This window comes from Phycodurus eques, chromosome 3 (assembly GCF_024500275.1).
Source record: "Phycodurus eques isolate BA_2022a chromosome 3, UOR_Pequ_1.1, whole genome shotgun sequence".
Classification (NCBI taxonomy): domain Eukaryota; kingdom Metazoa; phylum Chordata; class Actinopteri; order Syngnathiformes; family Syngnathidae; genus Phycodurus; species Phycodurus eques.
The window spans coordinates 27,399,704-27,543,882 of NC_084527.1; the positions used below are offsets into that span (position 1 = coordinate 27,399,704).

The 144,179-nt window shown below is 41.2% G+C and overlaps 3 protein-coding genes across 4 annotated transcripts in view; 1 reads left to right on the top strand and 2 right to left on the bottom strand.

Moving 5' to 3' along the window:
• The first annotated feature begins 54,207 nt into the window (after positions 1-54,207).
• Positions 54,208-62,945, top strand: tbx1 (T-box transcription factor 1). 2 transcript variants are annotated; one of them, XM_061672966.1, is made up of 8 exons: positions 54,208-54,764; positions 56,014-56,398; positions 57,881-57,982; positions 58,176-58,347; positions 58,975-59,130; positions 60,260-60,327; positions 60,866-60,966; positions 61,906-62,945. In XM_061672966.1, exons 1-8 carry the CDS (start codon positions 54,581-54,583, stop codon positions 62,286-62,288), a joined length of 1,551 nt encoding a protein of 516 aa, XP_061528950.1. In that variant the 5' UTR covers positions 54,208-54,580; the 3' UTR covers positions 62,289-62,945. The 2 variants fall into 2 exon arrangements, with proteins under 2 accessions (XP_061528950.1, XP_061528951.1); XM_061672967.1 differs by having other exon boundaries at positions 56,065-56,398.
• Positions 62,946-67,913: 4,968 nt separating this feature from the next.
• On the bottom strand, positions 67,914-114,108 carry gnb1l (guanine nucleotide binding protein (G protein), beta polypeptide 1-like). The gene is made up of 7 exons (XM_061672969.1): positions 114,016-114,108; positions 100,910-101,064; positions 96,041-96,166; positions 95,786-95,948; positions 90,311-90,403; positions 77,806-78,021; positions 67,914-70,829 (listed from the first exon to the last, which is right to left on the bottom strand). The coding sequence occupies exons 2-7, from the start codon at positions 101,017-101,019 to the stop codon at positions 70,548-70,550; spliced, it is 990 nt and encodes a 329-aa protein (XP_061528953.1). The 5' UTR covers positions 101,020-101,064; positions 114,016-114,108; the 3' UTR covers positions 67,914-70,547.
• A 17,496-nt stretch (positions 114,109-131,604) lies between these two features.
• The window catches only part of txnrd2.2 (thioredoxin reductase 2, tandem duplicate 2), a 28,567-nt gene continuing 15,992 nt past the window's right edge, over positions 131,605-144,179 (bottom strand). The window contains exons 10-17 of the mRNA XM_061672970.1: positions 144,178-144,179; positions 143,923-144,097; positions 139,486-139,622; positions 137,425-137,520; positions 136,959-137,051; positions 133,356-133,427; positions 133,101-133,198; positions 131,605-133,020 (exon numbers count right to left, since the gene is read on the bottom strand). The exon at positions 144,178-144,179 is cut by the window's right edge and continues 90 nt beyond it. Of these exons, the coding sequence (XP_061528954.1) occupies positions 132,897-133,020; positions 133,101-133,198; positions 133,356-133,427; positions 136,959-137,051; positions 137,425-137,520; positions 139,486-139,622; positions 143,923-144,097; positions 144,178-144,179 (797 nt within the window). The 3' untranslated portion in view covers positions 131,605-132,896. The remainder of the gene's footprint in view (positions 133,021-133,100; positions 133,199-133,355; positions 133,428-136,958; positions 137,052-137,424; positions 137,521-139,485; positions 139,623-143,922; positions 144,098-144,177) is intronic.

Genomic DNA, 144,179 nt, shown 5'->3' on the forward strand with positions numbered 1-144,179 from the left:
TTTCATTGTAGTTTTTAAATGTATGGAGGGTTTCTTCCCTAGCTCTGTATTGTCAAAACATCGTGACATTTTGAGTGACGATGTCACTACGGATGCATGGCGGCATATTGTTAGGACAGATAAAGGAGTGAGATAAAAATCTTTTGCACGGGAAAAAAAAAACTGAATTCATCTCATCGCAGGAAAGCTTGTCGCTCTTCACATGACAGATTCTAACCTGAACCTTTTCTTGAGAGTCATATCTAGCCAAATCTTCTTTCCTAATGTTGTCGCTTGAAAGTCCAATGACACCACAGCCACTGGCTCCACATTTACATTTGTTTTTCAAGAAAAGACATTGTGCTTGCAAAACACTAAACATGTACTGTACATTAACACACAAGAGTAAGATCCAGGACAGAGATATCTATATTTTATTCATATTTGTGCCATAGTTTAATGAGTTTGTCCTAATGAAAACTAGTGAATAATAATCACCTAAATAAATAAAACAGCAAAGCCTGTTTTTCAAAGAGAAAAGCTCTTTATCGTGCTAAATTAGAATCACTTTGAAATGTATTTATCAAGGTCAACTGTGCTTTGCCAACCATGCTATCAAGACACGTCCCTTGCAGTTTCATTTGCCGAATCAAGCAATTTGAATTCCAATAAAGGATTTGATGGAGGTCAACTAGTGAGCAGAGCAATATGAGCCACATGTGCCTTGCCGCAGTTACAAACCACATGAAACAAAGGAAAATGAGGGTGGGAGAGGGAGCAGGTCACCAATTCAATCCAGATATGTCCACATTTAAACGATCAGCAGAAGTTGGCCTGAGCTCAAATGCCAGGCAACCACCCAAAAAGCACCTTGTGGTCTCACTAAAGATAAATGGGCTGCTGAGGCTTGATGCAACACAAGGATAGATCTAGTTTCGTTGTTACACTGAAGCGTAATCTCTACTCTGGGTGGCGTTTCAGCCACTGAACAACAATGAATAATCACAAGAATGCAAACAAAGCTGATTGATATCAGGAAAAATAAATGACTTAAAATAAAATGAATAGTTATGTTTGGTTTTCTGTAAGGCAAGGCAGGGAAGCAGGGCGCGAAACCGAACCGACTGGCACCAGGCCTATACCGACAACTACCTAATGCCGCAACAGGGGACAAATGCTACAAACAGCATTTGGTCGCTTTCCAAGTTAAAAACAAAAATCACAGACGAGGGGTTTGCCTGTAGTGGATTGGGAATGAATGTAAAAGTTTTTCAACTGAAGTTTACTAATTCCATTCCCTTGATCCATAACGTCACCTCTTCCCCCACACACAGACACAGTCTTATCCTAGCAGGAAAATCCCTCTGTGGCCAGGCATTCCTTTTTAACATGATATGCTTGTGAATCACCCCCAGAGCTGCGTTGCTGCTCCACTAATGAACACAGAGCCCACAGACAGAACTGTCCATAGCCCGCTATGCACCCTGGTCGCATCAGAAAACAGGATCCAGCTGCCCAGTACGCTGTCATTACAGGAGAAAAAAAAAAAGTCTCCCTGAACACCCTCTGTTTTCCCCTCGACCCGTCTCATCCCCTGACCACATCTCATGCTCACCCATTACGCCTACTGCATGCATCCCTTGGCCTGGACACCTTGGTAACATGCCTTCAGCTCCAGCTCTGCAACCCTAGTAGAGACCCCCCACAATATCACATCTGAAGTTACAGGAATTATAGTTTATTTCCTTCTTGATGGATGAGCTGTTGTACTAAATACGTTTATAGTACAGTGGACCACCGCATATTCACAGATTTTTTTTTTAAACGTATCGTCCATTATTCGCAGAAAGAAAGATTTTCTGTAATGTAGCGGGAAAAAAAAGCCAATTTTTTTTAAATGGCAAAACTGTCTACATTATGTATGACATTTATTGTATTGTCTTGTCTATATATATATATATATATATATATAATATACATATATATATATATATATATATATATATATATATATATATATAATATACATATATATATATATATATATATATATATATATATATATAATATACATATATATATATATATATGTATATTCGTGATTGACGGTGCTCGGCGATAAATTGTGAAGCACGATTCGATTGATATTAGTGATGGGCACGGCAGTTCTTTTGAGTGTACTGAATCATCGAATCACTTCTTTTAAAACATTCCTTCATCGAATTGTTCAGTTCTTTATCACAAAATCATTAAAGTGCTTCCTCATTCAGTTAATGATCCATCCCTGAGGTTCACGTTCACTCAACACGTTCACCAAAGGACTATGCGTTGTGGTTGTCAAGTATTGTAAACTAGGAAAGGCGGGGAGATTTAAAAAAAAAAACAAAAAAAAAACCTTAAGCTAAATTATCACCTACCTATCTCTCTCTCAGCAAGCTCTCAAACAAGCGGCTTCGGTTGCGACTTGTGAACATGCTTGCAGCGATCTCAGCTACCGAACATCCTTCCGCGTCTCCTTATGACCAGCTAGGCTCTCGCCGGCCGGCGTGACCTTTCTGCATTCCACGGCGGTGGAGAGCGTCACTGACATCAGCACCCACCACCTGGGCTTCCTGCTCAATCAACTTACTGTTATTGTCATCTGATTAGTGAAAAGTGTCTGAGTGTCTTGAGAAGCGCCATATTAGTTTAATGTGTTATTATTATTATTATTATGAAATACAAAGCTTCAATAATCACATTAGATACACAGAGGGAATTATATGTATGTGTACATATATAGATTTATTATTAATTTAAATTTTTTGAAATAAGTGTGCTTTATTTCATGTGCTTGCTTGACTCAACATTAGCCGTTAGCTTGAAGAAACGGCTGCTAGTGAAAGCCATCTCCGCGAGAACGTAAGGACTTGCGGTTAAAATCACTCATGAGTACGTTCACTCCGTAGTACGTTGTTCCTTGCACAAACGAATCACTCATTGTACCAGTACATCGCTCCTTAGCGGATCACAAACGACGGAGTTCAGCGAACGAATCACTCATGTCTAATGGATCGCCAGCGATAAGTTCACCGAGCTAATCACTCTTCAGTTCTTCAGTTCTTCAGTTCCTCAGTGCACCAGTTCACTGAACGAATCACTCTTCAGTTCTTCAGTTCTCCAGTACATTCAGTTCACTTAAGTCCCTCCCGCGCCTGCACGGCGCTCCCTGACACTGGCTACTCATTGGTCATTCGCCGAAGATTCAGAAGTGAGTGACAGAATGCTTCAGCAGTTCCGATTCCGCTCCCAGCCGACTTGCTTGCCTCGCAGTGGCGGGTGGTGGCCAAACTAAAAGAACGAATCATTTCATAAACTGATTCAGTTCAGTTCGTTCACTAAAAAGATTCCTTCTTCTGAAACACTTGCGAACGAAACAACACTAATTGATATTTCATTAATGCTTGACATCGAAAGGGGATCACCAATTTTAGTTTCTATACTTTTCGCTATTTTGCAAGATTATGACTTTTGCTCTTTGCGCGGCGACAACATGGAGGAAGCGATGTTAGTGAGTCAGTTATAGTTCCATAAAGAGAGCATGTAATTATCATTTGGAAATTATTCAGTTACAAGCAAAATCATATGGAACCAACAACAGTAGTCTGCCAAAAATATTTGGAAGATGTTGCGATGAAGACAGGCAACACTACAAATCTTTTCAGTCACCTGGAGATGAAGTACCTTGTCGAGTACGATGCATGTATTGCGCTAAAAACAACCATGGTTTCCTGTGCCGCTCCGGTAGCCTCAACAAAACAAACTTCACTGACAGGCTCCATGAGGCTCACCGGTAGCAAAAGTCCGGTGAGCACAATGACTCTTAAGGCTATTTATTTCCCTCTTCCTCTCTTCCCTCCTTTTCTTATTGTGGTCGCAGTCCAACTCCACACCGACCGATTGGCACTTGTGACCCGCCATCAGAAGACGCTGGTGTTCGGCCAATCGATTCCTCTGGCCTGCGAGTTTTCCAAATGTTCATTGTTTTACACCACATTACACCTCTGTTTACTGTATTGTATTTTTAAGTGTACATCAATATTTGAAGATGATTATAAGGATCTGAAATGCTATTAAAGTATTAAGCAGAGCCATGCTAGTTGCAAGCACAGAAATGAGGATGAAGAATCGGGACTCAAGAATAGCATGATATAGTATGACATGGGAACCAGCCCAGATAGGCACCACTGAAATTTGCAGAGGCAGACAAAACATATCACACACGTACACCCACGTGCAAGTACACATGCCCACCTGATACCAGCATCAGGGTAGAGTGAGTATCTCAGGCGCTGAGTGAAAAGTAAACAGCACTCTGCCATCAGGGTTTCCCACTCACTGACTGTGTGTGTGTGTGTGTGTGCGTGTGCGTGTGCGTGTGTGTGTGCATGTGCGTGTGTGTGTGTGTGCACATGCTTGCTTGTGTATGTCCAATATCTGTTTGCAGGGGCGTCGACCGTGGGGGAAAAAGGGGACAACTGCCTCAAGGCCTTGAGCAGGTTGGGGGCTCCTGGCTGCAGTTATATTTGGGATGTGATGGAAACTTCCTTCAGCACCATGTTGGGATGGGAACCTTTGTGGAAAATTCGGTGACAGATATCTTTGTCTTTGCAAATGAACCCATGATTCTGGACCAAAACAAGCTTCTCTTCGATGATGCGCCATCTGCCTGTGCAGCGGCTGCTTCCTTCGAGGACAACAACATACTGTACTCGTCCCAAGTCTAGCATTCACTACTCTTTCCCATCCCTTTATTGTATCCCTCATCAGTTGTATTCCGTTCCCACAACTTTACACATTTCCCTTGTTCTTAAAAATGGGCACCAGCATATTTATCCTCCATTCCTAAGGCATCTTCTTACCCTCCTGAATTCTTTTGAACAACCTGGTGAACAACTCCAGAGTCACCTCTTCCAGATGCAGCCATACCTCCACAGGTACTGTATGTCATCAGGACCAACTGCTTTTCCATTTTTCCATCTTCACCAATGAATTTCTAACTTCCCCCTTACTTCTATAATCATTGCTACTTACTTTTCCAAAACATTTGACTCTTCTACTCTTCTTCTACTACTCTACTCTCACGAAAGTTACACGAGTCTGCACTCGTGTAACTTTCAGATGCAATAATAAATATTCTTACTTAATATCTCTTTAAAATTGTCAAAACTTATTCTGTATTTATTTTTGTGTGCGGAAGCTCTTTTAGTGACTGAGTAGATTCCACAGGTATACCTACTGTAATATAATAACTTGTTCCAGTATCTATACAACCATTTCAAAAACATCTTCCTGATCAATTAAATCTGATTATTCAATAGACCCACCCACTGTGTTTGGGTGCAGATACTGTATGTTTCCCCACTTTCCTGTGTGTGCGCGTGTGCGTGTGTGTGTGTGTGTGTGTGTGTGTGCGTGCATGGCCATGCGCATGCGTTTGGCTGATTTAGCTTTAAATGGGCTTCACATCTGTCATGCTGGCAGTCTTGTAGACACAACACAAAACATCAAACATTGCATAGAAAATGCTAACCTATCTCCACCCACACAATAAGAACTATGTAGCAGTCAGTCTTTTTTTGTGGTCATAAATGTTTTACCAATAATGGTAACAAATACCTCCGTTGGAGTATCCTGTGGTTTGGCAGTCCCAAGTACAAGGACTTGTGAGCTTTTGTTGTGGCCAAGGATATTCAAGATGCTTTTTGAGGAGGCCGGGGGCATGCGAAAAATATTTGTAGCCATAAAGAAAGGCCAATTGGTATTAAGTGTGTGTGTGTGTGTGTGTGTGTGTAAGTGTGTGTGTGTGTGTGCAAGTGCGAGTGCTTATGTGTGTGTGTGCGTGCATGTATTTGATTGACTGTGTTTGGTTTAAGTCAGTCAGACACACTTGTTTCCCAGAAGGATGGATCTGATGGGGGCCACAGGGCAGGCAGCAGACAGATTCATCTGAGTCGTCAGCTCAGGGTGTCCAGTATCCCAGAGTGTAGTGCAGCTGCCAGGCCTGCAGTGGCGGCCGTGATAGGCTCCAGGTGGACTGGACAGAACCTTCAGTTTGTGACCCACTTTGAAAGTTTTATCATATTAGTCCACTATCCTCTCTATGGCATCACCAGAAGTGCATACAATTAAGTGACTCCCTTCATACATTCAAAGATGCTGCAAATACCATTGATTGTAATGATCAATTCTTTCTTAGTGTGCAAGGAAGAGGAAAGGTAAAGAATAATACAGATATCCATGTACCAAATTTATTATGATGTACTTTCATAGTATCAGAAATTACTGCACAAAGAATACATAAATAATAAGTAAATAAAAATGAGTTTTTCAAGTGGACACTTGATCTGTGCAGTTGTAAACTATATTTATGCACCAAATTATGCCATTACACTTTTTCAACTGTGTTTTTCCCATGCTTTGAACCCTTAAAATTCTCTTTTTGAAGCATGGATATTTGTTGCATATAGTTGTTAAAATACCGTAATTACATTCAGAGTAAATGTCTTTTAATTTTATTTCAGATGAATTGTTCAAAGCTATACTGGGCAGTAAATGGATGTGTATTGGTTGAGGTATTAAACCTGTAAAGTCCTGCATTTTCTTAATCATAAATTCTACTGTAGTGCAAATAAAGACAGTCTGACGTCTTGAGTAGAGCCACAATCCCCGCATGGATTATAAATCCACTGGAGGAGCTCTGACTTGACCCCTGTGAACCTGTGACCAAAAACACATTGATCATTTTTCAGCAGTCATGTCCGCTCGACGCCTTGCTTCTTCTAGGGAAGAATCAACTGCATAGCAGAAATATTTCTGGTTTGGGCAACAGTAATCCACAGAAAATCACAAAGGATCACTGAATTAATTTGTCTGAACCTTATGTCAAATTCAATAATCATTTGAAGGCTTTCGTATCTCATATTTTCTCTTCATAGTTCTCATGATTACACCAGCCATGTTTTAGTTATTTGCACTGCTAAAACTGTTCTCTAATCCTAATCATATGTTTGACAAATGCCTTTAAGGAGAACCAGGTCATAATGGATTTTTGTCTGTCTTTTCTCAGACTTCAGGACACTTGTTAAATTCTGCAATTTGACTTGTTTGGACTGAAACAGAACAATCTCCTCTTAGCAATGCGTCAAATCATCCTGAAGCCTGTTATTTCTATTCTCAGCTGACATGCATTGTAGAGGTATAACGTGAAACTTATAAATAAACATACTTTACCTTGAGACAACTTACACTTACAGTGCAAGGTACTAACATGAAAGTTTCTCTTGTTGTGTTCTCAGTGGTTATGTGGATACAGAACAGTCAGTCAGACAGACGACCAACAGGTTTCTGTCAAGGTAATTCACTAATAAATTTTGTGATTTATGTCAGTGATTTTTTTTTTCTCTCTCTCTCAGACATTGCTCAGTCAAACCACAAATATGTGACAGTGAGTTAGTGACAATTCTGGAAAAATGTCTCTGTGCATGTAATACCAGTATAAGTCTTTCAATAAGTGAATCCCATTTCTAGTATTGTGCTGAGAATGTCCGTAGTGATGATTGCGAAGGAATCTATAGGGGTGTGACATTTTGCTGTCATTTTTTTATGTGGGACATGCACTCACTAGGCAAAGTGCAAGACCATGTACAGGATACCCAACTTCCTGCACCTCCCTACGTAGGTGCTGAGTGATGTCTTGTAGGTGAAGTTTGTGCTAATGACAGGTTTTGTACACACAGAAGTAGGACAAATAAGGCAACAAACAGAAGGTAATAATCTTTATGAGAATCATAGTGATACAAACATTTTCCATTTTTGTTATATCATGCCACACCTGACTAAGTACAGTACAGTCATTGTGGTCCAATGACGACAGTGGAAGCAAGTAAATCAAATATTGAGGTATCCTTGTGTAACATACTGAAGACCACAGCTGCTTCTCATGCGATACAAAAAAAGCACTGACTACACTTGGACCCTTAATCATAGTCTTTTTTACGCTAGTTTAATGATAAAGCCACCCATCAACCACAATAAAACAGAATGGAGCTTTTCATATACAGGAGTGCCTTGAGATAAAAGTGACCCGACTTACACGTTTGTCGATATACGAGCCATCGTTTTATACACTTTACAATAAGCAGCGGTTTCCCAAATAGGCTTCAAGCTATTTATTGCCACGCCAAGTTGAAATTTACTGTTAAACTACCGTTATTTCTCGTGTATAATACGCACCCATGTATAATACGCACCCCCAAAGTTGACCTCACATTTCTGGAAAACCGTTCTACCTATGTATAATGCATTTTTTTCAATGCATGATTTTGCTTCTACCCATATGATCAAAACATGACGCATTATCTGCATTTTGTTCGTTTTTTTCAAATAATTATTCTGAAGTTAAGCACTTTATTTGAACACGGAATCCTTTTTATTATTATTTACTTGCTCTTATTTTGAAATTCACAGCCGTGGCACAATAGTTGCTAGATCATGGCTGCCAGGAAATTATTCTGGGACCTAATTGGTTCGAAATGTATTGTTTAAAATCCTTGTGTCTTGCCTCAATTACTAAGAGTATATTTGCTTTGAGTTCAGGCCCAGATTTCATACCGAGTAAGTACATCTGAGGATGGTGCGGACCTCAGGTGACATGACATTTATAATCTCTCTAATAGACACCCAGTTATCATTTTCTTTTGTCATCAACACACAAGTGGAAACGTTTTGAAAAAGTGTCGTTTTCCTTCAAACCTCCTCACCGATCTCGTTTTTAATGCATCAAATGGAGGGAAATGGCAGCGTGGGTTATGCGGATTGCAAATTGCGGGCAAAAGCCCATCAGTTTGAGTGATTTCTGATTCATGAACATACAAAGTAGCCGGTGCTCACGTGTCATAATTTGGCTGGTGATTTTTCACCTTCACTGAACATGCAGAGTAACAACTTTTCTACGCATTACCGAATTGGTGAATGAGTTTAATTGATTTCAAATATGGGTCAGTTAAAAAGAAGATATTATTGACCTTTAAGTGGAGACTAAATCATTTGACACATAGGAGACACAAAAATGTATTTTCTGAATATACTGAGGGTGACTCTCCCAATATTATATTTTTTAATTTGATTGAATTCTTTATTTCGAACATGTGAGAAAGTGACATAGAAAAACAGCAAAACATAAGATTTAAAGAGAAAAAGAGAAAATAAAAATAAAGTTAAATTAAAGATATTAGAAAAGGAGTAGCAGGAAGTAAGTTATTTACTCCTACCGCTATCTCGACTTCCTTTAAATCTTGTATAACTTAAGAACATCAATATGGTATTACAGTAATGTCAAATTAGCAATATGAACAATGATGTACATCCTGCATGCCGGAAGAAGCTATAAGCAAGACTACTAAACTTGTTTCTAATGAACTTAAATTCTTTAAGAGGATCAAACATTCAGCTTTCATTATGATGGCCTAATTTCTCATCTATTAGACTGTAATTCTGTACAGACATAATTGAATTCAATTGTTAAGGCAACTGTGAAGAATAATAGCAAACTACAGCATGACTGTGACAGTATGACAGTACTAACTAGAACCAAAGTGTGTGCAGTTGCTCCTTAGCATCAGGATTACACTGTCGGTAAATCGAGAGCAGGTTTTATCGGGTGGACTGTTGAACCTGACTAGACATGTTTAACAAGAGTTAAGGCTTATTCATGCTTGTATTTATTACGTCGGTGCAATTCTCTGTGTTATTGTTGGACGGACAAAATATTAAAAAAAGAAATCCGAGAAAGTATTCAATTCCTTATTGACGTAAGCAGATCACCTGCAAAAATAAAACCATTCCCTGTGAAGTGTTCCAACCACTGCAATCCCCTCGGCGCCAACGGACGGCAGGATGATGCAATGTCCTTTGTTCTGTTGAAGGAAGTAGCTCAATTACAGTAAATAGCACTTTTTATACCGGAATAGTATATAATATAAATAGAATAGTCACATTCCATCTTCTGAAGACAATTGCACACAATTCCTTCTTGAATTTCCCCTAAAGGGATCAATAAAGGATTTTCTTATAACAATTATGTAACTTTGGACTTTCAAAACATACAGTATATCTGTCCATGCATCCATTTTCTGTACCACATAGCTTCACAAGGGGAGCTAGAGCCTATTCCAGAAGACCTTTGGGCTAGAAGCGGGGTACATTCTAAACTGTTTGCCAACCAATCGCAGGGCACATATCGACAAACGTTGGGAAGCAGTAAAAAACAGCAACTTCTGAAGAGCAAACTCAATTTCTGTGTATATCTGTATTAAAATGATGATAGAAGATTTACAGTAAGCCACAATGGAACAATTCCCCTGCCCCAGAATGCAAATGGTTGAGTTCCATCCATCTCATTCATAAAGTAACCTGCAGTGCTAACATAGAAGAAAGGATGGTCCCCCCCCAAAAATAATTTAATAATATGAATTTATTTTCTCTTTTTGCTTCTGAATCGCAGCAGTGTTTCACATTTGTTGGGTTTGTATGCCCTTTCAAAAATGCGCCAATAATGTTCCGTCAAACAGGAAAATAGTAAAGATGACAACAGAATCTGAAATAGGAATTTCGTTGCGAGGCAAAAAAAAATCATAATCTTGACATGTACAGTATTTAAAAGGTTTCATTATGTCAAACGTTACGACTCATGTTTTAGTGATTTAACATTGAACGGAAACCTATTCAAAATCTAAATAGTCTTTCAAGTTCTGAGGGTCCACAATCAAATCTATCAGGAAAATCACACAAGATCAGTTAATCAGTCATTTTAAATGTTGGCTGTGGTGTACTCACTTTCTTGTTGAGTTCAGAAAGTTCTTAAGTTATTCATCTTGGTCTCACTTTACACACAAGCCTGACATTTCGTCGGGGGTGTTTGTTCTTTTCTTCGCTCGCTGTAAATCCACCAGCATATTTGCATGCAGTCATCCGAAGCAGCTGAGCAAACAAATATCCTTAGTAAATATGATTTCTGATTAAACATTATATGCAAACACTGTGAGGAGAAATGAACAACATCGCTCTCTTTGCAAGCAACCTGTTGCACAGCCCTTGTACCCATAATACTGCTGCCTTTGCTCATACAATGTGCATATCTTATGTGTCTCTTTAAATATATTTCCTAAGGTGTTGAGAAGGAATTAAACAGGCACACCAGCCAGCAGGTTAGCTCCTGGCAGCCATCCAACAGTCATGAGTCACATCTCACCGACAGCAGATGGTGCGATAACTCAGCTCCTTGTTAACTTTGGCAAGGAGCAGAGTCTCTTGCTGCAACCCATCCCACCATGTTCCTCCTACCATGCACCCCATATCACCAGAGGACAGTCATAAATTTCAGGAATAAAGTTTACTCGCACGGGCAATAGTGTGAACGGAGGTTTATTTTCAGACTGAGTCCCAAAAGGAGATGGGACTTATCTTCTTCGGAGGTACATGTAGCTAGAGTGGCGCTATCCTGCTTGACAAAGACATCACAAAGATCACTTTTGCTTGCATAACTGCCATTTCGGAAATGGATGATATCAAAAACTTTCTGACCACTTGCACAATGTGGAGGGATTAAAAAATATTACATGTAGCTCTCATTATGTTTCAGTACAATTCTACAACATGGCAAACTATAACAATAATAAGTAAGTCAAAATATAGCTTTTTTTTTTGTATAGTATTTGATACAGCTCTTGTATTGCATATGTGAAAGTGCTCTTCATGTTGTGGCTGGTCAGCTGCAGCATAATGGAGAAGAAAAGGGAAGGAAGAAAAAAAAAAAAAATTACGTACGAACTCCTCTTCAGACGAGACAACTTCGTAGGTGTGAATAACCATTGTGCTGCAGGCCGACACATTCCAGAAAAGACGACAAATAGCCATTACCACCTGTGTTATCAATCACGCGTACAGTGCACTGCCACCGGCTCGTTTCATACATTCCAAATGACAGTCATGACTTCGTCTTGAGCAACTTCCTCAATCTATCAATGCTGTCAGAAGAATAGCATGGCTTTGTTCAGATTAATTACACTCTTGCTGGTAGGAGCTGTCATTCATCTGGTCAGGTGAGGTCCACACAATTGCTATCATTTTTTGAATGGGCATGAATGAGACTAATGTCATGAGTCAACTACCAAATCTTCCGATAAATATTAAGACGAAGAAATGGGAAGGAAAATAGAAAATCATTTTTGCTGCTCTCAAGTGAAGCTTCATCACTGTTCAGAAGAAATGAACAGTTTCTTTGCATTAGTGTATTACAATAAATGAATGCATCTCCTCAGAGACTAAACTAAGCTATGACACTGTTGTTCTGTGCAGAATTTCAGTAAACCTGGAGGAGATCTCAGGGAACGTGTGCTTGCAGCAAAGTTACAGTAATGTGTTTAAACTGGCATAATACACATTTGACCAAGAGATTCCTGGAGGTGCATTTCAAAACTCATAAACTAAATATTCCCTCTTTTCTTCCTTCTGCCTATTGGCTTGGTCCAAAATGAACACATTACTACAATAAACATCCATCGTGTGTGTGCATGTGTGTGTGTGTGTGTGTGTGTGTGTGTGTGTTGGCTTTTGTAAGTGCATAAGCCAGTGCTTGTGACCGTGCCCGTACAGCAACACTTGGCTGTGCACCAATGTAAGTGTATGTAAGAGTATGCAGTGAAGGAATCCAACTTCTGTTTTTTGGCGCTCCCCATTTTTACATTTATATATTTTGCTTAGCCTTCACATGCCTGCCTAAACAAAAAAATACAGCTTCAAGATCCGTTGAATGGTGCTTTTGGTTGTGATAAGTAGAATGGTTTTCCTGAGTTCCAGATGTTCTTCTGCCGAGAGGCCTGAAATCAGATCATTTGAATTTCCCGAGGTTATCTGTCACTAGCGAAGATCTTCGCCCAGAAGTCTCTTTTACCATACATAGTACATAGTACATGTAGCATCAATTGTAACTGAATCCAACCTTAAAGTGCTATATGATGTCTCACCTTCCAGGTGCTTGGTTTAATACAGGAGGGGTGTCCAAACTATTTTCTCTGAGGGCCATATGTAGTCAAATCGAAGGATGCAAGGGCCACTCTGAAATCCTTCAACATCAAATTATTAAACATGCTCAAACCACACTTTTTCACCTTACCACTATACATCACTACTGATGATGTAGAACATGTGTCCCAGTTTTAATCAGAGCTTCGAAATTTCTCTACAGTGCAAGTTCACGCGTTATAATTCTCGGAAAACATTTTCCAAATTTAAATTTAACAAACACCCCTCACAAACGTCCACATTAGTATGATCATCTTTAAAATCCATTCGATAATCTGTATTATGTATTCTTCTATGCTTCTAGCAATTGTGTCGTGGACGGCGATGCCGTAAAAGCAGATCCCAAAAATAGATTCTAGAGGTCCAAAAACAATTTTAATTCAACAAAATTTGAATTTGTGTTATGGCGAGACGTACTAAGCCTAAGGGACTCACAACCAGAGAGAATAAAAAAATGGATGACGCACAGGGGGACACAACAAAAGGTCCGTGTGGTAAACGATATACTCGTAGAGTAACGAAGTTGAGACAGAGGACCAACGTCGCCGGCGACCACGGGGCAAAAACGGGTGAATATTCCGACACCCGCACACTGTCACGGTGGCCCCTAAAAAGGCTGATGATTACAATTCATGACAGGTGCGTCACCGATGTCAACGCCCACCATCGCTTGCCCAGACACTGCAACACAAACAAAAACAATTGGAAAAACAGGGCCATGACAAAATGTGATGCAAATTGGTCAATTCACACAGACATTTTATGGACCCTCTGCTGTCCAGGTCCCTTGTGCTATTGTTCTGACCCGCCATGATGGCTCATATTAACGTTAATGTTAATTTTGTGAATTTTATGAATTTCAATTAGCTCTAAACTGTGGTATATTTATTCCTTCCTTTATATTTTAACAATTTATCGAGTGCTTCTTCATTCTCAACTCTTAATTTTTTTTATGCATGTTTGAGTGCCAAATTAAACCACATATCACCTGACTGCCATGTGTTTTTATGATCTCTAATCACTATATTACATATTGTACAATACAATGTAATTGAATGATAATAATGTCCTCATGTATGAATGCGTTTGGAAGGCCATCAATAAGAATGCGAGTGCGCCAGCTGTTGATCAGCGTTGCCCAGCAACCATAATTGTGCCACACACAAGTGCGCGTCACTAAAATGACAATGACATAGATCAAATATAAACAGAATTATTCCATATCTAACACACCATCATGCCATCAAGATGACTGCAGTTGTTGTAAGCTGCGCTTTCAGACAAACTTCCATCCCGCCATGCAGCATTTTTGAAACAAAAATGTGACACGAATGAAAATTAAGAAATTAAATATAGCATAGCATATAGCATGATATGTTGACATTCTGCCGTCGATCAGCGTAATACGGTCAGGACACATGACGGCCGTTATGCAGTCAGCAATGGGCTGGGTGTCCATCAGCGTGCCGAGTCAGCCGCCGGACCGCCAGCAAGCAGCCATCGAAGTCCATGTGAGCGAATCAAAACGTGAAATATGATGTTTCAACTTCCCCGGGACGCAAGACTTACTGCAGCCTCTTCAGAACGCAAGAGGAAACCCGTTTTAGGATAAACCACACACAGGCGAGGTCGGATTTGACCCTGGGTCCTCAGAACTGTGAGGCAAACACACTAACCAGTCATCCACCATGCCACCACTATACATACAGTTATATACAGTATATACATATATATATATATATATATATATATATATATATATATATATATATATATATATATATATATATATATATATATATATAAAGAGATAGATAGATTGTTTATTCATATCTAGACTTACACATGCAGCAGTATTTTATACAGTCAAGCGATACTGGAAACATACTGCTACTTTACTGTATTCAAATCCTTAGTAATCCTGAAAAAACAGATTCTCTATATATATTTCAAGACTTACAAACCTATTCAGGGGTTTTAGTGTGGCAGCTGCTCAGAGAATGAGATGCAACCAACAAATGCATCTCCGTTGGCCATCGCACATGAACCTTTGGAGGCTAAATGTAGACCACCACGACGTGCAGTGATAAACATGTCTGGGAGCAAACCAAGACATGCCTGTCCTTCGTCCACATGTTAATGGTACAAAACTCCAAGTACAATCATACCTTCTGATCCTTATCCTTTCCTTATCGGAGCAACACGGATGTAGGACTGTTCATCAAGGCTTTCCAACACTCTGCTCCACAGGCAAACGCCTTTGAGAGTTCCTTGTGGATCACCACAGGCGGGTGTTTTGTTACAATAGTCTTCTTGACTGGCCTAGCACTCGAAAACAACTTTCCAGCTGAGCAATTCTCACATTAACATGTCATTCAGCTTTGATGAGATCCATATGCAAAAATACAATCAAGTGAAAGGGGAAAAAAAGAACCTCTGATCAGAGAAATAAAATCATATGAATGTCATGCCTCACTTAGTGTGGTGGGGTACAATATGGTGGTCTGCTTGAAGGAAAACAAATAATGTCTGAACACACCGTGTTTGTGGCTGCTCCTTTAATGGGAATCGCATGAGCAAAAGTGAGCATTGAAGCAGCTAAAAATCCAAGCTTGTGTTCAATAGGCTATTTATTTCTTGATAGATTGCTGGAAGCCCTCTAGCCTGCTACCGGGACATGTCAGAAGCCAGGATCTCTCCTGATCGCAGGTTATGTCGTTCCCATACTGAGTGGTCACGATTTGCAACATTCTATTTCACTGGCCATGATCACGGTCAATATGGTCGTTTTTTTACAAGTTGGGCAATGTCTGTAATATCACTCCTTCTGTCTCTCCCTATTGAAACGCATTCATGTCATACTGCATCTGCAAGACGGAAACCAAGCCCCACCCACATTTTCACAGTTGACTGTCAAGTTCTGGGTCACTCAAGCTGCAGGGGGGACATCCATCTTGCTTTTTGACACGCATCACAGATGAAAAATGAGACAAGCGAGATTTCCACACAAAGAGGTACGCAGGCGACTTGCAGCTCTGCAAGCTGAGAAGCATGCATGCATACTTTTCACTCACACAATAAAAAGCCTTTTTAATGATTTCATTGGCAGTATTTTCCGTGGTGTGCGTGACCTGGTTACACAGACCAGCCCAGGTCATGACAGTTCTGCTACTTAGCTCAGTAATAACTGAAGATCGACAGCACAAGTTTAGATGTTTGAGAAAAATAGTACGCCAGTGAAAGGGGAACCTGGAATAGAGTCATCAGGATTTTGTGATGACTCTGGTTTCATGTCTTCCCCCCCCTGCTGCTCGACCCTTTCATCAAGTATCCCAGTTGTTGGTTTAACTCAGACCCCTCACAGCAAGCCTTGGCACAGGGGAAGAACTTGGGGCCAAGCAGAATTTGGCCAGAGAATGAGGAAAATCTTTTCATCAAGCACCGCCTACATCCAGTCATGCATTCCCCCCAAATCTTCACTGTCTGCAAAACCTGTATGGCCAGACTCAGAAAAGAGTCTGGTCTAAATATATCCTGTGTCAATATGGAGAACCAAAAAAAAACCAAAAAAAAAACAAAAAAAGCTTACATATTTTGCTTATATATACACCAATGTTAGAAATACCATACCATGCATACTGACTTACAGACATATAAGAGGTTATTACAACATTGGTCTTTAAGGGTTGCAATTGCACATAACACACGGGGAGGTAATGACACGCTTTATTAAAATGTACACTTACTTTACTATGGGTGGTCTGTTTGGACTATTGTATAGGGAAGAGGCAATTACCATGCAGGTCAGACTTGCACATCTCTGGTTTATACATTTGACAGAGCCGCACTCAGCACTCAGATGCAAAGTAGCACAGAGGGGATGTATTTTTTTTGTGTTCACTTGGGCTGCATTTGCAACTGTGTGTGTGTGTGTGTGTGTGTGTGTGTGTGTGTGCGTGCGTGCGTGTCTGTGTGTGTAACTGTGAATGAGGGAGTTGAAAGCACACACATTGTGCTGTACTCACTCTAAACACCACGTTTGTGTCTGCGGCCCATGGTATTGTCTGCCATGGATGGTATTACCAACTTTCAGGCTTATTTGGAGTTCATCTGCTAATTTCTATTGAGCAAAGTATTGGTTATCACTATAGGGCCATAAGGAGGACAAAAGTTACGATGATTCTAAGGACCCATGATTGACATTGAGCCTAGAAAATAATACTTTCTATGTTACATTGTAGTTCTGAGCCCAAAATGATATTTCTTTACCGGGGCCCACAATCCCTGGCAGAACCAGGAGATCCCATTATTTCTCTGACACATCTTTGCTGTCTTTGCTAGTGCACGAGCTCTCGTGTAGGCTTTGACCTTGTGGATTATTTTGAGTTTTTATTGTTATTTTTATTATGCAAGGTGGCAGTTTCACTCATGATTGATGGGAGGAACATTGCATATAATGTACATGTACATATGTGACAGGCCCAGGCCAATATCTTCCAACTATGCTATGCTTGTGGACCTGCTGTCTGTTGATTGGTCAACAGAGAATTGTCTTCTGTGTTACATTGGAAGTAATTAAATGTAAAGATAAACAAAAAACACACAATTTAAAAAATGATGGAGACTACAACAGAAAGTGGAGTCAAAGCAAAGTTTACTGTTCTGTCAGAAAACTACCTTCTACCGTGTCTCGTTTTTCTTTCCTGTCCAATTAAACTCTCATTGTTATGGTTTGATGATTTGAGTTTATTTGCTGATAGCACAAAAAAAAAGAACGCATTAGCACTTCCCGACATACAGTCAAGCATTATTAACCGAGGATAAAAACACAATAAAGCCAGAGGCCTATGTAGCTGATGCAGCTAACGCCATCCCGCCAGCAGTCCATGTTGTAGAAATGCATGGCTCATCAGGGCCTTCCTCATTCCAAGTGAATCATGGCGAATTGCGCCAGACTTACAATGAAGACAGTCAGAAAACAGACAACATGGCAGTACACTAGAGGGTCAGATGACCCTATAATGTGGTTGCAACAGTCTAAGCCCTAGAAAGTCGCTTGCGTGTGTGGCCATTCTGCTGTGAGATACCATATCCTTCATCATCCTATTATAGAGGCTTATGGGAAGGATAAAAATGCATAGATGAACTTTATAAAGAGTCATCACGATTGGAAAGCTGGTTATCAGGGTGGGATATCATACATATACACTCCTTTTCATTGGTAGACAGCTGTGGCTCTTAGTAACAGCGGCTGATCTCAAAGATTGTGCACGGTCAGGTGTAGCCGTCAATCACGGACTCCCACTCAGCAACTTGCCAAATAGCCTTGAAACATTCATCCAAATCCACTCGAGATACCTGAATTCGTCCGACCTACAACACATTCTACATCTACGTACTCAGCGAATTACTTTTCCCACTGTGTTTGCGTTGCTTACAAAGTGGCCTAGCCCATCGACCATCAAACTCACGGCTCCAACCTTGATGTTTTAGTAGCAGTTGGCAGAGAATGGTGTCTATTGAAAAAGACATGTAATCATTCTTGGCTGTGCAGCTTCCATGCTCGTCGGTGTAAAAACAGGCAGGAAAAGCCCAGAGGGGAGTGCGTCAATTCTTTGAGTGTCTTGGAAGATGGCCAAGGCGTGATTTTTCACACCAAGCATGCCACAACACACCTTAGGCTCAGGAGATAGATGGAAAGATTGAGGCATGAATTACGGTATTATATAAATATAAACCCATTGCTATTTTTATTTCATTTGTCTACTGAGAAGGAGAATTGTTACACAAAATAAAAATAATCAGTGGTTTGCTGCACTGAGGCTCATGAGGTTCATTAAGACTTTGTTTTATGATTTATTTAAAGATTTGCTGCCCTTAATGTGTTACGACAACATGCAAGCGAGTTGAGTTTATTTTCAATGACGCTATCGTAGTAGGTACTGCACAGTATATTTGAATTTCAGTTGGAATAGCAAAACATATTCTTTAGCTTATAAGCATTGTTACTGACTCCTATCATGGATAGAACATCTCTGGTGGACAAATAGCGTCTTATTTGAAACCACATTGAATACAATCTCCCTACAGGAGAAATGTGATCCGATCAGTTCTTGTCTGCATAAAGATGTTTCAAAGCTTGAGATCATGGCATGCATGCATTATATTGTACTTAATCTGCAGGATCTAGTTGAGTCTGAATTTTAGGTGACGTCACTGAAGGCAAACACGAACAATTTGTCAATATGATGTACATGTCACATTTGTCATAGGACATGTAGAAGCAAAAAGTCAGACTGAGTAAGACCTTCTTTTCAGCAGTTTTTAGACAATAAAACTCTATAGCCACATCATACACCCTGTCTAAAAAAAACAAGAGCTGAATCAAAAGAAAGATTCTCTATTTTCAGTTCACGTATTTAGTTTGCACTTGTGAGAGGATAACATATAAGTATAACGCAGCATTAAAACTCAGCCAGCCACATGTACAAGAACACAATTGATATTTTTATAGCCGATCTCTGAAAGTGTTGATCAAGACTGTGCATTATTGCACTGGTTGACATTAGAAGATGGAGGTGTACTCCTGTGAGTTTTTAAGACATGCTGGATACGTCACTTATTATGATTTAAGGTTTTTGGTGGGCCTTTTTTCAATTTTCAACTTGGGTCTCGGCACTCGTGATTTGCGAATGACTGGGTTAGCAATTTTATTTGAAACATGTCAGAAAACGGACAAAAATATTGATTGGTTGGTTGTCAAAATCAGAGATCGTTACTGAAGGTTTATTGACTTTGTTGCATATTTGAAGTTCACACTGTTTCGTTCAATTTTGCAAGGAGGCGGTTATTGTTTAGTCAAGTTGCACGCAAAAAAAAAAAAGATTCTTATTTACAGCCACAGCAGGAGGAAAGGGATCAATTATATACTATGAGCATGGTACAGAACATACACTCGTCAAACAAACCATCTGTTCTGATCTCTTTCCAGGCGCCAATACTCTTGTTGCCACAGCTGCAGCTAACAACGATACTAAATCAACTTTATTAGCAATAGGAGTAGCAATATTACAAATAAATCCACTGATAGAGTATTTATATCACTATTGGGTATAATTTCATGATTTCATTTGTTAATACTATTGCTTTGTTTCTGGTTTTGTTCTGGGAGTGTGATACGAACCCTGCTTCATTTAAAGAGTGCCAGCCAAGGTTTATATTAAATTGCACTTTAAAAATGTTTTACCACTTAAAGGTTGAGTTTGTAGTTTTCAAAAAATAATGACCTGCTAGTTGAATATTATTCAAATTATCTTTTGCAAACTCATCCCTCTCTGGCCCCATCTAATACCTCTAATTTAATCTTAATTAATATTTTAAAACTCGACACCAGAGACTATTGAGACAGGAGGTGTGACTGAATAGTCGGTAAATCATTTGCACACCCCCACTGTGCACGTGGAGTACTGCAGCCTCACACAGAGTAGACTATTTCAGTTTCTTGGCTGGATTATATGACTCCGGTTAGCAACAAAAGTTAAAAAGAAGGAAGTGGCCAACTCTACTTCAAATCAAGGGTAAAGATATACAACGATGGTTGATTTCCTATACACGGACGGCTCTATGGCTGAGCTAGGAGAACCATCATGTGCATAACATCATGTCACTGTTCTCACAGAGTCGTCAGGTAAATTGATCACCTCTTTTATATTTTCAATTCACTGCACATTGCAAAAGAAAAACAACAGTAACATTTCATGTAACGGTGCGCGCTCGGGGGCGACCATAGTGCATTCTGAGACGGCCAGGCAAGCGCAACGAAGCGGTCTCTTCCTAATAATTTTTTGCTGTACAGGTTTATTGAGCTGCAGGCGTTTCTTTGGGCAGAGACAAGAGTGGCTGGGAGCAGGGGCAGGTGGTGAAACGCTATATTGCAATATCTTGCTCACAGTTTGAAAACTGTATACAGTCCCTTTAACTAGATCTCAAGGCAGTGGTACATTAAAATGATGGTATTGTTCAACAGCGACTGTCTATCCATGCTAACACAAGTTATTGGTCATGCACAAAAGCAAGTTATCCCTTCAGCGTGTTTATATAGTAAGCATATGCAAGGATGCAAGGATTTTCTCCCCTTTACAGCCAACTGAATATGGTCATACAGAGGCATGGCAGCATGGCATTTCTGTTCCTATTATCTGAGTGTATGATCAATCATCTTATCTAGTTGTCAAATTTTGGTTTGCCCATTGCCTTTACTGACCTGTTTGTGACCAGATGAACTTTATCCATCCAGTCAGTCCCCATCCACTCAAAGACATTGCAGCTGTCCAAGCTTCCTACCAGGTCAAAGGGAAAGTCCTAATGAACATCTCACTACAGACTACCACCTGTCTGCCCCGTCTTACCCCGAGCCTCATAAAGAAAACAGAGAATTCAATAAAGCAAGCTTAGAGCCACGAGGCCCGACGCTGTCTCGGTTCAGCCTACCCATGTCGCTATTCATCCCTACTTAATTAATTAATGTCACGTATGAATGTATGTACGAATATTTCTATCGACAAAAAAGTCCTCCCCACAGTGTTCATCCAGTGACTCTTCTACTGTGTTTGACCTGACGACTCGGTTTTAGGTGAACATGCATTGTTCAAACGATTAATTCAGAATTCCATAACTGGCACGCACTGTCATGCTGACACTTTTGCTTTGCCAGAGGAAAATTAACCGACAATGCTTGAAGTCTCTGAACTTCTACTGTATTAACAAAAATCCCTGACACAAAGCCCAACAAGGAAGAGATTTACTGTTGTGTGGGAGGTCCACATGAATGAATGTGTGTGTATTATCCATGATGTAAGCTGTCCTACTGACACGTCAAGCCCCGCTATCCCGCTGGGTTCCTGTATCACACTCACCTCTGCTTGACTTACAATTAACTGCAGTTGTTAATGGGCTCAAGTAGAATTTATCTTGTAAGCTGATCCTACAATTAGGAATTGACTTTGCATAAATGGGGTCCTTGATTCCCGAGGGAGGTGAAGCCTAAGAAGGGCGTCTTTGACGGACTGCCAGGCCTAGACGGATCTCCTGAGATGTTGAGGGCCAGATGGAGGGGGAGTTGGAAGTAGAACACATCGAGGGGAGCCCCTGCCAACAGGCTTCCCCTGAACCCTCTGGGGTTGTACAGGATACCAGTTTAACCTACAGGAAGCCAGATGAGACCCAGTGGACCAGTAAATCTCAAATGCAGATACTCAAGAAGATTCCATTGCAGGAAAATTGGACACTTTCTAAGCAGAACACACTGTAGAATTCCTTTCCCATCCACATATTGTGATTTGGATTTGATTCTTTTCCCCGATGTTTCTGTGTGGGATTTTATGTAATTCAAGACTCTAAATTGTCCATACGTGTGAATGTGAGTATGAATGGTTGTTTGCTATATGTGCCCTGCAATAAGCTGGCAACCAGTCCAGGGTGTACGCGGCCTCTCGCTCAAAGTCATTTGAAATAGGCTGCCGCTCACCCGGGATCGTAATGATAGAAAATTGATGCATTGATAATAATAGCAAATATTATCATTATCATAAGATTGATTTTGTATTTTATTCGCTCGGATCTGATGAGTTCGTGACCCTAGTGAGGAGAAGCGGCTCAGATAATGGATGGATGGATGATCTGATGATTTTACAGTTCCAGAGGGCCAGTAGTAGAGAGAGCCGATTCATGTCTTTCACACCTTATGTACATAAAAAATTACTGTTGCTCAAACACAGTAGGTACATGTTGCATTGACAAATTCAGGCTCTAGTTTTTACACCTGCACAGTGCATATGAGTAAAGGTATAAGAAGCTCTCCTGCTTCAGTGAACACATCCATCCATCCAATTAATAGTGCAGTGGGCAGCTTTCCAGCACCCACTAGAATTGGGTGCCTTGCTTAAAGGCACTTCAATCATAAAACTTCAGCGGTAGGGGTGGCACTCAGGCTCATGTGTTCCCCTCGCCCTTATATATCTATATATACTGGCAAGGGGAGTGTAACGATTCGTTTTAAGAATGATTCGATTCATATCACGATTTGTGGTTGCCTATTGGATTCAAAGACGATATTGGTTTATCAACAACGATAGGATCCAAGAAGGATTCAATGCCTTGTAATCGATTCAGTAACTTTTTAGCCAAAAATGTAACCAGTGTGACTGTGAAATAATTATCTGGATACTGGACAGTGAAGGTGAAATATCCTGAATTTCTTTTGTTTCTTGAAAGGATATCAGGTAGATTGAATTATGGATATAATAAACAAACAATAAACAGCTACTAATGGCAAAAGCATTCACGATTTATTTGAACAAAGTGGAACTCTCTTCATGTTGGCCGAAGAGCTGGTTCACCTGTTACTTCTGATGTTGTTATTCAACATAGAAATAATTATTAAAAAATGAATAAACACACTTACTGTAATTGAACACAAAATATGCAATGCGCTAATGTTCTAATCATATTTATTACTACCCACTCACCTGTCAGAATATGTGCTGTAGTGGTTACGTAACTCTGAGAAGCTCGTGATGTACGATGTACGTCCATCGTGAGTGAAACACTATGCCTGCTCGATGTTCTCTTTCACTTTGGTCTTTTTCTCTTGGTAAAGTTCTGGTGTGGGTGTTTTCCTGAAGTATGTTTGAAATGCAATTTTGTAGCTTGGCTCAAGCGTGTTCACCAATCTTTTGGCTCTCGTGCTGTCATGAGGAAAACTTGGTGGGAATAAATCTCAAATGGATGAATTGATGTTTGGCCTCGCTTACTTCTTGCTTCCTCAAGTGGCTTTTCATGTTACTTGTATTCCCCGACTTGTAGACGACCGCGGTCAGCACACAGTTTTTTTGCGTGATTTCGCATCAACCATTTTGGATTAAATGGTTGCTACCACGCAAGGCGCTGCCAGGCCCGCTGGGAGCAAATTAGGGTTTAGGGTTCAACACTTGGACATGCAGACAGTTGGAGCCGGGATTCGGACCAGCTACCCTTCAGTCACTGGACGACCCGCTCTACCTACTGAGCCACAGCCGCCCTACTGTACAACAGCCAACCATATAACATATATGCCCTGCAAAACCAAACTGCATCCACATTTCTGATTTGAGCTTTGCGGGACGTTCCACAAGTTTGTTTTGCACTCTGCTGTGATTCTTTCCTGCACTGGACACGGTGCAGAGGGGGTCATGGGAGATGTGGTTTTCTTCTCAGACTGGCCGACCCAATAGCACCATAAAAATTATCCCCTGCAACGTCACAGACAGGAAAACTTAATTGAGTAACGCTTCACTCCTTTATGATTAAAAGTGGTAAAAACACACACACGTCAAAAAGTCAGCTGTGCTGAAATCCAATGTGTTATTCCCTCGTGTGAACACATTCGATTGATTGCCTTTTAAATCAATTTTGAATCGCTTTATGTCATCCAGGAGGAGGTCAACCAGCCGAGCAGACATCGATCGAGTTGGATCGTAGGAATATAAATCAACACATCAATGTTGTGAATGAATCGTTACACCGCTGTATGCTGTATTGTTATGGAATTGCCCCTTGAGATTGTTATGGAATTGCCCCTTGAGATTAATCATCTCATCTCATTTTAGAGGGGGTCCAACACACAAATACAACAAACACGACATGTTAAGAAACGTAATTCCCGAAGGAGGAATAAGACCTGTAATCCTTGGGTCACAGACTGTCTTGGGTCACAGACTGTATAGTGTTCAGAATTGTTCTTATTCAATTAAAATGTCTCGTGTTGCTCATGGTACATGGAACACTTCCTTTCTGTTTGTGTCATTTTTCTCTTTTTTTCCAAGAGGAAATTAAATGATCAGCCCATCTCCAATGTTGCATTGTCACTTCATTGTGTAAGTACTGTATGCTTATCAATAGTGTTTGTACTGATAGGGAAGCTGGTTTTACTCATATTTTGCCTCTATAGCTAAATTAAAGAACCAAAATACTGTATGCATCTTTGGAAAGGCATAATATGTTGTACAGCTCTTGTATTGTATCTCATTAGATTACTCAAGTGTACTTAATGTTGACCTTGACAACAACTTAGAAACTGAAACATTTGGAGTGGAGCATATTTCCAACTTCTCTTCTTTTCTCATGCTTGGAGCCATCTAAGAATGAGCGTCTAAAATGTAGCTCACTTACTATAACTCACAGGCACGTGTCAGGTAGTTGCAGATAACAAGAATATTACTGCAGGGTGATTCATGGGCCTCGCTTTGACTTCAAACTACCTAGAGGATCTATTAGTTGAAGACATTTTAACACTGGAGAAAAAAACGTCCCTTACAAGAAGCTCGTATCTCAAGAACCTCGTAAGTCGGGTCACTCGTATCTCGAGACACCACTGTATTTGTGTCTACATAAAAATTAGGGGATGTCAGAAGGCCAGGATAAGGTTTTTGGGGTGTTGGGAATGACCATGAGGAAAATAGACTGAGGTCACACATTCTGACAGTTGCATCCCACTATCATAAATTGTGCGTGTGAAAAGTGGATACATTTCTACTTGCCAAAGTGACTGGTGGGAGTGGCTGTGCTATCCGCCATGGTGGAAATTGACCTGCTAATGGCAAGTTGGTGGGTGTTAATGTCAAGCACTGGTGTTATGACAACTCAATTAATAGAAAACCAAGAGTATATACAGGGTTTCCATACATATGATTTTTTTAAAATAAAAATCATTTGTATTTAATATGATCTTAATGATTACCATTGTTTTGAATACACAATTTAATGCATGTTCTCCACTACTGAAGAACACATATTAGCACAGCTGGAGTTATGTTTGTAATGCTACTGGTGATCCAGTCCCTGAGGTAATTGATGTTTTGTATCATTTCCTAAAACACTATGGCCTTCAAATGCCCCCAAAAATAACAATCAAGCGGGGTGCGGTCTGGGAGGCCACTCCACAGGACCACATTGACCAATCCAAGCATCCGGAAACTGCTGCTCTGCCCATTGATGCACATGAACACTAGAATCACATGGAACTCCATTTTGCTGAAATGGGAAGTTACCAAAATCCTTTAGGAGGGGATGGAAAAATCTCTTTTTGCACCATTGTTAAAAAGTGAGATTAATCACTCGCATATGTGTTAACACTTTATTCGTAAATTAAAGCCTGAAGCCCAGAAGTGTAACAGAATTGTTCTCTTTCTTTCAGACTGAACTTGTTAAAACAGGACTTGGTCATGTCAGAAGTGAAACTACAATTGCTTTAAACAGAAAGGGGCAGGGGTAGTGATTTTCGGTTGTTAAACTTCAGACTCAAGTTGCAGCTGGTGATCTTCCACCTCTGTTACACCGCAAAAGCCAACAAACTCGCAGGTCGACTGCAAACCACCTATCCCACCTCAGTTCCTTACACACAGGACTGCGAGCCCCAAAAAAGTTTTTTTTTCTACACTAATTTCAGTGTGAAACTGGATTGTGGCTTAAGTATTAGCAGTAATTAATTTATTTTTACTATTGTATGACTAGTATGCTTTTAGAAGTTATGTTCATAACAGGAAAACACCTCTGTAAAACTCACAATATAACTATTTCTCCCTTATTACCAGTGCAACAGTGATCAGTTTTTATTAACAGTATTTATGTCACGATTAGGTTATTTGAAGGTGAGGGAGGCAAGACAAAAACGAGTTGGACCCAAATGCAGGGAAGCAGGGAAGAAAGGCAGGAGCGCAGGAGTCTCAAAAAATTATATTTCATTTACAAAAAAAAGGCAAACAAGGAAGATGGATAAAGCAAACTAAACGAAGTCCCAAAACAGATAACCAAAGTAACAATGAAACACTTGAATAAACCTAAAACTGGAAACAAACTATGACTGTTGAGTAAGACGTGGAACCGACAGGGACAATGACACCTGACAATGATATACCACAATGACAATGAAGTGAAAGAAACCAGGGAACTAAATACAAACAGATTGACGAGACAATAAGGAACACCTGGGCAAGACACGAGTGGCTGGAAGGAGCTGATTGGTCTACACAAGGTAGAAGGCTGACGAGAACAGGTGCACAATAACACAATAACTAAATGAGCACACGACAAACATGGAACACAGGAAAACATGGAACAAAACTAAACACAACCCAAACCAAAACACAGACCATGACAATTTAACTTATTTTTACACTTTCAGGACCTTTAAAGGTCCCGTATTTACCCAAACCAGCGTTTTCTAGTATTTGGGATCTACTACACTGGGATGTGTCTCTATGGTGACTCAGTAACCATGTGAAATATGACTAAAATTGTCAATGCATCCCAGAGTTCCAGACATTTTCTGCCGAGAGGCCTGAAATCAGGTCATTCGAATGTCTCGAGCTTATCTACGTCATTAGAAAAGATCTCCGCCTACCTCTCCACTCCTGAGCCAGCGCTGTCAACATAATAAACACGTGTGCTCTCTCAAGTGAGTCTTCTACAGAGAGGCAACCAATCAGAGGAAAGGGGGCGGTCTTAGCCAAATATGAACAAAGCGGATACAAAACTCGGTCAAACAGAGGTAGCTGTCGGAGGGGCTTTTTCTGGACAATAGTATGACAAAACCAACTTCCAGCCATCCATTTTCAACACCGCTTGTCCTGGTTAGGGTCGCGGGCAAAACCAACTTTTTTTTTTTTTTTTTTATTAAATTGACAATACGATTATCGACTTTTTGGTCATGTCATTGGACTTGCGGCCGCATGTCTTGGACACTCGGGTGAAGAGAGGAACGGAGCTGTCAACTGATCACCACCTGGTGGTGAGTTGGCTCCGATGGTGAGGGAAGATGCCGGTCCGACATGGCAGGCCCAAACATATTGTGAGGGTCTGCTGGGAACGTCTGGCAGAATCCCCTGTCAGAAGGAGTTTCAACTCCCACCTCCGACAGAACTTTGCTCATGTTCCCGGGGTGACGGGGGAAATCGAGTCCGAGTGGACCATGCGCCTCCATTGCTGAGGCCGACCGGAGCTTTGGCCGTAAGGTGGTTGGTGCCTGTCGTGGCGGCAATTCCCGAACCCATTGGTGGACACCAACGGCGAGGGATGCGGTCATGCTGAAGAAGGAGTCCTATCGGCCTTTTTGGCCAGTGGGACTCCTGAGTCATATGATGGGTACCGGCTGGCAAAGCAGAATGCAGCTTTGGTGGTCGCTGACGCAAAAACTCGGGTATGGAAGGAATACGGTGAGGCCATGGAGAAAGATTCCGGACGGCTTCGAGGAAATTCTGGTCCACTATCGGGCGTCTCAGGAAGGGGAAGCAGTGCACCATCAACAGCTGTGTATAGTGGGGATGGGGCACTGCTGACCTCGACTCGGGACGTTGTGAGTCGGTGGGGAGAATACTTCGAATACCTCCTCAATTCCACCGACACCCCTTCCCATGAGGAAGCAGAGTCTGGGTTCTCTGAGGCGGGCTCTCCTATCTCTGGGGTTGAGGTCACCGAGGTGGTCAAAAAGCTCCTCGGTGGCAACGCCCCGGGGATGGATGAGATTTGTCCAGAGTTCCTAAAGGCTCTGGATGTTGTGGGGCTGTCCTGGTTGACACGCCTCTGCAACATCACGTGGACATCGGGGACAGTGCCTCTGGATTGGCAGACAGGGGTGGTGGTCCCCCTTTTTAAGAAGGGTGTGTTGCCAAGTGCAGGGGGGATCACACTCCTCAGCCTCCCTGGTAAGGTCTTTTCAGGGTGCTGGAGAGGAGGGTCCATCGGGAAGTCGAATCTCAGATTCGGGAGGTGCAGTGTGGTTTTCGTCCTGGCCGTGGAACAGTGGACCAGCTCTTCACCCTCAGCAGGGTTATCGAGGGTGCATGGGAGTTCGCCCAACCAGTCTACATGTGTTTTGTAGACTTGGAGAAGAAGGGACTGTGTCCCTCGGGGGGTCCTGTGGTGGTTGCTTCGGGAGTATAAACAGATTGACGAGACAATGAGGAACACTGTACGACCGGAGTCAGAGTTTGGGCCACATATCCGGCAGTAAGTCGGACTCGTTTCCGGTGAGGTTTGGATTCCACCAAGGCTGCCCTTTATCACCGATTGTGTTCATAACTTTTATGGACAGAATTCCAAGGTGCAGCCGAGGCGTAGAGGGGGTCCAGTTTGGTGGCCTCAGTATTGGATCTCTGCTTTTTGCATATGATGTGGTTCTGTTGGCTTCATCAAGCCGTGATCTCCAACGCTCATTGGAGCAGTTCACAGCCGAGTGTGAAGCGGCTGGGATGAGAATCAGCACCTCCAAATCTGAGACCATGGTCCTCAGTCGGAAAAGGGTGGCGTGCCCTCTCCAGGTCGGGGATGAGATCCTGCCCCAAGTGGAGGAGTTTAAGTGTCTTGGCGTCTTGTTCACGAGTGAGGGAATAATGAAACGGGAGATCGACAGGCGGATCATTGCAGCGTCTGCAGTGATGCAGACTTTGTATCGGTCCGTTGTGGTGAAGAAGGAGCTTCGCTGAAAGGCGAAACTCTCGATTTACCGGTCGATCTAGGTTCCTACACTCACCTATGGTCACAAGCTGTGGGTCATGACCGAAAGAACAAGATCCCGGATACAAGCGGCCGAAATGAGTTTCCTCCACAGGGTGTCCGGGCTCTCCCTTAGAGATAGGGTGAGAAGCTCGTAGAGCCGCTGCTCCTCCATATCGAGAGGAGCTAGATGATGTGGCTGGGGCATCTGATTCGGATGCCTCCCGGATGCCTCCCCGGTGAGGTGTTCCGGGCACGACCCACCGAGAGGAGACCCCAGGGATGGCCCAGTGGAGAGACGTCTACGTCTCTCGGCTGGCCTGGGAACGCCTCGGGATCCCCTCGGAAGAGCTGGATGTAGTGGCTGGGGAGAGGAAAGTCTGGGCGTCCCTGCTAAAGCTACTGCCCCAGAGACCCGACCTCGGATAAGCGGTAGAAAATGGATGGATGGAGGGATGGATGGATGGATGGACAATTTTATACTAAGTCCATGTTAGAGAGCCACTCTATGGAGGTCTAACTAGCCAAAATATATGACTATTAATGTTAAAATATTACATTAAAATTGCCGCTCCAGTTAATAAAGGTTTAATGATGGTGTCAATTTTATCCTAGAACTATTTTTTTGCTTATGTAAAGTGTCACAGCCGTATGTCCCAATATTTTTTTTTCTTTGTTGTTTTTTTACAATGTACTGTATTGTACAGATTTCAGCTCACACTGAAACCAGATAAAAGTGTACCAATAGTAAAATCCTGCTGTGGATCATTTTAATGCACCGTCAGCTGTAGCAGTGAGGGAGAGGTCACTGTGACTCACAAAAATAAATGCAGCCCCTTTTACAATGACTGCTAAGGTTGGAATCTTTCCACATATTTTCTGGGCCACTGTTCTGTTTACACTGCACTGACAATGAAAAGGGGGACAAATTCATCCCATCAATATTCTACCTTCAAAAGCATTGTCTGTGTCGTAACTGAAACTCCTGTGTAAAAGCGAATTCCAGAACAGCGGGACAAGGGTGTGACACTGACCTCAAACATCTGTCAGATGGTATAAAAGAGCAGGCAATTGCTAGATTCTGTGTAAAAGCAAAGCTGGCCTAATGTCGTAGCTTCTTCTACGACTCTGATGCAGTTATTTTGTGATATCCTCAGTATGTGTGCATATAAAACGGCTTTAAACACATCAGCACAAATAGCTGCAGTTGTTCCTAAGGAGGGAGTTTGGACAAGATATGGGAATGCATTTTTTGTACGATGCTTCATCTTTGATCTCACCTACAGACTTGTAAAGTTTCCATGACTCAAAAGTGAATGTGGACGTGTCGCGTAAAGTGAATATTTCAAGCATTGAAGGGATTTAACTTGGATATGAAATGGACTAAAAGCCTATACATTCACGGAGCCCCATCATGAGCTTACCTCACCTTGATGAATAGCCTTAGTTGCAGGTGAACACACACTACCAGACAGGGACACACACATGCAACAAATGGAAGCAAATATGGGCTTAGTTTTACCTTTACACACATGCAGTAACACACTCAGAGTCAGTCATTGTATTAGCACTTCATTTTGACTTAATGTTATTGTGACTCTGACAAAGGCAGCTAAAATAAGCAGCAATGTAAAACCAAAAGTTTTGCTGACGAGTGGCACATACTAACCTCTCAAAACCACACGTTACTTTAGCGGCAACTTCCCCATTAGGTTCTTCTGTCTGATTTTATGACCATTTCACAGTCAGGAAATGCAAAAAAAATGTGTGTCATGTCTTTGAGTGACTGTCATGCCCTGCCCCAACGGCCCCCCAGTCTTATGTTCACCTGCTCCTGCCTTTGCCTTCCCTCACCAGCGGCTTTTTATCCCCAATTTACTCATGTATATAAGATAGTCTCATTTTGTCTAATGGCGGCACGGTGGACGACTGGTTAGAGCGTCAGCCTCACAGTTCTGAGGACCCAGGTTCAATGCCCGGCCCCGACTGTGTGGAGTTTGCATGTTCTCCCCGTGCCTGCGTGGATTTTCTCCAGGCACTCCGGTTTCCTCCCACATCCCAAAAACATGCCTAAATTTGGGACTCTAAATTTCCCGTAGGTGTGACTGTGAGTGCAAATGGTTGTCTGTTTGTATGTGCCCTCCGATTGGCTGGCAAACAGTTCAGGGTGTACCCCGCCTCCTGCCCGATGACAGCTGGGATAGGCTCCAGCACGCCCGCGACCCTAGTGAGGAGAAGCGGCTCAGAAAATGGATGGATGGATAATTTTGTCTAGTAGCCAGTTCATTACACCTAAACGTCACATTCCAGTGCTCTTCTTCATTCCACTAAATCTCGTAAGCCTTGACCCCAATCGTTTTTTGACCTTGTCACAACTTTGATATGATTACCTTCGCTGACTAACTATCTGTGTACCGAACCAAACCTGTATGTTGAACAGTGTCTTTTTTTAAATTCTGGTTTGCCTTTGGGTCTTACATTTGTTTCCTCCCCCTCATACTGTTCATGACAGAATTAACTGGCCATAACATGGACCCAGCACAGTAATTTAATCATTTTTAAAAGTTAATGGATACTCTACAGAGGAAGACACCGGCAGCCACGGCGGTTGCCACTTTCAGCTTCACCAGTTGTCACAACGTCTCCAGGCACTACCATGGCAACTTGCTCACAGTTCTCCCATCCGGAAGAGTTCTCCAGGGGATTCCGGTCATTTCGAGCATCCAGCTTTTTCCACTGAATGAGCAAAGGTTGCTCTCATCATTGCTCATCTGATTGGTCGTGCGGAAGACTTGGCAACAGCGGAATGGAGCCAACAACTTTTCTTTTCTTTGACTACTTTTGTCAGGACAAAGGAACACCGTTTCAGCACACTACCACTGGTCGTGATGCGGCTCGGACGATCGTCATGCTTCGACGAGGCAGACGCAGTGTCCGATTATGCCATTGAGTTCTGTAGTTTCACAGCAGAGCGCCAGTGCAACTCCAGGGCAGTGCTCGACACATCTTTAAAGGTCCATCAGTCAGTCTTAAGGAACTTTTGGTTCCTTAAATCCTCCATCTAATCTGGACACACTTACTGGTCTCACCATCAAAGACTGATGAGAGACTATTGTAACAACAGAGGGAGAGATATTGCAGAGGATGGCAGAGTAGCTCACCACACTCAGTCCCTCACATCATCATTTCCTGACTAACTAAATTAGCTTTCACAATTTTGATTCCGATTTTAGGGCACCCTTGGCTGGAGTTACATAACCCTGATATTGACTGGTCTTCGGGAAAGGTAACTTCATGGGGAAAAAAACTGCATCAGCAACTGCATCAAGGCCCCGTGTGACCTTAGGACTCCTGTGCCAACCAGTTGCAGCTGGTCAATAAAGGGCACCAGGGCGCCAACCCCAACATTCTCCATCAAAGTTTGACATGCTCAGTAACTCCTCTTCAGTGCAATAGATAGGACCAAGGTGGGCCACTACAGTCCAGTGTACTAAATAGTGAGGTGAGGGAAGGTGAGGTGATATCTCAGAAGTCAAAAATCTGCAAGGCTCGTCGACCTATGATTTGCTCGGATTTAAAATGTTTTTTAATAGGAAATAGTGGAAATTGAAATAATTAGTTCCTAGGACAAAGAGTTAGCATAATTGAACAGATGGATAACTGTACAGTATCAATGTACAAAATAAAATGAAGCAACTTAGCCTTTGATGACAGGTGACAGCTGAATCGTGTGTATGAAAGTGGCAAGAGAGGGTTGCTGAAGGGTTGCTCAGCTAATCCTTCAGGTTCTCACTGAGCTGAAGTCTATATACTGATACCGCGTAAAGTTATGGCAGGTTGATGAAAATGGTTCAAAATATTTTTGTCACACTCCTGAAGCACAAAAAGTCGATATTTTTAACAGCACCGTAATAGTCGGTCTAAGGATTGGTTTGTCAACATATTACATATACAAGTATGAAGAAAAAAAATAAACTATCATCAACTAATTGACTCCAAGCTCATGTGCAACAGGTCAATCGCCTTCAACTTAAAGGCTGCATTATAGGTATTACGTCATGTTTTTGGCATGATAACGCTTGAGCAGAGCAACACCAATCCAAATACTTGCGTGTGTACAGATTTGGTTTAAAAATGTGAACAGTTAACACTTCAACATGGAGCTCATTGAAATATTCATGAACAGTAGACACAATTGAGTTGAATCAAAGAGAAGCTAACAATAGACGAGAACCTGACGCTCCGAGGATGGGAAAATCCCCATATAAACCGCATCATTGTTTGAGCCTTAGTGTTTAAAGCTGAGGGGGAAAAGTAATGGCTTATAGTCTGAACATTACAGTAAGTCATTAAGTACCAGGAAATGATTTTGCATGAAGAAAAGGTAGAAAAAGTTTGTTCGGGCCTGTAAAGTCATCTTGAGTTGTTGATTTCAAACAACAACTCAAGATGACTGGCTGAAATCAAGCATGCAGTCTGCTAACTGTTGGTGGATTTTGCATTTCTATGATAAATCTGCATTGTACTAATGTGCTCTATAAACATATTGAGTCTATTGATAATTTTTGTGCACGCATCATCACATAGAAACATAAAGGATTATTATTACATGAGATTGGGACAACAGACAAAGTAGAGATAAGAAACTTTTAGACTTGTATTAGGAAAAAGAAAATCACTAATGGCTTCTGAAAATCCCGCAGGATGAGGCTGTGAATGAGCCGCTATGTGTGTGAGGGATAGTGAAGCGGCACATAATGCCTGGGAATAAGCCTGTAATCTAAGGTATCGAATTCAGTACGATGGTTAAAGGCCACGCTCGCATTGAATGGGCTCTTTGTCGAGGTTGTGGCGTACAGCCTCATTTGCATGCAGTGATAAACGTTGTTTACCCTTGCCATACAGCTCTGTGAAGTGGTAGGTAAACGCTCTATGAATGATAGATTTACTGCCTCACAGGCGAGCAGGCAGTCCTCGCGTGAGGGCACACACAAATAGACCAATTCATGCTTCAGGTATGCAAACATAAACTTCACAGTTGCAGATATGCAAACACACATGTTCACAGGAACTATTTCATCCAACAGGACTGTGACATAACACATAGTAACAAGATCTAGTCTCCCAGTTACAAATTCATAATTACTGTATATACCCTTATGTCCCACGGTCATATTTACAGACACTCTGTCACCATAACACTCAAACAATGTTTATGTTTGCCATGTAGATTTGATACACTCATAGATATACTAAGTCTTGGGTGTCATAAATTGAAGGGGTTAAGGCAGTAGGGGACGTTAACAGAGGAGGCTGAACTGGTCCACTGTATCATTCCAAAATGAGAAATCCTTTCTCTAAGCAGGCAGGGCAGGCTAAAGAAAGGCGACCATGGCCGCGAGGGAACAGGGGCCCCGTTCACGGAACAGCAGGTGATTTGTCATCCTTTTAACCAGTAACCACCATGAGTTTTGGTGATGTGGCGAGGGATGATATGGCAGACGGGGGTGCAGCGATTTAAGGAAGTAAATGGGTTTCGGGTCACTGGTATCACATACTGGTCGAGTCGCTCGGCTCTGAAACTGGAAAGGCTCGAAGGAATGGGATTAAGATAGAGGGTGGGAGTCACACGTTTTCCAGCATTGCAGTCACAACATTGCTTCAGAACCTCTATGTCTGTGGAAATTCCATCTTGTTCCTTTTCTTAACACTACCTACTCGAGGCCAGTGTCGATATTTTTGTTTTATATTCAACTGGGCTGTTAGTGCCAGGGTGAATTGAAGAGGGTCGTTTACAAAGTCAAGAACAATAACAAGGCTTGTTCACACCAAGACCAGGGTTAGGCTTGGATGATCATGTTTGTCAAAATTTACAAAATGTGAAGAAAATGGTTTGAAAAATAAACAAGTTACTTTTAGGACGTAAATTGCTCCTCTGGGAATAGTTTTAAAAATGATGATGTATGTGATGTATGAGCTAAACTGCAGAAGAAAACCACACTCTTTAAATGTGAGTTCACCACCAAATCAAAAATCAATGTAAACATGAATGTGCAGATGCTAAACAACAGCAAAACTTTGACTCAATACCAATAGAATTGTGTGACCTGAATCCAGAGGGGGGTAGAATTGACCAAAAAAAAAAAAAAAGACTCAAGTGAAAGTAAGAAACTCTCTCCTAAATTATTACTTGGGAAAGTATTCATTGAAAAATAAAACTAGTCAATTACTGAGTAAAAAGGTGAGTAACTTCTGATTTATTTATTTTTTTAAACAGCGAATGCATGTCAAAAAGACAAAAAATATATATAAAATAGGAATAGGCTCATTCAATTATTGCCCAACAATACCACTTTAAATTTTATTACATAAAATAGGGAAACACCAGCCACAATAAATGGTCTTGAATTAATTGCATTCTCTTGCCGGTGTTGACCTGCTGGTTTTACTCCACGGAGCATTATATTTTGCAAACGCAGACAAAGACAACCTCTTGTATGTTTCTCAAGTTCAAAGTGGAGTCCTTGTAGGCTGAAATAGTAACATTTTTAGGGATGATAAAAACGACACTGTATGACAAATGATGGCTGTTCCTTTTCCTAGTCCTTCCATCCATTTTCTATCTGGAGGCCTATCTGTAAGGTAAATATACATTTCTACCATGTTTTATATAAATAAATCACTTTGAAAACGTCGCTTCTTTGTGGGCCCATGCGGAGACTGTGTGCAGTCATGTGACTGCCTGGTTCCATTGGATTGGTCAAATGGAGTCAAACATCACTAGTACTTAAACTGGAATTGTTAAAAAAAAATAATTAAAGGAATCACGTGACACAAGCCTCTCTGACTATCAAAAAAAAATCACTCAAGCAATAATAAATACCAGTAAAAAAAAATTTAAAATGGCGTGAGCACCAGGTAGCTCAGTCTAACAGAGTAAAAGTAGTTTCTTCTTAACAAAAATACTCAAGTAAAAATAGAAAGTAAGTTGCATTAAAACTAATCTGACAAGTACAATTTATTCAAAAAGTTCCCTGAGTAAATATAACCGAGTAAATGTAACTTGTTTACTACCAACCCTTCGCCAGTTATGAGGAGGAGGAAATCACTGGCAACACTTTTGGAGCAAAATTGCGGAGATTTCTCGTTTTTTGGTCTGAGTGTCATCGATGATATCAAAGTATTTAAAGCTTTATCTGTGCGACAATACTGGTTGTATCCAATCACAGCCGTATGGCAGTGTATGGGTGACTTCAGCACAATCTGATTGGAGGATGACGTGACAGAATTGTGACAGAATCTGTATCTTTTCTGTCCATTAGCTCACCCTCCCATTCCCAATGGCCCATGTTTCGCTACCTTTTTATCCTATTTAAAATCATATCTGGTCACATACTGGCACAAACCCTCACTGTCTACTTGTGAAGGCAGAAGCACAAATTACCTCATTTAACCGCTGACAAGTATAAGCATGGTTAATAAAAAGCTTATATAGTGGCCCACATCTTTTTTCTCGGGTTTTGCTGCCTAAACCCTCTCTTCGGAAACTGCATGCAGTGATACAGACATGGATGCAACATACTAGACATGATTTAGCGGACTGTGACAGAAGCTTGATTGGTGTCTCTGCCTCTGGGTGGGCTGACCTAAAGTGTCCCCAAGGTCTCATTCCAGGTAGAGAGACAGACAGCAGCCTGGAATCCAACTCCTCTGCATCCCTCTCGATGACAGCTCCACCCCCACTCACGACACCCTTCAAGCAGACACACGTGGACTCAACCTTGTTCTTCCACTCAGGAGTCACACATTCTCCCACGAGCCACAGTTGTCCGCATCTTAAGGTTTGCATGGATTTTCCCTGCCCTTGCCCATAGGATGATTTAGCGCACGTTCCCGCCTTCAGGCTTATTATTGGAGTGAAATTGCAGAGTCTTTTTTAGCTGGATCTGAATGACATCAGCTCTGGGTGACTGAAACTAGGGCAAAGTGCCGAGCAGTGTGGGCCAGGGAAAACAGAACAAGGGATAAATCAACTAAGTGGGGAACGAGGAGAAAAAAAAATGCGAAGGAGCCCAAAAGTGAGCATTCTTTTTTTTTTTTTAAATAAAAAAAATTAGGAGCCGACTGACTATTAACGCAGCAGCCCCTCAGAAATGTATAGCTCCATCAAAAAAAAAAAATCTGCTTTAAAAAGATGAGGTCAAATGGTATTAGTTTAAGGATTAATATCATAGATATAGATTTCAGTGATGTCAAGCCTAAACTGCATAATTTGCATCATACAAAGAGTGTAATTGTAAATTGACTAATAATGAAAGATAATCAATGTGTCCTTACTTTTTTGTGATTCAATTACAGCACGCCCGCGACCCCAGTGAGGATAAGCGGTACAGAAAATGGATAGATGATTTATATGTAAAGATTTTTGACTAGAACCTATATCTTTTTTTCTTTCATTTTGCTTTCAACTCTGCCCAATGTTTTCAATGTTTTAAGGCAACTTCACCAGGGCAGCAAGTGACAGATCTTGCTTGATAGGTTAATGTAGCTTTTCAAAGGTTCATGAAAGCATAACAAGTTTTTTTTTAAATAGCTGCTTAACCTATATTACACTTACAAAATACAAAATGATATAAATTGCTTAGTTTGAATAATTTTCCCCCCAAAAAATCATTATTGATCATAACATTTAATCAGCTTCCTTTTCTCCCTTTTGTACACTGCAAGAAATCATGTGATACAACGGCTCATAGGGAATCACGTGGGGTCCATTTTAAGCACACAACTATTTCAGTTCCCCGATGTGCCAGGGTTCCTTGCCGGAGAAATGGCGACATACATGAAATGCTTATGCACCATTCTGAGCATTATCATGTAACGAAACATGAGTTGACCCCTCACTGTACATGAAAACTAACCATTCCGGTGCTGCCAAATATTTGTCATCCATATGGCATTTTTCCACTTTTAAATTGAAATTAATATCATGGATAAGCCTTAAGAAGTAACCTGAACCCTGTTTACTCACTCTAATGCAAACAGTCACAAACACACATGCGCACACACACACACACGTGCACGCGCACACAAACGCTCACACTTTTCTAAGTGAGTGACACTCACGGCTGTTACAAGGAAATGGGGGTATACAGTGTCCGGTGATGGTGGGTAACTTTGGTGTGGTAATCACAAATAATCCACGTCCACAGTTATGCCGTAATGAGGTGCCTTCAAAGCTTAAAAATAAACTCAACCACTATGGACACATATATTCAAAATGTAGACTTAATGGTATTAGCTGACCTAAGTGGGACAATACATGTTTTGAACTCTACCAAGGAGTTTATGTATTCATACCCTCCTCGGTACTGGGAAGTATTACCAAAGACCCTCTAAGATAAGAACAAGAACGATGGAGCGCAGCCGTGGAGGAGCGTCATAGTTTTACTTTGATTGGCCTAAAACATACAAACATCCAATCGGCGCTTGACAGTAAACACAGTTAGCTACTAAGTCACTAAATGTATGTGAAAAGGAAAAAAAGTCAAAGGCAGAAAAAAATAAGAGACTTATTTTTGGTTGCTAAGAAATTCCACCAAGACCTCCAAGTCACAGTCTGTTTTCTGACAAAAGTGTGTTTTTTTTTTTTTTTTTTTTTTGTGAAGCAGTTGCTTCAAATGTATCTTACTGATTTGTGAACCATGTTTACTGGCAAACACTGATTTGATGTCTTTGTGTTTTAGGCCATTGTCAATGTAAAATTCTTTTGAATTTTACCTGCCTCACAGATCAGTGGGCTCCATTGTTCGTGTCTGTGCTTCGGTCTGTCTGTTCAGTGCAACTGAGATCTCGCACACAGATTTTGCACACAAACAAAATATGCTTTTTTTCTTCCGTGTCCCCTTAGTGGCTCCGTAGATTACACAAAACTGTTTAGCCACTTTCCACACAACTTAAGGAAGGAACCCGTTCAAGTTTATTACGTATCCAGATAAAACGAATTACTATTATTAACGTCATTTTATATTGTTAGTTCACATCACATGTAACTGCTTACCACAATGAACAATACTTTTGTTGGAGAGAAATGTCAACACACGATGTCGTGCAGATGTGTTTGTTAACCACAGCAGCTTGCTACCACATAGTAAACATGCACTGAACCCTGAGGTGCTCCCCACAAGGTCCAACAACCTTGCATGGCAGCTCCAACACAGGGCATTTGTCTCACACAACTGAATGTGGCAGGCCATTTTGTTTGGGTCAGTAAGAGGGAAATGATGGTGTAGCAGCCTCACTAGGCAAATTCTGTAAACGTAAAATGCTGCTCATATGTTCAATTTGTTCTTTTGAAAAAAATGATCAAACTATAAGTTTGCTAATTTTGTTGTTTGAGTCTGACAAGCTGGTGGTGGCGATTAGAATTTGTTGGAGGACATTGCTGTTGGGGATTCTTTCTGCTTGGGGACTTCAATGCTCACATGGGCAATGACAGTGAGACCTGGAAGGCTGTAATTTGGAGGAGTGTCATGCCGACCAGAACCTAAGCCGTGTTCTGCTATTGGACTTCTGTGCTCGTCACGGATGGTCCATAACACACACCATGTTCAAACGTATGGGTGTCCGTCCGTGCACTCGCCACAGTTCGCAGAGCGACTTTGTGGTCATGTCATCGGACTTGCGGCTGCATGTCTTGGGCACTCGAAGCGGTGAGAGGGGCAAAGATGGCAGACCTAAATACATTTTGAGGGTCAGCTGGGTACGTCTGGCAGAGTCCCCTGTCAGAAGGAGTAAAAACTCACATCTCTGACATAACTGTGACCACGTCCTGGGGGAGGCCAGGACCGTCCGAGTGGGCCATGTTTCATACCTCCAATCTTGAGGTGGCTGAGTGTAGCTGTGGCCGTAAGATGGTCTGCGCCTGTCATGGCGTAAATCCTCGAATCTGTTGGTGGACAGTGAGGGATGTCGTCAAACTGAAAATGGAGACCTATCAGGCCTTTTTGGCCTGTGGGAATATAGAGACAGCTGATAGGTACAAGCAAGCCAAGTGGAATGCAGTTTTGCCAGTCACTGTGGCAAAACCTCGAGCATTGGAGGAGATCAGTGAGGCCATGAAGAACTACACCAGTCGGCTTCGATGAAATTCTTGTCCACCATCCGGCAGCTCAGAAGGGAGAAACGGTGCATCATAAATATTGTGTATAGTGGGGATGGGGTGCTGCTGACCTCAGGATGTTGTGAATTAGTGGGGAGAATACTTAGACATCGGAGACAGTGCCTCTAGAACGGTAGACCGGGGTGGTGGGCCCCCTTTTTAAGAAGGGGGCTGGTGGGTGTGAGGTCTCTTCAAGGGTTTTGGATCAGAGGTTCCATCTGGAAGTCAAATCTAAGATTGAGGAGAAGTAGTGTGGTTTTTGTCCTAGCCATGAAAAAATGGACCAGCCCTACACCTTGAGCAGGGTCCAGGAGGATGCATGGAAGTTCACCCAACCAGGCTACATGTGTTTGTGGACTTGAAGAAGACATTTGACTATGTCCCTCAGAGAGAACCGAGGGTGCTCCAGGAGTATGGGATACCAGTCCCCCTAATATGGGATGTTTGGTCCGAGTAGGACCGGTGTCAGATTTTGGGTTACACTGCCGGCAGTAAGTCAGATTCCTTTCCTGTGACAGCTAGTCTCTGCCCTTTGTCAGCATCTTTTACTAACCTTTATGGACAGACTTTGAAGGTGCAGCCAAGGCACTGAAGAGGTCGGGTTTGGTTGCCTCAGTATTATGTCTCTGCTTTTTACAGATGATGTGGTTCTATTGGCTTCATTGAGCTGCAGTCTTCAACGGTCACTGGAGAAATTCACAGGCCAAGTGTGAAGCAATTGGAACAGCACCTTCAAATCTGAGGCCATGGCCTTCTCTCACATGGCGAGAGGAGTCACATGAGGTAGCTCGGTCATCTGGTTAGGATGCCTCTTGGTGCCTCCCTGGTGAGGTGATCCACCCACACACTGGAGATGCTGTGTTAGTTTTTTAGTTTGTCCATCAGTTTGTTAGTTAGCAGGGTACAAGCAGACAGGAGGTGACGTTATGAATCAGGGGTTGAGCCCCTCTGGTACCCTCGATGTATTGTAATAAATTCCTTTTTTAAGACCCTCACCAAAATTGAATACCGGTAGGTTTTTCCTTGGCCATGCGCAACCCATCTAACAAAGTTTAGAGTAAATCAGTTGTGTATTTTTGGTATTATCTGTTCTGCTCATTTTACACTTACATTTTTATGTCAATGTCCCAAATTATTGTGTAAAACAAGGTCATTCAAACAGCAAAGCTAGTGCAGGCGTGAGGTTTTTTTTTCATTAACGACTAAATATATTTCTAAAAATCCAAACTGACACTGCCAGTTATGTCAGGTAAACTACATAAATCTTAAATCATAAAAAAAATGTGAGAAGAAGAAGAAGACATGGACAGGAAGTGGTTACCTAATATGCTGATCCTAATTAGGATTGAAAATTGATCCTCGGTGGAAGTGTGCGCACTACTGTGCCATTCTACTAATTACTGGCAGAATTTTGGATGGATGTACTGTATTGTACTGAATCTCGTTAGATTCTTAAGGTTTCTAATGAAGTGGTCAGTTGTACTTGTGGTCATAAATAAATGCATGAAAAATCCTGCATTTTCCCACCCAGATGCCTTGGGCCAGTCAGTGTATTTTAAGTAGTCCACGTCTGACTGGTGATCTTGAGTGAAAGCACTCTTTCTTTGTGTCTGAATGCATAGAAGTAGGGAGGAAGAGAAATAAGTTAAGAACTCTTTCAAAGACTGCTCCGCTCTCTGCTCATCTACAGGTTGCCTACCGCTAATTTGCATCAGTAAACAAGCAGCGACAGCTTCAAAGAGTCAACACCAAACATCTCTGATCTGCAAATGGTTGCCTGTGTATGTGACGTTATGCTTTTTATCATGCCAACATTTTTCTCATTTCAAATGAGACAATTTATTATGTATTACACTATATATTGTTAACGTCATTTCAGTCATATATTATTTGTCACCTTAATATACTCAATGGCTACATAATGGTAAAGTATTACCAACATTTCTATGGTGTAATCCAACACCAATGAAAACTGTAACCACAATAAATACATATGCTATGCCTTCACCCCAAAGATGAGCCCACAATACACAGAACAGCTTGGCGTCATTATTTTAAAAAGTGTTAGGTATTTTGTGTTAATCGGGCTACCATAATATACTGAAACGCAATGCATTGTGAGGTTTATAACTAGCAGAAAGTAGGTGTTTAAATTTGTGCTGTCAAGCAATTGAAAAAAATGAGCGATTAATTACGATCTGTAATTAATTGATCTAATTAATCTCTTTCTTAATCTCACCTACAAAATACTGACAACAGCCCTCAACTTGAGATATTTTCATTTAAAATGATGATATTATTGTGGCAGATCAAATATAATATATATAACCTTTGTACATATAGCTTTATAAAGTCATTTATTGTTTTTAACAGACTTAAGACATGCCACTGCATCTGAGAGTGAGAGTAGTCTTAGAGTGCTGACTACAAACTTTAGTTTCAACCACCAGGAGAAATACTGCTGTGTTCTTTTGTCAGTCTCCATATAAGTAGAAGATGAGAAAACATAGGGTCGTGAAGTGCTGAACTTAACATATTCAAAACTTTACTAAGCAATAAACAAGTGTCGAAGACCGATGTTGCTTTGAGATTAAATCTGTTTGAGATTAAAAATAATTACAATATTAATGATATTGCTGTAAATTAGAACATAAAAAATAACATTATTCATCATCAAAAAGTACATTAGTTAGCCTGTCGGTCTCAGACTTACTCATACGCGAGGTGTTCTCAAGTTTGGTGAAGAATTCTGCGATGGCTCGCTACGTCTTTGCTGCTAACGTTAGCTGTGCAGGTGTTGATGTGGTAGGCTAAACCTGCTTCGTATGGTAGCAAATCTTCCATCACAGCACGGGTTTGAATTTAACAAACGGGCCCTTTCCATGCCACGACCCCAGGTCCTCACTGAGATACAGTATAGTCGAATGCTTTAAGTGGATATACAGTATTTTCACGAATGGATGTGTAGGCATATGCTACATGTACAAACTAATTGACAGATGAAAGTTTAGCGCGACGTGTTTTCATCATATTCAGCAGACACACCCACAGCCTGTGATACCTGAAAGAACATCTCTTTTTTTTACCATTTTGAATCCTGAGTTTATGTACTTGGACATTTTTTTATTCATTCAACTTTGGCAGGCTTGTTAACAACATTATTCTTTGTGGTGTGTCAAATGTATAAAACATTTTTATTTTTTACTTTGCAGGGACTTAATCTCCATCCATCCATCCATTTTCTCTGCCGCTTCTCCTCACTAGGGTCATGGGCGTGCTGGAGCCTATCCCAGCTATCTTCGGGCGAGAGGCGGGGTACACCCCGAACTGGTCGCCAGCCGATCGCATAGCACATATAAACAGACAACCATTCGCACTCACATTCACACATACGGGCAATTTAGTCTTCAATCAACCTACCACGCATGTTTTTGCGATGTGGGAGGAAACCGGAGTGCCCGGAGAAAACCCACGTAGGCACGGGGAGAACATGCAAACTCCACACAGGCGGGTCCGGGATTTGAACCCTGGCCCTCGGAACTGTGAGGCAGATGTGATAACCAATCTTTCACTGTGCCCCGGACTTAATCTCATTAATCTCTAATTAATCTTTATCTGATAATGACAGCACTGAGTGTTCTTATCTTTAATCATTTAGTGTCGACATTTGATGCATCACGGATGCAACACACACACGAATCTCATTAGGGAAAGTGTGCTCAATATCGTGGCCGGTATGCTATAAATCCATCAATGTGATTGCATGTGTTCATGTTTCCGTGCTACCACCCACTGAGAAATGTCAGTTAAATATTTCAAGGGAGAAGGCCGATGAAGTGGCCAGAGGGGGGCACATGCCATCTGAAGCTCCTTATGCACTCCAACCAAGCATTTGTTATGGACGCAGACACATGATCCTGCATTAGGCTGCCTCTGAAGCGACGCACCACCACAGTTCACCCAAAACAGAAGCTTGTACCAAAGAGCCTACAGCCAAATGACCTCCATGATTAGATAGATTCACCTGCCATTTCTCACTGTTGCTGTTTTATTGTTTCACTATTCAGGTTAGTCTCGTGTTCTCCTCCTCTGTCCTCCTCCTCTGTCATGGTTCTGTAGATGCAGTAAGCAGGGAAGAATTGGGTCTGATGTTGAAGCATTCTGTAATTCAGGCAATAGTAGCACTTTGAGAAGTTAGTCCCTCCTATTCAAGGGCCAAAGGGTATGTATGGTTCTTGTGCCCAGATGCCCACCATCTCCCCCTGCTCTTACACCGGCAAACCACAAAGGGGAGCTAAAGCTTTTTTACAAGACCTGCGTTTTACACACACACACACACGTACACACACACCTATATAATCATATACACACTGTTTTCAGTCATCCTGGTCTAGCACAGGTACATGAAGCAAGAAATCTAGTGAGTATTTTCATACAATAAAATTTAGTCCTGTTACATACATTGGTGTTTTCGCTGTACTTTAATCTGGATTGACTCGTCCCATCAGTACATTCACCATTTTTTAAAGAGTTTTTCTCAATGTTACTTTTCCAGGTAGGGAATCATAGAGCATCATTACATTAACTTTCATCCATGTGTAAATAATAATAATAACCCTTGTTCCTTCATACACATTTGGTATTTGGGACTACAATACAGTCACAGATAATTCAGCAAGTGAGGATGTGTCCTAGTAAATATGATTATTTTGGGCCTTGTTGAAAAATGACAGCAGTGGGAGACTCACCTTTAGGACGACGGTCAAGATTAATAATGAGCTGAGAAATTACACTTAAACACAAGTTTCACTTGCATTTTGTTCCTTTCGGCGCAAGCCTCACAGGGAGGTCGCTGCAGGTACGAGAGTGAGAGTTACGTTCGCCTGCATTGCTTGCTTCATTTCCCATAGAATCTACAGGAACATAGGGGCCTGTGGAATATCTTTGTGAAAGGGTGACGGAAGAAGAGAAAATTCACTTTGGAGAATCACTGAAGCATCCTTCATTGTGAGTTCTATACTTGAAATTGTACATCGACAAGATCATGTTGTACAAATATTTTTTTATGATAGAAGTGTTAAACATTGGCAAGAAATATAGAATATTGTGTGTGATTTGAAAAAGGATCAGGACTGTACATCCTGTTCACTTCATTCAGTTCAATTCATTTTCCATCGCACATTTCGTTTGCAGTAAATGGTCTGTCCCTATTAATACGTTTCAAAAATAATGTCTACAAATATATATTTTTTTAAATGTTTAATTATCTGGCCTTGAGTTGCGTTAAATGCCTCCACACCATTTTCACAGACTATATCCATTACATACATTCATTCAACTGAAAACTATCCAGAACACCAAATACTGTGGCGAAATTACAACAAAAGATAAAAATGATACAATTTAACCATTTTAATGTTTTTTTTCTAATAATTATCAATATTACTCTTAATGTGAAAACATATTCAATATGCCCTAATGGAGCCCTTCAGTATTTTTTTTTTAGGCAAGAGAGTGATAGGCGAGGGAACATTTTCATTATGCAAAAGCCACATAATCTCCAGATCCTTTGTTTTCCTTCGTTTTCCTCAAATGTTCCTCGCCACCTCGAGAACAGGCTAATGGATGCCGATGGAGGAAGTGTTTGACATTGCGGACACAGCAGTGCTTGTTTTAGAGGAGCTGGTCATGTGGTCTGGCCTCCGAATGTGACCCGGACCCCCCAGCCAACTCCAGGAGGTTTCAGGAACTGTCCGCTCTGGGGGAACCGAGTGTCAGTTTAGTCCCCCAGTGAACACAAGTCAACATGCCTAAATCCCCGCATCACCTAGAGTTACACTTTCGGGTCTGCAATTAGCTAAGTCAAGTCCCCCCACGCCCCCCACCCTCTTTGGCCCTCTTAAGTTCGTTCTTTCTCAGCCCTGACATGGAGCTCCGAGCTGGACCAGACCCATTGTGCTTCCATCCATGCTAGGACTTCCAAATGCTCCTCGGAGTGCGGCTTTCCGTGGCGGAGTGCCTTCTTGGCCACATGCTCCCTCATCTTTCACTGTCACTGAGCTGGACATGAAGAGATCAAAACAAACATGTGGTGGCTTGGAGCAACTAACATGATGAATCGCAGTAATCAGCATCAGGCAGCTCAGAATGCATTCTGATTGGTTGAGGACAAGACATACCGTAGAATAACACTTGCGTGAGCTAAAGCAGGCCTTCAACCCCGTCTAAACAAAACCAAGGTTTTCGAGTTTTGCACAGTTCAGATGAATGTCAATATTTTCAAAGACCTTTTATGAAAAAGAAAAGATGTCAATCCATAATTAAAAACCTCCAATTAGTAAACAGCTTCTAAGGATTGTGAATAGCACACTTGGAAACATGTATGTGCGTATGCATATGTGTATTTTGATTTTTCATCTTTGTTTATCCAGATAAAGCAATTGAGAACACATTCTAATTTGCAATGCCAACCTGGCTGCAGACAGCAGAGTACAGCAAAGCAAAATAAAAGCAAATACTAATACACACCCAACAAAATACAATGTGACATAGATACATATTTACATAATACATGACATTACACCATACATGCGTTACGTCATAGAGGTAAATTCAACTGCTGGAACAGAGAGTGTGGGTGGTGGTATGCTTGGTGATCAGAGAGCAAAGATAGGAAATGTGTGTGTGTGTGTGTGTGGCCATTTCTTTTTGGCCTTTATCATATTTCTCCACCACATTTCTCCAAAATTTCACAAGAAAATCCGAGAAAGTGCGAAACACTTTCGAAAGTTGCAGCTTTTTGCAGAATCGCATTCGGAAACAAGAACAGTGAAATGACCCAGTGCCTGGAAAGCATATCATCATCACTGCTTCAAAAGCATTTTTGAGACCTCCAAGATGTTCTCGTCCATCAAACAACGCAGTGTATCGTTTCTTCCAAAGGAAAGAGTGTCCTTGTACGCTATCATCAAGGGCTGAGCTCCATACGATTATGAGGGTGTACATTCCAAGGTTTGGTACCGACTCCATCCTGCACATTGTTTGCCTCCTCTGGGACTTCCTGCTAAGAAGACGAGCCAAGAAAGGACCAACGCCGCCACCCCAACCCCCTCGCAACTGAAGTCTTCTGTACGCCCAAACAAAAAGTTGCCTTATAGCTCACTTTCCTGTCCCCTCTGCATTTCCACACGGGGGTTTGGAGTTGGCATTCTTCAAGGTCAAATCTCTACACGCTACTGATCCCTTAATTTCACTGTCTGGGTTTGGGGCCCCACTCTAATGGACACGTTAGCCACTTCCTGCTGCTCAGAGCAGACTGATGATGTCAGTAAGAAAATTGGCATGTTAGAACATCTTCAGTGTTTAAAGAAGTAGAGTTTTACTGCAGGGGGAATCCTAAGTCTCTATTCGATCGGGCCAAAGGAATCCACTGAGCGGGCAAATATGGTTTGTTCTTGAAAGGAACGTTTAGAGACAGCAGTGGTTTTAAAGGAAATATTCACTCACTCGCTCAAGTATTTGGAAGGAAACGTGCACGCTCTAACCACCTTTCTGGTTTGGCTGCATCTAACACGGTTATTAAGCTCTGGAGGGCCAGAGCTTACTAGGATATGTACCCATACATATGCGGAGTCCGCCAGCCTGTGCTGGCGTCCGACCAGAGGTCTGCAGTTCAAGTTCACGAAGGGAGAGGCTGGTGAGGAGTGAACAAGCCAGGATGGCCCAGGAAGGATAGATGGAGCGAGTGATTCAGGAATGGCGGGATGGAAGAACTTGACGGGGGTTGAGAGACATGAGGGGGGCGGGGGGAGAATGGGAGGTTTCTCAGCCCCGAGCCCCCTCGGCCAGAAACAACAAGCGGGCCTTCTCGTATTCAAATAAATACCAGGCCAGTGGGGAGCAGATAAGGAGCGAGGGCAAGACTGGAGGTCCGCTTCTTTCCTCCACTCGAGTCTATTTAGGATCACAGGCACGAGCAAAGCAGGCAGTAACATATTTATAATATATATTTATAGACTCTGCCCTCGCATTGAATAACAGGCTTAAGGCGTATTCGAGAGACAAAGGCCCCCGGACGTTGCTTAGGCACAAGAAAGGCCCTAATTAATTTGGGGCGATCACAGAGACCCCAGGCCCACCGGCCCACATCATCGGCCCTTTGTGGCAGGAATGCCGGCTATTTACCGGCGTTCCAATCGGGCTGCGGAAAGACGCCAGGTGATGACGTCTGGGGCCGCTGTGCAGCAGATAGGAAAAGGATACTTTTTCAAAAGCTAAGAGCTTCCCAGTTTTAAAACAAAGAGCGAAGGGGAAAGAGAAGGACTGATTGTGAAAAGTGATCTCACTCGAGACACCTCTGCTCCCCACCCCACCCCACCCCACCCCACCGCACGGACGCACATAAACACACACACGCGCACACACACACACACACACGACCGACTGCAAAATAGGTGCTGTATTCTTTTGAAAAAGTGCAATTCACCGTCCTGATTAAAAACACGAAACAAAATGTCTTAGTCTAAATCAGTCATTTACATGATCCTGACTTTAGCCTACTGCTAGATGAATATAAACAGAGTCTTGGCCCAAGTGTGGTATGGAGTGTGGCAGCAGCAGCTTGAAGCCTGTTGAAGGGCACACTTGGCAGCTGGCAGGCACGATACGTGTGGAAAGAGGACCCGCCCACGCCCTCCAAAATAAAAAACATACGGCCAGGTATCTGCAAAGCGCAATGTTAACTTTTTGCACATTTCCTTATTCATTTTTCTGTTTGATTGAATGAGACCGATGGCGAGGTTAGATTGCATAGACGCTATATGAAATATTTCTTGTGTTGGAATAGCCTATAATTTTGGTGTGTTAGTCAATATGCACGACTAGCTATCAGTAGTCTTAAAACTATTCAGATGTATGGGACATTTTCAAATCATTTCAAATTTCCTTTTGAAAATCAATTAATTTGACTGATATGAATATTTGAATTATTGTCAGTTGTTATCCATCAGCAAAATTGTCAGAATTGTTTCTAGGGGAAGAAAACACATTTGAAAGTAATATTTTTCAAACTTTTAATGCCAAGTTGTCTTTATGGTGAGGTGTCCGAAATAAAGTTTGATGATAATTCCATTTTTGGACGTATAAGGAGTTTTCTCATTATGCTTAATATGCCTTTTCCATGACAACTAACACAAATGCGCCTTTGTGTCTTCAGAGTTCCTTTTGGGGAGGGGGGGGATGGGGTTCATGAACATGTCAGAACTATTGCATGTCTTTAGCGTTATTACAATTGTGTAAAGACAAGAGCGTAACGGGTTTACTGAGCAGTGAGGATCATTTAGCCACTTGTATCCGCAGAATTTGAAGGGCGACGCATGTAAATTGTGCAACTCACGCGATTTTTATTAAGCTGTTAATGTCTTTACCGTTATGTATTTTAGTCTTTACCGTTATATTTAAAAAAAAAAAAAAAAAAAAAAAAAAAAAGAGGGGGGGGGGGGTATCTCAACGACCCACCACATTTTCTTTGTCAATAAAGGATTGCCTTTACTATGAATGCCTAATATTTTAAATCATCAATAACGTTTTGAAAATAGGACGGCCAGTGTGGCTGTTTCAGCACTGGAGACATTTACACATTTAAAACCAAGGTGGCATTAAAAAAAAAAATAAACTTGCACAATTCGATATGTATTTTTTTTACAAGTGTATTTACTGTATCGTTATTTATCAAATGATGTGAAAATGACCCATATAGTATCCACATCATATCGATGTGTGGGAATATATGATGGAATTTGCCTGGAACGGGCACCAGGGGATGATGATCTTCACCTTTGTTCAGCCATTGTTTTCATTTCCATTGTGGGTTTTTTTTTTTTTTTTTTTTTTATGCACATGTCCTTTTATGATGAACTCCCCAAAAATACAAAGAGAACTAGCTGAACAGGAAAGCCACCTTTATATGCCAACAAGGAAATGTGTTTCAGGCCATTTTCCCCGTTTCATTTCTGTCCTCTTTTTCCACAGAAATGACGAAAAATTGTTCTTCCAAACAGGACGGGCGTGGCCTACAGTTTTCCCAGAACATCTCAAACTAAAATATGTTCAGTGATTTTTTTTTTTTTTTTTTTCGTGCGTGGGGTTTAGTACCGGCAATATTATCACATATTTTTTATGCAGTCGTCTGATTCAAGCTTGCATGTCGTTTTTAACAATAACAATCATTTGAGTTTGTGTACGAATGCTGTCTACAATCATATAATTTAATAATTTACAGAAGAGCAGACTTAAAGCGATATTAGCATGAACATTGAAAAACTAAAAAAAAAAAAAAAAAAAAAAAAAAGCAAAGAAGGGAAAAATAAACAGGCTCAATGTAAAATCAGTATTCATCCGAAGTCGTGTTGATTTTCTCTATGGACATTTTCTTTTTCATTTTTCTTTACTTTCATGGTGAATTAAAATGTTCTTAATGCAGTTCATTTGAGAAGCAAACAACAGGAAAGTAAAAGTTTTTGTTTTGGGTTTGTCTGAGTTTGAAAAAAAAAAAAAATGCAAATTTTTTAAATGCCTTTAATGAAAGTTTACGAATCCGATTATTTTCCTCCCAAGAGAGTCAGTCGACTGAAACGAACTGGCCTTTCACTGGACGTGATTGCTGCTCATTGAGTTCTTTTCCAAGCTGATCACCCAATGGGGGGGCGGCAGATATTTCCACTCATGCAGCATACCTGCGTGTATTTCATCCATCCCCGCGGAGAGTGGGGACACCCCAGGACCTCTTCTGTCAGCGGTCAACTGTTCACTTCCTCTCCTGCTAATTCTGGGATGCGGACTAATATTTGGATAGGCTCGGGTTATATCTGTGGAGCACGTCGCCTCGCTTTATGCGAAAATTGCAACCTTTATTATCTGACAGGCGTCAGATGGACACGCGTTCATTTAAAGAGGTGAAAATGACAAAATGGGTATTATAAATTGTGAGAGAGGAGTGAACGACCGACGGAGTTTAGGCCCTCCCATTCGGTGTCTTTCATGAGACATTTCTGGTTTTATAAAAAAAAAAACTAGCAGCCAACGAGCCTTGACGTTTACGAGATTTGTGCCATTTAATGAGGCATGAATGGTATCTGTCATGTTACCACAACAAGACGCACACGGGAGAACCAATGTCTGCCGGCCTCTCTTATAAAAGACAACGCGAGGGAAGGCGACAGCTCGTCACAGTTGGGAAGAAACGGGAAAGAAAAATATTCCAAATCGGGTTTCCCGTTGAAATATGCTTCGTTCATTGTCGTGCGTAACTGCGCACGCCCAAAAAAAACACACACAAAAAATAGGTTAGTCCTCTGCATCCAAGTTGTTTTCGAGCAGGATTGTGCTGAGCAAATTTTGTAATGTATGAGTAAATCACCAGTTTAACGCCCATGTTTCACTGAATTATGAGGAATTAAAATGCTTAAAAAGCACATTGTCATACTTTGAAATAGATGACGATCACGGGCTTTTTTAATTTTGTATTTGTATTTTCGGTTTTGGTATGATTTTGCTAAAGTTTCACCACTGCAGAGATACAAACGACCATAAAGATCGAGTGGAATCATAGAAAACTCTCATGTTTCCCTTTTAAACTGAATTGTTAGCCATAACCCGACGTGCATTAACAACGCCTAAATGTCATCAAAGAGAAACAGGGGAAAAAACAAGAGGGTAAACAAATAATTAAATAAAACAGGTCATGATTGTAATGGAAATATTTCATAATTGAAAGTATCATGTCACTCTCTAATACAAATGTCCTATTATTGTTTTAAGCGGGGGGGGGGGGGGGGGAGGGGGGGAAATGGAGTGTAAACTTTACTCCTCAGTGTTTAGAATAACCAGGCGCGGTTGTTATTACTACTGTTATTGTTGTTGTTTATTAGACTAATGCGCGCAATAAAATATGTTCAATACAAACAATTAAAAAGGACCTTTTTCTTTTAATACACTCTTCCAATAGCTAACTATCTAACAGAGTGTGGTGGTTTGTTGACGCTCTCTGCAGCCTCCTACGGAGAAGCATCCAAAATAAATAGAGCTAATCCTCTAACTGCTTTATCCCATTAGACCCCCGCTGTCGCGTCAATTCGGTGACCTCGTGTAAATCGGACTCGATCCGGTTAATATCCAACAAAACACATCGCGCGGTGGACGCCGAAGATGAACACAGACGCGCTGAGAAGCCGCCAGGCGACGCGAAGGGGGCAAGAGGTCAAGTCCAGCTCCCTCCGAGGTGCCACGCGTGTTTTAAGGAAGGAAAAGAAAAAAAAAAAAAAAGGGGTTTAACGGACTGCCACGCGTTGCACATCCCACCGCAGTGGCTTTAAGCAGATAAATATGAAACAGGCGAGCATTATCATTATGAGCACTGCATGAATAAAGCGTCTCGGCATGTTATTTTGTTTGTTAAATCAAACTATATATTACAGTCTATTTGAGCCACCTGAGAATTGTTCTTCTTTTAATGTGTTTATTAGTTAGCTGGAGATATTTTTAATTTCCGTGCAGCTTTGTGGAGGAGTGAGATAAGATGTTTCTTGTACTTTGGAATGATTTGGTGTGTTTTCCTGACATGCTCGGCGAGCGGTGCGTGCAAAGGCGCGAAAATGAGAGCAAATTCAGTTGCTCATTTGAAACTCGAGGTTCATAAAGGATGCGCAGTTCTAATTGAGAAAAGAAAGTAGTTACCGTGAGAAGTTCAACAGCTTCTGAAAGTGTCTTGAAATGAGGATGTGCGATAACATGTGGACTATGACAAGAGGACTCCAGTCGATATTTAAAAAGGAGAACATATATGTATTTGACAACAGTATGTACGAATTTGATGCCACGCACTGCTCTTTAACCACCCCCCCCCCCCCCAAAAAAAAAAGAAAAAGAAAAAGAATAAACGTACTTCATTTTCGGTTGCACGTGATTAAAATGTGTCAAACGGACATAATTGTCCCCTCTTTTCATCGAAAATAATAACATCATTTAGCGTGTGCAGCTGCTGTAAATTCCGAGGAATATTTCCGTTCTGTGAACGGAGCGATATTACGGCAATGGAAAAAGTCAATGCAAATTGACAAAGGTCCTCTGTGATGAAAACAAGAAACAAGGGCAACGTATGTGCAATGTATAAAACAGCTTGTACATGATGTGATAAATACGTTGATATTTCGCAGCTTTTTTTTTATTATTATTTTTTTGCTCCTTTCAGCAGGAAGAGTTCCCTGTTTGAAAATGTCGTTTGTTTGTACTGTGTCGCACGCATTCAGCTGGACATTGCAGTGACGTGGACGCCAGCCAAATGAGTGACAAGCTCTTATTCAAATCAAACTCTGCGCGCGCGCAGGGGGAGGCGCGGATGTGGATGTGGCTCCCGCAGTGGCTGCTTTCTGACATTCTCGTGCAGGCGTGCAGGCGGGCGGGCGGGCAGCCCTCGCGTGACAACACACGCCACCGCGCGCACCGAGCACAAACGCGGAAAGCGGATCAGCGATGGTTTGACACCGGGACCCTTTTCCTTCCCTTTCCAGGGTCTTTAAATGAAGCTCCCGATCTGCGCGGAAGCTCGGGCGCGTTCACCGTAGCACCGGGAATACTTTCCAAGCAGACTTTGGGCATGTGAGAACCTTTTTTTTTTTTTGCGCATGTTCTTCGCCTTTTTGCGCAGCCTTCTGGAGAAGGGGGGACGCGTCGGCGGCGGCGGCGGCGGCGGCGGAGGAGGAGTAGGCACGACTTTCCCCCAACTCGAGCCCCCTGCCTATGGACGACGGTGGTCCCCTGTCTCCCAGGGCAAATGCTTTCAGTATTGCCTCTCTGATTTGCGCTGCAGAACGAGCAGGAAACGCGGCGTTCGACAAGCGGAGCGCTGGCCCGGACAAACCAGACGCGAACAAGCGCAGCTGCTGCACGATGCATTACAGCACCGTGACCCGGGAAATGGAAGGTAAACGAGTTTTGTTGATGATCTCATCGCGCACGACGAAACGTCACATTCATAGTCACCGTATGAGCCAAAACTTGTTTGGATTCCACAGTCACAACTATTGGAGGCCCATTGTTCAAATGGGATTACGTGACACGGTCATGGCACGCAGAAGATGGTTCGCACGAACTGCTTTCAACATGCTGATTTTAAAAAATAATAATAATAATAATTTAAATAAAGATAATCATCATCCATCACTCCAATTTAGGAACATGCAAAAAACAAAACAAAACAAAAAAAAACATCTGGTACATTGCGCTAATATGTTTTTTTCCCAACCTTCGGACTTATGTCCCCTCTCTATTGAGTTTAGTGAAAATCGATTGAACAAATACATACCTCGCAGTACATAACCTAATATATTATTGATTTTTTTTTAACGGACCAATCGATCCATTAAAATAATAATAATAATAATCCGCTAAAATGTTGCTTCACTTTCTCCATCAAGTACATTTTCAATGGAGGCACAATGAAACATGCGTGAGAAAATACAAAGAAAGCAAGAGAAAAGAATGTTGCAATGATTTGCCCTCGAAGCAACATTCAACTGCTGTCCGTTTGTTTATTCAAGTAAATCAGTGTGTGTTCACCCAGTCGCTCGTTTGCACCGCTCACCTCCTATTGAGTTTTGTTTTGTTTTTGTTTTTTGTTTTCTCAACGGGGGGGTGGGGGGGGGGGGGGGGGGGTGGTGGTGATGCGGGCCTTATCCAAAAGCGGACTGGGTGCCGGAAAGCGCGTGAAAAAGAACGGGCGCACTTCTGTGTCAATCAGTCTCTTCACGAGGCGAGGAAAAGGCACATTACCTGCGGTTCCTTATCTAAATAGAAATAAGAACCGGTTTTATCGCGAAGGGGAGGCCCTCCTGGCCAGATAAGAGAGAGCAGGCGGCCTTGCATTGGAACGCACACACACACGCACGCACGCACGCACGCACGCACGCACAGCGGCACCGAAACGCACGATCGACACAAAGAAAGAAAAGATTGCAGGATCGACTTTGGACGCGTGTTTGCATGCGCGCACAGTTCGGCTGGCAGCGGAGGCTAACCTCGGGGATTTCGGACAAGCCGAAAGGGAAACATTGAAAGACATCCTCATTTGGAACTCATTTGTCCTGTATTTTGATTTCTCTCTGTGTGTGCGTGTGATATGTCTTGTTGGCAAGACATATGAAGTAAATCCAATCTTTCTGGGATGATTTCAGCCATTTCCAGCCCGTGGCTGACGCAGCTGTCCCATTTTTGCGATGTTGCAGCCTTCACCACCAGCAGTCTGAGCAGCCTCAACACCCCGGGGGGCTACCACCTCTCCCCCTCCCCCGGGGACCCTTACAGCCAACACGAAGTGGCCCACTTTGAGCCCTGCCCGGCCGCTCAGCCCAACTACGGCTACCCGGGCCCGGCCCCGCCACCGAGCGACCCCGCCGGGACCCCTTGCTCGTCGTCCTCGTCCGGCTCCACCCCGAACAGCAAGAGCATGGTCAAGAAGAACCCCAAAGTGGCCAACATTAACGTGCAGCTGGAGATGAAGGCCTTGTGGGACGAGTTTAATCAGCTGGGCACCGAGATGATCGTCACCAAAGCCGGGAGGTGAGACGCGTCATGCGCAAAGTCGACCCGCGCGCACGACTCGTCGCTATTACTTGGGACGCGAGCCTCCAACGCGTTTTGGTTTGCACATTCATGCTTGAAGTAAAAAAAAATACAAATAAAAATAAAAAAATTAAAAAACGGAGGTATTCTACAAGTGCTTTCCCATTCATTTAAAAAAAATAATAATACAAAAAAATCACGAGTCAAAGGTTTAGTGTTTTTTTTTTTCCCTTCCCTGCTCTTTATTTAAACCACTCTTCGTTTTCACCAGCGAAGTTATTATTTAAGGAGCACCGCACTCCTAATCTGTGACTGTGGCGTTGAATTGTTGATTTCAATCTATGCACAAATGCGTGTGATCAATTGGGAGGTTTGAGCCGTGCAAGCAAGCAAGCGTAGCGCGTGCGTGTTGTGTTCCTGCTCATTTTTGTAGCTGATTCATTTACTAAAATGTATCGTCAATTACAGTTTTGATTTTTTTGTGTGCAGTATGCACTTCTTTTTTAAAAATAAATAAACAAATAAATAAATAAATAAACACTTTTGACATTTCTAAACATTTTTTCCCCCTTTCTTTGATTGGCCTCACAGTTTCCTTTTTAATTTGTTTGAATCTTCCAAAAATAATTACATTTCATAGAGTGTTGATATTCTTTTTTTTTTTTTTTTTTTTGCATACGAATGCCATATAGGGGAAAACAAGGGTTTATCCCAGCGCAAAGCGAAAGTGCGTCTGCGCCGCTGGCGCAGTGTGACGAGCGGCACTTTGCGAGCTCAACAAGTGACGTTAAATTGAGCGTCGATTTCGGGATCCGTTGCACCGACGCGGACTTTGGTCCGCTCGTTCGACTGGTCAAGCGCGGAGAGACGTCGAGGAAGCGCAGGGAGGGAAGAATTCCATTGCAAGTTCACGAGCAGCTCCGCGCACTTTTGTGGGTGCAATGGTTTTGTCATAAAACGACATGTGTGGTCATGGAGTTACAGTTGGTCGTGCGTGGAAAGAACAAAATGGAAATGCGGAGAAGTGAACAGTTGGCCCAATTTTGCGAGGGCTAGACGTGTCTGGAAAATATCACAAGTTGGAGGGCGGGGGTGGGGGGTGGTGGGGGGGGGGGGGGGTGGACGTGGACAGGACACCACAGCAACAACTTCATTTCAAGCTCATTGCACAAGAGCAAATTGAAAAACAACAAACTCCATCATGAACGTCATTTCCTCCACAGCTCGAAAGTCTCGGATTTGTTTTCTGCGACTTTTCTTCTATAAATGCAAACACGAAGAAATGTATGTGTTGGACACATTTGTTGGCTTCTTGTTTTCTTTCTTTCTTTCTTTCTTTATTCTTAATTGTTTTTTTTTTTTGACTCTGTGCAAACGTGCTCTGTTTTTTGTTTGTTTAGTTTGTTTTGTTTGTTTACTTTCAAGCAAGCGTAAACAGCAACTTGAGAATTTAATGTACACTTTCTGGGATCCTTCCAGGAGAATGTTTCCAACTTTCCAAGTGAAAATATTCGGGATGGATCCAATGGCGGACTACATGCTCCTAATGGACTTCTTGCCAGTAGACGACAAACGTTACAGGTAAACCTCCTGACTTCACTCCAACATAATTTGCAAAAAGTTGCGCACACCAATTGCATTAGGTTTATTGTGTCAGAAAATATCACTAATATGCATGCAAAAAAAACCCAACAACAACAACCATAGTGCACGATATTGATATGAATATATTTGCCACTGAGTGCTGAACGAGCCTCGTCATCTCCGCGTGCAGGTACGCGTTCCACAGCTCTTCGTGGCTGGTGGCGGGCAAAGCTGACCCGGCGACCCCCGGCAGGGTCCACTACCACCCGGACTCTCCGGCCAAAGGCGCCCAGTGGATGAAGCAGATCGTTTCTTTTGACAAACTCAAACTCACTAACAACCTCCTGGACGATAACGGACACGTGAGTCATGTGAATACATGTGCTAAATACATTTATTTTATTTTATTTTATTATGTTTGGGGGGCGGGTCATCTTACCGTGCTGGGCGACAGCAGCAGAATAAAATAAAATGTAATTTACAATTTATCCGGGGTGGATTTTATTCATGTTTTTTGTTTTTTTTGTTTTTTTAAGATTCGATTAACACACTTGCCTGAGACAGAAAAGCGATATAATTACATTTTCGAAAAACTTTCCGTCCGCCATAAATGATTATATATCAAAATATGAGTTCATCCCTGATCGTTTATCCTCATTGAACCGAGATTCGAAGCCAGAACATCTCGGCTGTGAGACGGGCGTGCTAACCACTATCTCCCCGTTACTGCGGTGAAAAATAGGAACATACGTAAATGTATGTCTAAAAAAAAAAGAAAAAAAGAAATGTTTTATTCCAGCATTTCAATTTGTCATTTACAACTTTCTAACATATACAACTGTGTCACGCGTAATACAATTGATTAAACATCCTTGTTTATTGTTTTTGTTTATTTTAATTTATTATCAGAGCCTTCTTATTGGTCAGGGGGCTAATGCTTCTTTTTTTTTTTTTTTTTTTGCTTTGTTTTTGTTCCCCCCACCTCCCAGATCATCCTCAACTCAATGCACCGCTACCAGCCCAGGTTCCACGTGGTCTACGTGGATCCTCGCAAGGACAGCGAGAAATACGCGGAGGAGAATTACAAAACGTTTGTGTTCGAGGAAACTCGCTTCACGGCGGTCACGGCGTACCAGAACCATCGGGTAATAAAGTCCTTACAAATAATGCGCGTCTGTAACTGATTGTCAACTTCAAACAAACTTTATTTTATTATTATTATTATTATTTTTTTACCCTTTGGCTTCCAAGAAGCTGTATTAATATGAATCGGATAACACTGCTTTGTTTGACTTACAAATAATAATCTAATTGAAAAGAGAAATAATAATTGAACTCTTACGTTGACGTTTGATCACATCGATTTATATGTAAACAACTGCACTGTGTTTACAAAATCGAACGGTCCAATTGAATTCATTCACTGTGTAAGTGGACTTAGAAGTGTTCAGTTGTGCTCATAAGTGTACATATTCTTAAAAAAAAAAAAAGTATGAGTGATTAGACAAAACACATTCATTTGATTTTTAATGGGGTTTAAATATAAGACATTTCTGAGTAGCACAATTGCAAAACAAACCGTAGCAATAAAGAAAATAATGAGATGGTCCCAGTTCAGTCAACAGTTATATTTATAAAAAAAAAAAAAAAAAAAGGCTTACCGTTCACAAATTCTGCATGGAAATGTATGAGCTCAACTAACTATGGCTTAAAATGCCGTTTTCATATACACATGATCTGCTTACATTTGTTTTCACAAATAACTGTTATCAGGAGGACAGATTAAAACAAAAACATTTAAGGACGGAGATTGTGTCCTAATAAAGTAATTCAATCCAGATGCAACATGAAATACAAAGGAACAGTTTATGGTCTCTGAAGAAAAAAAAAAAGTCCTTTGAATGTACTCAATTTGAACAAGTACATTGGTTGCACATGATTCAAACGTGCTCAACTAATGTATACTTTCGAGGAATAAAAAAAAAAAATCATGTGCAACTCATCTGCATGTTTAAATGATGTAAATTAAAAAGGACTGTCACAAATACTGCAAACAAAGTAGACCTACTTCATTTGATCATGTACATCGGTTGTGGTAAACTGCCGTAATTTGAAAATAATAGAAAAAAAGTATGTTATAATGCGCAGCCAATGTACGTGTGGAAATGAATTAAATTCAAACAACGTGTTTTGTTTGTTTTGTTTTGTTTAGTGTCATTCCAAATTGTTTGCAAATGCATTAAGGAGCTTGTTTTGATTTTCTTGTGATTTCAGATCACCCAGCTGAAAATAGCCAGCAACCCTTTTGCAAAGGGCTTCCGGGACTGTGACCCAGAAGATTGGTACATTTTTGTTTACACTTTTACAAAAAGTCCTTTTGACATGTTATGAGGTGCACCAAAGGAAAGGGAACATTTGCAAGCGTCAGGGACATAATTGAGTAGTTTGTTTTAGCCGACGTGGGTGCCAGATTAGTGTAACTTGCATGCTAAAAGTACACAACGAAGGCTGTGAGCTTTGGAAAACGCTGGATATTGTTTCAAAGATTATCGGCTGCTTTTCACTCAATGATAGATTAGCAAAATTTCTCCACACATCTGGGACGGAAACAAGTGACTCAATTTCTTCCAAATGCTGTTCATTTTCCCCCTTTCAAGTTTGAACTAAACAGATTACTCTGAAGTGTAGCCTTATTAATCACTGACCATCTGAGTGACTCACTTGACTTTTAGTCATGAAAATGGAAGATGGGCTGTTGTAGAAACACTCAAAGGCGCACACGTTGCTGTTAGAACACACTTCCATACCGTTTGAATAAAACATGCTGAAGAAAATGCGGCCTCGCCGTTCATGAAATGACTGTCGTCTTCCTTCCCGCAGGCCCAGGAATCACAGGCCAGGCTCCCTGCCAATAATGAGTGCGTTTGCCAGAACAAGAAACCCGATGTCATCTCCTCCTCAGCAGAACGGCACGGAGAAAGGTCTGCAGCTCGCTCTTTGTTCCAATCCAGCTCAACCAGTCCTCTGGCCAACATGAAGCCAAGGCGGCTTCTGTCAGTGTGGGCCGTCCAATTTACAGCTTAAGAAAGGCGTGCATTTGGAAGATTCAGCTTTAATTCAAGAAATAATAGCTAGTTGCTGCGACTGAAAATTCACAATAGCTCCATCGTATGAGTTATTAATACCGTTTACACAGTGGTGGCCGGAGAGGGCGGTGGCCCCGGGCATCCAAATGTGTTGGTGGGCATCAAAACTGTTCCCCCACTTCAAAACAAATTCCCGTCAAGACCCCAACAACATGATGATTCTGACATGTTGTGCAACATTCAACTCAAATGTAAACAGGCCGTGACTGAACTATACTGAACCCCGGCCGGCAACAGTCGTTATCGAGGAAAATGACAATTGTACAGTACAGTCAACCCTCGTTCATCGTGGTTTAGGTGACCACCAGACCACCCACGCAATAGGTGAAATCCACAAAGTAGCGGACACATATTTTAAAAAAAATATATATTTATACATATTTTAAGGCTGCATGAACCTCCCCAGACTCTTACTAAAATCTTCCCCACACTCCTATTAACCTCGACCATACTCTTTCAAACCCTTTTTATTCGCTTAAATACCTTTAAAACTCTAGAACATACAGTCATGCATAGTAGTACTGGACACTGTACATTTTATTTTGTGTGATGTGTTTTATTGAATCCTTCTTTGGCTCTACAGTTTTGATTTTACCACCACAAAATACAGCATACACTCAAAATCCCACGATACGGTGAACTTTGTGCGATATATGTGAAACCAAATCCGAATTGCACTGAATCCACAATTGCGAATCCCAAACATAACGAGGGAACATATATGTGAATAGTGTATGATTGCATCTCATGTAACAAGCTGTTCTTCTCCTTCAGATGACAGCAGGCGGGAATACGAGCGAGAGCCCGGCGGCACGCCCATGCACGCTGACCCGGCTCACCAGCTGATGTCCCGAGTCCTCAGTCCCGCCCTCCCCGTCCCGGGAGGCCTCCACGCCGTGCCGCTCACCGGTGGCCGCCCGAGTCCTCCACATGACCTCAGGCCTGACCCTCACACTCTACCCGCGGACACCCTGCACCACCACCCCTACAAGTACCCCACCACCTATGAACACTACTTGGGAGCCAAGACCAGGCCGTCCCCTTATCCTTTACCCAGCATCAGAGGGCACACGTACCACCACCACATGAACCCAGCCACAGCTAACATGTACTCGGCCACCAGCGGGCCCGCAAACTACGACTATGGGCCCAGATAATGACTGCTGACGGTGCACTGCATTGTGGGAATGGAGCCAGGCAGCCTTGAAACCTTTGATGCCGCGTGCAACCTGCAGGGTCCGTTCACAGACTGAAACTCCTTTCTGCTAAATAAACCCTGCTGTATTTATTTAAAGAATCTCTGCAGGAAGCATGGACACCTGAGTTAAGCCCTGAAAGAGGTCTCCTGTGACCTTTGAACTCAACGGTCGTTGCTTCGCATCGGCCAATCTGAGCAGTACAGTCACTGAGCCGGCAGGCTGAGGAGAACACGTTTGATCACAGACTGGAATTGAATCTTTTTTTTCTTGTGTTGAATGCACTTTTTGATTTGCCTTGTTTCTAATGCTTTCCAAAAAAAGCCATACGTTATATAATCCCTCACCCTTGTAGGTAGGTGACACGTTTGCATGCTGAGCTCATCGCAAAGGCTGTGGACACACACATCAAAATGTTTTGGTTTGAGGAGGAGGAAAAAAACAAACCAAAAAAACCCCCAAAAAACAGATTTGATCATCAAACGTGAACATTTTGAGCCCCTCTGACAAGCTTGTACCATGGCACTGACTTGCAGCAATTCAAAGAAAACTAAATGAAGCAGAATGACTGTTCTGTGTCTGTAAAGTGAATATTAAATTCCAATTATTCCAACCGCGTTTTTGTCTGGAGCTTCCATTGAAAAGATAGATAGATAGATAGGAAATACAGTAGTTCATAAATGAATACAAACATGACATAATTCAATTCCAAAATGTATGTAACTGCAATCCATTACATTACTGATCAAAAAACCAAAACAAATCTAAATTGTGTAAATTAGGTTAACATGGTATGATATGGCGGTTTTCCATATGATGTCATATATAATGCAACAAACAAATTTCTTTATAATGTATTTACACCTCATCATGTTTTGTTATCAGTTTGTGTAAAGAACAAAGATGGTGTTAATTCCAAAAATAAGGATATATGGTTTGAATGCACTTTTTTTTCGAAGAAATATCCAAGGGTCCTGTTGATGCATCCTTTCAAAATCAAGACAAAGGTAATTAGTTATATTACTCTGAGAAAGTAATTGAAATAGTTATACAACTATGACATTTTCAACAGGGTGATTGTAACCAACTACATTTCCAAAGTAATTTTCCCTACACTCTAAATACAATATAAAGAGTGGCTGCAATTGTACTGTATATTGGTGCTTCCACCAAAGGAAACATGTTGTTGTGTTGTACATTCCCCCAAGCGTGCCCTAAAAGGACACCATTGTTCGTGTTTAATGGGACAGATTTGGTAACATTTCCAGAGTAAGACTGCCGCCTATCTATACAGGCATTTCCTCATATACGTATGAGGAACGCTTTGTCGTCAAGGTTAAGCTTACTTGGGGGTCGGGGGGGGGGGGGGGGGGGGAGCCTTGTGTCTGTCATGATACAAAGGGAAACTCATCCTAATGTTTCATTTTAAATAATGCATTTATTTATTTTTTTTTTGCCTTGAAAACAGCTGCCATTGAAGGGGAAGCAGGGGAAAAGGATGCCTGAGGGAGCCTGACCTCTGACTGTTTAATGGCTTGTAAAGGTGTCAAAGGTTAAATAATGTTTCCACTCATTTAAATTCAGACTAATTGATTGTATACCTTTCTGATTTGCTTGGGATTGCTCCCAAACAATTTCATGCTATTTTATTTTAATTCATGCAACTTTTAACATTGGCTTATAGGTTTCGCCTTTTAACATTCACCTTAAAATATAACATTTTGAAACATTTGAATTGAAATTTTTGTAAGTTAATTAAAAAAAAGATTCCTTTTATTGAGCTTTCATCTAGCAGCCAATTGTATTATTTGGAATCCGATTCAAACACCAGTTAGAGCGTCACCATGCAGCCCGCATGCGCGCTATTGACTGCAGCTTGTGTAACGCGTTTTTGTCTGATCAGGAAGCGGAGGTCTGGAGAAGCGTCAGGCGCCTGGTGCGCACTGCCGCCGGCCCGCAGCTGATGCTGAGCCGACCGCAGCGGGATGGTTGCAGGAGGGCGGCGGGTAATCAAGTCCAACGGCGACAAATGATGCCTTTCAGGAGACACACTTATCAACGAAGCTACTAATGTGTCGAAATAGGTGCCAATTCGATATCATTTGTAAATTTACTTCTTTATTTTTTTTTTTCCTAGCGGCGAACTGACCCATGATGTGCGTTTCTTTGACAAATATTGAATTCAAATCATCTTGCAATCATGAGTTACAAAAAAATAAATGGTACATTTGTGTTCTCTAGTTTACACATTATAGGATGTGGAAGCCAAATTAGAACAGTGCCTTTTCTTGAATAATCCGACCTTGACATAGTTTAATTCTTCCCTTGACCAAGCGCTTAACTGAATTTACTCGTACAACATCAAATACATTTCCCTCATTGAAATGCTTTTCAATCAGTTCCAGTCCCCTACAACAACCACAATGTTTGTTGCATGTTTGTTTGCATGCAAATAAAACAGCACGGTAAACACGCTAAAATATAAAACCTTCATAAAAGAGAATGCAAAGAAATAAACAGGGTGTAATTAAGCTGAATGTCACACAATGACATCCATCAGTGTGTTTGACTGTTTGTACTTAATAAATGTGAGAAAAGGAAGCATGATGTGGCTTTTCCTTTTGTTTTCCACCTCTCTCCAGCTGCAGTGTATCTGAAGCACGCTCGTTTTGTCTCGCAGCACAAAGCAAAACATCGACCAAGCGACGGCTCAAAACTCAAACATTTCGTAGGACGGAGCACTCATAAGTCAAGGTACCACTGGACTTAAGGAAGCTGAGACAGAATACTGACAAAAAGTACTAAATTTACAGTTGCACCTGATCAAAATGTGGTAAACTGATGTAATCTCCCATTTTTCCTAAAAGATAATCAAAACAATATGCTATTTTAAACCATTTTGACTCATGTTTGAATTAAGTAAATTCAAAGGACTTTTTTTTCAGTGTACAAATTAGCCAGGCCATTTTGTTTTGCCTAGACTGTACAAATATAAATAAATCCAGAAAAAAGTCATTTGGAATTTCTGAAGAAAATGCAAACTCGCTATAATAATAATAATTTATCAAAAATGCACTTTACATTAAATAAAAAAAAAAAAAAGTTTTTCAAAAAGATTAAAATCAAACATAGAGTTTGATAAGGTAAAGGCTTTTGAGAAAATCCAAGGATAAGAACGGAGATTATATACTCACAAATTCAAAATAAAATGTGTACATAAGTCTATCACTAACCGACAGTAACACATTTTAAAATTCATTATTTCAGAATAGTTGCATGAAAAACACTAAGTCATAAATAACAAGCAAATGAAAAACAGTTGGCTTTCACTCATTGCACGCCGTTTGTAACCTTGAACTATCATAATTACAGCAAAGAATCAATTCTAATAATGCTAATCAAATTAAAAACAGTAGGGTGCAACTGAGCGTGACGACGTACGCGGCTTAAGACTACATCGTTCGTAACCTTGAAATGTTGTATGTTGCCCCCCCTCCCCTTTTTATAACTGAATGTAGAACAAAAACAAATTACCGGTACATTACACTGTACAAGAAATACTTTTTCACTCCCATGTTTTGAACTGACAGTACATACAGTTGTATGCGTTCATAGTTTCATTATTTTAAGTATTAAATATGATTCATCTGTCAAGTAAATGTTGACGACAAAAGAGAGCTGGGATTTCTGGAGTTCCCGGTGACATGATGCCAAAGATGTGCCATTGAAATATGAGGAGATTGATGATGGATGACAACGCAACCTGAAGCATCATGTCACACTTATCTGCATGTGGAACATCTGCTCTATGCGGCCTCTATCAGGGACCGCGCTATCTGGGGACTGTTATTTAAAACCCAGTCAGGTAAGTCCTCCTTTTATACTGTATATATTATGGCATATGGAATGAGTATGAGTCCAATGGCATGCATGCAGCATTATTTTGTGGGACACTGAAACGGAGTGAAAGCATTGATTATCTTTTTTGTTTTTCCAAAATAAAAAGACACACTGAATGGTGTTTTGGTGAAAATATTTTTTTTTTTTTCCAACATTAGTGACATCTAAATAAACAGAGGCTTTGGCATAAACACCAAAACCACCCACATGACTATACGTCCTACTCCAAAGTCAAGCTGAACTTTGACCTTCAAAGCCAAAGAAGACACACGTTGGGTGATAAGTGAAGCACAGGCTCTATTGTAGTGGGGGCTGTCCCTGTCCATTTATTGACTTCCTAAAAGATCCATTATAAAGTGATTTACGAGGTCCACCACCAGCACTTGGACCAGCAGGTCGCTGTCTGCTTCCATTCACAGGACATCTGCACCAATGGACCTGGCATCTGATTTATCAGACCAAAGACGGAAGCTGGCCCACGTCGCCACTGGTGTTTGTTCAAAGACAACATGAGACTTAGGAAGCTATTATGAATGGGAGATGTCAGCATAGAGGTCAGGGACAAAAGGCATCCACGAACCTCTGCGGGGTACAAGGAAAACATGTCCTGAAAAGGGGGGAGAAGTTCACATATCCTTTATAATATTTACACTTGCTGAGATGTACATGTACACACACTGAATGAAATCCCCCCCCCCCCCCAAAGAAAACGTTTGGTTACCTTATTTTGTTAAATAAAAGGTGAAAAATATTAGAAACAGCTATCAGTTATACCACCGCAAACTACAGTCCAACTCCAATCATAAACAAAGTTTATCAACATCCATCTGACAGTTGAAAGTTTGCGGGGGGGGGGGAATCAGTTGACCGGTCAAAGTGATCTCAACATAAAAATATAATACACTAAAAAGGTTAAACATTAAAATGTAGTTTTACAGTTAAAGTACTGTAATGCTATGGAATGAGGCAGCTTGTCTATCAAGCTTGTATTTCCTCCCCTCGCATACGACCTGTGGTCATTATGCTGGTCTGGCTCTTAAGAGTTTACAGGCCTTTTCCTGTAGACTGTGATGAGACTCTCAACTCCCGGCCAAACAACGCAGGATTACATATCTGCTCAGGTGCATCGTACTCCTCATACGCAAGTTCACTGGAGCATAGCTCACATCAGGTCAGGGAACACAATCACATAGTTGAATCGGTTTTGGCAAACTACCACGGACAGTTGAGGCAGAGCTTCACCTGCGTCATGAAGAGAGAAAATGACGTAATGATTAAATCAAATTTGTCCGTGTCTCCAATATACAGTAATGTTTTCAGACACTTTTAATATGCATTTAATCACATTCACGTTGTGAGGCGAATGTATTCGATAGGTGTGTTACATATTTAGTTTTCCTCTTTGCATAAAACATAAAAGAGCATTGACCTTTGAACAGTTTATCATCTTTATAATTCTGGAGGTTTGATTTTATGGTACATTCAGTTATGTAGGTTGTCATATGAGGTGAAATGGTCTAAATTTGGCACATTTGTCATGAGGTCAATATGGTATGGTCTGGGGCGTTTCCACATACAGTCCCCTCCAAAAGTATTGGAATCGCAACGTCAATTCCTTCGTTATTGTTGTATACCGAAGACATTTGGGTTTCAGATCAAAAAACGGATATGAGACAAGAGTTCGGAATGCCAGCTTTTATTTCATGGTATTTACATCTAGATGTGTTAAACAACTCAGGACAGAACTTTGGTTTGAAGCCACCAACTTTTCAAGTGAGCAAAAATATTGGGACATTGGCCGGCGACCAGTTCAGGGTGTACCTTGTCTCTCGCCAGAAGATAGTTGGGATAGGCTCCAGCACGGCCGCGACCCGCATGAGGAGAAGCGGTACAGAAAATGGATGGATGAATAACATTTAATATTTGGTGGCATAACGCTTTCTTGCAATAACTGCATAAAGCCTGACCTTCACCAGACTGCTGCATTCTTCATTTGAAATGCTCTTCCAGGCCTTTACTGCAGTCTCTTTCAGTTCTTGTTTGTTTCTGGGGGTTTCTCCCTTCAGTCTCCTCACATTGATTTACTTTGTGTATTAAATGCGCAATATAAATAAATCTGCCTTGCCCTGCCAAACACATTTCCCAAGTAATCTTCCCAACACTGGCTGTACAATAGATCAATACATATCATAGAACAATATAAATGTCTATTGTACATTATAACCCCCTATCATGTATATTGTTATTTACAGTGGGTACAGAAACGATTCAGACCCCCTTAAAATGTTCACTCTTATTTGCTAAAATCATTTAAGTTCATTTTTTCCCCTCATTAATGTACACACAGCACCCCATATTGACAGAAAAAACAGAATTGTTGAAATTTCTGCAGATTAATTGAAAAAGAAAAACTTAAACCTCACACAACCGTAACTGTTCAGACCCTTTGCTGTGATTTAACTTTTTTTTTTTTTTTTTTTTTTTTTTTTATTAAACTCAGGTGCTGTCCCTTTCTTCTGATCATCCTTGAGATGGTTCTACACCTTCATTGGAGTCCAGCTGTGTTTGATTATACCGATTGGACTTGATTAGGAAAGCCACACACCTGTCTATATAGGACCTTAGAGCTCACAGTGCATGTCAGAGCAAACGAGAATCATGAGGTCAAAGGAACTGCCTGAAGAGCTCAGAGACAGAATTGTGGCAAGGCGCAGATCTGGCAAAGGTTACAAAAAGAGCACAGTGGCCTCCATAATCCTAAAATGGAAGATATTTGGGACAACCAGAACCCTTCCTAGAGCTGGCCGTCCGGCCAAACTGAGCAATCGGGCGAGAAGAGCCTTGGTGAGAGAGGTAAAGAAGAACCCAAAGATCACTGTGGCTGAGCTCCAGAGATGCAGTCGGGAGATGGGAGAAAGTTCTAGAAAGTCAACCATCACTGCAGCCCTCCACCAGTGGGGGCTTTATGGCAGAGTGGCATGACGGAAGCCTCTTCTGAATGCAAGACAGCCCGCATGGAGTTTGCTAAAAAAAACACCTGAAGGACTCCAAAATGGTGAAAAATAATCTGGTCTGATGAGACCAAGATTGAACTTTCTGGCCTTAATTCTAAGCGGTATGTGTGGAGAAAACCAGGCACAACTCATCACCTGTCCAATTCAGTCCCAACAGTGAAGCATGGTGGTGGCAGCATCATGCTGTGGGGGTGTTTTTCAGCTGCAGGGACAGGACGACTGGTTGCAATCAAAGGAAAGATGGATGCGGCCAATTACAGGGATATCCTGGACGAAAACCTTCTCCAGAGTGCTCAGGACCTCAGACCGAAGGTTCACCTTCCAACAAGACAATGACCATAAGCACAGAGCTAAAATAACGAAGGAGTGGCTTCAGAACAACTCCGTGACTGTTCTTGAATGGCCCAGCCCGAGGCCTGACTTAAACCCAATTGAGCATCTCTGGAAAGACCTGAACATGGCTGTCCACCAACGTTCACCATCACACCTGACAGAACTGGAGAGGATCTGCAAGGAAGAATCGCAGAGGATCCCCAAATCCAGGTGTGAAAAATTTGTTGCATCATTCCCACAAAGACTCATGGCTGTATTAGCTCAAAAGTGTGCTTCTACTAAATTCTGAGCAAAGGGTCTGAATATTTATGGCTGTGTGATATTTCAGTTTTTCTTTTTTAATAATTCTGCAAAAATTTCAACAATCCTGTTTTTCTCTGTCAATATGGGGTGCTGTGTGTACATTAATGAGGGAAAAAAACAACTTTAATGATATATATATATATATATATATATATATATACATACACACACACACACACACACACACACACACAGACGGTATATAAATTCAATGTACTGAATTTGTATGCTGGACATTCTCATTAGGGTCTGAGGATCCCTAAAGTTAGCCAGCCAATTGCAGGGCACATAAATGACCGTTCGCAGTCACACCTACGGGCAATTTAGAATCTTCAATTAATTTTAGACCCCTCAGGGGTCTAATCTGAGAGCTACTTCTTGGGTAGTGATTGATGCAAAGGGCTGCCAGTTCGAAACACACTTCAGAAATGACTAATTTGTTCAAATTACATTTAATTATATGTTGGAATTAAGATTCATTTTTTGGAAGACAATGTTCATGTCAATGATTTCTCACAATAATTATCAACAATGATTTTACAAGGTAGGAAACAGATAAATATCAATATGTAACACTAGGGGGCTACTCATGTGGTCCTTGGGGGTGACCTGGTGTCAGCGGTCACCATGTTGGTGACCCCTTTCCTACATTCACCACTGCCACTGAGTATTAATTATTTTCAGAGGGTCCCTCATTGTAGATTGACCACAGACTGATACGTTGGTCTTTGGATCCAGCAGCCAGAAATCTTTGCCCGGGGTCCTTGTGGTCGGAGAATGCAACGCTGAGCACCATGTCACTGTGGTACTGCAGGACTGCCAGAGGTCGCAGCTTCTTCCAGCCAAATATCCGTACCCGGTGGTCCCAGCCTGCTGATGCTAACAGTTTACCATCTCCTCTAATACTCAGCTGGGAAATGCCAGGGTTGGTTAGAGTCACGCAGTTTTGGAGCTACCAAGAACATAGAAAGGAAAGAAATCAATCTCAGTGCTTTTCATTCAAATATGAATTTTAGCAATATGAAAAAAATGAAAATTAAATTCATCCATTACTACTTCTTTCCCTCTATTAGTATTTTGAGAAAAATTGGAGCGTGTTCATTTCTTCCCATAGCACTTCATTCTCCATTAAAAACAAATATATTGAAGGACTGCAATGTCATAGAGCAGTGTTCCCCAACCTTCTTTGCACCGCAGACCGGTTAGGAGTCAGCATTTTGTGTGTGTGTGTGTATATATATATATAAATTGGAGCGCGTTCATTTCTTCCCATAGCACTTCATTCTCCATTAAAAACAAATATATTGAAGGACTGCAATGTCATAGAGCAGTCATAGAGCAGTGTTCCCCAACCTTCTTTGCACCGCAGACCGGTTAGGAGTCAGCATTGTGTGTGTGTGTGTGTGTGTGTGTATGTATATATATATATGTATATATATATATATATATATATATACATATATATATATATATATATATACACATATACATATATATATATATATATATACACATATATATATATATATATATATATATATATGTGTATATATATATGTGTATATGTATATATATATATATATATATATATATATATATTTATATACACATATATATATATATATATATATATATATATATATATATATATATTCAGAATTGGCATATATATATATGGCACGGTGGTCGACTGGTTAGAGCGTCAGCCTCACAGTTCTGAGGACCCGGATTCAATCCCCGGCCCCGCCTGTGTGGAGTTTGCATGTTCTCCCCGTGCCTGCGTGGGTTTTCTCCGGGCACTCCGGTTTCCTCTCACATCCCAAAAACATGCATTAATTGGAGACTCTAAATTGCCCGTAGGTGTGACTGTGAGTGCGAATGGTTGATTGTTTGTGTGTGCCCTGCGATTGGCTGGCAACCAGTTCAAGGTGTACCCTGCCTCCTGCCCGATGACAGCTGGGATAGGCTCCAGCACGCCCGCAACCCTAGTGAGGAGAAGCGGCTCAGAAAATGGATGGATGGATGGATGGATGGATATATATATATATATGACATTAAATATCTTGTCTTTGTAGTGTATTCAATTAAATATAGGTTGAACATGATTTGCAAATCATTGAATTCTGTTTTTATTTATGTTTAACACAGCGTCCCAACTTCATTGGAATTGGGGTTGTATATGAATTGGTCATTCCTTCTCTGTGGCCCGGTAACAAATGCCTCACGGCCCGGTACCGGTCCGCGGACCAGTGGTTGGGGACCACTGTCATAGAGGACGGGATAAATTCTACAACATTAAATAAGGACTGTTTTCAGACTTCTGTGAAAAAGCTGTATTAATTTGAAATTGTTGGTTTTCTCAAATTGTGTCACCCAACTCATTTTCCTGTAAAAATAATAAAAAAATATGAAATACATTATAATATACATTGCAAAAACTCTAGAAGCCAATTGGGCTTGCCATGGAAATAAGAAAAAAAATGCTGCATTATAAATTGAATTTTCCCTTCGGGGATTAAGAATGAATTCAATGAAAAACATTAAAATTGAATCTACTAAATAGGTGAGTAAATCAATTAATTACTTATTTCCAGCCAAACATAAACAACACAAACAATGACAGAGAGATTATCAGGTGCTCTGATGCCAGAGGTCCAAGAGTGATGTTAGATTTCTACTGAATTTGTATTAATTTTTAAAAATGTTTATTTATTTATTTTTTTTTTTTAAATGTAATTGAATTGAATTTAAATGTATTCAGAATTGGCAGGCCGGGGCCCCGTAAACTCCGAAGTCTCAATCATCAAGCAAAAAATATTATGGCATGAGGGCCACGACCAAATCTCTCCACGTCCCTTTATTTGCTTTGGAGTTAAAAGGGGGCTCCATTGGAAGCACGATGGGGCTTGAGTTACACTTGTAACAGTTTGCAAGCAAGAGAGACGCCATCTTGGTGAAATGCTTGTTTGCAGACGAGTTGTTGCTCTAAGCGCCTCTGATGAATTTCATTTGCACTGAAAGGTCTGGTCAGCAAAAGCAGAGAACTGATTAATTCGCATTTTGTAATGTCTGCCTGCTAAAGATTAGCCACAGCTCCTTTCCTCCGTGAACTTCAGTGTTTCAAGAAGTCTCGCTAAGGAGCACCATTTTGACATCCTATAATAAATGATCCCAATCTGAAGGACCTTTTGGAGGTGGGCATTCCTTGGAAGAGAAACGTGCTCTTCCTGCTAGCTGGGGATCTCAGCTGGATCACTCCATGAAGCACACACATCTGGATTTGGGGGGATGAAATTCAACTGGACAGCGTAAAATTGACTTCATGGCTTGTGTCTAAGGAGACTAATGGCCTTGCATAGAAAGATATGTTGCCGATTTTATCTGCTCCTGTTCCGGGCTGGAACTATACACAAGCTGCATGTGGACGATATAAGCCAGGTACTCACTGCCAAAGTGGATAAAGAGGAATGCTAGTGAAAGAGAGCAGAGAGGAATGCCACTGATCAGAAAAAGAAAGCTTTGGTCAGAAATACGATTTCACTTTTTTTTTTTTGGGGGGGGGGGTAATATTAATCAAGCCATCATCACTGGTACCAACAGTGTCGGTGTGTGGCTGCTTTGACCAAACAAGCCAAGGCGCACTGATGCAGAGAAAGCTTCGGGGTGACAGATTGTTTGGAGGTTTGTTATTACCTCAAGAAGTTGGTATGCCACGACCTCTCTCCATCTGTTTTGAATTAGAGGCCTGATAATGATGGGTTAAAGTGTCTGTTTGTGTTTGTTTTTCGTCCCAAAATTTGAGTCAGGAAAGGGCATTTGTTTTATTAAAGGGTTCATTTTAAACTAACTCCTAATGATACACTAATGGACATTGAGTTAATATCATTTCTCGCTGCGAACGGAAGACATTGTAATTTACAACTGGATTCAGTGTTTTGTTTTGTGTTTTCTAATATATTTTTAACCTGTTTAACAGCAGAACAAATGTAAGACTACCATAAAAGGGAGGAATCTAACACTATCTTGCGCATTTGGCAGAGACGATGGGGCCCCAAAATGATCTGAAATTACTGCTTCTCTGACAGAAGAGTCAAAAAAGTTGACTTTTTTTTTTTTTTTTTAAGGTTCACTGCAATTCAAATGCGATTTGAGTCAATCTGTTGTAATCATTGTCGCGAACTAACGTTTTCTTGAATTAGAGTATCATTGTCAAGCTATAATTTGGCATTTGTGCTGTCGAGTTAACCATGCTGCTCACAAAAAGCAACAAGAAATTGCCTTCTATTTTGAATAAGTATTATTTAATCCAGACATAAAGCCACAATCTACCCACTTTTATTACTTACTGTTGTATTTAATGTATCAAAGTGTGACGTTTTATAATAAAAATGACAATACCTTTGCCATCAATTGTTTTATTAGTCCAAGTATTCTTCTTTTTACTGTCTTATAGTGTTATTGCTGACAAAAACATTTGACTTCATCATTGTTTTAAAGACTCAAAAGCTGAAAAGTTTGCTTCCTCGCTTTTCTTGAGGCTACCAGTTCTGCTCAGAGACATTCCTTAGGCCCGAACACATCAAACATAAACTCACCCTTTATGATCTCTTTGTAGCATTTTATGGACATAAGACACGTTCAGAAGGGTCCAGTTGGCAACCATCACTCGAACCTTGCTCCACTCCCCCCCCCATCTTTACTTGAGGCTTGTCGTTCATGCTGATCCACTGAAACATCCCATCATCGCTCACTCACTTGAGCCTATCGACTGGAAGGCTTTTCACAGGCATATCTGACACACCCTGGCCCTGAATCACATTCGCGAAGCACATTACAGCCTTTTGTCGCCTTGCCTGTCAGAGCTCGGCTCTGGCTGACAAGAGGCGGTTGTGTCAAACAGGTGAGCACTTCCATTCAGAAAACGACAGAATGGTTCTCAATAAGAAGACCTGTAATTTTTATGACAGGCCTCGCCTTGATCCATTGTCAGCTGAATGAACTTCAATTTCACAGAAGACACTAAACCGAGATTCCCAACTGCACTGTGCCGCAAGAGATCAACAGGAGTGCCGTGGGAAATTACCCGGTTTCACTCAATTGGTCCAAAAATTATTATTTAAGATCTGTGATGGGTGTCTTTCTTCAATTTCTGCAAGTATATCAGGGTTGTGTTCAATTGAACAGGCCCACATTTTGTAAATAAGTACATCTGTAAGTAAACTGAGATATCATTACTGAAGTAGCTTTTGTGACATTTTTGTTTGGGCGCTGTGTGATTTTGTAATGTAAAATATGTCTTGGCTCAATCAAGGTTGGGAAACTGCTAGAGAAACTGAATACTTTTTCATTGAAGTGGCAAAAAGGGTGTGGGGTTGCACCTGTAGAGAACTGTCAAGTGTCTCAGAGAAGGATTGCTGTCAGCCATGCTTGATTTATACTGCTAATCTTCCCCTGTTGATTCCTGTTTTCTCTGTCCACTCGGCAGCCCTTTTTCTTCTTCTCCCACCTAGAGGAACCTATCACTGCTCTGTCAGAACATTTGAGTGACCGCCTCAATATATGTCTATCCAACTTAACAGCTTGTAAATCCTGACATCCACACCTGTATAGTCTAGTCCAACAAAACGTAAGCTCACAGGAAATCAGTGTGAGGAAAAAAAGATGAAGATGATGCTTCATTACTACAAGTATATATTAGGGCGGTCAGGTCATGCAGCAGATAAAGACAGCTGAGAGCCATGTGTATCACATTAACCTCAATTCCTGAACATATCTGTCTTTATCTGGCCTTGATAAGGTTACTTTCAAAAAACATTCAGCTTCACTAAATCACCACTGCGCTGTGTTTTGTCTCATTTAGTTTTCCCTTCATTTCACAACTCGGAACATCTATCTGCCCTGCCAGCCAACAGGGGCCATGTTGAAGCAGTAATTCATGGGGAGTGGGATACTGTGGCACTTACAGCCTCCTCAACCTTTATTGCAGCTTCCCACTGTGTCTACTGTTCCCTTTACTGCAGATGTGTTTTTTGTTTGGTTAAGGGGCCTCCAAGGTTTTGATATTTTTATTACCTCTCAGGGGTCATCCGTCAGGACCTGAGGCCCGAGTGCGCCACCCAGCAGTTGCCTCACTGCCCACCCTCCAACGACTGCCACACAAAAATACTTCTGTGGGAGGAACTGAGCATTGCTGTCTGGACTTCACACTGAGCTGCACTTAGGGGTAATTTAAAAGCCCCTGATGGTTTCTTTTGCTCTCCATGTGCTTTTTTCCTGTTATCTTCATCCTGGATTACATACTGAATCAATATTTTGTTGCTACAGCAAAAAAACCAAAATGATCATTTGGTATAGCAAATAAAAGCCACAATAGTACCGTTGCAGACATATTTTAAACGTGAAACAAAAGCAAGGGTTCATAAAATATTTCTAATTCAAGCATTCATTTCTGAGAAGCCCTGGACAACACCCTTCAGTGTACCGATCAGCTCCAGGTTCCTCACCAGCTCTGATTCATAGGGGTTGGCTCAAAAATGGAAGCCTTCCCTTTTGCTCATGAGATCCAGAGAATATATGGCTTCTAGTGAGGCGCTACGTCTCTGAGGTGTTGACTGTTACGTAAAATGAATTGTACATTCTAAACACAAGTGATCTTTTTGATGCATTTGCCTCGATATTGTATTCGGGAAAATGTCAAGATGTATGTACTGCTGGAATGCATTTTAAGTTTACTTTAAATGCTAAACCAGCAAACATGCAAACACCAAAGGCATGAAAAAGGAGACCAAAAAAAGACATTGTAGGGGGGGTTCTGGGGGTATCCCCCGGACCCCCGCGGAGAATGTTTTTAAAATTTTAACATAAATTAAGCAATCTGGAAGACTCTGGAGAGTGCAATAAGGGAAAAAAGTATATAATTCTTCACGCAGAAAACCATTTATTTCGAAATACTTGATAAATGAGCAATAATTGATAAAGAAAAGTAGCGAGCGATGTTTAGATCGTTGTAACCGAGTAAAAGTACCGTTACTTCTTCTGTTTTTAGATTGGGTGGCACTCTAATAATATTATCCATGCCTAATGAATGACTATGTGAGGTTATGTGGATTGTTGCAGTCCTGAATGACATCCATAGTGGCCCCCTGCACTTGGCCCCTGGCCCCAGATAAACTGTGTATAACCAACAAATAATTTATAGCTCAGGGCCTTCCATGCATTCCAAGTTCCACTTTTTATTTTTTTTTTATTTCACTAGCTTTGTTAACCATCCATCCATCCATCCTCTGTACCGCTTATCCTCACTAGGATCGCAGGCATGCTGGAGCATATCCCAGCTATCTTCGGGCGAGAGGCGGGGTAACACCCTGAACTGGTTGCCATCTAATCGCAGGGCACATATAAACAAACAACCATTCTCACTCACATACACACCTACGGGCAATTTAGAGTCTTCAATCAACCTACCACGCATTTATTTGGGATGTGGGAGGAAAACGGAGTGCCTGGAGAAAACCCACACAGGCACGGGGAGAACATGCAAACTCCACACAGGCGAGGCCGGGATTTGAACCCCGGTCCTCAGAACTGTGAGACAGATGCGGTAACCAGTCGTCCACCGTGACGCCCTTTGTTAACCAATCAATGGATTCAGTATCATCTGCGATCCAGGGTTTACCCTGCCTCTCGCCTGAAGTCTGCTGGGAGAGGTTCCAAGTCACCCGCGACCTTGAGGATAAGCGGTATAGAAGAGAGATGGCTTCAATATTGTATACATTGGCATCGTGATGCATCAAGGAACCTCTAAAATTAGGCAATGCTCTTCATCTTCCATCGCAATAATCTCCTCATGCCTTTTATATAACCAATCCCTGTTATGGAAACAATAACTAAAAATATAACTACTGCCTGTAATTTTAGTATCCACGAACCTTCAGGTTATTCTGCCCGTCCAGGATCCACGAGGAGAGTTTATTGTCCGAAGAAGCCGATATGCCCCTCAGACTTTCTGTGTCAAAGGTCAGACACATGACAGGCTCGAGGTGGACTTTGGTTTGACTCAGAATGGACCTCTGGGTTATGTCCCATAACAACAGTGACCCGTCCTCATACCCGGCCAGCAAGAGGGGTCCAGGACCTGATTGTGGCTAAAGGTGAAAGAGGATGGTAACAGAAAGAGGGAAAGCCAGTGAGGATTCAGCATTAAGAGAACTTTATTGCCAAAATGGACTTAACTGCTGTGTTATACTGGAAGCTGAGCAGAGCAGAGGTTATCTTTCTGGAAGCTCTTGCTGACACCCGCAGAGTCGCTGTGGGCTTCATTCATCAGGCTGCTGTTCTCTCTTAACAGCACTCCATTACCCCAGTACTCACTTTACTCCTCGTCTATATTACTGAGACATGGCGGCTTGGTACGGACTAATACTGTATTCAGAAGTACTGTTTTTTCTGAAGCATGTTGCTTAGTTGCCAAATATTTGGAAATAGTTAATTTTAATCAAAAACAAGCATTCAGATAGCTAAAATTTTAAACACAAAAACATTTCCTTTAAAATTATATGGTAGTGTACATACTGTGGCTCAAACTATCAATTTGTATTCCTGCAGTGCAATAAATTGTAGTCTTTATTTAGAAACATAGCCAAACTTGAACAACAACAAAATATGATCTAATTAGCTGCAATTATTTTTGGTCACTATTTCATTACAGACGATCCACATGTAAAACGCAAATTGTGAGTTAATCTTTATGACATTTGGAAGACAACAAATATTACATCCATCCATCCATCCATTTTCTTTACCGCTTCTCCTCACTAGGGTCACGGGCTGCCGGAGCCTATCCCAGCTATCTTTGGACAGGAGGCGGGGTACACCCCGAACCGGTCGCCAGCCAATTGCAGGGCACATAGAAACAAACAACCAGTCGCACTCACATTCACACCTACGGGCAATTTAGAGCCCTCAATCAACCTACCACGCATGTTTTTGGGATGTGGGAGGAAACCAGATTACCTGGAGAAAACCCACGCAGGGACGTGGAGAACATGCAAACTCCACACAGGCGGGGCCGGGATTTAAGCCCCGGTCCCCAGAACTGTGAGGCAGATGTGCTAACCAGTCGTCCACCGTGCCGGCACAAATTTTACAAAATGAGCAGAAATGTAAGAGACACATATTAAGCAAAGCTTGAAAGGATGATGAAGCTAAGTTCTTATGTAGTTGGCAGTCAGTGATAACCTCTCAGTGCCTCCTGCATTCTAATAATTAGTGTGTAGGATTAGACAGGCACAAGGGTGGTGCAAAGTTGCCAATGCACAGAGCTTGTAAATTACTTCAATGAAAGAGAATAAACAGGTGAGCTGATAAAAAAAAGCTGGGATTCATATCTCTTACAGTGGGAGGAACACGAAAGAGTGGAAGGAGAGAATTAATGGCGATAGAGAAGGAGAGAGGTACAACTTGTGCATTTCACCATTAACATTTTCTTGAAATACCACAAAAAACGTTACAAAGAATACATTTACATATTACTATATATTAGACATATGACGACTTCACAGCACAAATGTGTGCCTTTAATTTACCAGAAATAAGGAGAGAAGCAAATCTTTTCCATATGTGCCAGAAGGGGAAGATATTTTCATCCATCTTCGAGTCCTCCTCACACTTAACACAATAAATGTATCTTCTTGAACTTTTAAACAAATTACAGACAGAGTAATGTATTCCCTCCAAACACATTATCCAGGATTAACACTAATGGATTCAGAAAACAAATAAAAACAAGTGAAAATCAGTGGCCTCTACTTGCCACCAGGGTCTGGCCTAAGCGTTCCAGGCTTGGGGCCCACCATTTCACTTAAATGTAAGACCTCCTTGATTGACGATGTTATGGGTCAGAGGTCAGGGAACCCTGGGTAGACACCTAATTCATTATATCCTACACAGGCTTTTCTACACGAGGGCTCTCTGCTGGAATGGGGCTGAGGCTATGGGAGAAGATTCATCATGCACAACAGCTGGAAAGATGGATTGATGGTGACTGGTGAGAGATGCATAAAGTTACACTGGATTTCTCTAAAATGGCATTTAGAGAATATTGTCAAGTTTTGGAGCAAATGCTGAATGCATCTGAGATCCATTTACTCACACTTCCTAGTGCCAATCACTGTAAAAGGTTATGTTGCAAATGATGATTGTTGGTTGGTTTGTTCATTAGTTATTTATTTAACAGTATTAGGTAAAAGCTACTTCTGTATTAATCTCTGAGAGTAGCAGGTATCTTTTGACTACTTACATCCAGTGTGCAGATTAAAGCTAGGGGACATGCAAAAGTGTGCGTTCTAAAAATGTGTCTGTGAGGGAGACATTCTGCACTTCCACCTCAAAGTTAGCCAACAGTGAGGGGCTAATTAACATAATAACCACCCCCACACAGAGTTCCTCAGTCAATGGCATGATAATGTAGGCTGGCATAAATTCCAGAGCAAACGAGGAACTTTGAGACGGCTGCCGAAGCGCTAGGCATGGAACGGTTTCAGATTCCGACGGTACGATAACCTTGAGAAAAAATATCACGGTAACACAGTCTCACAGTATTTAAATTGCAGCTCTAAAATCTATTATTTGGAAAAATTTGGGTAAACAAAAATAACTTTTCCCCTCCCTGAGCCGTCACCTTATCCTGGTGGAGGTGTTTGTGTGTCCCAGTGATCCTAGGAGGTAGGTTTTCAAGGGCTTCACGCCCCTTGTAGGGTCACCCATGGCAAACAGGGCCTAGGTGAAGGACCAGACAAAGTACGGCTCAGATACCCCTTATGACAAATAAAATGAACGGATCTACAGTAAGTTTCCCTCTGGAGCCAGGCCTGGAGGTGGGGCTCGAATGCCAACGCCTGGTGGCCGGGCCTACAACTATATAAACACATTCCGAAGAGGCAACGTGGGACCCCCTTCCCATGGGCTCACCACCTGTGGAAGGGGGAAAGAGGGTCGGGTGCGCAGTGAGCTTGGTGGCGGTCAAAAGCAGGGAACTTTGCAGTCTGACCCCCTTGCAGTCTGACCCCCAGCTACAGAAACTCGTGCTAGGGACGTGGACCTCTCTGGCAGTGAAGGAGCCCAAGCTGGTGTGTGAGGTTGAGAAGTTCCGACTAGATATAGACGGGCTCACTTCCACACACAAGTTGGGCTTTGGTACCAGTCCTCTTGAGAGGGGTTGGAATTTCTTCCACTCTGGAGTTGCCCACGGTCAGAGGCAATGAGCAGGTGTGGGATATAGTTATTGCCCCTCGGTTCGGTCTGTACGTTGGGTCATCCTGGTGGACGAGAGGGTTGACTCTCTCCGCCTTCGCACCAAAAGGGGACAGTGTGTGCCTATGCACCAAACAGCAGTTCAGAGTACCCATCCTTTTTGGAGTCTTTGGAAGGGGTGCTGGAGAGTGCTCCTGCTGGGGACTCCCTCGTTCTGCTGGGAGATTTCAATGCTCACGTGGGCAATGACAGTAAGACCTGGAGGGGCATTATTGGGAGGAACGGTCAGGTGTTTAGACACTATAATAGCATCCCACCGCAGCACTCAGCAGTCGCACTGCCTTGCTCATTTCCCACATCTTGTCATGCCCTGCCATTTTTTGTCCTCTCTCATCTTGTCCCATTGGTTAGTTGTTGCTTGTCCTCACCGGATGTGTGTGTGTGTGTGTGTGTGTGTGTGTGTGTGTGTCCACGTTTACAAATAAGAACACGATTTGAGTTTGTAACGTTAGTTGTAGTCAAATATCTAGATTGTCCAACTATTGTTCTGCAGTGGTTCGCACCCCTATTCCCCTTGTCATTTCTGTCCCTCCGTGAGAACATAATAAACTTGTATTTAATTAACTTTCCTTTAAGTTTCTCTGTTGTGTGAATCTACGCACTGCACATAGAGCAACGCTGTGGAGTATTGGTCGGAGCCAACACCGGCAAGAGTGTACCGCTGGCGTTCCAAGAGCTCACTAGCAGCTAGTGACACAGCCGTCCAACTCTGTCGGCTCACTGTGTGATCTGTGTGGCGACTCACCACAACAAAGATAATTTATCGGGTCTGGAAAATCTATCGTGTCCATTTTATTTATTGAACGATAAGTCGATATAGTAATTATCGTGGCAGGCCCATTTATAGGAGATCTCTTAGTCATTTTCATACTTTATCTTTTAAAATATCTAACAGTTATGTAGCACAACATTACTGATATACGGTGGAACTCCCAGAGAAATAAAGAATTGGATGACTTTTTACTAATAAATTTTAAAACTGTGATTATTGTCTTTGGCTTCAGTAAGGGACCTTGGCCTTACATTTGATCTGGATTTATTCTTCAACTCCCACATCCAACAAATGCCAAAGACATTGTTTTATTATTAACTTGCGTAATATGAAAAACAAAAATCCTGCCATGGCTGATGCTGAAAAACTAGTCCATGCTTTTGTGACCTTTCGGCAGGATTAATGTAACACGATTAACATGCTGCTCCAGCAAGTCTCGAAAGACCTTAAGATTCTTTTTTCCCCGACTGGTCCAAAATGCTGTTGCTTCAGTATTAACTAGACCTAGGAAAATATATATTGAAGATGGGACGTTATGTTAAACATAAACATAAGCGTAAAGAATTCCACCTACAAAAGCTTCAACAATTAGTGTCCTCAGTTCATTCAAACATTTATTGAATGTTGTTAAAAGAAAAGGTGATGTAACACAGTGGTAAACATTACCCTGTCCCAGCTTTTTTTGGAACGTGTTGCAGCCATAAAATTCTAAGTTAATGATTATTTGCTAAACACAATAAAGTAAAGTTTATCAGTTTGAACATTAAATATATTTTCTTTGTAGTGTATTCAATTAAATACAGGTTGAACATGATTTGCAAATCATTGTATTCTGTTTTATTTATGTTTAACACAATGACCCAACTTCTTTGGAATTTGGGTTGTATTATTTCTAGATATGTATGAGTAATTAGGTATTAATTGTGCACAATGATTGTTTGAACTACATGTTTGTCTTTTGAGGTGTTTCACTTTGAAGTTCCCCTGTAAACAATTAAAGAGAAGAGGCTGAAAGCAGTATTAGTAGTCGCAGTATCTGCGCCCATCAATCTGGTTAATGATATTTTATGACACTTGTGCGCAGAGGTGCAACGATTATTCGACAACTAATTGTTATCAAATTAATCGATAATTGTTTAGATAAACGATTAATTGTTTTGAGACATTGTTTAACTTAAAATTGTCCAAATTCATGGAATTTCAGCCTCTCAACAGTAAATATTCTCAGATTTCTGTCGTCTTCCATGAAAGCACACTGATTCATTCTTCTTTTACTTTGGAAAACAATGGTCAATATTTTTTGCCTATTTTTTAACGGACCAAACCAGGAACTGAATCATTATCAATTTATGTTTGTGCATTTTCTCCACCGTCAATTTAAAATAATGTCTTGTTTTTGAATAAAATGAAGGAAATTAATACATTTATTTTTTTAATCTGATTCATCTATTGATTGAAAGAATAATTCAGAGGTTAATAGATTATTAAAATAATCGTTAGTTACAGCCCTACGTGTCTGTGAAATTTCAGTTGACATTCACTGGTTAATACCTGTATTCTATCATTGGGCAAACTGTCTTCCTCCGCAACGCTAGGTGGCAACAGTGATTCTTTTAGGTCATTGAGTGGGGACACGGAAGATGGGGTTACTACTTGCAAAGTTAAATGATAGCTGCGAGAGACCGCTGTCTTGTATGTGTAGTAACAATTTTTTACAATTTTTTTTGCACAAAGGACATCTGCTTTGGCTTTCATGAGTGCCAACACATTAAACTACGGAAAGTCCTTTCATGATTATTACCGTAATTTCTCATGTATAATGCGCACCCATGTATAATATGTACCCACAAAGTTGACCTCAAATTTCTGGAAAACCCTTCTACCTATGTATTATGCATGTTTACAATGCATGATTTTGCTTCATGATAAAAACATGAAGTATAATGTGTATTTTGTGGGTTCGTTTTTTCAAAGAATCATTCTGAAGTAAAGCACTTTATTTCAACAAAAAATATTTTTTTATTTACTTGATCTTATTTTGAAATTCACAGCCCTACTTTTATTTAGTAAATGAGAAAACACACAGTTGTGCTCATATGTTTGATTACCTAGGCAGAATTTGTAAGAATTTGAATTCTTTAAAGAAAACATGAAGCGCCAGGGGAAACACAATTAATTTTATTTTAATGGGATTCAAATTAAACTGCCAAGCATTTAAGAAAAGCATTATCATTAAAAAAAAGATAAAGGAAATAATTATGGTTGTTGATCAGTCATACCGTGGGTACGGAAAGTATACAGACCACCTTAAACTTTTTACTCTGTAATATTGCAGCAATTTGCTAAAATTATTTAAGTTCATTTTGTTTTTCCTCATTAATGTGCACACAGCACCCCACATTGACAGAAAATAACAGCATTTTTGAAATTTTTGCAGATTTATTAAAAAAGAAAAACTGAAATTTCACAGACATAACTATTCAGACCCTTTGCTATGACACTCGTGTTTAACTCAGGTGCTGTCTATTTCTTCTGATCATCCTTGAGATGGTTCTACACCTTCATTGGAGTCCAGCTGTGTTTGATTATACTGATTGGACTTGATGAGGAAAGCCACACACTTGTCTATATCAGACCTTACAGCTCACAGTGCATGTCAGAGCAAACGAGAACCATGAAGTCAAAGGAACTGTCTGAAGAGCTCAGCGACAGAATTGTGGCAAGGCACAGATCTGGCCAAGGTTAAAAAAAAAATCCTGCTGCACTTCCAAAGAGCACAGTGGCCTCCATAATCCTTAAATGGAAGACATTTGGGACGACCAGAACCCTTCCTAGAGCTGGCCGTTTGGCCAAACTGAGCAATCGGGGGAGAAAAGCCCTGGTGAGAGAGGTAAAGAAGAACCCAAAGATCACTGTGGCTGAGCACAAGAGATGCAGTCAGGAGATGGGAGAAAGTTCGAGAAAGTCAACCATCACTGCAGCCCTGCACCAGTCGGGCTTTATGGCAGAGTGGCCCGACGGAAGCCTCTCCAGAGTGCAAGACACATGAAAGCCCGTCTGACACATGAAGCACCTGAAGGACTCCAAGATGGTGAGATGAGTCTGATGAGACCAAGATCGAACTTTTTGGCCTTACTTGTAAGTGGTATGTGTGGAGAAAACCAGGCACTGCTTATCACTTATCCAATACAGTCCCAACAGTGAAGCATGGTGGTGGCAGCAGCCTGCTGTGGGGGTGTTTTTCAGCTGCAACGACAGGACGAGTGGTTTCAATCGAAGGAATTATGAATGCGGCCAAGTACAGGGATATCCTGGACGAAAACCTTCTCCAGAGTGCTCAGGACCTCAGACTGGGCCGGAGGTTCACCTTCTAACAAGACAATGACCCTAAGCACACAGCTAAAATAACGAAGGAGTGGCTTCAGAATAACTCCGTGACTGTTCTTGAATGGCCCAGCCAGAGCCCTGACTTAAACTCAATTGAGCATGTCTGGAGAGACCTGAAAATGGCTGCCCACCAACGTTCACCAGCCAACCTGACAGAACTGGAGAAGATCTACAAGGAGGAATGGCAGAGGATCCCCAAATCTAGGTGTGAAAAATTTTTTACATCATTCCCATAAAGACTCATGGCTGTATTAGCTCAAAAGGGTGCTTCTACTCAATACTGAGCAAAGGGTCTGAATACTTCAGTTTTTCTTTTTTAATAAATATGCGAAAAATTTCAACAATTAATTTTTTTTCTGTCAAAATGGGGTGCTGTGTGTACATTAATGAGGGAAAAAATGAACTTAAACGGTTTTAGCAAATGGCTGCAATATAACAAAGAGTGAACAATTTAAGGGGGTCTGAATACTTTCCGTACCCACTGTATTTAAAAAAAACAATATTTCACAAATTCTGCCAGGGTTTGTAAACTTATGAGCACAACTGTACATATATGCAGTCACATGTACCCCTGTCATATTAGAACGAAAGTCTAGACTACACCTTGCTCATAACCTCTAGGTGGCGGTGGCATATTGGAATGAGAGTATAAACCTCTCTCACAACCTCCAGATGGCGGCATACATTCATAAAATGTGAAAAGTTTTTTTCCGTTTCCCCCCTATACCTATGTATAATGCGCACGATTGACTTTTGACAATTTGGGAGGGGGGGTGGGAGGGGGGAATGGGCATTATACACAAGACATTACGGTGGATACTAATCAAAATTAATCACAAGTGGGATGACATCATATGCAGTTTCGTGAAGTAAAAACGTCTTTGACAGTTTCGGCAAAAATACTCCATCGTAGAAAATTGGTGCGGTAGTGTATGTAAATTAGCTGCATTATTGCATCAACGTGGGGAAGAAATTCAGAGAAACAAATACACTCGTATACTTCTTGAGCGTGGTCTTAAATGGAATCAATTTCTAAACTTTTATTAGGGTAGTTCGAGGCACAGTCGAAGACTACCGGTGTATTACATTGTGTTTGTTTACTGTTATTGTAGGTTTTTTATTGTCGTGGAGTAACAAAATACAGATCCATCAAACTATCTTTTTCATTCAAATGTTAATTGGTTGGATGCATGATACGCAGATTTGCTGAGTCATCATGTCAAAGTCTACAACGTGATATTTCATAGATGTTATGGCGCTTTTTAAGCAGATGTTTTCTTTCAATCCATTCAATTATTGAATTATTGAATTAATTTATATTCACTTTTCCTGCCTCCCTCCAGCTATAATGTGTTTAGACTTTACACCGATCTGATCGGCCTGATCCGTATCGGCCGACATTTAGCATTTTATGCTGATCGGCTGATTGGGTTATAATGTCATAATTCGCCGATCCGATCAATGACGTCATTGATTGGCTCCGCAAAAGACATTTAAGGATACACCCCTGTCTCAATTGTCCAATAAGTGTAAATTAATGTTTGATACAAAACATTTACACTTCAGTCAGGTAACACCTCTGTCTCATTTCATTGTGCTGCTGCTGTTGCTATCAAAAATCAACAGCCACATAACCAGCAGCCTGTTTACTATTGTGGCTAGTTGAGGCCCTGTATGGCACTGTTCCAACATAAGGAACTAATCATTTCCTTGGGTTTGTGTCCACCATGTTGTCATGGCTACGATGCATCAAGGTGATGAGCTGAGAGTGATGGATATCTGTATAGGAACATTTCCTTTTCCTCACCAGCCTCTGTTCACTACAAAAGCCTTGCAGATCATACATCACCACTGTTCCCCAGGCTGAGCCCTACATCACAAGTGAAGTCAAACCCACATGTGGAGGCACTTTCTTCCCACACTTTGCAAAGCTCTTGCTTTCGTAGCAAATCGGACATACAGTAAATTCTGTCAGGTTTAATACGTGGGCGGGAGTTTCTAATTAAGGCTGGGAGGGATGCAGAAGTCAGAACAAAGTTTTATTTTTTAATGTTACCTTAAAATAGTGGGAAAAAAAACATATTTCATTGTCACAGCATAATCAATCATTTAATGCAGGGGTCTATAATAGGAATTCCCCGGTCCTACTTTTTCACTTCAGAGCCGATATTGATATTGCAGCCTTGAATTTTGGCCGATACTGATATCGGTCCGATCCGATATCAGCAATAATGATTCGTACTTTACTTATTTCGTAGTATGGAATGTTAGAAAACGCTTGATGATTAGTCAAACAACAATAATCAGCAACAGTAGGTATGAGGAAAAACTGACAAAATTATTATTAACCAATGAGTTAAATAAAGTAAATTTTAAAAAAATGTGCTGCAATTGAATAAAATAAAAATTATTAGGAAATCCTGAAAATTAACTTCAATAAAACCAATAACAAAAACACATATTTAAATTGCAACATAACCACTGCCTAACTTAAACATAAGAATAGTCTACATTTGAATAGATTTAATAAAAAATAAATTAGAAAACCATGAAAAATAATCGGAAGAAATATCAAATCCAAACTGTACTTTTAAAGTGCAAAATAAAGTTCAATTCAGTTACGGTTATGACTGCACAGCTGCCAACTTCCAGAACAACTGGTCTAAATTTCCATATTTTTTAAATTCTGACAAAAACATGACCACGAGACAGTTTTTGCAGTATATTATGTAATGGGATAAAACTAATTGTGCATATTGTTCAACAGCAGAACATAATCATTACTCTATAATCATAATTTTTAATAAATTATGGCTTCAATATTTGTTATTTCAATGTATTTATTGCATCAACTTTGTAATGGCAGATGGAGTTGCACCCAAATGTCTACTCCTGCATGCTATTTCTGTATTTCGTGTATCCACTATTGCTGCCGAAACGATGCAAATTTCCTCATTGTGTGGAGTTTGCATGTTCTCCCCGTGCCTGCGTGGGTTTTCTTCCCACATCCCAAAAACATGCATGGTAGGTCAATTGGCAACTCTAAATTGCCCGTAGGTGTGACTGTGAGTTCGAATGGTTGTTTTGTTTATATGTAGCCTGCGATTGGGTGGCGACCAGTTCAGGGTGTACCACGCCTCTCGCCCGAGGATAGCTGGGATAGGCTCCAGCACACCTGTGACCCAAGTGAAGATAAGCAGTACAGAAAATGGATGGATGGATGGGACTAATAAAGGTTACCTTATATTATAAATCACCTGATCGCTTATTTCGGTGTTTTTCGACTACATGTCAAAATAGATTTGCAATTAGCATGGCTTCTCCGTCTTTCTCCTGTTAATTACTCCTCATCCTGCCTTCGTGATAATGATACTTGTCAGATGTGTATCTTATTCGCTGCCATGGAGGCGAAGATTAGTGACTTATGCTGCGTTGAGATGGGACGCAACGCAAACTTTTGCCTCTGCGGCTTGGCATCGTATTTAGCCAAGTCAGCAGTAGCTCATCGGTAACTGGGGCGGCGCAAAATAGAGTGCACCAAGCATTGGCCGATACGAACAGCAGAAAGCAGGGATGTTGGGCGAATTTTCAATGTGGACACGGCGTTTTTTTTATTTATTTTTTTTAACAATACAGTGCACAGAACCACACGCTGGCTGCGGTTTTTGTTAGTGTCGTCGGCTATTTTAATTCGGTGACAAACGTGTTTATGCTGAAAATGCACTTTTGAAACATTTTCGAAAATTCGGTGCATCACTATATAAAGGCCTTTCTTGTATGGCCTACACACATTTACAACTTATGTGTCCAGAGGTGGAAGTGCCAGTAACAAAAGTTAAGTTAAAGTGTGCACACAGTGAGGCCTTCCATGGGCTTTGTCTGAGGAAGCAAAACAGAAGAAATATGCCGCATCTAGCATCAGCCTGAAATGATGGAGAAATTCTAGGGGCTTTCAACTTTGAAGTTAGATGACGGCATGTTATTGTATCATTTGTTATGACATAATTGAACATGAGATAATTGATCATCAAGTTTCCTGGCATTCAGCTTTAAACCAACTAGTCGTTCACAATCATAAATCAGCTGATGAACGTACTGTAATCATAGGGAAAATGTAAAATCATATAAATCATACACCAATGCAAACAAATGTATGTGCTGAATTAAAAAAATAAATAAAATAAAAATTAAAAAAATCAATTTGAGGATATCTGTTATGTGTTTATTAAAACACATTTTTTAAAGCAACTCCCCACAAAGCTCAAAACACAACGCATCAATTATTAACCATGAAAATAATTACAGGGACTCGTTAATTTACAAAACAGAAAGAAAGCTTGTGCTGGGATCAGATTGGATGTACAGCTGCAGGCTGATATATGACTGAGAACTCCCAGCCATTCCAAACACTCTAATTACAGTGTTGGGACTCTCCAAGTCTAAAAGAAACGCTTGGAAAAATGGCCTCGGACGAGCTGTCGTGCTCTAAATTATGTGCCATGTCTTGCGTGTGAATTTTTGTTGACTTTCCTGTTAGTGCCCCTTGTTATGGGTTGCTAGCCAATCAGACTGACGCATATATCCATAAAAAATGTATAGCAAGGAAATACAAAGAGAGCAGAATCTATTGTACCTCAAAGGTTGACAGGCTGAACCCCCTGAACCTAACAATTTTGGCATAAATGCAGTTATTTCTATCTTTCGATAACAGACCAAAAATCATGGTTCAGTTTATGCCCTGGATTAAGATTTCAGTTCTGTTCACACTTGGTAAAGTAAAAGAATAAAATACAAAAGATAAAAGTCGTTTTTTTTTCTGGAAACAGGAACAAATTTAATGTGATAAAATGGTAAACTGATAGCAGTGAATTCCCGTTCAGAAAAATCTAAATACAAATCCACCTATTGTTACACAACTAATTGATACTATTGGTGAGCTGAAACAAGGACTGGTTGATGCTTACCTGCCAGAGTTTGACACACATGACCGATCCCGATTTTGAATCTGTTACCAGGCTGCACACCAGAGTCTTACTGGGTAGTTCAACAATCTTGACCTGCAGAAAACAAGAGAACGTTGCAATATCACAAATAATAAGTGACATTGATCCCCCAACCTGCACCCCCTCCCCCGCAAAAAAATTAAAAATAGAAAACACTTGTGGCAACTCAGAACAATAGTTTTGGTGTACATCATGCTTTAAGATGTTTGTGGTGAAAAGATACATATCTCTAATGCATATACAGTATACAATATACCAACGTTTGAATTGTTTTGTAAAGGCTTGCAAATGTGAACATTGATTTGTGAGCAGTCAGGCTTGCAGTTTTCTCTGTTACAACTATTTAAGCAAAAAGATACAGCTGCCGAGAACTGTAATTGAGACGATTGAAAAAAAATTGTGATTCTTTTTCCTTTACAGTGTGAGACTAACAATTTCACGTTCTTCAGCGAGTAAGCAGCCTCATACCTCTGCAGTTTGCATGTTTGTTTTCATAATTCAGACTCATTTATACACAGCTGTGTGTATGTACATCAAAGATCCTGTAAACGGCTTAATTTGACTGCCTGAATTTCAAATATAAAAAACAAAAGTAAGGCTGTAACCTGAAGCTGTCACTGTGGTTCCAGGACCTCCACAGATCAGAGGGTCTGCAACACACAGTGTGGCACCATCCATCATCACAGCGCAGCCACGACAGAGTCGATAATAAATCCAGCTGTAGCTGACACATGCCATGCCATGAATGGTCTTTTCCTGCACATACTGGTGCTCATTCTAAATAGCTTGAGTGAAGCTTGTAGCTACGCCAGCGTACCCAGATCGCTACAAAACGTCGTTCCTACTTTATACGGGTTGATGATTTGCGTATTCATTCTAATTAGGCCTCACACTCAATAGCCCTTAAGGCGACCAATCTGTTTTTCTGTCCAGCTTGTTTACATACATGCCTAATAAAGTGAGCCTTAAAGGACATGTCATTGCCCCAGGATAGCTGCTGTTCATGTGTTTGATCACCTTGACCATAAATAAAACATCCATGCTATTAATTAATTTCTCTCTGCCACAATCAGCAGGCAAGAAACCAAAGTCTTACTAATAACTATACAGTAACTATTTGTGTGTCTATTGCCATTTACACAACTGAACTCAGGGTTCCTACACATTTGAGATTACAAAATTCCATACTTTGTCCAGACTTCTTGGCTAAAAAAAAAAGTGTTGTGTCGTCAAAATAGAAAGTTTTACTAAGACAATTTATTTTCCCTTGCAATCCCTGACGACTTGACTATGAAGAGTCTTTCCAATCTCAAAACTTTCTAAGGGAATGTAAACACTATTCAGGACTCCAGCAAATACTGTAGATTTTCTACTTTGACAATGTTAAATAACAACCACAGGTATGACAAACAAAATCAGTTTTTACACGTATTCGGTATATTTATATATGACGGTTGATGCAAGCTCTCAGGTTGGAAAACATTTTACTCTGTCTGTCATTATTGACTGGGCGGCAGCATAAACCTGTCGCAGGGTATCATTCAAAACATCAACGGTAAAGTGTTCGGTTCGTATTTGTCAGTTTTTGTACCAGGAAGAGTCTCTGCATATTAATCGCCTATTTTGTTGTTTTATTAACGCTGATTTCATCCTTCTCGTCAGCGGGTTGATTTAAATCTTCGGCAATTAACTCTTTGTGCTGCTTGTGTCTTCCTTTTTCCCTCAAATCTTCAGCAGCATCCCAGTCATCAAACGTGCTGTAATCACCAAATACAGAGATTTATTATTGATGATTAAAGCACTAATTATTGTTTCTCATTCGCTAATTTCTGTCCTCAGAGTACGTCACGTTTACTTATCAGAAAATGTGACTGTGTCAGGTTGTTTGCTCGTATAATCTACCGGCTAAGGGTGTTGCGCAAGAACTACTTGTGACATTCGAACGGTGTACATTATCAGCAGATGATGTACACCGATTACATTTTCTGAGCCAATCAGAATTGAATATTCACCAGAATATGAGTATGGTATAATACTGTGTGCTCTCACACAAACATTGTGGCTGCCCTTCCAAGCGCATTAAAACAAACAAAACAACAACAAAAAAACACAGATTGATCGATATTATTTTTTAATATTAAGATGTTTTTGTTTTAGAAAATAGAACTTTTGTAACATTCTTGGAACTATTTTGTCATACAACAGTTTCTATTTCCCATACTTTTCCAGACAGATATTTCTGAAATCAAATTCCATACTTTTCCACACTTTCCATACTGGCTTAGGGACCCTGTAAACTACATTATATCCATGGCTGTGAAAATCAAAGCTGTTGCATACTGGCAAGTGCGTATGTATCATTGCCTCTAATCATGGGTGTCATATTTGAGCACGATAAGCATCTGTCTGCACCAGTTATGCCTGTGTAATTGAGTGGAGAAACAAAATCAACAGTGGTCTCCTTCTTGGTCTGGGATGTTGCATGAGTGTGTGTGTTTTCTGTCTGTGTCTGTTAGGACAATGGTATTATTGAGGTGCTGGGGAGTCCAAGGCGCCCTGGTGCCTGGCCTACTGGATGGGGGTTAGCAGAGGTGCATTTGGTTGGATCAGGTGACTCTTCTGTCCCTTTCAAGTGTGGCTCCTCCACAGTAGCGCAAGTAACATGAATCTGAATGCAATAAAAGATGCCTGAATAGCAGACAGCCCTCTACCTGCTTTGACAATGGCCCAGCACTAGACATTACAGGCCAGTGGGTGTTGAGCATGACACATGACCAAACAAATGACCAGACACAAAGATTTTATCAAGCACTCCATCTCATTAGGCCAGGGAATGTCAATTCTCACAAGTCAATTAACAACACAATTAACAATCCTTACAGTGCTCATCCAGTATTGGAACAGTAAGGCCAATTTCTTGGATTGGAATTTTTATTTATTGCTTGATCAAAAGATAAAATATGAGGCAATATATCGAAAATTCAGATTCCATTTTCAGGTATATACAGTATAAACAACTTTTGTTTGAACCCTACCATTTTCATGTGATAAAGTATTGGAACATGGAACTGATAGGTGCATTTTGTTGCCCAGGTGAGTCCTGTTGCATTGATTAACAATGAATAGTGCTTAACGTCTCCAGATTTGGGTTGTGCCTGTGAAGACTACATGTATATGTCAGTAGTTTGAGGTGTAACCAAAGTGAAAACCAGAGAACTATGTATGGGGTGAAAAATGAGCAAATGCAAAGGGGAGAAAAGAATGAATCAGTCTCTGTACAAACATTGACCATAGCCAATACAACCATTTGGAATGTCCTGAGGAAGAGAATAACCGCTGGTGCACAATGTAATAGACATCCAACGTGTAGTAAAAAAAGCAGCAGTTGATGACAGAAATATTTTGAGAGCTGGAAAGAAAGAACTTAAAACAACTGCCAGTGACATCAGTCACAAACTCAAGAGGGCAGGTGTGAAGACCATGACTGTGAACAAAAGCACAGATGAGACACTTGAACACAGGTGTCAAACTCAAGGCCCAGGGGCCACATCCGGACCACCACATCCTTTGATATGGTACCAAAAAGCAAATCATTTGGGTCAACTTCCATGATCCTTGTTAAAATCTGTACAGAAATTTCAAATTGTTATATGAAATGAATAATAACTTTGAGCTACTGCAAACATTATTTATGTATTTAAACAAACCACTTTTTACAGTAACTTGAACAATAGTTGAACAAACTATTCACGTTGACTTTTGATTTCAAAAGTAGTTATCCATCAAATTGTTGTGTACATGTAATACTATGGCAATGAAACATTTATATTTTAGGGGTGTCAAACACATTTTTGTCATGGGCTACATTGTAGTTATAGTTTCCCTAAGAGGGCCATTATGACTGCAAAACCATAAAAACATTTCCTCGTCTCATATTATTACATATACACAAACCGTATTTATTAAATATGACAATTAAAAATTTTGGCACAAATTTTTACAAGAGTCATGGAAATTGACGCAGAATTTGCTTTCACGGGCCACATAAAATGATGTGGTGTGCCAGGGCTGGCTCCCAGGCCTTGAGTTTGGCACCTGTGATTTATATGTGGGGAGGGGAGAAGAAATATTAAAACTGGAAAGCTCACAACCTTCACTTCCCACTTCCCATAATATTTGTCTGATTTTCCATGTTTAAAACATTTTGTCAAGAACATTACCCAGGGACAGTTAATGCAGTATATTATGTAATAGGATAAACATAATTCTTTGTACTGTTCAATTCCACAACATAATAATTCATCTATAATCATTAATAAATTATGGCTTCAATATTTGTTATTTTAATGTATTCATTGCATCAAAGTTGTGAAGGCGGATGCAGTTGCAACCTCGATCAAAATATGAAATTGCAACGTGACATCGTCAAAAATATCTAAGGATCGTAGGAATTAGCCTTTACCAATTCTGTTTTCAACCGTAGTAAACATTTTTATTAAATCATATTAATCAGATCTCAAAAGTCAAAATTAAAACTCAGCACTAAGGCTGCAACTAAAGATTATTTTAATAATCAATACTTCAGATGATTATTTTTCGATTGATTGATAAATCGGCGAAAAAAACATTACATTTCCATGCCTTTATTAAAAAAAGGATATACTGTAATTTCAAATTGGCAATGCAGAATAGTGCACAAACAGGTTGCTGCATGAACACCCCAGAGCTCTTAAAGTAATAAATGATGAATATAAAAACATCAACTAAGTGTTGATGTCAAATAGCTTTACAATAGACCTTGGACCAACACACAAAAACATACAAATGTATGCTATACAACATCTCCCAAATACATATATATTTTAATTAAAGTACACAAAAATAGGTATTTTGTGTTGTTTAAAAGGGACATAAGCTTTCAGAACAATAAATGATCAATAATAAAGAACAAGGAAAAACATTTGAGCATACACAAATATATACTCTGGCCTTAGTGTCACAACAGTGACACTAGAACCTTATTCATCAAATTGTTACCATCACTGTAGTAAGTGTAAGTTAACTTTATTTATAGAGCAAAATAATGTGTACCACTTTTAAAGCTTTTTTCAAGGCACTCAAAAATGCTTTGATTATTTATAAACCACATTTAAACAGTTTCGGGTGACTAAGTGCTATACGAAAAAACATAACTGAAGTAAAAATAAAATAAAATAAAATAGCCTGCACCTACCAGCTGTTCAATGTGGACACGCCGGTAAAGTCAGACACTGGATTTCTTTTTCCCAATATCCAGAATAATCAGTGTTTTGGCCGTAATGAATCAACGTTCAGTGATTTCCGGAACAAAATAAGGACGTTCCATAACATTTGGCAGCTCTGAGAAATCATTCAGCCTGTCCTGTATAAATTAGTGAGTGATCCATGAGATCTCACCTCCTCAATTTGTTGTCCTGCAAAGGCGAGTAGGCACGTCCGCTGCCCTGTCTCCAGTACGGAGCACTGACAGAATCCAACACTTCCTGTCGTGAGAGAGTCCATCAGCTCACTGGAACCTTTGCTCAGATCCCAAAGACAGATCCTCATGTCCCGTCCCTGACTTATCCATCAAGACAAAAAGAAGAGAGATAGATGTTTCATCAATTAATGTGAGGGGAACCAGAACCATATAACCAACAACAGCATACTGACCTAATGAGTGTATCTGCCGAGGGAAGTGTACTGACCCAGATGACTGAACTCCCAGAATGACCTTCGACAGTTCTCTCTGCCCTCCTGGTGTTAAGATTCCACATATGGATGGCACCCTTCCCCGAGCTGCAAAAATTGAAAGGCTAAAAAAAAAACTGTAAAATGTAAATGAGCTTACGCCCAGAGAAGTTGCCGGTGTTGCTGGAGGTTGTTGATATATAATAACAATAATAATAATAATTTTACTTATAAAGCGCTTTTCTAGACACGCAAAGACAGTTAACAGTACAGGGAAAAGCAGATACAAAGTACCATTTAAACATTAAAAACCATGACAAAAAGAGGAGTTTTGGTGAAGTTTTGGTGCAGTCACGGGCGTGTTTTGGGAGTGGGTTTCGCTTTGCACGGTAGAGTTTTAACTTGCATTTGTAGATGTAGCGACGAATTGTGTTTACTGACGATTGTTCCTGAGCAAACGTGAAAATATTCTCCACACAATGATGCCAGTTTTTAATACAGTGCCGCCTGAGGGATTGAAGGTGACGAGCATTCAATGTTGGTTTTCGGTCAAGGCACTTATGTGCAGAGATTTCTCCAGATTCTCTGAATTTTTTGATGATATTTTGACTGTAGATCAGGGGTGTCAACATGCGGCCCACGGGCCAGAACCGGCCCGGTCAGGTGGCCCAATATGTCCCGCGGGCATTGTTCTGCCTGTCAGGCAAGTTTTAGTTCATTGATACATACAGACTCTTATTTTGAAACTCATGCTTTTATTTTGACACAAGAACCGTAGAACCAGAAGTGCTGTGAGTTGTGTGACGTAACTGGCGCGAAGCTGAAAGAGAGCAAAACAAGCAGGGTCAGCGGGGCATGCCTCCAAATCATATGCAGTAAGAGAGTGAGACTTTTTGTGAAGCAATGCCTTTATATGTATCAAATAATGTATTGTTTGTTAACTAATTTCATGTGTGAAAGCCGGCATGGGAGTTTGCTAAAAAAACACACAAAGGACTCCAAGATGGTGAGAAATAGGATTCTCTGGTCTGATGAGACCAAGATAGAAATTGTTGGCCTTAATTCTAAGTGGCATGTGTGGATAAAACCAGGCACTGCTCATCACCTGTCCAGTACAGTCCCAACAGTGAAGCATGGTGGTGGCAGCATCATGCTGTGGGTGTGTTTTTCAGCTGCAGGGACAGGTTGCAATCGAAGAAAAGATGAATCCCGCCAGGTACAGAGATATCCTGGACAAAAACCTTCTCCAAAGTGATCAGAACCTCAGACTGGGATAAAGGTTCACCTTAAAAAAAAACAATTACCCTAAGCACACAGCTAAAATACTGAAGGAGTGGCTTCAGAACAACTCCGCGACTGTCTTTGAATGGTCCAGCCATCGCCCTGACTTAAAAAAAATTCACTGGTTTTTAAGCCAGTGATGTTATTAAAAACAATTCACATCACTGGAAAGATCTGAAAATGGCTGCCCACCAACGTTCACCATCCAACCGGACAGAACTGGAGAGGAACTTCAAGGAGGAATGGCAGATGATCCCTAAATCCAGGTGTGAAAAACATGTTGCATCATTCCCAAAAAGACGCATGGCCGTATTAGCTCAAAAGGGTGCTTCCACTCAATACTGAGCAAATGAGCAGATGACACCACTATCATCGGCCTCATCAAAGACGGTGACGAGTCTGCATATCGACAGGAAATGGAGCGGCTGGAGCTGTGGTGCAGCTGACACAACCAGGAGCTGAACACGCTCAAGACTGTAGAGATGATCGTGGACTTCAGAAGGCATCGTTCGCCACAGCTGCCCCTCACGGTGTCCAGCTGCCTTGTGTCAACCGTCGAGACCTTCAAGTTCCTGGGAATTACAGTCTCTCAGGACCTGAAGTGGGCGATCAACATCAACTCCGTCCTCAAAAAGGCCCAGCAGAGGATGTACTTCCTGCGGCTTCTGAGAAAGCACGGCCTGCCACAGAAGCTGCTGAGGCAGTTCTACACAGCGATCATCGAATCAGTCCAGTATTCTTCCATCACAGTCTGGTTTGGTGCTGCTACAAAAAAGGACAAACTCTGACTGCAACGGACAATCAAAACTGCTAAAAGGATTGTCGGTACCCCCCTACCCACCCTTGAGGACTTGCACGCTGCCAGAACTCAGACAAGAGGGTGCAAAATCCTCTTGGACCCTTCACATCCTGGTCACCAGCTCTTCCAGCTCCTTCCCTCATGTAGGCGCTACCGAACAATGCAAACTAAAACTAGCAGACATTCCAACAACTTCTTCCCTCTTGCCATTAACTTCTTAAACAGCTAACTTACAATTCCATTGCAGGTTAGCTGTGCTGCTTGTCTTGAGTTTGTTGTCACATTTCTGTCGGGCCAATTATACATTACTCGTGCACTCACTGTAGTTGTCTCGCCACGCTGCACTATTTGCATATCTGTTGTTGACCAATACTGGCCACTCATGCCAGAGTAGCATCTGCACCACTTGCACACTGAGTGAGGAGTATTTGCAACATTTGCACAATCGACATTGTCCCAGATTATCGCACTACTAGTCACTGTAAACTGCATACATTCCTTGAAGTCTCGGCGCACTTTGCACAATGGTCATTGCACTGGACTATTGCCATATTAGTCATTCACACTGGTCCAATTGCAAGAGGACTCTGCATCTTTTTGCATAATTGTCTAAAAATAAATAAATAAATAAAAATACAAAATTGTATCCGCATTAACAGATTACTAGCAACCTTTTATTGCTCAGTGACTTTCTTTCTCATTGTCTTTATGTTTCAAAAGTATTCTCTGTCAATTGACTGTTTGTTGTCTATATTTAATTGAATACACTACAAAGACAAGATATTTAATGTTAAAACTGATCAACTTTATTGTTTTTAGCAAATAATCATTAACTTAGAATTTTATGGCTGCAACACATTCCAAAAAAGATGGGACAGGGTCATGTTTCCCACTGTGTTACATCACCTTTTCTTTTAAAAACATTCAATAAACGTTTGGGAACTGAGGACACTAATTGTTGAAGCTTTGTAGGTGGAATTCTTTCCCATTATCGCTTGATGTACAGCTTCAGCTGTTCAACAGTCCGGGGTCTCCGATGTTGTATTTTATACTTCATAACGTGCCGCACATTTTTAATGGGAGACAGGTCTGGACTGCAGGAAGGCCAGTCTAGTACCAGCACTCTTTTACTACGAAGCCACGCTGTGGTAACACGAGCAGAATGTGGTTTGGCATTGTCTTGCTGAAACAAGCAGCGGTGTCCATGAAAAACACGTTGCTTGGATGGCAGCATATGTTTCTCCAAACCCTGTATGTGCCTTTCAGCATTAATGGTGCCTTCAGAGATGTGTAAGTTACCCATGCCATTGGCACTAACACAGCCCCATACCATCACAGATGCTGGCTTTTGAACTTTGCGTCCATAACAGTCCGGATGGTTCTTTTCCTCTTTGGCCCGGAGGACACGACGTCCACAATTTCCAAAAACAATTCGAAATGTAGACTCGTCGGACCACAGAACACTTTTCCGCTTTGCATCAGTCCATCTTAGATGAGCTCGGGCCCAGATAAGCCGGCGCCGTTTCTGGGTGTTGTTGATAAATTGCTTTTTATTGAATTTCAAGTGGTCACTGATGGTGTAGTGGTACACTAGCCTGACTTTGGTGCAGGCAGCGTGAGTTCAGTTCCCACTCAGTGACGGTGTGAATGTGAGTGCGAATGGTTGTCCGTGTCGATATGTGCCCTGCGACTGACTGGCGACCAGTTCAGGGTGTAGTCCGCCTTTCGTCCGAAGTCAGCTGGGATAGGCTCCAGCGTCCCGCGACCCTAACTAGGATAAGCGGTGTTGAAAATGGATGGATGGATGAATTTCAAGTTGCACTTATGGATGGATGTAGCACCGAACTATATTTACTGACATTGGTTTTCTGAAAAGTGTTCCTGAGCCCATGTGGTTACACATTGATGTCAGTTTTTAGTGCAGTGCCGCCCGAGGGATCGAAGGTCACGGGCATTCAATGTTGGTTTTTGGCGTTGCTGCTTACATGCAGTGATTTCTCCAGAATCTGTGAGCCTTTTGATTATATTATGGACCGTAGATGATGAAATCCCTAAATTCCTTGCAATTGTACGTTGAGGAACATTGTCCTTAAACTGTTTGACTATTTTCTCATGCACATGTTCACAAAGAGGTGAACCTCGACCCATCTTTGCTTGCGAATGACTGAGCAATTCAGGGAAGCTCCTTTTATACCCAATCATGGCACCCACCTGTTCCCAATTAGCCTGTTCACCTGTGGGATGTTCCAAACAGGTGTTTGATGCACGTTCCTCAACTTTCTCAGTCTTTTTTGCCACCGGTCCCAGCTTTTTTGGAATGTGTTGCAGCCATAAAATTCTAAGTTAATGATTATTTGCTCAAAACAATAAGGTTTGTTAGTGTGAACATTAAATATCTTGCCTTTGTAGTGTATTCAATTAAATATAGGTTTAACATGATTTGCAAATCATTGTATTCTGTTTTTTTTTGTTTTGTTTAACACAACGTCCCAACGTCATTGGAATTGGGGTTGTAGATCACTAAATATGGCGATGTCCACGCAAGCATCTTGTGTGACATTTGCAATACATTTTGAACCGTAACAATGGCTTTCATCACAACGGGGTGGGAGAAGTTAGTTTTGGGTATTAAACTTCATACCAGGTCGTGGTTTTCTGTTATTGCTTCAAAAAACAATAATGTGTACACCACTATAGCTGGTTACTGAAGCAAAATCAAAGGCAACCAATTCACTTCTATTTGTGGGGAAGAAAGGAGTTGAATGCCTTACCCAGAGAAGAGGAGGGGAGTGTCCCCTCCATGGCAACTGAAGTGGAGGGTGTTGAAGGGTCCACTGGCACCCCTTAGGGTGTAGATTGGGGACGGAGCTGGCCGAGACATCACCAGAGTTCATGAAGTCACAACAAAGCCATACCCTGATGCCCACTGAAACGGAAAAGGCAAAAACTAAATTTCAAGTAATATAGTTATATTATGTGGTAATATTGTGAAACTCTTTGAACAGAAATATAAAGGGCCGGATTTACTTGAGGTTTGTGAGTGGAAAAATGGGCACAAACCTGATTGCTTACCCAAAGAGATGTGGAAGCTGATCTACTAACTGGGCACACCCAGAATTACATTTGCTGTTGAGTTCATTTTTCATGTTCTTGGAGGGGTATATGCAAAAAGATTAATTTAGCATGTGCAATGTGATTTATCAAGCCTGAACTGACTTGATGAATTGCTAATTTCGAGTCTTTAAATACTACATCTGAAAGGCAGGTGCAAATCGTCAGGGAGAGCTTTTCCACTCCTATAAATACTGTATTCATTAAACACCAGAAACTAAAAATTATTACGACATTTCCTCTAATCAGCAATGTGATTTCTGAGCTTCTGAATGATCTAAGGGCAGGCAGACCAGGAGCCAGTCAAATGAAGCTGTCATGCCATGTCACTTATGACAAAACACTTTTCAACCCAGCATTATCTTCTGTCTGGGTCATTTCACTTAGTGCTAGCCTCTCCCAAAGCAGTTTTTCAGGTGTGCTGTCCTAAGTTTTAAATGCAATGTTATGCAGAATGGGCAGATGTGTACAATTCATACACACATGGGGTGAGTTAAATCAAACAAAACATGGCTTTTAGGAAGTTGCTGTGGTCCCCACAATTACTGGAGCAAAAGATTTCTATTCTTCCACTAACACTTTCAATTGCATCAATTCAAACTTGATTTTGCGCTTGCGGTGCGCTCCCAAATTTTCCATGTTGAAAACCATCAGAGCCACCTAAAGTGTAAAACCCTCTTTAAAATACAGAGGTCTATATTATTCCACTTTTGCCAAAAGCATGCGTCATTTGTTAGTGAGTGCACATGCGACACACTATTTGGGATCTTAGTAAATCAGGCCCACAGTGTTGAAAATTAATCATATTCTACACTCAGATGAAGAATTACTTGCAATGGGGCAGACCCATACAGAAAATCCATGTTTCTTCCCATTCCATCTCAGCAGTACCATAGAAGTAATAACTTTGTCAATCAGCTGAATGCAGCTTATCAAGCCCCACCGTGAAATCCAAAAAGAAGTATACCAAATACGCATACAGTATGAATCAGTTATCTTGGTACACTTCACAACAGTAAATGATGGAAACAAAACATTGTGTCTCATATCAAACTGAAGCAACCTTTACAACTTGGTGGAAACAAGTCACTAATGCCTGGATCAGATTACAAGACAAATGTGGTCTTGCATGATTGCACTATGTCAGACTACCACCATAAAATTTTGCCGTAGCTTGGTAAACCACTGGCAACACTAAACGACATTTATTACGATACCATTGTATCCTGTCTTTTACATTTACTGGACTTTATCTTTTTTTCGGAAATGCAATCTGACACTTTCACTGCGCTCTGAGTGCAGTGTTCAGAGAGGCAAAGCACGCTCCATTTTCTATGAATTTACAAACGAGCGTGTTGGCCATTGCAGGAATATGTCAGTGCGTCCGCCATACTTAATGTGTCAGTTCTGGCTGTAAACATCTCGTCCTGCCTGACGCTCCGGCCGTGGTCACCTCATTCACAGCGCTACGGCATTCCCAGAGTGTGGCACTCTGAATAACTGAACGACACACTCCAACAACGCACCGAGTTTATCAACGCTGTGGAGTGTAGAGAACGCACTTGGAGTGAATTTCCAAACATACCCCTTGTCAAATCAAACACTGTCAGGGAGGGCGGACCAGAAAACCTGTTACCGGTCAATGCAGCCGGACACACAAGTTACCATGGTGACGATAACAACAATGAATCGCACCAATGTATTGTATTGTGTTGGGGGGGAAAAGAACAAAAAGAGAAAAAAACGTGGTGTCGTCACCGGTGCTTAGGAGAGGGCTGTCCATTCAAGAAGAGCTTGAGGTATCTTCATGTACTTTTAATACGATACGACTCACAAGCAGGCAACATAATGTTATGAAGCCAAGCAAGCTAGTGCTAGCACTAACGTTAGACGTAAACATGCTGGCATTCTGTCTGATCATGCTCTAAAGCTTCGGTATTTGTGCGCGTGAATAAATGTTGACAACGGCGCCTAAGTTTGTTGACAACGACAAGCAAGGGAGGCTAAGCGCCGGTTGCAATCGCAATCCTATTGGTCAATGTCAAGGTGCGCTGTCGGAGAGTTGTCGTTGGATATGTCGTTGGAGATATCCCCAAAAATCCAACATGCTAGACTTTTCACTTTGGCGTCGTAGGGCTATTGTAGGGTCAAATGATTGGTCGTGGATTATGTCAAAGTTTTGTCACTACCGACAAAATATGTCGGGCGCGATCCTGGAGATCGGCCTTGATAGCTAATCGGGCCAATATTGGGGCTAAAATCCTGTAGTCTGATCTGGGCATAACTTGAACTTTTAGAAGAGAGTTTCAAGTTTTTTTGTCACACCAGACAGTTTCATGTACTGCCTGTATTTTCCCTATTTTTGTGACTACAAACCCTGCAGCTATTTTCTGGAGAAGCTCTTGTTCTTATCGACTTCCTCCTTCCAGTCTATAGGACAACAACTCTCTTACTCAATACGTCATGAATCACAACTTGTGACAGTTTAATTACAGTAAACAGATTCTGGCTACTCACTCCTAGAGGCACGTGTAAGATTGAGGCTTTATGTCGTCTGTCAGCTGAGGAAACCCATCCGACCGCAGGTAATCTGCCAAAAAACTATAAACTGCATTGGGATCACATAGGCACCTTTCAATAATCACATAAGAGTGCACATGTAACTATATGTGGAACAAAATATCGTATTAAAATGCGATATATAAATCTGAAATGACAGTCTCAGTGCACAAACAACAGATATCGATAGTGTCACTGTCTGACCTCCAAGAATGTCTGTTAGTCCCATTACAAACTGTGACCCTGTCATATGAGAAATGGACAGGAATGTTCTGTTTCAGTTTCCTTCTTATTAGAAATTGGCTTTGGAGCCTAAAAGCGCTTACACATTGTATTTAGTTTTCATGGTGATGGCGGCCGAGCACTAGCTTGCCCATATTTGGCGCTGGTCACGAAGTGACTGAATAGAAATTAGCCCGCTGCTGAATTCGACATAATGTAGGATGCAGCTCGGCGATATGGATTTGTCATTGTTCCAACGGAAAGCCCCGTCGTTTCTGATAATGAGGAGGAGGAGATGAGCAGCAACTAAAAACAGGGCTAAAAAAGAGGTAGTGATTAAATTCTGATGAAGCCCTGAAAGAACTTTTTGATATGGTGCTATGGTCTAGTGAAAGACTTTGCCTTGGTGTCAATGAAAAAAACAAAAACAAAACACCAAATGCATGAGTGTATCAAAATCAAACAAGGAGATCAAGTAATTGAACAGGTATAATTTTTCAGTTACCTAGGAACACTGCTAACTTCGGACGGTCACAATAAAAGGAAATTTGCAGAAGAATTACACTGGCAAAGGATTCTTTCAACAAAATGAGAAACTTCTTTATTGATAGAAAACTATCTTTGGAGTTATAAAATTGCCTTCTCAACACCTTTGTGTGGTCAGTATTAATGTGGCTGTCAGTCGTGGATGTTCACGGTGGAAACGTGGAGAAACATCACAGCAGCAGAAATTTTGGTTTTACCGACATATGTTCAAGATCTCCGAAGGTGATAGAATCACAAACGCGGAAGTTTTACGTCATGCAAATCAAGAAAGACAGCTCATGACAACAACTCAATGATGTCAGCTCAAATTTATTGGACACATCAGAAAAGGAAAATTGGAGGATTTCTGCCTCAGAGGAAGAATAGAGCGAAAGAAGGTGCAAGGTGGTCAAAGGAAAACATATTTAAATAATTTTCAACCCAATTTCAACCGTGCCAGGGTGCTCCGGAGCACCAACAGAGACAGAGAAAAGTGCCACTACATCACCCATGTTGTGGTTCGCCACAAGCCAGGATCGAGTTAGGCACTTGACGACGAGTGGTCAAGTTACCCATGTGTGCCTGAGAGAGCTCTTTGACTAGCCTGTCTCACTACAAACACTAGGGAATTAGATGTGGAGCGTTAAAAAAAATCTAAATAAAATAAACATAGAAAAGATAAATTATCTAGTAATTGCCCTTTCCAAGGCGGCACGGTGGACGACTGATTAGAGCGTCTGCCACACAGTTCTGAGGACCGGGGTTCAATCCCCGGCCCCGCCTGTGTGGAGTTTGCATGTTCTCCCCGTGCCTGCGTGGGTTTTCTCCGGGCACTCCGGTTTCCTCCCACATACCAAGAACATGCATGGTAGGTTAATTGACAACTCTAAATTGCCCGTAGGTGTGAATGTGAGTGCAAATGTTTGTTTGTTTGTATGTGCCCCGCGATTGGCTGGCAACCAGTTCAGGGTGTACCCCACCTCCTGCCCGAAGATAGCTGGGATAGGCTCCAGCACGCCTGAGACCCTAGTGAGGAGAAGCGGCTCAGAAAATGGATGGATGGATGAATGGATGGATGGCTGGATGCCCTTTCCAAATGATGACAACTTTGCAAAAGGCATGGATCTGTTTTAAGCAAACTAAACAAGAAACGTTTTGGGTCACAACTTTAAAAACTTGTTTTAGTGTAGTATGATGAAAATGGCAAGACCCAACGACATTGTTTTTGTGAGGGTCTAGCGCTTAAGATGATTGGAGGTTAAATCTGCATTCCAGGCCAGAGTCTTGTGTCTGTCTGCGTGTGACAGGGGGAGGCTCACCCTGATAACAGGTGGATTAGGCTTTACTCATTGTCCTCCTTGCAGAAGGGCCATGTGTAGCTGTGACTCATGGACAGAGTGGTTTGTTTTCACTGTCTAAAGACTGGGGGGTTAAACTTTCCACTGGCAATTCCTGCTGCCCTTCAAATAAACACAACAGCAGGGGACAGCGATGGAGCTGTCCCCGTGTTGGGGCTGTGAGCTGCCAAACCAAACTATGTTCATAAGATCAGTACAATGGCCACTTTCCCCTGCCATGACTTCCCGGTGGACTGCTTCTTCTGTTTAACCAGGCGTCAGTATTTCCATTTGCTGAGCATCGCTGAACAATGACCCTGTTGTGGTGCCAGGTCCCGTCACCCACCAACCCAAATACAAACAGCTCTGGCCAGTTGCTGTACATATGTAAACAAAAAGGCAACAAGATGTCACTCAGATATATTTCTACGGCCCCAGACAATTAATGACAGGTAATATTTTTTAATGCAAAGTAACTTTATGGCTGCAAATGTAAACAGAGGCCAAGCAATTACTTTAGACATCCATCATTTCAAAGATCAATCGTAATTTACTAATATCATAAATATGCAAGTCATCTGTTCCGTCTGCTCATCTCATTAAAGATATCCACATCATAACATGTCAGAAATGGGCAGAAGCCTGTAGAGGAGGGTTAAGGCTCCTGCTGCCTGTAACAGATAAGACAGCTCTGGGTAATCTGAGTCTAAGTCTGTGGATAAAGGCAGTTTGTCTCTTCTTGGGCTGTCTGTCCACACCTACTGTGTAATTAGGCCTAATTATGAGGAAAAAGGTCCGCTTCCCCTTCATGTTATTAAATAAGAACCTGCCTCATCTGCCAAGAATCTCTCAACGCATGCAAGGGGCTGGCGACCTTCAGATCAAACATTGCCACTATCTGTGTGCCTGCCCCACCCTTTCTTCTCCTCAGCACATAAGGAGGCAGCGTTATGATGCCACGCACTCATGTTTTTTTGGTTTGGGAGGTAGAAGTGATGGGAGAGTCCTGTCCACATTCCTTGTTTGACTCTGGTGCTGGTATCACGTAATCAGCAGCTCCCCACCTGAACTGCCGCCTTGCCAAAATCTGCTATTCATAAATAACAGCGGGCAGGAGGGGTATGCTGATCACAGGGACTTATTAGAAACTTCATTATGGCCCTGCATCGCAGGCACCATTATGAAGGCATTGGATTCCTAGATCCTCTGCTCTGATATCAGTTCAATCAAATAGATCTGAGCTACATGATAAATAAATTAGAGTAGATTCCACATAAATTGAAAATATGCATTCAATAAAGGCTTTCCAAAAAAGACATGTATGACAAATGCCGTAACTTGTTTGAAAAAAAAAAAAGGAAACAAAAAGAAAATTCTATCACCACTTAATTCATCCATTGCTGCTAACTCATAAATGAGCTGCAATTTTCTCACGCCTGTCTACCTTTTTGGCACTCAAAGTGCTTTACAATGTAATCTAAGTGACCCATTCACACAACGCTGAATGAAATATACAGTACTTGAAAAGAAAGCAAGCTTGTTCATACACTGATCATGAAGCTGGAGCAAATGTCACTTCAGTATCTTATCACATACAAATATTAGTCAGCCTTCTATTAATTAGAGGTTTTATGTTGCTGTGTGCCGACCAGATTTTCCCTGCTGCGAGCAACTTTACATGCACAAATTAATTGGGAATACTAAAAAAGTTCATTCTATCAATTTTTTCACAGTTCTCTGAAATATCCTGGTTTACGTACACTGGGTGCAGTCAGATCTTTCCACAAACTGTCTGATGGGGATCATCTTCCTTTCAGTTTGCTAAGCGACAGGGTTTCAGTGAGTAATAATGAGTTGTTGCTTACTTGCTAACTGCTACAAGTCATTTGGTTAAAGGTACAGAATAACTTTCTAGCTCTGTAAAACTTGGTTGTGTGAGGGTGTTTTCATTTTTGCACAAAGACAATCTGCATGGGTTATTTTGGTTATGGTAATACTCAAAGGCTAAGAAAAAAAATGCCCAACGCTCCAGGAATGTGTCACTTTTTTGACACTGCTACGGAGGTCCTTGCAGTTGCTGAATGCCAACCAACAATGGTTGATGAAGATAAGAGTGATTTAAATACCTGTTATATTCTGATGGTTTTCTTCCATTTAGTATTTGAAAACAAACAGGCCATTACTTTAAATGTATTCATTGATTATGAAAGTCCATGATGTTTTCTAATTGTTGTGTATACACATTCTTACGTGACTAAATTAAGTTTGATTATAGAGATACACTACTTCTTGTGGACAACACTCACTTATAATACTATTACGGTAATATTACATGTCATTAGGTCAGTGATTCCCAACCAGTGTGCCGAGGCACAGTAGTGTGCCGTGAGCGGTCTTCAGGTGTACTGCGGGAAATTATCAGATTTTACTTAATTGCTCAAGAAATTATTTATTTCCAAGAAATAATGTGTCTTTATTCATCTATTTATGCCAGTGAGGCATAGTGACAGACAGAACAAATGAATGGTATTCTATTAGATGGCAGGAAGTACATACAATAATTAATGTATCCACTTTTTGTGACATTTGTGTTTATGGGTGTGCCGTGATATTTTTAAATTTTAAAATATGTGCCTTGGCTCCATAAAGGTTGGAAATCCCTGCATTAGGGTAACGAGGGGCACAGTTGAAAATAGTTTTTTTTTTTTACCTGTGCCAGATTTTAAATCTTATTGTAACTTAACAGTTATGTTTTTTTTCTATCCACATCCAATAAAGACTACATTCAATTCAAAGGACTCCCTCATCGCTAAGAATTATTTCCCTTTCAGTCTAAACACAAGTTGGTGTCAGCTATCTTTCCGCCACAGTTGTTTGCTCGGTGAAGAATACATACACATGCGAGAAGAATTTAGGTTCCAATCAAATAGTTTTAAGTCTGTTTTCAATCAACTAAATGCAATAGTTTGTTCTTCTTAAATACATGTGAATGTTTGGATTGTCTCGATCAGGGAGCACTTCTGCGTTGCTTGATCTGTTGTTGGACAGTTTTTCCTGCCATGACCTCCCACCATAGATAGTTCTGAGGAGGAAACCAACTTGCAGAAAGGAGAGGCAGGTCCATTATTAAAGTCCAGTTAGACAAACAGCATGGGAAGTGGTTAGGAAGCCACACACCCATTATTGTGTCTTGGTGGGGAGATCTGGACTGGATAAACAGCCCTGCGTCAGATCGAGGTTGAAGTCAGACACAAGTGCACCAACACCCACTGTCAGTCACAGATCCACTGAACGGTAAGAGGTGGCATTGTTTGCGTGAATGGCGTGAATGCTAAGCAGGGGCCATAGCAGATAAGGCCTCAATGCCTTGTGGGTGTCATTGAGGCAAGCACTGATGGAGCACCGTGTCATAGGGTCCTGATTTAGCAGGTCCTGTCTGTGGTCAACAGGTACCGGAGTGCTTATCTGTTTGCATTATCACCTATTTCCTCCACAAATTCATTTACCTGGACACTAAAGGATAGAGGAACACAAGAGGGTCAATAGCTTAAGTGTCATACATCAACACTTTTTTCAGTGTGATGGCCTAAAGATCGGGAAGGATGGGTGTGTAAAAATAAATAAATAAATAAATCCGTTGTGCTGCAATTCAAACAAGACTCGAAGATATGACTATTAGGCTTTACATGATCAGGATTTTTGGGGCCGATCACCAATCAGTGAGTTTAAAAAATTGATAACCGATCACCGATCCACTCACAAGATGGAGCAATGTGTCTATTTAAATGACTTGTTCATTTACTGTATTTCCTTGTGTACTGTATACTGAGTACCTTTAAAAGTATTCTTGTATTCAAAAGTATTCGTCAGGTCATGTATTCTAATCAGTCAGGTCAAACCAACATTACAACATGACAGAAATAATGGGTGCTAACTTACTGTAATTAAATTACGTCACACACACCAAAACTTTGGAGCATGATTCGAGAGAACGCCGGCATGTTTCCGTCCAATCGTTAGTGCTAGCCCTAGCTTGCTAGACTACATAACGTTTTGTTGCCTGCTTGTGAGCCGTATCGTATTAAAAACAGGGGAACATACCTCAAGCAATCCTTAAAAGAACATCCTCTCCCGAGCACCGGTGACCACCACCACCACATGTTTTTCCCCATATTGTTCTTGTAATACCTGCGGCGTGATTAATTTTTCTTGTCTTCGCCATGGTAACGACTGTATCTGGTCGTGTTTGAGTTGGCAAGATAAAGTCCAGTGATCGTAAAATATGGGATGTAATGGTATCGGAATACAAGATTTTATTGCAGTAGTCTGACATAGTGGAATCGTGAAAGACCAAATTTATGTGTTGTCTGTCTCAGACGTGTTGTCTGTCCCACACCGCAGACATGTTTTTTTTGTTTTTTTTTAAATAACTATTGGCAGTCAGATATTTACAGTACGACGTCAGAAGACACGCGACAAGGCTAAAAATAAACACGTTTTTGGATTCAAATATACTGTACACGAAGGCGACGCAGAGTAAATGTGTTTTGCGGAGTCGATCAATGACGTCATTGATCGGATCGGCGACTTATGACATTAAAGCCGATCAACATAAAATGCTAATTATTGACCGATAACGATCAAGCCGATCAGAGGGGTTCCTGGAGCTCTTTCTTTAACAAGTCAGTTTCTCCTTTTAGTTAATTGTGCACTGCACTGTCCCGGAGAGCCGGTTATGGAGACAGAGCAATACATGTAATAATGAGTGAGTTCATCTTTGCTGGGAAATCCCTACTCGCTTAAAACACCATTGGTTTTGGTTGATGATGTGCACATTGGAACATAAGACTGATCATTGAATTGTTTTTGTTGATTTTGAAAGAAATATATGGTTCTCAATAGGCTTTACACGATCAGGATTTTTGGGGCTGATCAGCGAGTTGAAAAAAACGATAACCGAGCACAAGATGGAGGAATGTGTCTATTTAAATTACCTGTTCATTTACTGTATATACAACCCCAATTCCAATGATGTTGGGATGTTGTGTTAAATGTAAATAAAAACAGAATACAATAATTTGCAAATCATGTTCAACCTATATTTAATTGTATACACTACAAAGACACAATATTTAATGTTCCAACTGATAAACTTGATTGATTTTAGCAAATAATCACTAAATCATGAGAATTTTATGGCTGCAAAACGTTACAAAGAAGCTGGGACAGGTGGCAAAAAAGACTGAGAAAGTTGAGGAATGCTCATCAAACACCTGTTTGGAATATCCCACAGGTGAACAGGCTAATTGGGAACAGGTGGGTTCCATGATTGGGTATAAAAGGAGCTTCCCTGAATTGCTCAGTCAATCACAAGCAAAGATGGGGCGAGGTTCACCTCTTTGTGAACTAGTGCATGAGAAAATAGTTGAACAGTTTAAGGACAATGTTCCTTAACGTACAATTGCAAGGAATTTAGGGATTTCATAATCTATGGTCCATAATATCATCGAAAGGTTGAGAGAATCTGGAGAAATCACTGCATGTAAGCGGCAAGGCCGAAAACCAACATTGAATGCCCGTGACCTTCGATCCCTCAGGCGGCACTCCATCAAAAACCGACATCAATGTGTAAAGGACATCACCACATGGGCTCAGGAACATTTCAGAAAACCAATGTCAGTAAATACATTTCGACGCTACATCCATAAGTGCAACTTGAAACTCTTATCAACTAGACCCAGAAACCCCGCCGGCTTCTCTGGGCCCGAACTCATCTAAGATGGACGGATGCAAAATGGAAACGTGTTCTGTGGTCCGACGAGTACGACACATTTCAAATTGTTTTTGGAAATTGTAGACGTCGTGTCCTCCGGGCCAAAGAGGAAACGAACCATCCGGACAGTTATGGACGCAAAGTTCAAAAGCCAGCATCTGTGATGGTATGGGGCTGGGTTAGTGCCAATGGCATGGGTAAATTACATATCTGTGAAGGCACCATTAATGCTGAAAGGTACATACAGGTTTTGGAGAAACATATGCTGCCATCCAAGCAACGTCTTTTTCATGGACGCCCCTGCTTATTTCAGCAAGACAATGCCAAACCACATTCTGCACAGTGTGGCTTCGTAGTAAAAGAGTCCGGGTACTAGACTCGCCTGCCTGCCATCCAGACCTGTCTCCCATTGAAAATGCGTGACGCATTATGACGCGTAAAATACGACAACGGAGACCCCGCACTGTTGAACAGCTGAAGCTGTACGTCTAGTGAGAATGGGAAAGAATTCCACCTACAAAGCTTCAACAATTAATGTCTCCAGTTCCCAAAAGAAAAGGTGATGTAACACATGACCCTGTCCCAGATTTTTTGGAACGTGTTGCAGCCATAAAATTCTAAGTTAATGATTATTTTCTAAAAACAATTAAGTTTATCAGTTTGAACATTAAATATCTTGTCTTTGTAGTGTATTCAATTATTTATAGGTTGAACATGATTTGCAAATCTTTGTATTCTGTTTTTATTTATGTTTAACACAACGTCCCAACTCTGCGATTGGCTGGCAACCAGTTCAGGGTGTACCCCGCCTCCTGCCCGGTGACAGCTGGGATAGGCTCCAGCACGCCCGCGACCCTCGTGAGGAGAAGCGGCTCAGAAAATGGAAGGAATGGACAACGTCCCAACTTCATTGGAATTGGGGTTGTAGTTGTGTACTTAATTGCTCCAAAAATTATATTTACAATAAATAATGTATCTTTGTTCCCCTATTTATGCCAGTGAGGCATAGCGACAGACAGAACAAATGATAAATGGTCTCCTGTTAGATGGCAGGAAGTACATATCGTAATTAATTGCCAAAAACAGTTATCTCGGTTTTGTTGTGGTTTAATTGAATAAAATTTTGTTTCATCCACTTATTTATCTGTTTTAGACAGTGACACCTCAATTGAACTGTAGTCATCTGGAGACACAGCTAGATATAACAGTGTGTCATCTGCATAGCTATGATTAAAAAATTTAAGTTCTGAAGAATTTGACCCAAGGGTAGCATATACAGGCTGACAGGAGGGTCCAAGAACTGACCCTTGAGGGACCCCATAGGTCATTGACATTCGATGAGATTGAACATTACCAATAGTTACAAATTAACTCATTTGCTCCAGGTAGGATTTGAACCATTTAAGGACTGTTCCATTTAGTCCTCCCCACGTTTCCAACCTGTTCAGGAGTATGTTATGATCTACCACATCAAAAGGTGCACTGAGATCCAACAAGACCAGAATTGCCACCTTTCCCGAGTCAGTAAAGAGCCAAAGGTCTGAAATCCTGCGAATTAGGAGTCAATGACATCCAAATGTCAGCTGGTGTTGATTCTCAGGTTCATTACATAATACTTCATTCAACTAATTTTTGGAGAGATGTTAATCTGCTTTAGGATAAGCGGTTCAGAAAATGAATGAATGAATGTTAATCTGCTTCCTGGCTACTGTTGCGGTGCTCTTGAAACAAAAAACAAAAAAAAGCACCATTCCTGAACGCATGAGGTGCAGGACTGTTTGTACACCACTTTCACTTAGACACCTCTTGTTGCATGCCTCCATGTGTGTGATTTGGTTCACTGTGTGGTGTACAACAAATATACACAGAAGAGTGTGAGTTTCGCCTTGAGGGATTATAATGAGTGTAATAAACAAAAATATGTAGTAGTACTAAAAGTAATTCTCAAAGGAATTGTAAATGCACTATTGCACAGAATGGTTTTAGTGGAGCATAACTGAGATAAGCAAATACAGCACAAACAAAATAAATAAATAGCGAATACAATACGAACAAAATAAACATGAGAAAGACAGGTTATTCGAGGAGTGTATTTGGAAGTGTAACACATTGGTAAACAAACGTTTTCAAGCGATTCATTTTGGGGGCTTCAGTTTCAACACACTGTTAGTAGATTTGAAGAAGGCCTGAGTGAACTCAAAAGTTATGTGTCGAATATAGGAAAATTGCGAAGGAGCTTTCACGAGAATAAGCAGAAGACACTACTAGCCACTAAAATACGGGCGTCTTAAAAGTAATGACGACAATGCACAGCCTAAAGGTGAAGGTAGCAAAGAAAGTTGAACACTACCATTTTGGGAGGCAATGATGTTTTGATCGTTGTCAGGACAGGACCGGGATTGCGTAGCACGGCTTGGATACAAAACATGTGCGGGTTCACAAAGGACCCTTGTTTACATCAGATGAGCTGTCCTTGCAATGCCTGTGCAAAACTCTCTCAGCGCTTCTCTCGTCCTGTCCCTTTCCTCTCGCGAGAGAGAGATTTGCCTAACCACAATGGTAAATATATTAAATGTTTGAAATTAAATTGTCCTTAGCTTGAAGGTGAGTGTAAATGTTTTTGTTTGTTTGTTTGTTTGTTTGTTTTGTTTTGGGTTTTTTTGCCCTGCGCAGTACTTTTTCTCAAGTTTTGATAGAGCCTTTGGTCCAGTGTTGGTTCTAGGAGGGTCGGGGGAGGGGGCTGTGCCCCCTTACCACCCTGCCTGGTCCCCCTGTGGCACCTCTCCATACAGTTACTGCGCAGTACTATATGGAGTCAGAGAGCAGCATCAGCAGCTCATGCACACTTAACACCGAGCACAACCTACACTTACCATACAACAACAACAAAAGAACGAAAAAGCTGTTATTATGGGGGGAAACATGAAAAAAGATTATCATTACAGTTGACACATAATTATCACATGTATAGCATGCCGCCAGGCATGCAAGCATGTCAGCGTCCACTTTTCCCAGCGCTACAGCACATACTGGAAATATTACAATTTTGATATGGCACTGACGCAAAAGGTGGAACTGATGCGTGTTGCAATTCAATATTCTAGTGGGATCCTTCGTGTGTTGTTTTGTTGAAAACCCAAGTACAAAATTACCATCCGACTAGCAAGAGGCAATCAGAACTAAGAAACACTTACTACAAACTACATAAAATCATTCTAGTTAAAAAAAAAAAAAAAGTTGTCAGAAACGTCATGAATCATAATAGCAGCCTGTCAGGCCAGGCACTAATGTCAGTTTGAGTTGATTACATCCTTCTAGCTAACATTAGTTAACCTTAGCAAAGACAAAACCAAGCAAGGCTGTAACAGTAGCCAATTGTAATAAATGTTACTTATACAGGCCTACTATGTTGCTGAATATTGTGTATTCCTCTCCACTGCTCTTTGCTGCCTTTAAAAATAGGAATATGTGATGCATAGAATATGTCTAGCAATAGCTAATTTGCAGCATTTGTCCCTGGTCAGACTTTAGAATATACAATACAATAAAAGAAAGTACTGAATACAAATAAAAACTACAATTAATAAAAATGAATGAATCAATCAATTTTGACAGTGTGTGTGCGTGCGTCTGTGTATGTTTTTAAAACTGTGCCCCTCTGACAAAACCCCTGGCCCTAGCACGGCCCCCAGGATAATTGGTCTAGCACCGCCACTGCTTTGGTCGAGGGCAGGGGTGTCAAACGTATCTTTGTCACGGGCCACATCGTCGTTATGACTTCCCCCGGAGGGCCGCTACGACTGTGCACCCATATAAACGAAAGATTACCACATATAATTACATAGAGTATACACAACACATTGATGAATAACCAGTTTTGAAATCAGAAGCCTATAAGAACATGTTTGTCAACTATTACATTTATTTTCAAAGGGGGATTGGTAACAAAAAAAATGCTTGCAAGTACACAATTAGCAATTTTGATTTGCTTTCGGGTGGCACGGTGGACGACTGGTTAGCACATCTGCCTCACAGTTCTGAGGATCGGGGTTCAAATCCCGGCCTCGCCTGTGTGGAGTTTGCATGTTCTCCCCGCTCCTGCGTGGGTTTTCTCCGGGTACTCCGGTTTCCTCCCACATCCCAAAAACATGCGTGTTAGGTTAATTGAAGACTCTAAATTGTCCGTAGGTGTGAATGTGTGCGCGAATGGTTGTTTGTTTATATGTGCCCTGCGATTGGCTGGCGACCAGTTCAGGGTGTAGCCCGCCTCTCGCCCGAAGATAGCTGGGATAGGCTCCAGGACGCCCGCGACCCTTGTGAGGATAAAGTGGTACAGAAAATGGATGGATGGATGGATGGATGGATGGATGGATGGATTTGCTTTCGCGGGCCACATAAAATGATGCGGCGGGCCGGATCTGGCTCCCGGGCCACCAGTTTGACACCTTTGGTCTAGGGTACACCCAGTCTCTCGCCCAAAGTCAGCTGCCTTGAAGGTGTGCTACCTTCAAGGGTAAGTTGGTGAGAAGATGGATGGAAATATAAAGTCTGTCTTGTAATTTCTATTTATTGCTTTACATGATGATATTGCTTTATTAAATGACCACTGCCTCCTCAAACTTTGGGTTTTGGTGCATTAGAACTTGATATTCACATTACTTCGTTAATAAGGTACAGAAGCTCATGAAATGAGCTGAGTGGTAACAGTCACACTCCATGAACAGGTGAGTCATTTTCTATTCTTTTCAGTCTAATTGAGAAAGAGAGACAGAGAAAACACGCACAGCCATAATCCACAGAGCACACAGACCCCTTTCACAAGAGTTCTGGGAGAGACCTTTATTTGTCCATTCCACTCCCAGAGAAAGGAGGGTTTCAGCTTGGATTGGTTTGAGCTGGAAGATTAGATGAAACCAGAGTGTTTTAAACCTCTTCTGCGGCCATGGATTAGAGTAAGTCATTCCCCTGTACTCCGAAATGAAACAATAAAGGGTATGGGTGGATTGTTGATAGATTGTGCAAGGCATTGACAGCTTCAAGCCCTAAAGGTATCACTCCAAGAAGCATTAAAAAGTAACCAAGAGGGGCATCATTGGATATATCATAACTTTAAAAATCAGAAGGAGACGTGAAGTTGAATGATATTGAAGTGCCCAAAATATATTTTACGCTGAGTGAACAACATGTTCATCATTTCAGAGATGTTGAGTTGTTGTATTTGTCAAAATGGTTGCCAGTGTAATGCATGCATACAGTCATGCCACATGAAATCAAATGCGAGTTTGGAGCGCTTCAGACAGTAGTCAATTAGTGCAAACAAGAGTTTTTTGGACCGCAACTCCTGAGCAGGGGGTTGGAGGAAGTGTGCAGGCCTGCCAGGACAGATACCATAGTCGTGATCATCATCCATTATTCCTCCCATCTCAGCTTACTCGAGGCCGGAGACGATACGTACAACGTCAGGGTGGACCCTTCTAGGGACTGTGGAGCCAGTGACGTTGAGGTTTAGGGATTGGGGTGTGTATAAATATGCACCCTGGGGAATGTGTGTAAGGAAATCCCTGGAATGGCACTCTCCTTCACAAAGTCACACAGTCTGACACACAGGTCACTTTACAGCTCATCGCCGAATTAGAAGGCTATGGATCAGTTTGAGTAACAGCTGGACCACAGTGTGATACATTTAGATGGGCAAGCGACATTTCAGCCACTGGCATTGGCAAGTTGGCATTAAAGCATTAAACATTAGCGTGGGAACAAGTCCAAGGAAGCAGACTTACACTGCGCTTCGAGATTTCAGACAGTTTATAATTTAATTATACTACAACTATGAGGCAGATGAGGATTAAGTCTTTTTTTTTTTTTAGTTACTCCAACAATTGAAATGAAAATTAAATATTGGATACTGTACGGCCTGGCACTAACCCTTGTAAAGAATTCCTATATTGTATCCATCCAAACACTGTAAATCACCAAGTGTTGACTTACTATTTGGTTTTCACAGTTTCCTAGTTTTTTTCACGGAAAAAAAATACAAGCTGTCACACGTATTATTATTTTTTTTTAGTTCAAATTGTTGAACATTCTTAGTTTCTGATTTCAATAGATGTTTCTTACTTTACTGAAATTTAATATTTCATTTTGAAAGGCTTTGATTTAATTGAATGTGAATTGCGCATGCATTGCGGACTTGGACGGAAAGAGCGACTCTGACATTGATAAGCAAAATGAATAAACTTTGCCTTTTGGTAATGTTACAGTTAATTTAAAGTCATTTATGTTTTTAAACATGTATATGTCCTTGACTGGACGCAATAGTCAGCCCTCGAATCCGAAGCATTATTGTCCGGAGAGCGTTGGCTGCAAGTAGACGGTAGCCTACTTAAACATTTATATCAATCAATTGAAGGTTTTGACATGATGTGTGCTTGAGGTCACAATAATTTGCTCTGAAACTAAAATGTGCATAATGTTGGTTACAAAAAAAACAACAACATTTCCCTTAAAAAACTTTTAAAAAGAAAACAACAACAACAATAAGTACTTATCTTACATTTAGAACTCTTTATAATTGCAGTGTAAAAGGTTTACTTGTTTTCCTCTGGTTTTAATCCAAAACACCATAAATGACACACCAGATTAGTGACTAGTGAGAGGCTATCCAGGGAGCCTTGCTCACAGTGTTGAGGAGTAACTAATTACAGTACATGTAATGAGATTATTTATATACAACATTTATGTAATTGTAATCCATTACATTAACATTTACAGAAAATGTGTAATTCAATTCCAGTTACTTTCGAAAAATAGCTGTAAAAGCTCACTTTTTTTCATATCACTTCTGAAGCCTGTGATTGGCTCTCTCTGGTCATGTGCCATTCTGTTGTCGTCTCAAACGTGACATACTTTTCCGAATATAAACTTGAAGTACCACCTCGTGGCACAATCTATTACTTTGTCTGAGCTATTGAAAAGGTTAGACTCAGTTACACTTTTGAACACATACATAAAAGAACATTGACTTTTGAACAGTTTCATCTTTATAATTCTGGACTTTTTTTTTTTATTTAAAGAAACATTCAATTATCTGGTCTGCCATGTGAAGTGGTACTGTCTAAATATTGCACATTTGTCATTAGGTTAACATTGAAAGGTATGGTGGTTTGCAGTACACATACATGCCGTACACATATAAACAGACATTTTTTATAATGTATTTACATTTCATTATAATCAGTTTAATATTTGTGTAAAGAACAAACGTGGTTAATTCTAAAATAATGATGTAGGGTTTTAATATACGTTTTTAGAGGAAACATCCGAGGGTCCGGTTGATCCATTCATTCAAAATTAAGAAAAGCAATCTAAATGTCATCAAATGTAACTAGGTACATTATATTAGTTTGAGATAACCAACTACATTTCCCTCTTCCCAACACTGCTTGGTCAAGAGTTACACCGCTTGACTCATTGATAGTCAGTCAAAATGAACGTGAATATAAAATATTTTTGTAGTGTGTGTTATGGTGCGATTAGTCTCATTGTTTGCTCACATGCGAAGATCTTTTGCTTGCAAATGTCTCCAAAGGTCACAGATAATAGGACTTGCCTTTTCATTTGAACGAAATTCTAGTGAGAGCAAATTAATGAGATGTAAACATGCGGAAACATGAGGTCATGTATTATCTCAGTAACAGGAACTCCAAATTACGCTGATAAACACATTATCAAATACACTGTAATATATCAAAGTGACCTTCGTCCTGCCTCTCTCGATATGTTTGTGTGAGCAGAAGAGCACTACGTTGTGATATCACAACAGGAGGAGAGGAGCGTGCGTTGGAGTATGTGTTGGATGAGTATTGTATCATCTCATGATTTTCAAACACTCCCTTTCCTGTTTTCACTGGGGAACTTTTCAGGTGTGAATGAAGAGGACTGGGGAGAGTGAGGAGTGAGTGGCCTGCCCATCGCATTGAGGAGGAGGAGATGATCATGCCACTTTTAATGAATACAAAATATGTAAGGACGGAAACCGCCTATACACAGCACTATCGGCATGGCTCGACCATCCTTCCCTGGAATGGTAATGACATAGAAACTTAGGTTAATACTCTTATCAGCTCTTTTTTTTTTTTTTTTTAACCCTTCTGTTTAAAGAGAAAGCATCTTCTCATGGTCAAATTTGATTTTGTTCCTGTGAAAGTGGCTCAAGAGCGCTCTGAGCATCTCAGCAATGCAGACGGTTCATTAGAGTGTGGTAAATCCCTTCATCAGTCCGTGATCTTCAACTCTCATTGGAGTGGTTCACCGCTGAGTATGAAGCGGCAGGGATGACAATCAGTTGGACGCCTCCCTGGCAGTGTTGGGCAATGTACCTACTTGGAAAACGCTGTAAGATAAGCTACAACTTATTCTACATGAAACGAAGCTTCACGACACTGAAGCTAGCCACCAGAGAAACGTGGCAAGCTAAGCTACAACCAAATGACAAAAGTAGTTAAACTACATCAAAGCTAATTCCAATTGGGTGGAGTCTCTCTAAGAGAAAAATAAAATTACATTTGGTGATGCACCATTGGGGTGTAAATGAACATTTGAGTCTAATATCTTTGGATAATTATGCTTCTTACTAAAAGTGCAATATCAATGTCTCGGACTGATGTAGTGCCAGCACTGGGTTACTATTAACATCACCGAACAGTGTGTCCTAACCAAGCAATGAATTTAGTGAAAAATGTGGTCATTGATCTCCTCTATTAAATGTTGCTTTTTTGTTATCAAACATCAAATTAATTATTTAAAACAAGCACACCAACTTGATTTTGTCAAGAAAATGACCTGCGCAAATGTTTCAATGTTGTACCTTCCAGCTTTTCAGGCAAAGGCATTATGTATATAAACATTGCGAAACAAGTGCCTGATATACGAAGAAAATGCGTGTTGATCTGCTAAGATTGTGATCTTTTACTTAGATCCCAAATAGTCGGTGCTAAATTGCATGCTCACTCAATCTAAACAGATTGCTCACACCGTTGGCAACAAGTGTAAAAGTGATGGAAACCACCGTATTTAAAAGGTTTTGGTCTTGAGCTAGCGCTGATGATTTTCACCATGGAACATTTGGGGGAGTACTGCAAATGCAAAAAGAAGTTTGAAGTGATGGAATTGGAAGTGTTCGTGGAAGAGGCAAACAAACATATTACTGTGTTACAGAAATGAAATGGATGGCTCCAATAATTTGGGGGAAAACAGTAACCACATAAAATCCATGTTTTGTTTGATTCAACTCATCCCGAGTGTGGCGATTAGCTGCATCAGGCCATCTAGTGTAAGATTGCTTTTAAAATGTGCCACCGGTTTTCTTAGAAACCGGTGATATGGCATTTTGTTTGTTTCTGGCATTTCATAAATGTTAATGCGACAATAAAAGATCTGTTTTCCACATCGCTCCATTTTGGCCGTGCGTCCTCGTCAGCAAAGTAACACAATTATCAATACGTACAGCGGTGCCGGTTTGCACTTGCTTTTAGATGCAGTTATTAAAGCTGCAATATCAGCCACCAAAATTAATTTTAGATTTGATCAATCACATTGAATTTACTCCTCCCAGTACGTGGAAAATGAACTGTGCAGCACTTTTGCCCATTTGTCAGATGCAATCCTCGGTGCGCCTGGTTAATAGATCAGCTTCCAGAATTGTTTGCGTGAGCAATCGAGTTTGTGACCATTTTTTTGCACGCACAATAAAGCCCCCAAGTGTTGTTTTGGTCATTTATTCCTTTCAAAAAAAAGAAGCTGCAGAGAACAGATGCACAGAATGCAGTACATAAGGTCTTCAGACCTAGAGCTGCTGTCTCACATTTACTAAACACTGAGCCACCTCGTAATAACAAACATACATTAGCTTACAGTTAAAACAAAGAAATGACTATGTTCTGGTTCGTTTCACACTGGCTTCAGCCAGAAGGGGAGATTCAGGGAAAATCTGTCAGATTATCGGTTTATACCCCACTTTCACACTCACATGCCTGTTGCCAAGTCTCTCTCTCGCTCTCTCTCTCTCTGACCCCCCCCCCCCACCCCCCACACACACACACACAACACATACCACACAAGCCACACAAGCCGTCTCTCAACAAATAAGTAAGAAATAGGCAGAGCTAGCTGTGATCTCCAGACATTGATCCTCTCTGCAGAGTGTGTGAGTGTGATTCATTTACAAGCAACTTGCCCCATCGCATAAAGATTTTATTGCCTAAACAGGAGGGACAGAATCAATCAGAGAGGCATTGACAGCAGCCAGGGGGCGAGTGTTGCTTGCAGTCTATCTGCATCACGTAACAACACAACCTTGCATCTTAGCCACTGTGTGTATTCTTACAATGTGCGTGTTCACAAACACGCAAGCAGGAACAGCAATAGCAAGCACTGTGACTGAGAGCACCGATCCCCATGACATTTATGGTATTCTTTTCTTAGAAACCAAACAGTAAGTGCAATGGTTATCCTCCTCCATGCACGGGCCTGAGGCAGCCAGTTGAGGGAGAATTTGCACTGAACCCTCAATAGAACAGGTCTGAGCAAACAAACCTACAATGTTTGGAAGCCTGTATGCAGTTCAGTGCCAAAATGTTGAAAGCTGATCTGCTTATCAATAACTGAACTCCACCATGTTCTAAATTATTAAGCATCTGCCGGTTTCCTTAATTTCCCCCGAAATAGTCAATGAAAATGTCACAAGGGATGTTTGTTTGTTTGCTGTTTTAACTCATTTTATACTTATGTGTTCCTATTTTATACCATACATTATTCCAATCATGTAAATGCTGTGATGAGTTTCTCTTTAGTTATTCAGTAAAAAGCCCAACTGAGTCTAAGTGCACTGTATTATACATGTCTCACTGAGGTTGGATGGGCCGTGCATTATTTTTGCATCTGGTTCTCCCTACTGATGACAGTGATGGATGACAAGTTAAGAGATCCCCAACAATGCACGCTCCGAATGTCATCTATCCCACAGTTGTTGAAGCATTCCATGGAAAGCAACCATGATAAACCCTGCTAGACTATACCCGAATTTCTGGCACCCCAACTTAAACTGCTCCCTTGTATCAAGATTAATGTTGAGATTTTTTGTCCTCTGCAGGGATTTAAAAAAAAAAAAAAAAAAAAAAAAAAAAAAAAACAGTGATCCAGAGAAAGTTTCAATAAATTCCCCAACAGTATTTGTGAAGTGTGTGTAATTTCTATTTGAAAACATTGTAGTGACAACAAATTTTAGCTCTCAAATGCCTTGCTCATAAAAGCCAGCTTTGACAGACTCTGGTAGCATAATCCCTGAAACACTAATTCTCTTTTTACACCAAGTACTACCATCCATCCATCCATTCATTTTCTACACCGCTAATCCGCACTCGGGTCTATCTCAGCTAACTGCGGGCAGGAGACGGGGTACACCCTGAACTAGTTGCCAGCCAAGCACAGGGCACATATAAACAAACAACCATTCGCACTCACATACACACCTATGGGCAATTTAGAGTCTTCATTTAACCTACCGTGCATGTTTTTGGAACGTGGGAGGAAACTGGAGTACCCGGAGAGGCACGGGGAGAACCGAATTTGAACCTGGAGGCCGGATTTAAACCTGGGTCCTCAGAACTGGGAGGTGGATGTGCTAACCAATCCCCACCATGCCGCCCCAAGTACTACCTTTAAAATACATTTAAAAAAATAAAAAACTCTCAAAGTACCACCATAATGACCAACTTTAAAATGCAGTCACATTGAAAACTTAAGTGTTCATTCAAAATATATATCGTATATTTATTATTGTAAGCAACTGTAACATGATACATTCTGCACAGTTTGAACATGAAGACTGCTTCTACATATGGGAAAATGTTTTAACTATATATATCTATCTATATATCTATATAGATATATAGATATATATATCTATATATCTATATATATATTTAAAGGGGCGGCACGGTGCACTTATGGTTAGCACATACGCCTCACAGTTCTGAGGACCCGGGTTCAAATCCAGCCTCGCCTGTGTGGAGTTTGCATGTTCTCCCCATGCCTGTGTGGGTTTTCTCCGGGCACTCCGGTTTCCTCCCACATTTCAAAAACATGCGTGGTAGGTTGATTGAAGACTCTAAATTGTCCGTCGGTGTGAATGTGAGTGCGAATGGCTGTTTGTTTCTATGTCCCTTGCGATTGGCTGGTGAGCAGTTCATCGTGTACCCCGCCTCTCGCCTGAAGATAGCTGGGATAGGCTCCAGTACGCCCGCGACTCTATAAGCGGTACAGAAAATGGATGCATGGATGGATAGATGGATCAATTGAAAATGTGTTGCACATTAAAGTTAAAAAAATTATTTCCATTTTTTTTTTTACAGCAGTAAAAGATAAAATGCAAATGTGCTGTACTGAAAAGTTAAATACAAGTGAACTGTACTTCAACAGTACAAAAACCACTCTAATGAATTTTGTTAGTTTACTGTTTGCATAGCTGCAAGCTTCACTCTAATATGTTTGATAATATTTAACGTTAAATTTGATAAGTTTCATTCAGTGATTGTTTTGCGTATCACCAGAGGGAGCCCACATACCACTAGTGGTACTCGTACCACACTTTGAGAATCACTGCAGGATTTAAAAATATTCTAATCTTAGTTGCTTGTAAGGCTAATTCATGGAAGGCTTTTTTTTTTTAAATATTGGCATTGAAGGAATGTTGCTATAATTCAGTAATATTATGTTAAAATCAATGTGACATGCAAAAATAAAACATAATGCTGTATAATTACCATTTCAGGTTGTGTTGTTGCACCCCTTCCTTGAACTGTCACCTTATCGTGGTGGACGGCTTTGTCTGTCCCAATGATCCTAGGAGCTAAGTTGTCTGGGGCTTTATGCCCCTGGCAGGGTCACCCATGACAAACAGGTCCTAGGTGAGGGACCAGACAAACCACAGCTCCAAAAACCCCTATGATGTTAAAAAATTCAGGAAGACGTTTCCCTTGCCCCAGGTCCCCCCCTCTGGAGCCATGCCTGAAGGTGGGGCTCGAAGGCGAGCACCTGGCTGGGCCTGCTGCGATGGGGCCCTGCACAGCTCAAAAGGGTAACGTGGGTCCCCCTTCCTATGGGTTCAACACCTGTGGGAGGGTCGGGTGCAATGTGAGCTGGGCGGTGGCCGGAGGCGGAGACCTTGACGATCAGATTCCCGGCTACAAAAGGTGGCTCTAGGGACGTGGAATGTCACCTCTCTGGCAGGGAAGGAGCCCGAGATGGTGTGTGAGGTCAAGAAGTTCCGACCAGATAGTTGGGCTCGCTTCCACACACTGCTTGGGCTCTGGTACCAGTCCTCTTGAGAGGGTTTGGATTCTCTTCCACTCTGGAGTTGCCCACGGTGCGAGGCGCCGAGCAGGTGTGGGTATACTTATTGCCGCCTGGCTCGGCGCCCGTACGTTTGGGTTCACCCCGGTGGATGAGAGGGTAGCCTCCCTCCGCCTTCGGGTGGGGGGACGGGTCCTGACTGTTGTTTGTGCATATGCACCAAACAGCAGTTCAGAGTACCCTCCCTTTTTGGAGTCCTTGGAGGGGGTGCTAGAGAGGGCTCCCACTGGGGACTCGAATTTCAGATTCAGGAGGAGCAGTGTGGTTTTTGTCCTGGCCGTGGAACAGTGGATCAGCTTTTCACCCTGGGCAGGGTCCTCGAGGGTGCATGGGATTTTGCCCAACCAGTTCACATGTGTTTTGTGGACTCGGAGAAGGCGGAGACCCCCCACAGGACTCCCGGAGGTGCTTCAGGAGCATGGGGTACCGAAACCCCTGATACGGGCTGTTCGGTCCCTGTACGACAGGTGTCAGAGTTTGGTCCGCATTGCCGGCAGTAAGTCGGACTCGTTTCCGGCGAGCGTTGGACTCTGCTAAGGGTGCCTGCCCTTTGTCACAGATTCTGTTCATAACTTTTATGGACATAATTTCTAGGCGCAGCCAAGGTGTAGAGAGGATCCGGTTTGGTGGCCTCAGTATTGCATCTCTGCTTTTTGAAGATGATGTGGTTCTGTTGGCTTCATCAAGCCGTGATCTCCAACTCTCACTGGAGCGGTTTGCAGCAGTGTGTGAAGCGGCTGGGAGAAAATTAGCACCTCCAAATCTGCGACCATGGTCCTCATTCGGAAAAAAGGGTGGAGTGCCCACTCCTGGTCGGGGATGAGATCCTGCCCCAAGTGGAGGAGTTCAAGTATCTTGGGGTCTTGTTCACGAGTGAGGGAAGAATGGAACGAGAGATCGACAGGCAGATCGATGCAGCATCTGCAGTGATGTGGACTTTGTATCGGTCCGTTGTGATGAAGAAGAGAGAGAGACTATGTCTCTCGGCTTGCCTGGGAATGCCTCGGCATCCCCTCAGAAGAGCTGGAGGAACTGGTCAGAGAGAGGGAAGTCTGGGATTCCCTGCTAAAGCTACTGACCCGGCGACCTGACCTTGGATAAGTGGAAGAAAATGGATGGATGGTGTTGCAATGAGAATAAAGTCAACCAAGGGACTGTGGTTTGGCACACACATCAGTTTAATATTCTTCAATAAATCTCAGTGTTCAGAAGTAATAAAACAACTTCCCAAGTGGCAAAACACTTTAGTAGATAGGTGAGGCTGGCATCCCAATTGCTTGTTTAGAGATGTCTGGGGATCAAAACCGCAACCTATGAAATTGTTGCACATCCTTTTTTAGTTGTTGGCCATGGGCATTTGTGTTCTGCACAAGGCTGTGGTGTGTTGGACCCTTCATGATAGGCTGAATTTAACCACAGCGCTACAGCGGACTCTTTTTCAAACACCCACAATCCCTCTGATAAGTGGCTGCCATGTGTATTGAATTTAGACCATTCCTGAGGGTATCCTGTTCTTATCAGGGGTCAGATAAGCTCATTTCACAAGCCCTCAACCACCTCTACTGGGCTACCAGTGGGACCCTGTGCTGACAGTGTTTCCACAGTGTTTGTGGTTCAAAGAGAGTCAAGAAGGGGTGTTAGTTGTTGACTGGATCTTTCCAGGAGCAACTGTTTGTAGCACCTTCTAATATGTAGCCCTTAGATCAGAGAAACACAAACGAGACAACTTTCATAATTTTGAAGGGGAGTACTCCAACTGTACTGAGAGTTACAATCCTGATATTAAAAAGGTGTCCTTGGACTCAGGAGACCATGGACAGCAAGTGTAGCTCAACACCCTTGTTACCATTTTTTCTTCTTCTGTGAACTCACTAGTGAAGTTTAGTTCACGTTCCCAGCCCCATCTTCACCAAGCAGCCCGAGGATCCCATTCTCAGGCCCCATATTCTGTCTGGGCCCCGAAGGGATCTCAGACTGACACGCCTTGAGCCAGATACTAGCAGCACAACAGAGCACTCATAATTGGCCCCTATTCATTTCTCAAGGATAATCCTCACCTTGGTTGAGCCTTTTCTATTCTTTGCTTCATTTTGTCTCTTGTGTTTACATAAGGTATGTATCACATCTCCTCCCTGCTAGTCTTTTGCGTCGTTGTGGAGCTTAATACCCAGCATGTGTGTTTAAACGTGTGTCTGAGGTTTCTGTTCTTCACTGGGGCTGCCACGACTCAAAAGCTGAGGTGACAAAGGCCTCCTGAATGCCTGACTCACAGACAACTGTCAGCATTCAATGGGCTGGATTAAGACGGAACGTAGTACCCAACAGAGACTGACATGTTGACATGTTCTACTAAGTGCATTTCAAGGTGGATTTAGCCTGTTTGCTCCATTGTAGAGGAACATAAGCGATACAAATGCTAAATGGGTTGGCTATTCTTGAGACACAGGGTGAACTTTACTCCTGCTGTCTGGATTTGGACTGACAGTGGGTGACTGAGGCTGCTGTGGATCCCGAAGAGGTTCAGGGGTTTCAGAGAGCCATCCTTAACCAAACAAACATACTGGAATTTCTGCCATTGTTGGTGCACAGGGTTGAGTGACAGGGCCGCATAGCAGAGGAACCTGTCAGCAGAGACGAGTCGGGGTCAAAGTGTGACCACCCCTGGTGACACAGCTTCATATGAAGGCAAAGCAATGTAGCATAAATTAAGACTACCTGTACTATTCCTTGGAGGACATGTTTTGCATTCATAGTGGTGACGTTTTTAATTGCCCATTTCATTTTGCAGACCTGATGTGATTTAAATTGTGCAGTTACAAGCTACAGAGAGACGAGCAACACGTAAGATACATTTTTAAAAGATTGTCAAATCATGCCCAATGAAACAAAAAGCACATTTTAAGTTAGTTGTTGTTTTAGTTGTGTAATTTCTCATCAAACTGTAAGAATGTCTAGTTGTGGTTTTACTGGGAATTATGAGGGGGAATAATTCTTGCAAACGCTTTTCCTGGAAGTCTAATAATGAAACAGTACTGCAAGTATCAGCTGTTTTATCACATTTGGATTGACCCTTAGGCAAGCTATTTACCTGTCCACGCCATACTAATACAGTATATCGATAACCTTTTATCCAAATGATTCAAAAATAAAGATTTGTTTTCCTCCAGAAAAAATGCAATCCTACCAAAAAGCAGAGGTGGGTGGAGTAGCCAAATATTGTACTCAAGTAAGAGGACTGTTACTTTTGAATAATAAGACTCCAGTAAACGTAAAAAGTACTCCTCAGAATAATGACTTGAGTAAGAGTAAGAAAGAAATCAGCGAAAAAAATATATAAGTACTGAGTAACTTCTGATTTATTTAAAAAAAAAAAATATTCTTTACATCAGTGCATGAATGTCAAATAAAACTAAATAAAATATGCATGAGCAAATTCAGATATTGTTGAACAATATTACTTGTTCTTAAACAAAGAAAATATTTATAAAATAACAATTGAAGGCAAATTCAGCTCCAAGAAATACGATTTTATACGATTTTGTTTCCACTTGTTAAACAGCACAATAGGCTCACCAGGCAGATTACAAAAACAGGAACAAGGCTGCAGTGGGTATAAAAAGTCTACACACCCCTGTTCAAATGGACTGCCAGGTTTTTATGATGTAAAATAATTTTGACCAAGATAAATCATTTTCAAACTTTCCACCATTAACGTAACCTAGAACTTGTACTCGATTTATTTTTGTCTCTTTTTGAGAGGGGAGGTGAAAGTAAACAACTGAAATATTCTTGTATGAGAGTGACTTGGAATTGACGTTTAACTTGCTGCCTTCTTGGTCAGGTCACCATTGTAAAAGAGCTGTTCTGTCTGAATTGGTCTTTTACCTGGTTAGGTGCACAACTGTGCACGCTCTTAACTGGCATGTGGCTGTGTTCAGGATTAACCAATCACATTTAAACTCATGTTCAATGAGAGTCCACACACATCTGCCAGCCTTTCAAGTGCCAGAAAACCATCAACACATGCATAGGGCCTTACACAAACATTATTTGCTTTATTAACTAGAACCGCTGAATGAAGAAGCTGTTTGTTGACCAGATTTATTGATAAAAGTATAGGGTTTTTACATCTGTTTTATGATACTTGCACTTGAACTGTAGTGTGTGTTGTGCGTCTGCGAGTGAGCAAGAGATAACACCACGGCAAAGATACATTTAAGAGTTACTTATGACTATAAAATTACACGAATGTTGCCATACGCACAATCAAAACAAAAACATCTGCAATTTAGCGCAAGATGATTTTTCAAGTTGAAAGGGGGGTGAAATATCCAAGTTTGAGCAGTTACAAGACTGCACTGCATGATGAAGCTGTGTGCGGACATGTGACTTTGTGTCGTTTCATTGGTGAACTTGCGTCAAAAATCACTGTGGTTACGTTGCATTGGTGCAACGCCGCTGTTGCGGAAGTTGAAAACCAGTCTAAAAACAAATCGCGGATGCAATAATTGATAAATAAAAGTAGGGAGCCACCTGTAGATCATTGCAGCAGAGTAAGGAGTCCCTTAAAGTCATACTAATAATACTCACATCAAAGTAATAAGTACGATGCATTAAAACTACTCTGGGAAGTACAATTTATCCAAAATGTTACTTGAGTAAATGTAACGGAGACGATGTACTATGGTGCGCTACTACCCGTCTCTCCCAAAAAGTTATTCTTCTTTCCATAATTCATACAGTGATTTAGAATCATGTGTGATTTATGTGGGCTCTCTCTGGGTCCATGATTTAACATATGAATCTTAATGAGCCGTTAAACTTGTGAAATGAAAAAAACATTTGCATGTATGTCGATTTCAATGCATAAAGGTTTTTTTTTTGGATTGTGTACTTACAGTATATACTTTATGCACTTTTGGGAAATGAGTCTACGACATAAATTACAATATACCGGATTTGTATCTTCCCATATGCTTTATGGCCATTATTGAGCTGCTGAAATCTAGATTTATTTATGGATTATGGTATAGCAGCACAGTGTGACCTACTGGTTAGCACGTCTGCCTCATAGTTCTGAGGACCTATGTTCAAATCCGGCCTCGTCTGTGTGGAGTTTGCATGTTCTCCCTGTGTCTGCGTGGGTTTTCTCCGGGTACTCCGGTTTCCTCCCACATCCCAAAAACATGCATGGTTGGTCAATTGAAGACTGTAAATTGCCTGTAGGTGTGAATGTGAGTTTAAACAGTTGTTTACTTATATGTGCCCTGCGATTGGCTCGGAGTGTACCTCGCCTCTCGCCCAAAGTCAGCTGGGATAGGTGTCAGCACACCCACAACCCGAGTGAGGAGAAGCTGGATTAAAAATGGACGGATGGATGATGGTAATTGCACAATTAAATAATTTAGACAAAAGCACACTGGACCGACCATATGCATGTATGTCACAAATCCCAATTCTAATGGAGTTACGACATTGTGTAAAATGTAAATAAAAACAGAATATGTTTTGCAAATCCTTTTCAACCAATATTCAATTGAATACACTACAAAGACAAGCTATTTAATGTTCAAACTGATAAACTTAGTTTTTGTGCAAATAATCACTTATTTTGAATTTGATGACTGCAACAGGTTCCAGAAACGCTCCCCCATTCTGTTTACGTTTTTACATAATGTTGCAAGTTAATTGGAACTGGGATTTGAATATATGTATGTGTAAAACATATGTATGTGTATGTTAATGTATCGAACACATATGCATGCACACACAAAGAACAGAATCAGTGGATAGCGCAACTTTAATACAGACAATGTGCATTCCAGTGCTATTATCTTACATATACATTGTGTATCATAAAGCTTTCATGGAAAATGAGACTTTTCTTTTTACAACCTTTAACTTTTAAGTTGGCAGCCAGGTGACATCAGGCCAGCACTCCCCAGTTTTGGGTTTTAGTGCAGGCCATCATTAGCTGGTTACCTGAAAGTTGAACCCTGACACCCCCCCGCACAATGGTTGCTCACAAACCGCTCACTACTGAGAGAGGCAAACAAACAATATTCAATACTCCTCCAATTTAAAATGATATATTAAATATATAAGTGAAGTATTTCGTCATGTTGTGTGAGGCTAGTGGTATGTGAACACTGTAGAGACAGAGCATGGACAGCTTAGGGGAAATGGATGGTAAAAAAGCAAACAGACAACGCACTGATGGACTGAATGACTTCCCTTCAGTTGCCTTCGTCCTAACCTGAGGTCTCTGAAGTGCCTTGTTAAGCACAGGAATATAGACTCAATTACCGCTCAGTGCCGTGTTCCTTTGCTTAGGCCAGTAGCCATCGTTATCCCCTTCATCCGAAACATACTCGGCCCCTGCCCTGTAGCACCAGACCATGTGAGCCGTCTGTTCTCAGAGTGATAGAGTCAAGCTGTTCCAACTGAGCGGAGGTCAGGGTGCTTCAGTCAGCACTTCGGCCCTGAACAGAGCACACAGGAATCCCCCCCCCCCCCCCCCCCCCCCCCATCCTTCCCCAACCAAGCTGAAACTCAGCTCGTACTCTCCCAGACCAGGTCCAAATAAACCTGGTAGCCTGCTCTCTCTTTTTCCATCACCAGGCATGCTGTCACTCCCCTCATCAGAATCATTAAGCAGACCGGGCAGATAAAAAATAAACTACACCCACCATTTCGGTCACCAAACTTGTGTAGCAACCCCTTTCAGGCTCACCTCCCAATGTGCCTAAAAAGATAGGTTGAGGATGTCCAGTTCAGTCAGCAGGTTGAACATTTGGGCAATTTGGGAAACTCTTTTATCTGCTGTTATGGCTATTGATATAAACAACTCATCTTATCTTAGAGGGTGATGACTACTGAGTACTAACCTTCCATCCATGTAAATACACAAAAGATAAGACTTACCAGTTGGGGCACGAATCAATCCCATCTACTATGCAACTTCAACAAAAAAGCATTATCACTTGTGGGGATTAAGGGACTTAAACATGCTGGACAAATGTATTGGATCTTAGGTTTTATCCAGTGACAACCTTATCTTCTCTTTTCCACTCAAGAAAATTAGCAGGCAATAGTGCCACCTAAGGGTAACACTGAGTAATACTGCTCTTGCAGAGCTGCTAGTGCAGTGATGCCCTTAGAGTACTGTATGCTCAGCCTGCAGATGTTTACCATTCTGCGGTATAGTTTTATGTTGTGCCAGAGAGTTTGGTAGGCTAGGGTGAGGTATACCCGGACCATTCTAGACCATCAGAGAGGTCCGTCTCTCTGGCCAAGTCTTTCCAGGGTGACTGACCAGCGACTGTTTGTATCTGTCCATGGGAAATGAGGTGGTGTCGTTGTGGCGACGGCCCAGGGGCCATCCATCAGTGTCATAGGGGGCGTCGTGTAGGGGGAGGGTTATGGTATGTGTCACCTTAAAGACTAATGGACAGGAAGTACAGCCACAGTAACAACAATATTAGTAGAATATATTTCCAGAGAAATGTTAGAACCTGCTTTGTTTCTCGGATTATTTCAACGACACCCTGAGAACAGGATTTAATCCTGATTTATGAGCCCCTTCCTTCAAAAATCTCTGCAGCAGAGGCTTTCACACACACACCTCTTTGCGAATATTCTGACTCAACGTGCACACATTTAACACATTGGTCATCTTTTTTAATCAAATAAATTAGGGAGGATCATGTGGTGAGGAAACGGACCAAAAAGAAAGCGCAGGCTAAACCACCAATATTCTTTGGACGCATCGACCCCTTTTCTACCCTGTGTGCTCAATGTTCAGAGACCGGGGCTTTAACCTCAGCAGCCGGTGACTGTGGCATCCAATCCTGAACATTTTGTGATGTTGACCTTGGTTAGCTCCTCAGCGCAGGTCGGGTGGATTCCCACTGTCCTCAACAGGTGTGAATATGTTGCTCCACACCTATGACAAGCACAGACATGAAGTTATTTATTTCATTCACCTCAGAGGTCACATTCTACATACAATAGGGTTTGACTCACTGGAGGCCCATCCCGAAACCCTGCGTGACTTCTCCTGCATTTGGACCAGTAAAGTGCAGACCCAATATCTTCTGGTCTCCATCCCGCTTGCATATCACCTGAGATGGCAGAGAATATATGTCAGTGGTTGTTTTGCCAAAAAGCCATGAAAATTTGGCTAGAGAAGTCTTGAAGCTGGATTGAAGCTGTGATCCTGTGGTCCTAAAATGCGGTGAACAACTCCTTTTCAAAGAATTTTCAGCAGCTAAAGCCTACCTTTAAGTAACATTGGCTAGCATCACGCTCTGCCACAGTGAATTCCAGAGGCTTATAGAAGGCATGGTAAACCTACAGAGACATAGAAACAAAGACAATTCAAATAAGTAAGTGTTTCGTTTTTTAAGAGACCGCAGATTATGTTATCATAGAGAGGTAAATTTTAGGGGGCATCTAAACCATCTGTCCAAGGAACTAATTGACGGATACACACTGCATTTATAAAAGGTATTTCGTGGCTTGCGACGGATTTGTAATTTTGTTATTAGCCTATGAACCATTTATCAACCCTTAATCAGGGTCCCTTAAGATAAAGGTCAATAATACCTTGGAACTCTTGGATTATGTGACGCGACAGCACGTTACACATGATCATCTGCATCCCATTTGTGCACCCTAGAGCAAAATCTTTCTTTTTTTTGATTGGCGCAAAGTCAGGATTGCAGATGAAAATCGCTACATGCCAGTGCAAAAAAACAAAAAGCATATAAACGGGAGAGGTGATGCAGGATGTCATTACTGTGTATATCACACTAACTTATCTCTCTTCCCATAACAACAAATCACTCTTTTCAATTTTTTTTTTTTGCGTCTCCCTTGCTCGTCAAGAAGGAAAAAAAATCCTGCAATGAAGATCTCAGCTTTTGAAAATAATGTTTTTACTGCTTAAGTACCGAGTACTGTAACGAAACTCTCGTGCAACAAAATGATTTACATTGTGATGGTACATAAATGAAAATAATTATTCACTAAAAAGCAACTTAACTTTAACAATGGGATGTTATGATTACAGCTCACTGAAAAGTAACCAGTGGAAAACAAATCGCAGTTGCTCATTATTGTCGATACATTTTAAACTCTGGGCTGACAATGTTTGTTTAATGTGTTTCATACAATGGGCAAGCGTGCCACCACAAGTTGCAAGGAGCATGCAGCTGAGTGGGTCAGTGCAGCAGGTCCTCCTAAGATCTAAGCATGCCTGTCATCACCTCACACGCACCTCAATCAGGCCTCCTGCTCACCTGTCACTCACTGCCAAAAGCCCCACCTTACCGGGTAAACCATTTATCCACAGCCTTGTGCAGGTGTTGGCTAGCATTTGGCAAACTGCTCACGTACACGAGCAGAGAAAACACACATTTGTTTGTTTGTATACTGTATGTGTTCTGAGGGGTTAGAAGACATTCTCTTGCTCTTTCTTAATCTTGGTTGAAGGAAGCAGCTATTGAAAATCCTGGCAAGTGCTCATTAGTAATGCGGGACAGGTTTCTATGACAACATATACCCCTAATCAAATTTACAGTATAGAAGAGATTACAATAGGATTGGCTGGAACTATACGCAGGCTTCCATAATATTCTGCAAATGATATGCAGGTTACAAAGAGCAATCATTCAAGTTGTAGTTTTTCCAAGTGTTACTTTGGTGAATTTCATTTTTTTTTTTTTTTTTTTGATAATTGTGATCAAGCACTGACAGATGTGTTAACTAGTTTGCCAAGTGACATGCTGTTGCACGCTATTAAGTCACACTTCTCATGCAAAACAACTGCAGAAGAAAACTGTAAAATAGTGCAATGCCTCAACAGTAATTGGAGAGCAAATATTTTTTTCCCCTGACCTAAGCAAAGACTTTGATTAGAAGAAGAAGCCTTATCTTGCAAAGATAACGCATCCAACGGCAGCTACCTTTAGCAAAAACAAACAAACTCCTTTGCCCTGGATGAAAAAGTGCCCTTTTTGCCAGAGCCCCCCCCCCCCCCCCTCCATTCATATATTACAAACAAAAACAATTACTCCTCTATGTCATCACATCCAGCCTGTTTTGATATTTGAGTGGCATTTATTTGAGTCCTTGAGAGAATTGTATATATGCTCCCATCTTAATTTATTTGGGGTTAATCTGTGGCCCTTTAAATGGTGGCAGGTATGCATTGACTCCCATTTAACATGAGTTTAAATGTGATTGCTTGATTCTGAACACAGCCACATTTATAAGAGGGTGTGTGCACTTTGTTTTACTGCCACACTAATTTTTTTAATTGAGTTGTACAGGTTATAGGGTAACTAAAAGTGGGAAAAGGTTTTAATGATTTATCTTAGTTAGATTTTTGGCGGCACGGTGGACGACTGGTTAGCGCATCTGCCTCACAGTTCTGAGGACCGCGGTTCAAATCCCAGGGCCGCCTGTGTGTAGTTTGCATGTTCTCCCCGTCCCTGTGTGGGTTTTCTCTCGGTACTCTTGTTTCCTCCCACATCCCAAAAACATGCGTGGTAGGTTGATTGAAGACTCTAAATTGCCCTTAGGTGTGAATTTGAGTGTGAATGGTTGTTTGTTTATATGTGTCCCTACGATTGGCTGGCCACCAGTTCAGGGTGTACCCCGCCTGTCACCCGAAGATAGCTGGGATTGGCTCCAGCACGCCTGCGACTCTACTGAGGTTAAGTGGTACGGAAAATGGATGGATGGATGGATGATTTTTGTATCCCACAAAAACCTGCAATTTAAACAGGGGTGTGTAGACTTTATCTCAACTCTAGTCAGTGTTGTTCATGAACTCGTTCATATTTTGGGTGAACATGAACTGAAATTAGTTCATTTCTCGAACGAAAGTTCATTTTCAATCAAGAGTGACAGTTTTTTTACGGAGTTGCAGGACTAAACCTGTCTGGACACACAATATACGAGGCCCAATTACATCGGGAGATAAATGCCGTATTATGTAACCGATTCAATGAGGCAGCCAATACTGGTTTACATGTGCGAGGTGCGTTCAGGGACACTCTGTAAGTGGGTGAGACTGTGTTCTTTGTTAGAAAAAATATTTGTTTCAGAATGCTTTAGTTAAAACACTGTACGATCACACTGTCATAATATGGAATTTTGTAATATATGACTAGATAAGATAAAATATTTTGTCAACATAGTCAACCTGTGCTGCAAGGAATGCAAAGTTATCTACAGCTGTATGTCCTTTCACCACCGTTCCTGTCATACTGTGTTGCATGTTTTTATTTCCTCATTGAAGAAAAAAAAAAAAAGACGATTCAAGCAACAAGTTGTTCCTCCTCATGTTTTGGAGATTGTCGGGTGAAAGCTGTGACTGGCTACTTGTGTTGACTGAATGTGTGGCAACAATGGGAAAATGAAATGCCAGTATTTGTACAATATTGAAGAAAAAAAAAATAACTATGAACTACTTAATTATTGGAACAGTGAACTGAACTTTAAACTAGTTTGCGTAGAAAAGAGATCTATGTCCGTAAAAAGCAAAATTTTTCTAGGGTTGGCAGTGGAAGACACGGCAAGTCTTTCCTGCAGTGTATAATTTTGCTCTGCAGTTTTTATCAACTCTGTTGCATTCCCACAAATGTGTAGCACTCATAGGTTGCTTTGTTTTAAACTCTTTTGTCCAGTTCATCCCAAACCAGCTCGATGGGGTTGAAGTCTGGATAATTGTACAATTGTATAATTCTCAACTGAATGTTGTTTTTCAGTTTTGATGAACCTTTTTACATAACCTCTAGCTTGACTTTCAATTTGGGGGGGGATTGGGATGATCTAAAAACTTGTGACAGGTTGTGTATGCCATTCCATCTTTACCTCTATGTTGTCTTTCCCATGCCTAATTTCGGCCTCCTCCTCTGATAGGCCCACACAGCCGTATTCAAGAGGGGTGAACACAGTGGTTGGCACCTGCAAGGTATGCATGTATGCACGCACACACGCACGCCCACACACGCACGCCCACACACGCACTCACACACACACACACACACAAGAAAGGGAAAGTGAATTTTCAGATGTTATTCACAATTTCTTTCAACCAACACAAGAATTAATTACAATCTGAACCTTGCAGTGTGATGCAGTTAAGTTCTAGCTAACTTGAAAATACAACCATAATAATGTAATGAGACCGTGTCAATAAAAAACAACAAGCACTAGCTTGTAAAGGTAGACTTTTTAATATCATTCATGTTCTGGATAATGCGGCTATTATTACATGGTAGAATGTAAAGTTGACAAAAGGTAAGAGATGTGCAGTGTTTTTTTGAGTGTGTCTCACATTGTCATAGTTCATGATCTCTCTGCTGTGGCCAGCAAGTCTGCGAGCGAGGAGTTTTCCTGCTTTAATAGCCGTCGGTGTCAATTCAGGACGACCCTGAAACAGAAGACAACCTTACTTACTTAATGTACCTGTAAACCTCCCATTGTAAATTGTCTGACACAGCCAAGATACAAAATTCTCTTCTCCAAGGTTATTGGCTTATTGTTCTGAATGTGAGCCAAAGCAAATAAAAATATAGACACGAATACACACACAGACACACATTTGAATAGTGCAGGAAATAGGGCTGCAGGGCAATTTTAAAGGCATGACCTGTTAAAATTTCTACTAGACATCCTGTTGTCATAAACATTTTCTGCACCTCTACAATCTGGATGTGGTACACTCTCTGATGTGCAACTGTTTATACACCAGTTAGCTTTTGTCATTTTAATGCATTTCTTGGCACTTCATTTGGCAATGAGAAGAAAACAAGTCATGCAGTGGACAACTTGAGCAAGATATCAAACAGTCTGCTTAAAAAAAAAAAAAAAAAACAAGCCTGCTGCGTTGACAAGATGACAGACATATTGGTGTGAAGCACGGCTCATCAAAGCAAGCTGTCAGTCAAAGGAGACTATGAGTGTGTGTGCATGTCATCATGAGTCCTGGGAGACACGAAGGAAGCACACAGCTGTTTGTGTTGGGGGAAAGAAAGAAAAAAAAAAAAAGGCCATACCGACTTTTACAGCAGTTACAACTCACCAGTATTTACATAGTCCAACTTGAATACAGTGCAGCACCACTATAAATGCTCTTAAAGAGGCCCATGTTGAGAAATTAGAAGATGAATAGAATTTACACATTTAGAGTTAAGGGGGCCAAGCTCTCATTTAGTTTCATTTATTTATTATTCCATTATTTTGATATTGTTGGTTCTTTCCTCCTGTGCTCCAGCGGTCATATTTTAATGAGTCAAAAACAGATAATGCAATATGGTGTTGTTGGTTGAGGTCCCGATGGCCGTATGAAAAATAGTTGGCACCGCAGCTGGTTTCAGCCTCTGCCTAACTACACCTGTGTATCCAATGCTTTCTCTCTTTCTCAAAACATGCCAGTTCGAAGTGATCAGCACAGAGTTTGGAATGCTTGCTAGGCACCCATAGCTGACCACGTTTCTTCCCCTGTGGAGTGACTTTCCCTATCCACTGGTCACATATTCCTGTTTCATTTGGAAAGCCAAAAAATAAACTCTTGCCACTGCCTGAACTATTTGTACAACCAAATGCCACAGACTAAACCATCGTGAAATCGCTAAATCATACGACAACAAATGTACAAGGACGGGAACAACAGCATGGAACAATAGCGCATAATGCCTATCCCAGCTATCTTCGGGTGAGAGGAGGGGAACACCCTGAACTGGTTGCCAGCAATGAATTGATTATCAAAATAGTAGTCGATTAATTGGCTAATTGATTAGTTGTCGATTTCTTGATTAATTGTACTAAAAATGTAAAGTTCAAATACATTATTTTTAGTCACGGTCAAAACTTGGCCACGATTTTAAATGATCCTAATATGACACTTCAACATTGGCTTTGCTCGTACTAATGTATTGTTCTGCAGTGGATATAGGTTGATTATTTCAATCCCAAATAATACAATAACATTAACTATGATGGCCGCGGGGCATCTGCTCACAGTCAGAGGTCTTGGTTTGAATCTCAACTATAGGACCTTTCTATGTGGAGTTTGTATTTTCTGGCCGTACTTGCGTGGCTTTTCTCTTGAGTACTCCACTTTTCTGACAGCTTTTCCCAAAGAGTTGAAGACTCTAAATTGCTGATAGTGTAAATGTTAGTGTGAATAGTCGTTTGTCTAGATGTGCCCTGTAATTGAGTGGTGATCAGTCGACTGGGATTGGCTTCAGATCACCTTTGAGTCTGAACAGGACAAGTGGAAGAAAATAATGCATGGAAAATGGGTGTAAACTTCTAGAAACCAAATCTCATCAGGATTAAGAATATTTTTTTAAAAACTCCCTCAAGCGTGTTGGCATTTGGTAGGCATGCATACCTGCCCTATGTCCCCAAACGCATAGATGTTTGGCACAGAGGTAGATTCATCCGGCCCCACAATTATTTTCCCAGTCTCCTTGTTGAGTTGTACACCAAGCTTGTTGAGACCAAGAGCTTTAGTTTCAGGAGCTCTACCTGCAGTAAACATGAAGGAATCTTCATTACAAACTCTTCACAGTGACCAACGAATGCTGCTGATGATTTTGCAATCGTCAGCAATCATCATTAAAATGTTGCATAACCTTCAAACACGTATGTCACCTCACTTAGTCCCTTTATTTATGCATATGCATGAATTGGATTGCATAACAAAAATCAAATATGAAAAAAAAAAAAAGAATCAAGTGTTTAAACATAAGTCATACTGGTTGTGTATAATTACTACAATGAGCCAAAATACAGTACAGTAAATATTTAAGATGATCTGGATGTCGCTCCTGACTTTGTGTTACTAAAATAACAGATAATGGAAAAAAATGCACAATTGTAACTCAAATGAAAACAAAAGGACAATAAAGAAAGCACAGTATTCAAATATAGGATGTGATGTGTGACACTTCCTTGGGACAGTCGACTGATGCCGTCGACACTGAATCTCCGTGGTCATTGAGAAATGACCACATAATCCCTCACCACCCTCCTCCTCAGCGTAGTTCCTCAAAACTAGTCCAGGCAGCATAATAAACACCCAAGCCTGAGGTACACATGTAGATACTATCGAAAAGCAAAAAATAACAAACCCCCGAGACCCTTTTCCTGGCTGGAGCCAAAGAACAACGTTCTTCCCCCAGACTGGGGGACAACAGGGACCTGTCTACTCCACAACATGGGTGGCAGAGATGTAAAAAAAAATAATAATAAAAAAAAAGGGGTGGGGTGGATGAAGGGCGCAAGACATTATTCCTAAATATGCAACTTTCAATTTTCCAGACAGCTCAAGATATGCAGTACTTGAAATGCTGTGTATGCTGAATTGATGTCATTTCCTATTATTTATTTGTTTTTGAAAACAGCTGCAGTGGTATATTCTCATTCAAGTAACTTGTTTGTATCCTTATGTAAGGTCTTAAATCTTCAACGAGATTATAATGTATGTAAGCCACTAAAATATTGACGCCATCTTTTCTTGTATTCAGTAGGGCGAACTCTAAAAATATTCAAAATTGCTAAGACTTTCCCCTTACACAGTGGGCCTTCCTGTCTGTAGTTCCACCTAAGAGAGACAACATTGTATGCAGAGGTCACAACATTGATAAGGGACTTGGAGTGCATGCCCATGCAGACACAAGCACACATGCACACACACACATTAATGAATAATGCTTGTTGTGACATTCTGAGGAAGCTTCCAGATGGCTAGGCTAATTAGCAACAACAAACCTTCACAAGTAAAATAGAAAATGAACACTTATCTGATCAATTAAATGAACAAAGACAAATTGGAAGTATGCCATTGTTTTTTTTTTTTCTTGGGAGAGCAGATTATACAGGACCCTAAAAACCAATTTCCATGTTCAGGACACAAAAGATTTTAAGATGAAAATGAATTAAGACCTGACTTACTGGTAAGTTAATGTATTACATATCATGTACATGTTTATTATACATTTTGTGACTGAAACTAACAGGGTACTTTTTTTTTTTTTTTTTTTTAAGTGCACAATGACATGGTCCAAAGCAGGAAAACAGACAAACAAACATTAAAATTAACAGAAGACCACTACATCACAATTTTAGCTTGTGGTAAAGATTGTTCCACTACAGCACACAACTCAGCAGGTGCTCAAGAGGTGCCCAGTGTAGTCCAACAACATTACAAGATTTATAAATGAATTTCTTTGGATTTTTACTGCAACTTTGGGAAATTCCGAATTTACAGAATTTTCTCTCGAAAAATATGGAAATTAAACCATTTACATTATTTTCATTTTCAAACGCTCAAGTACGACTAATTTTTAAAGCAGTTTTATTTATTTATACACCTATTTTATAAACTGTTGAAACTTGAAATGTCCTGCACAACATAGGATTTTACTTTGAATAATATTCCGGAGCACCGTGGCGTGCACTGAGGCGGAAAAGCCATGTCCACTGTCTGCCTGTCCACAGGAAGTGGAAATGTTCTGTTTCCTGATGTATTGCACCTGGACAGGGGAGCGGCCATGTATGCAGGAAGGAACAGAGGAAAGGTGGAGGGATGCATGGCCGGGGAGAAGGATGTTAGACAGTGGTGATACAGTTTCTCGGGTCCCTCAGGCCTTTAATAACCCCGCTGAGGCCTGACCCTGCCTGGCCTCTAGTGTAAGGTCACAGTAAACGGACGTGGCCTCACACTCATAAGTTCTACATACAGGGATCAAAGACCTAAGGCATGCTCTGTTTTCTCACTAAAGCAGAATGATAACAAAAGACTGGCTAGATGGATCCAGCAGTTCACCACATTCATTCAAATCTGAAGTATTGGGACACCTGGCCATTACAACTTCAGTAAATTAAAATGGATGGAAATACGGAGGTATCGCCTTTACAGTTACAACAGCTTCCACTCTTGTGGGATGACTTCCTACAAGATGGTGGAATTCACACAATGCATGCATATTTAAGAGAAGTGAGACACATTGGGGATGAGGCACCGGTCAGGTGGGCATGTGCATAATCCATTTTTCATTGGAAGAATCATTTTCTAGATTCTGCAGTCACTGCCGGTATTTGATAAATACGTAATGTGCATGCACTTATTTTGCTCCAAGTTTCTATGTATGGACAAATGGCGTGTGTACGGCTTTTCCTATGTCATAAGCGCCATCTCTGGTGCATGATCCCTATCACACTTTTCAACTTAGCCGCCACTGATACCCTTCGGTGGTGCATCATATAATATTAAAAAAATAAGAATAAAAAAAGATTAGCGGAGTTTGGGACACTTGTCTGCTTGACTATTTTACTGGACCATAAGTAGGCTGGCACTTGGCTGCGTTTAACCAAGTCAAAAAGAAAAAAGGAAATATAAGGGTTACTGCATCTCACGCATGTGACAATACACCCAGTTTCCAGAATTCATTGCAAATATCACTCACACCAACAGTCCCACGCTGAGATGTGGGAATTTGACCACAAGAGGAAATTGCAAACGTCAGCGCGGCTGCAGGGTCACGCACATCCTTGTTACTGTCACACGCATATGACCAAAGCATTCTCTCATCACACACATAAAAACATACTCATGAAATAATAGAAACATAACTCGAAAAGCCTGGTCGCGAGATACCTGGCAGTTCTAAAGGGTTTTCACACCGATAAAGTGGTGACAATGGCCCTGATATCGTCATTGTCTGTTGTTCATCTTTAGGCTGTCCGGGTGGGATACGTGGAGTGGGAGATTAAAACATGGATAAAGCAGAGTAAAATGTCTGGTAATGCTGGCGTGTTAAAGTCCCCGCGTAGGGATGGCAGAGACAGATGCGGGTTGGTTTCCGCAGGGTTGGCACAGACAGGAAGACCCAGAGAAGGAGAACAAAGAGGGGAATACAGTGACCCTGTGCCTTGGTTCATCCTGCCTGGATGGTGCTGTCCCTCTCCACCCAGACAGCCACTGAGCCATTGCAGGGTGATTAACGCTTCCCCTGGTTATCCCCATCATTCAGTCTTTATTACTTTGTTTTCAGCCTTTGATTCCACTGTCATTTGCTGAGACTGCACTCTATTGAGGAAGACAATAAACTTGGATTATGGCAGCGAGAGGCAGGCAAACCAGCACTCTTTTGGACAGATTCTCTAGTATATCACAGGAGAACAATATATCCTGTGGTTGGTGTTACTCTAACGGAAGCTAAATATTAGGTGTAAGGCAAATCATGGCACAAAACACCTTTTTATCCTTTTGCGTTTCGAAATGCAGTCAGGTATTATGATTGTGATGCAGTTTGCTGTGGTATAGACTGCATCATCATCATCTTGTCTAACTCAATGAAAGAACTGAAATATTAGCTACAGCCATCAGTATGACAGTGCAGTTATATCACTGCAAACTACAACAATAATAACATACATTATCTTATTAAATTATAAATGATTACATAATGCTTGAAGAATGAAAAACGTGGAGCTTTTAATGCACAAGTAAAGAGAGTTGTGTGAAAGAAAAGAACAATATTTTGGGAACATAACTAACATGATGAATCGTATGCGTTTACACATTACCCTACACATGAATACAAATATTGTTTAAATAATACCTCTGACTGTGTTGCTCAAAACTGAGCATATATAAAGTATCTTTGCAAAGACAGAATGTATGATACAGCTCTTGTATTGGATGACCTTGTGCTAATGTCGTCGCTAATCAGTGTATTATAAAAGGGAAGTGACACAATTTAATACAGCTCGATCCCTGGCTGCATTAAGTATGAAATATTCCACTTATTCACACACTTACCAACTGCCCACAACACAGTATCGTATGTGTCACTGTGTTCGTTGCCAGTCAGGGCATCATGCCACGTCACTTTAAGGGCTCCCGATGGAAGTTTGTCCACTCTCTTGGGGACACACTTCCATGCAAATTTGGTTCCATAAGACTCCATGTAGTCTGTCACTAATCCTGCCATTTGCTATTTAAGACAACATGATCAAATTATGAAAACCCATGAATTTCCATCATGACTGTGGTCTTTTGTACAAAAAACAATACCT

Excerpts from the sequence above, each read along its gene's own strand:
- gnb1l (XM_061672969.1), bottom strand. The coding sequence starts at position 101,019 with ATGTCTCGGCCAGCTCCGTCCCCAATCTACACCCTAAGGGGTGCCAGT. Across the intron at positions 96,167-100,909 it reads ACTCCCCTCCTCTTCTCTGG|CTCGGGGAAGGGTGCCATCC; the intron begins GTAAGGCATTCA and ends CAATTTTTGCAG. Across the intron at positions 95,949-96,040 it reads TCGGCAGATACACTCATTAG|TCAGGGACGGGACATGAGGA; the intron begins GTCAGTATGCTG and ends TTGATGGATAAG.
- tbx1 (XM_061672966.1), top strand. The coding sequence starts at position 54,581 with ATGGACGACGGTGGTCCCCTGTCTCCCAGGGCAAATGCTTTCAGTATT. Across the intron at positions 54,765-56,013 it reads CGTGACCCGGGAAATGGAAG|CCATTTCCAGCCCGTGGCTG; the intron begins GTAAACGAGTTT and ends GGATGATTTCAG. Across the intron at positions 60,328-60,865 it reads GACTGTGACCCAGAAGATTG|GCCCAGGAATCACAGGCCAG; the intron begins GTACATTTTTGT and ends TCCTTCCCGCAG.